Here is a 144,179-nt window from a genome sequence, read left to right on the forward strand (position 1 = left end):
CGCCAGGTTTGTCTTCTTGCCAAATGCCAGTTGATCCATGCGTCTCGAAAAGGTCTCTTGGCGTAATTCCGAGGCTTCTGAATTGGTGCAGACCTTTGTCAGGCTTTGTCTTCTAGTTAACGGATCATTGATGCTGTCCTGACGAACACTCAGCTTGACTTTATTGACGTTGCCTTTAAGATCTCCTTTAACGGGGCTGAGTTATGTTTTACTCAGCTTCTTCGATCAGCTTCGTCTTCAAGTGTTTATTCTTAAGAAGACTTTTCTTCTATGATTCTGAGTTGTGTTCTACTCAGCTTCTGTGGCTCATGCTGGCTTTGTTCTGTCTTACTTTTTATTCATGTTCTCATTTATTAATATACTCAACATTGAACAAACACATTAGCACAATTAAATCAAAGCACTTAAATTTAATTGTCTTAATCATGAGATTAACTTAAATAATTTTGTCAAATCAAAATCATGTGGAAAGGTGTTTCAACAAACTCTCCCATTTTGATGTTGGCAAAAGTATTTAATTGTGGAACTCAGCATTGAGGTTCCCCATGATTGTTTTTCCTTTTATTCTTCTGAAGTTACTCCCCCGTAAGGGTTGCATCTATTGACTTAATTTAACTCTAAACCTTCTACGATCTAATCGAGTAAAATTAAGACATGCTTTCGCTGACTTAGTTCAATTCTAGACCTTCCAAGATCTAATTGAGATGAGCCTAGGTCAGTTTTTAGAAGTTGGTCAATGCTTGGAATATTTAGTTTATTACTCAGTGTCGCATATAGGTATCAGAGTTGTATGCTGAGTATGTTTTACTTGTATATTCCTTATAAATCATATTACTCAGCTTAACAAGAACATGCCATAAAATATAAGTTACAAGCATTATAGACTATTGCTAGCACTATTTCCTAATATTGGCTTGAACTTGATTTGACTTGGGTTTGGTTTGGGCAGTTCGTTGTTGCTGAGTGTGGGTGCTCGGGTCAGCAGAAGTTGAACCAGGCTTCTGCTGAGTTCCGGCAGCTGGCTTAGATATCTCCCCCGTTTTCTGCTGAGTTCCAGCAGTTTGCTTTGTTCGTTCTTTCTCCCCCATTTTGCCAGCATCATGAGATGGAGGAGAAGGAGCCTAGAAAATTCCCTGTTGAACAGCACAACAGCTTTCTTTGTTCGTTCTTTCTCCCTCGTTTTTCCAGCATCATGAGATGGAGGAGAAGGAGCATAGAAAATTCCCTATTGAACAGCACGAGTCAGTTTTGAGGAATACAGTTGGAGTTGACTCGCACTCTCTCTTAGACCTTGGAAGACCTGCATGCCATCGACCATACTGGAAGCGGGGATTTTAATGTTGGCACTGAGCATACTTAGCAAATACTTTTAAGATTTCCCGATCCAAGTTATCGATTCTGTCATCCGGGCATAGGATTGATGATACATCCTGAGCAACGGAGTATCATATGTCTAACGTTGAGCATTAGTATGCTGGACTTGTGCAAGTGTGGACTGAGTGCACTGCAGAATCTCGTTGGTCTTCACTTGGTCAGTGTCCATTTCTTCTTTACTCAGGTTGAGTAGGCGAATGGCTTCACCAATCTGTTCGATGGAGCACTGAGAGGAGGAGGAGATAAGGTCACGAGCTCCAGTCAGCTCAGAGGTCAGCTGGGAAAAGTGTTGATTGACCTCAGCAGAGGTTGCATAGGTTGAGTTCGCAGCTGATAAGGTATTAAGTTGACCTTGGATGGAGTTCATATGGTTCACCATCATCACCTGGAGTTCAGCCAGCTTCACTATTGACTCTTGCTTGGGCTGTTAAGATACAAAAGATGTCATGACACTCATCAAATCTTAGAGACCCTTGATTTTGGTCAGAAGTTGAGTGACAGAGGATATTTGGGTTGGCTCAACAGGAACAGGCCCAGCAGCATCGGCCTGAGTTTGATGAATATCCTGAAGTAGAGCTTGAGCTGAGTCGATGATTTTTCTTCCAGACTCAGAAGCATTCAGATAGGCATAGGAATCATCAATGTTTTGCTCAGGGGCCGGAATCTTGTCAGCACCGGATAGAGGAGGTGTTTGGTGCTGGGAAGTGGAGGTGCCAGCTTGGTCAACAACTGCACTTGTAGTTAGGTCAGCAGCAGGTGCTGACTGATTTTCTTTCTGGTGTGAAGGTGTAGGAAGAATCTGATCAGCAGAAATATTGTACTGCTCAGTGTCAGTCTGAAGTTGAGCAGATTTAGGAGGTTGAGGCAACTCAGAACTGTCTTGAGCAGGAGTTTCCTTTGCTAGCTCGTTTGGTTGAGCAGCATGGACTTCGAGCACTTGCTCAGTGGAAGGATGAGCAGAAGTGTCGGTAGAAGTTTGACCCTTAGGAATGTTGGGGTTGGCTTGTTCCTCAACTCGAGAAACAGAGGCTTGTTTTTCCTTGATTTGGTCCGGAGTAGGTTCAACGACGTTGGTGAAGAACTGGAACTGAAGTCCGGTTAAGTCTGTGATTGGATCTCTGAGTGGGGAGTCATCTAACAAATCGATGAGGTTGGGTTTTTGAGCTTTGCGTTTGAAACGCTTGTCCGTACTGTCCTTAGGAGTTTTGGTTGGTGGAGAAGGATCAGCAGGAATAGACTCAAGGGACTCAGAGGAGGAGTTAAGGTCGATATCAAGGCCTTCCACAACCTTGTCCTTTACTGGTGACTTAGCGGGGTTCTCAGCTTGCTCAGCATCAATTGGTTTACTTTGCTCAGCATGACCCATTACGTCAGCTTGAGGCTGATCCTCAGTGTAGCCTTGTTCTTTCTCCTGACCAGAAGGAGTCTTCTCCAGATCAATTTCTTGACTCTGCACAAAGTGTGATTCCTTAGTAATCACGAAGTCAAGTGGGTCAGCTTCTATCGGCTTCAACCCGGAGGTTTTCTTCCTCTTCAGGGGCTGATCAGGTGTCTCCTCACTTTCTTCCTTAGGCTCAACTTGCCTTTTCTGTTTCTCCGCTGACTTAGGTTCCCCTTGAGCTTGCTCAGCAGCAGCTTTCTTCGCACTAGAGATTATCCGAAGCTTCCTCGGAGCTGTGTTAATATCTTTAGAGGAAGATTGGTCAGCTTTCCTCTTTTTGTCCTGCCTAGTGCGGTCAGCGGGTTCTTTGTCACCGATCACTTTCTTTCCTTTCTTGGTCAGCGCATCCTGTGCTGCTTCAACCATATTATCCCCTTCTTCATTTTCATCAGTGGGATCTTCTTCAACCATAGTCCTCTTTCCTTTCTTGGGCTTAATGGGTTGGTTGTAGGCTAAGCCGAACAGTACTGCTGCGGTGATATCCATACCCGAAATCTCAATTTCCTCTATCATGCTGACCTTGTGATCCTGCAATATCTTTGTGATGAGAGAACCCATCCTGAGTGTCCCGGTACTTCGTTGGAAGGCATCGATGAGAAATACAGGCATGTTGAGCGGCTTATAGTTCAGCATGTGCCAGATAAAGCACTGCTCAAAATTTGAAGCTGAGGAGGACGCGTTGATCTTGGGGAACATGAAGTTGGTTAATATATAATGGGCCATTTTCTGAGGCTGACCCATGCAGGTACTAGCAATCTCTCCTTTGTGGTTCTTTGGTTTACAAAACTCAACAGGGTATTCAATGCGCGTGTAGTCGTTCGTGCACCTGAGTTCTGATCCTTTGGCAGTTAGCTTTAACAGTTTGGCGAGATAGGACGGTGTGATGGTGATGTCCTTGTTTTTGACCTTAGTGACTAAGTGGTCAACATCATCTTTGGCAACTCTGAGGTTCGTGTAGAATTCTCTTACCAACTGCGGGTAAGTGGTACCAGGGAGTTTGAAGAGTTCGGTCCAGCCGTTTTTGGAGATCCATTCGCAGAAAGGTTTCTAAGCTTCTACGAATCCTTTGGAGAACCAACGGGAACAGAATACTTTAAATTTTTGCACGCTTTTGTAGACTGGAAGGAACACCTTTTCCTTGGTTTTCTCCTTCTTCTTTTTCGACGGAGTTTCCCAGTCAGCTTTAGGGTTCATGCTGACCTTGGTGACAGATTGGTCATGCTGACCTTGTTCTTGAGACTCAGTGGAAGTCTCTTCATAGTCCTGCTCAGCAGGAGACGGAGGGTTCAGATCGGAGCGATTGTCGTCGTAATCGGCACCGGAGTTGTTCTGAGAATCGCTAGACATGTTGTTCTTAAGGATTCTTGAGAGAGTTTAGAGGATCTGGGATTTGAGAGAGAGAAATTGAATGCTAAAGATTTCAAGTGTAAAGAGAAGTTAGTGGGAAATCGTCCACTATTTATAGTCGTTTCGAGTTAATTTGATAGGTCGGAATGGCGGTTTCACCTCGAGTTGATCAATCGACCATTATCTCTGGCATTTATGACACATTCGACGTATGTGTTTTCTATTTATTACGCTTACGTCATCCTAGGTGGCAACTTAATGCACGTGCTAGCATTTATTATGCAAGTGGCTTTACTCAGTATCTAGAATACGAAACGTTTGAAGCTCTGAGTGCTCAGTTTTACGTAGAAGGGATTTTAGCATGCTTAGTAACTCAACTCATAGTAATCACTCAGTATGTATGTCTACTCAGCATAAGGTGATTTTATTCATGTCAGTTCAGCATATCATGCAATAATCACTCAGCACTTAATAGTCACTCAGCATGTTGATAATCACTCAACATTCATTTAAGCGCAGAAATCTATTGAAGAGGATTAGACATACCGATAGCTTCCCTTAGTATGTTAAACTGCTCATGAGCCAATGGCTTCGTAAAGATATTTGCAAGCTGTTCATCTGTTGGAACATAGGTCAACTTGATCTCACCCTTGAGTACATGGTTCATCTGATGAAGTGATGCCTAATGCTGACATGCTTCATCCTGCTGTGTTGGATTGGATTTTTGGATAAGTCAATGGAACTCTTGTTGTCGCATTTGACTTCGATTGTTTCTGTTTGTACTCCATAATCCTCCAGCTATTGCTTAATCCATAGGACTTGTGCCACACAGCTTCCAGCAGCAATGTACTCAGCTTTAGTTGTTGGCAGGGCAACTGACGACTGCTTCTTGCTGAACCAAGACACTAGACAGCTTCCAAGGAAGTGACATCCTCCTGAAGTACTCTTACGCTCTAGCTTATCTCGTCCATAGTCAGCATCAGTGTATCCAATGAGTGTGAAGTCATTTGTGTTTGGATACCATAAACCTGCATTAACTGAGCTCTGCAAATATCTAAAAATTCTTTTGACAACTATATAGTGAGATTCCCTGGGGCCAGCTTGATATCTCGCACAATAACATACTGAGTACTGAATGTCTGGCCTACTAGCAGTTAGATAAAGTAGAGAGCCAATCATACCTCGATATAACTTGCTGTCTACTAACTTACCTTTCTCATCAGCACAAAGCACAGTGTCAATACCCATGGGGGTAAACATGGGCTTACATTCTTCCATATCAAATTTTAATATTTCTTTGGCATACTTGGTCTGACTAATGAAGATGCCATTCTTCCCTTACTTAATTTGAAGTCCAAGGAAGAAGTTGAGTTCGCCCATCATTGACATCTCGAACTCAGTTTGCATTTGTTTACTAAATTCCTTGCACATAGATTCATTAGTAGCACCAAAGATAATATCATCTACGTATATTTGTGCCAGCAGGGTATCTTTACCCTTTTTCTTAATGAATAAGGTTGTGTCAGCTTTACCTCTGACATAGTTCCTGGTCAGCAGGAAACTGGTCAACCTTTCATACCAAGCACGTGGTGCTTGTTTCAGGCCATACATGGCCTTCTTGAGTTTATAAACGTGGTTTGGAAATTTTGGATCTTCAAACCCTGGAGGCTGACTAACATATACCTCTTCGTTTATAACTCCATTAAGAAATGCACTCTTAACATCCATTTGGAATAGTTTAAAGTTCATGAAGCTAGCATATGCACACAATATTCTTATAGCCTCTAACCTAGCTACGGGTGCAAAGGTCTCACCATAGTCAATGCCTGTTCCTGACTATATTACCTTGTTCATCTAGCTTATTTCGAAAGACCCATTTAGTACCTATGGTCTTTTGATTCCTAGGTTTTGGCACTAAATCCCATACCTCATTTCTCTTGAATTGATCAAGCTCTTCTTCCATCGCATTGATCCAGAATTCGTCGTGCTCAACTTCAGTGAAGTTCTTTGGTTCATGAACTGAGACGAATGCAACATTACTGAGATATCTCCTGAGCTGATTTCTTGTCATCAGGTTGTTCTCAACAGCATCAAGAATGGACTTCTCCGAGTGTCCTCTTGGAATTTTGATCTCTTTGGGCAGTGTTGAGTTTTCAGGAGCAGGTGTTTCAACAATCTCTACAGTTTTAGATTGGTCAGCAAAGGTAATTTCAGGTTTGTTTTTACCTTTGGTCAGCCCGTGTGGTAATGACTTAGCAGCTCCATTTTGGTCAGCGAAAGCTGAGCATGGGTCATCTACGGCAGACTGACTTGACTTTCCTGCAGGGTCAATTTCATCGAACTCAACATGTACAGACTCTTCTACGACCTGAGTTCGTTTATTGAACACCCTATATGCTTTACTGTTAGTTCAGTACCCTAGAAAGATCGCTTCGTCAGCTTTAGAGTCAAACTTGGCAAGGTTGTCTTTCGTATTGAGTATAAAACATTTACAACCAAAGGCACAAAAATATCCAATGTTGGGTTTTCGTCCTTTCCAAAGTTCATAGGGGTTTTCTTAAGTATAGGTCTAACTAAAGCCCTATTGAGTATATAGCACGCTGTGTTGACAGCTTCACCTCAGAAATACTTTGAAAGCCTATTCTCACTCAGCATTGTCCTAGCTATTTCGACTAAGGTTCTGCTCTTCCTCTCAACTACCCCATTTTGTTGAGGAGTTCTAGGAGCAGAAAAATTATGGTCAATGCCGCTGACTTCACAGAATTCATCAAACTGTTGGTTTTTGAATTCTCCGCCATTATCACTACGGATGTGAGCTAATTTTAAATCTTTGTCATTTTCAAGTTTTCTAATCAGTGTTGAGAACATCTCAAAAGCTTCATCCTTGCTACTCAGCAAGATGACCCAAGTATACCGAGAGAAATCATCTACAATGACCAAGGAAAATCTCTTACCGCCCAAGCTGAGTGGCTGGACAGGTCCAAAAAGATCCAAGTGTAGTAATTCCAATGGACGCTTGGTTGAGACAATATTTTTACTTTGAAAAGACTTTTTAGTTTGTTTACCTTACTGACAAGCATTGCATAATTGATCTTTCTCAAATCTAAGTTTGGGCAAACCCTCAACTAATTGCTTTCTTGCTAATTTGGCAAGGAGGTCCATGCTTACATGACCAAGTCTCCTATGCCATAGCCAGGAATTATCTTCCTTTGATACTAAGCATATGTTTTTCGAAAACTTCTTTTCTAAACTCAATATGAAAACATTGTCAACACGAGGGGCAGTTAAAATTAAATCATTTATTTTTTCCCTCGAGTATCCGACACTCAGTGGCATCAAATACAACCTTTCTACCGCTGTCACACAGCTGAGCCACGCTCAATAGGTTATATTTGAGACCCCTGACTAGGGAGACTGACTCAATAGTGGGATTTCCTCCGATAGTACCTGATCCCACTATCTTACCCTTTTTATTGTCTCCAAAACTTACATTTCCACCTCGTTTATGCACAAGTGTGATGAACTGAGTTTCATCACCAGTCATATGCCTCGAGCATGCGCTGTCAATATACCATAACTTTGACTTCTCCGCGCACCTCAGGCTCACCTGCAATTTAAACTATTCATCTTTAGGTACCCAATTCTTTTTGGGTCCTCGTTGGTTAGCATGAACAGGTGAAGCATCATATTTTATTTTGTGACGGCATACATTTATGGAGTGGCCATCTTTACCACAATAGTTACAAAAAATTACCCTTTGAGGGTATTTCCTCTTTTGGTCAGCACGATAGTGCTGAGCATACCAACACACATTTATAGTGTGTCCTCTCTTTCCACAACAGTCACACTGACTGTTCTACTGAGTGTACTGTCTATGCTGACCAGTACCTTGATACTCAGCATTTGGATAGAACCTTTTCTTTAGCCGATGTACTCAGCTGGTTCTGTATAGATGTGATGTCATTTCTCAGCTTCTTAGAGTCTGATTGGACTTCCGAGACAAACCGATGCATGATTTTTAGATTTTCATCTTGCCTGGTGTTGTCTTGAAGCAGATGTCGGAGGTCACTCAGTTTGACCTCTTCAATCTCATCACATCGCCTGCTGAGTGCTCTTATTTTCTTATTACACTTTTTGGTCAGTGTATAGAGATCACTCAGGGCATTAACCATTTCATTTCTGAGCAGAAGAAGAGATGTTACCTCATTGGAGTGTTCCTCTTGGTCAGATCCATTTGAGAGGTCAGCTTGCTCAGATCGGCAGTGGTCAACAGATTCGTCAGCCATGAAACATATGTTTGCTGACTCAGTGGCATCAGCTTCTGATGAGGTTGACTCATCACTATCGCTCCATGTTGCCACCATTGCTTTTCTGCTACCTTTCTTTTCTTTCTTCAGAGTGGGATAACTTGATTTAATGTGCCCAGTTTGATGGCATTCAAAGAAAGTGACAGGCTTCGAGATGTCCTTCTTGTATCTGCTGTCATTGCACTCAGCTTTGTATTATTTATCACTTCTTTTGAATGGCCTTTTGCCATTCTTATCATTCTTTCTGAACAGCTTCTTCATCTTTCTGGTGAACATGGCCATCTCCTCATCATCTGATGAGTCAGCTTTTGTTGAGTCAGCTTTCATGACAAGAGATTTTTGCTTCTTGTCCTCTGACTTTTCTTTAGCTTCAAAATTCTTCATGGAGATCTCGTGGGTCAGCAGAGATCCTATGAGCTCATCATATTTGTATGTGGTCAGGTCTTGAGCTTCTTCCACAGCTGTCTTCTTAGCTTGCCAGCTCTTGGGGAGGCTCCTCAAGATTTTCTTCACATGTTCTTCTTCTGTGAAGTTCTTGCCGAGTCTCTTAAGCTCATTTATGATATTGGTGAACCTTGAGTTCATCTCAGAGATGTCTTCATTTTCGTTCATCTCAAACAACTCGTACAATCTCATGTGTTGATTCACCTTGGACTCCTTGACCTTGCTAGTACCTTCATAGGTCACCTCTAGCTTTTTCCATATTTCCTGTGCTGACTCACAACCTGAGATTTTGTTGTACTTTGCAGCATCTAAAGCACAATGAAGCATATTGATAGCCGAAGCATTATTCTGTAATTTCTTAAGGTCATCTTTTGACCACTCAGTTTCACTTTTAACAACTTTCTCGCTATTTACAATTTTGTAAGGAACAAACGGGCCTTGGACTATTTCAAGCCATGCACTCATGTTTGTAGCCTGAATAAAAAATTTCATCCTGTTCTTCCAAAATGTATAATTTGACCCGAAGAACAAGGGAGGCCGACTAATAGATAATCCCTCAGGGAGTATCTGTGTTGTTTGATTTCCTGGAAGGAAACAAGTGTTGTTCTCAGCCATTTACAGGGATCAGCTCAAGATAGTTTTATCTTTGAGTAGTGAGCTACTGAGCTCTGATACCACTTGTTGGTCCCGTGTAATGTAATAGAATTAGTTCCAATAGGGGGTTAGGAACTAATGTAACTTTTTCACTTAATTATGCTGACTTAATTTAATTCTTTAAATAACTTCACTCAGTTTTGGTCAGCAAGGCTGAGCGTGATGTAAGACATCTTTAGTTAGTGGATGACTAGAACTGTTTCACTTGTGAGTTGGAAATTAACACTTAAGGTCGGCTTCCCACTCAGCACTCTGATTACTCAGCGTCGGCTTATACAAATTATATACTGAGTAATTTAAGCAAGCAACACACACACACACACACACACACACATATATATATATCAAGAGAAGGGTTAGAGATTACTCAGCAGACTTATCCTGGTTCGGCCTCACCGCCTACGTCCAGTCCCCAGAATCCTTCCGGGCTTTTTCAATCCACTACTGAGCTCTTTAAAGGTAGAGCACAAACCGTTTACAAAGCAATTGAGTATGCAAGAGTACCGTCCTCTATTCGTCTACTCAATCCTACTGAGCGCTATGACCGAACACTCAGATTTTCTCTACCGCCGAGTACTAAAACCGAGTACTCAGCTTCACTCTCTCAACCTTTACAATTGATACAAAATTTGTTCTCTCAAACGAAGAACACTTTAGATGAATACAAATTCACTTTAGACTTTTACACAGAGATTGGATTTGGGTGTAAGAACTTGCTTTTTCTATTTAGACAACTTCTATTTTGGATTTTCACTCTTGTGAAGATTTGCTTTTCTGTCTGTGCTTTCTTGTATTTCAGCCAAGGATCCAAGTGATAAACTTGTCCTTTTATAGCAAAATCTGAAGCTTCAATCATTTGAATTCGGACATATCCGTTGAATTCAAACGGTCTTCTTGCGTCATTCATTGGTCAGCATTCAGATTTGCAGGCCAATCCTATCGTCTGAAATTAGCAGTCGCCAGGCTTGCCAGTTTCATCTTCTTGCGCCAGGTTTCGTCTTCTAGCGCCAGGTTTGTCTTCTTGCCAAACGCCAGTTGACCCATGCGTCTTGAAAAGGTCTCTTGGCGTAATTTCAAGGCTTCTGAATTGGTGCAGACCTTTGTCGGGCTTTGTCTTCTAGTTAACGGATCATTGATGCTGTCCTGACAAACACTCAGCTTGACTTAATTGACGTTGCCTTTAAGATCTCCTTTAACGGGGCTGAGTTATGTTCTACTCAGCTTCTTCGGTCAGCTTCGTTTTCAAGCGTTTGTTCTTAAGAATACTTTTCTTCTATGATGCTGAGTTGTGTTCTACTCAGCTTCTGTGGCTCATGCTGACTTCGTTCTGTCTTACTTTTTATTCCCGTTCTCATTTATTAATATACTCAACATTGAACAAACACATTAGCACAATTAAATCAAAGCACTTAAATTTAATTATCTTAATCATGGGATTAACTTAAATAATTTTGTCAAATCAAAATCATGTGGAAAGGTGTTTCAACACTTAGATCCTACACAATCACTGGGATCTAATATATTTGACATAAATATGTCTCTTGAGAGGTTTAGTGAGTGGATCAACTACCTTGTCCTGAGCAGAAATATATTTCGCACTAACTTCTCTATGTCCAATTAATTCTTTAACAAAATGGTATTTGATCTCTATGTGCGTCGTCTTACCATGGAACCTTTTATCGTTGGGAAATATAATAACAGATTGACTACTACTGTTTATCATTACTAGAGTATCAAATGTAGTAAGATTCAGATGGTTCACGAATATATTGAACAATATTGTCTATTGTGCTTTAGATGAGTATGATACATGGTGCACAATGCTACACATGTTTATTTCTTACCACTTCAAGATACTGCTCCATTTCCCTAGCAAAAAAATGTATCCTGATATGGATGTCGTCTCGTACATATATCATGTGCCAATTTAACTTCAAGCAAAAACTTGTTGGATTTGTAGACCTTCCATTCATATTTCTCTTGAATGTCATGTCTCCCAATTGCATCTTGGAATTCTTGTTTGTGTAAGAATATATCATGCACCTTTAAATCGATCACTTATATTGATGCTTTAGATCCAATACAATAGGAATCACGGGTGCATCATGGACCTCTAGAAACCACCGAAATAGAGCAATCCTCCTTTTTTTTATCTTCATCATCTGTCTCATAGATACTTGATAGGACATGGTCATCTTGTGCAGTTGTTTCGGGAACACCTTTACTAAATCGTTGTGTTTTAGGTATAAATGTATCTCAAACATCATTATGATCGAGGTTACAAGTACCCCATACATCTTCATGTGTCATTCCATCAATAAATGGATCATAACTTGATTGATCTGACACATGGTTTGGACATGTATTGTCTTGCGAGGTGTTACTCACCTCAACATTCTATTCCTTACAATCTCATGGTATTGATGCATCTATTGTTCGCGGTATTAATTCAACATTTAGCGGGATCACATGGGTCATATACTTCCAACAATACGGTAGGAAGGATCGTACATCATCGCGATCAACAATAGATACTACTTTTCCAAGGTCTTTGTTTAGAATGTTTTTTGCTTGCATGGACATACATAGTTCAAATGAGGTTGAATCAACACTTACAAAAGTGTAAATTCTCTATTTTAACCTCTCCAACTTGATTTTTAATGAAACTCGGAGCAATTTCGATTCACCATCCACACATATCATGTTATTTGCAACTTTTTTCCATTCGTCATTTCACGAGATCAAACGAATAACAAACCCTGTGGACATACTTCTACTAAAATGAGCAAAATGTATTATTATATCCTTGTAAGAATCACATCATACTAAACAAATACATATAATAGGTAGTTCACAGTTGTGATTAGAAGTCCGCAATTGCTAAATGGGAATCACAATTTTATATACTAGGTCGCAATTTATATAAATTGTGAAATAAAGCTTCACATTTTGGCAGAGTCAATTCGTATTTTGGAAATTGCGAAGCATTACACCATAGAGTTACTTTACAATTTAGGTTCACAATTGTTAAATGCGAATCACAATTTTATCAATTGGGTCGCAAATTATATAAAAATGTGAATGTTAAAAGTTAGTTCGCAATTGGGCAAAGAGGTTCGCAATTGACGATATTCGAAGTGAATAAAACTAGGTTAAATTACTTCACAATTCACGAATTGCGTAGTAAAATCATAAATTTCGACTAACTTAGAATTAAATTCAAACTACTTTAACTAACTTAGAATTGCATTGGATTATCATGTATCTAAAATCAATAAAAACTTACATGATGTTGGAAATCAACAAGAAGTTCAGCCTGATTCTTGAAAGTGATGTTGGAGATGAAACTTGAATGAATGAGAAAATAAACAGATGAAGTTTGATTTGTGATTTTGTATTATGTTGTTAGTTATATATATACTGACGATATTTTTTGGAGAACATGTATTATAAATGTCTAGTTTGGTAGCATATGTGGAAATAAGTCTAAAAAATGTAAATGAGTCTTCTCATTGGGTTAGTTTTATAAATTTCCCTTAAAATTTAAGATAACACCGATACCAAGTATTTTGTGACAGTTTATGTTGAACAGACCGTAAAAGGACACTAACAAGCACATGGAAATGGACACCAAAAATATTATTTCTAAAATATAATCTTCATAAAATAATTAAAAATTTATTTATATAAATTTCAATAGCTATAGTTTTGGACATCAAACATATTAACAGTAAAAAAAAAAAAAAAGCAGTAACAATAATTTTATTATTAAAGAATAATTTGGAGCTAAAATTCTTATAAAATTTTAGAAAGGGGTGTAATGCTCTAAAAAAATGCCTAAAGCAAATGAAAACTCAATAAGGTATAATGATAAAACTTGAAGCCAATTAGGACCTAATTCCAGAGATGAATGCAAAAGGCAGCATAGCAGAGCGAGTCTGGCGAGAAGTGGAACTTTACTTACAGGCTGAGACTGAGGCTGAGAGTGAGATTTAGAGGCTCAGCTGTTCGTAATAACCTTAAATCCTTTCCCCTATTTGAATCTGGAGATGTTGGACCAATTACTGAACTCTTTTCCACAGATCCTTGTTGGTATTGATTTTTTGAATTTGATATGCTTTGTTCACCAGGAGGAATCAATAAATTGAAACTGGTTCTGGAATTGGAAGGAACGCAAGATTCCTCATGAATCGGATCACTACTAGTAGGGATTACTAAACTGAAACAATCACTGGAATTTGAAGAAGTTTTTGTGATTATCTCTTGAATCGTATCATGAGTTTTGCAGGTATGATGGCCGTAATAAGTGGTCCGGTAGATTGGCGGATCTTCTTGAATTCTTTGGACTTGTTTAGTTGCTAAGCAGCTTTGATCATCCTTGTGTGTGCATCTAAAGTAATTCCTGTCACAATTAACTCAGCTCTGTTCATCAATCGTGATTACATTTCTCATCGGCAATAGATCTCTAGGTGTTTGATTAGGAATTCAGCAAAATAGCAACAGTATTTTCAATTTTTTTTATCATTCAAACACATTTGGAAGGGGAAAAGATTAGTACCTAGGGTATTTTTCGTTCTGGATCACCTTTTGCCCGTATTTTCTCCATTGAAATCCATCATCCGTCAAGTAACATGTGTCTTTTGACCATGTATGACGATTCTTTCTGGCAGGGATGAAAACCGGTTACTGTTATTAGTAACGAATTCGAAAATTAAAATCGAACGAGATGCCTATCTAATCTAATTAATCAAGTTTGAGGAGATGATCTTACCTGTTAGACGAGTGTTTTCTGCTCTTGTTGAAATCTTCAGGTGGCCGGATACCGGTGGATCCTGAGTTGTCTGGTGAGAGATTAGATCGAAAAGATGTGTGAAGAGAAGAAGGAATATTAACTTGCGTATTCTGGAATTGAATTTGAGAGGTGGAATCACGCGAAGCTTGAAGTTGTGGTTTGATTTGCCAATCGTGGTTGATTGAAAGAGAGTGTTCAGAGGAAGAAGTATCCATTGGTGAGTGATGATACAAGGAGGTTACCTTCTTCTTCTTCTTCTCAAATTTCTATTCAACCATTAATGCGTTGACTTATGGAAGATTGCGGTGATTTGAAAATAGAGAAAACGTGAAAAGGAAGAAAATATCGAAGACGACGGAAGGAAAAATAGATATTTATATATTTTTTGTTAGATATTTGGACCAGCTTGAAAATCCATGGCCTGGTCCATCTTATTCTTCTTCTTCTTCATGGGCTATAGGCTTATATTACTTCCTCCAAAGTCACTTATTCAGTGGAATTTAACTGATTTTTGTGATTGGATTCCAACATGTAATTTAATTTGTGTTATTTTTACAATTTTTTTTTTTTATGAAAATAGTTGTATCTTCCAGGATGAACAAACAACAAGTACATCAAATAAACATAAGGAATAAAAACCTTAGAATGTCCATAAAGACACTAAAACGATTATAAAGACAAAAAATAACCATAAAATGTATTAAAAACACAAAAGAACAAGAAAAAAATATATTTCTCATAAATCCAAATCTGTAGAAAAGCATCTGCAATCCACTCATCATCATTTAAGTCATTCTGAATATTCGGATGTAAATCATTTTTTTTGTTGCAACCATGTAGATTCATTGATCCACGAACAAGATACTTCGTTTCTGCTCGTGCTAAATTCAAAAAAGGTATAAACGAAAGAATAATAAAGAACTGATACAATTCAAGCGAATAAAGAGATCATATAAAGTATATAAACATAAACAGAAAAAAGAACACAGTAAATCTAACCGAGCAGAATGAGGAAGAAGGAAGATAAACTTACCTCTTCATCTTCAAAGTAGATTCACTAAATAAGAAAAAATATGTATTTAATAGATGAAGGGGTTTTGAGAAAAGAGGAGGATTTTTTTTTTTAGGAATGTTATTTTTACACTTGATGTTTTATTAAATTTGTATTTCTTTTTACCGTTTACCGTCTTTTTATATTGCCTTTTTTTATCACTATGTTTTTTTGCGTGTCTTTTGAAGTGCACTTTTTTTTTTTTTAACTTCTCCTAGTGTTTGACATTTTTGTTCTTCCTTTTTACATATTTCTATTGTGTTATTTAATCTTCTATTGAGATAAATAATTTATCAATTATGTTTTTTTTTTCATTTTGAGAATATATGTTAAGTGATTTCTATAATTTGATTTTTCAAATTGAATTTTAGGTATTTAATTGATGTTGTTAAAATAAAGAGTTTTTAGTTAATTAATTTCTTGATTATGAAATGAAGTTTGAATTGAAGAATTGATACATATTAATGGTTGATTTCAGTTGTATTTGGTAAATATGTTTTCGTATAAAGATGAGTTTTATCTATTTCTCTCTTGATTTAAATGATTATTGAATAAAGGTTGTTATTTTGAAAATTGATTGTGGAAAGATATTGAAAATCAGATTGGCCTGTTTTACTATGAATGATTAATATACATGTAATTTTTGTTGCAATTCTTTGAAATGAAATATTTTGGTATTCATCTAGAGTGATCCAGATAAATGATTTATGAATAAAGTTCATATACAATGATAGACATGACATGTGTGCATAGTTGAAAGATCTATCAAATATGGTAAATAAAGTATTGGGTAAAACTATATAGATGAGACAAGTTTAACTCGATTGTATTTATGATTTAGGGATGTGAGAAACTTTATAATGGATAAAATGTTTTAAGTATTGAATTATGATTTGTTTTGATAAAATGTTTAGATAGTTATATCAATATTTGATGATGGTTTTATAAAACGATTTTGTAAACTTATGGTTTTATATTGTTTGTTTTGGTAAAATATATGTATAGCTATATTTAACTTATATGAATTAACTATTTTGGATTATTTGGGTTATTGAACTATTGAATTATTTTATGAACACTGTCGTATAGATGAATAATATTGTATTTATGTATACTATCGGTGAGTATGGATAGTGACAGAATATAGATTTATATAAATTCATTTACATTTTTAAAATTGGCTAGAATAAGACATCCATGGCAGGGAGAAATGGCACGACGAATAGCTGTCAAAGGCGTCATTGGCAATGTCCGGCACCTGGCTGATGAAGTGCAATTTAGATGGGGCCGTGTTCCAAAATGAGGAAAGGAGCAGGTGGGGTCTGATCGTACGCACGAGGATGGTGAGTTCATGGCTGGGGCTTTTGGTTCGTTACAAGTAGACCTCGGTATGGGTCGGGCTGGGCCGGGCCTGTCGGGCTTGTGATCAAATCTGATAAGTCCAAACCCAGCCCAAGCCCACACTAATATAGTCGGGCTCGGGCTTAGGTGGGCTCGGGCATAAAAAAGGAATCCCAAGTCCGCCCGCCCAAGTCCATATCTAAATTAAAAAAAATCAATTAAAATAAAATACTAACTTTTTTTAATAAAAAAAATAAAATAATAAACATAATAGTTAATAAGTTTTAGAAAACTAATTGTAAATTGTAAATACTTATTACTTATTTAATTATCTATAAATTTATATATGTAGGGTTTTTATAGACTCATTTAATTTATATAATTAAATTTATAAATATATATATATATATATATAACGGGCCGGGTCGAGTATTTACATAGCCCAGGCCCGCCCATTTACTAGGCGGGCTTAATCGGGCTTGGGCCGGGCCAGGCCTGACACTAATTTTATGTCTACTTGTCCATGGGCCGGGTTCGGGCCGGGTTTGGCGGACTTTTGTGTAAAAGTGCTCGTTCCAAGCCCAGCCCAGCCCAGTATTAATTTAGGCGGGCTCGGGCTCGGGCTGGGCTCGGGCTTAAAAATCAAATCCCAAGCCCAACCCATATAAGCCCACCTAAAAAAATATACATAATTTTTAATTATAAAAAATCAAATTTATACTTAAAATAAATATTTAATTATAAATATGTAAATTTTTTAATTTTCATATGTCCCAAGCCCGCCAAAATAATAATAGGCGGGCTTTAGCGGACCTAGCCGGGCTGGGTCTAAGAGTAAATTTCATTGTCCAAGCCCGACCCAAGGGACACGGGCCTGGGCGGGGCGGGCGGGTACCCGGGCCCGTGGACAGGTCTAATTTTATGTGTCCAGGCCCGACTAAATGGGTCTGGGCTCGGGCCGGCCGACCGGGCTCATCGGCCCATGGCGAGGTTTAGTTACAAGGGATTCATCCGGCTCGAATAGTTGAAGCCTATACGTTGCGATCTCGCCTCATTTGTGCTAATGAGCACGATTTGGAGCAGGTTGAGTTTCAGACAGACGCACTGGAAGTAGCTAATGGAGTTAGTCAATGCATTGCGGATATTACTTTATTTGGTGATTTATTGATAGATTGCAAGGAGTTGATACGAAACAAAGCTTTTAAGATAAGCCATATATGGAGACTAGCGAATAGAGCAGCTCATTCTGTAGCTACGAACGCTCTTTCCCATGCTAGTCCTTATTCCTTTTTTGATAAGTCAGATTGGCTTCAAATTGTAATTCTGAAGGATAATTACGCCTCATTAATGTAAGTTTCGATTTTCTCTTCAAAAAAAAAAGAATTGAATCAGATGATTTTAGATTATTTGATTACAAGTAAATTATATAGACATGATGTATATGCAAACTAGTTTTCTTTGAAATTAAATAGAACTATCCAAATTAGAATTCAATGCGACACGTATGAAGTTTCATAATAAGATATTATCAAATCAAAACTAAATAAGTAAATAAAATTTAGGGTAAATTAAAAAAAAAAACTCTGTGGTTTGATGTTCTTCCAAAAAAATCCTTGTGGTTTGTTAATACAAAAAAAGGACTGTGGTTTGCGCCGTTACCCGAAAAACGGAAAATGACTTAACACCGTTAAAGTGCTGACGTGGCACATGGGTAAGGTTGGAAATTCGAAGTTTTTTTCCCTCTCTCTCTCCTAAGAAGAAGAAGAAGAGAGGGAAAATAATAATAAAAAAAAAATCGAATTTCCAACCTTACCCCTGTGTCACGTCAGCACTTTAACGGTGTTAAGCCATTTTCCGTTTTTCGAGTAACGGCACAAACTACAGTCATTTTTTTGTATTAACAAACCACAAAGGTTTTTTTGAAATAACATACAACCATATGGTTTTTTTTGGAATTTACCCTAAAATTTAGATAGTGATTCTTATGTTTTTATTTAGAATACAAGACTAGTGTGTAATAAGTTTTTTTTTTTTTGATGGAATAGTGTGTAATAAGTTAAGCAACAATTTTATTGATCCAAAAGTAATGAATTATCCTCATTTTTCAAAAAAAAAAAAGAATAATCTCAAAAAAAAACCTAGCTACCTTTTGTTTGGAAATCCATAAACTAATTAGGGAATTTTGGTGGGGAAAGAAGGAGGGAAGTAGAGGAGGATGTTGGGTCCAATGGAATAAATTGTGTCTACCCAAGTACCAAGGGGGTCTCGGTTTTAAATGGATTGAGTCTTTCAACATGGCTTTTCTCGCTAAACAAGGCTGGAGGCTGCTGACTCACCCGGAATCTCTATGTGCCCGTATCTTCAAAGCGAAGTATTATCCTAAATCTTCCTTTACTCAAGCCTCTCTTGGTTCTCAACCGAGTTATACTTGGCGGAGCATTCTAAAAGGGAGGCCTATCCTTGAGAAAGGCATTTGCTGGCGTGTGGGGAATGGCCAATCTATCAACATTTGGAATGATAACTGGATCTCAACCCAATGCTACAGAAAGCCCCTGATCAGAACTAATGTACTTCCATCTGAGTTGGTCGAGTGCCTTATTGACCCGGTGCACCGTTGCTGGAACATAAATGCAATAAATGCTGCTTTCCTCCCCTCCGAGGTATCCTCTATTTTGTGTATCCCAATTAGTTATCGTCTTCCTGAAGATATTCTTTTCTGGTCTTTCACAAAAAATGGTGTATACTCAGTCAAATCGGGTTACCAACAAGCTGAAGCGATTCGTAGGTGTGGGGAAGGAAGCAGCTCTTCCGTAAATGATAAATCAAAAATTTGGAAGATCATCTGGCATTCTGGAGTTCCCTCAAAAGTGAAGATTTTCTGTTGGAGAGCAGTTCATAATGTTGTTCCTACTTTTAATGAATTGCTTAAAAAAGGGACCAATGTTTGTGATTGCTGTTGTTTCTGTGGCTGCATTGGTGAGACTATTAGTCATATCCTGTGCTTCTGTCCGACTGCTAAAGAAACATGGAAGCTCCTTAATTCGAATCCCCGTTTTGATAAACTCTTTCTTAATTCTATTGATACTTGGATCCTGGATGTATATTCAATTGCTGATACACAATCTTTCAACCTTTTTTTGCTCACCATTTGGATGCTATGGTTTAATAGGAATAGAAAGATTCATGGTGATCAACCTATTGCAGCACCAACTTTAAAGGAAAAAATATATGAGCTGCACCATGAGTACAAATGCAATCATGCTCAACAAATCCAGAATCAGCTTTGTCCATTGCCTAGTGTCTCAACTTGGTCTCCCCCGCTTGGTAACGGTTTTAAGATGAATTGTGATGCTGCAGTTGATATGGACAGAACTATGTGCAGCCTTGGAATTGTGATCAGAAACGCAGCTGGGCAGCCTATGGTCTCGGCCTGCTGTCCAAATATTACATGCGCAACGGTTGACATGGTAGAGGGTTTGGCAATTCTCTTTGGTCTTCGAATTGCCGTCGACTGCCATCTACTTCATTTGGAAGTTGAAAGCGACTCTTTATCGATAATTAACACATTGCGTAACCTTTCTCCGTGGCGTAATGATTTGGGATTAATCTGTGAAGACATCTACAGTTTTGCTCCATCCTTTTCAAGCTTAAGTTTCAATCATGTTAAAAGAGAAGCAAATAATTTAGCACATAACATAGCTCAGTATGCTTCTCAAATTGATTGCTGTCAAATTTTTATGGAGAGTCTGCCTCCATCTTGCTATTTCATTTTGTATAAGGATGGTTGCTGTTGATTACCTATATATATATATTCAATTCTCAAAAAAAAAAAAAAACCTAGCTAGAACTTCTTCCGCCGCTTCGTCACCGCCGTTGTTGGCTTTGGGAAGATGCCAGGACCCAACTCTTCAGAGAAGTAAAATTGCATCTTCTTTACAAAATTATATTAGCGGTGTGTTGATATTTTTTTGAATATTTTATTATCTTGGTATATTTCATTGAATTCAAAACAGACGCGACTCCTTCTCTCACTTTGCGCCATGACCTTCGAGTAAACCTTCACCATCGGCAGTATGAGGCGTGGCTGCGCCTCCGGCCTTCCCTCGACAGTCCTCTGTCATGCTGTCAGCCACTCCCTCCGTGCCGACCGTCGCAGAGTCCATAGCTTTTTTATTTGAGCGGCACTCTTTTACAAAATATGCTTCTGGATCTGCGGCTGTTCCACCGACTTCTCCATCTGTTCCGGTGACTCCTCTACCAGCGCCGACTTTTGCTGCTGTGGTTAAAAAGGCAGTCATTCCTACAGCTATCCCTGCCCCGACTCTGCCTATGATTTCTGAAGAAGGGTTTAGAGCCGTCAAAATTCCACAATCAATATACGAGGAGCGGGTGAAATTGTTCCAACATTCTGTAATTGGGAGAATTTCGTTGAACAAAGGCGAGAGCCCTTGGAAACACGCTGAATTGAAGCAACGTCTGAACCAGGTATGGAAACGTTCTATGGATTGGCAACTTATTTCTTTGGGTAAAGGTTTTTATCAAATTATTATGCCTGATAAAAAATGCATTGCAAACTATTTGGGGAATGGGTGCTATTTCTCTTAAGCCGGGAATTATTCGGTTTACCCCTTGGACTCCGGGTTTCAATCATGACACTCATAAGTCCACTTCTGCACAAGTATGGGTTAGATTATATAATTTGTCTTGGGAATTTTGGGACACTCGAATAATTGCCAGTATTGCTCGGGTGATTGGGGTTCCGATTCATTTTGATCATAACACTGTGAATGGAGAATTTGGGCATTATGCTAGGGTACTTGTTGATGTTGATCTTTCTTGTGAAATACAATCAAAGCTTAGAGTTGACACTGATAGTCCTAAACAATGGGTTTATCTTGAGTATGAGCATTTGTTGGCGCTTTGTGGTACGTGTTCATCAATTGGACATACCTCGGTTAAATGCAGGAGAAATATCAAGGAACAACCTAGGCCCCAGACCCAGAGGACTTTTCATTATGGAAAGGGGCAAGGGGCGAACCGAACCAACACTGAGCTGGTTAAGGTTCAGAAGGACCCTCAATTTTCTGTTCAGGATCCGGTGGATGTAGAGGAGGGCGAAATTGCTGCTCCTCTGCAACTTGTGCTGCATCAAACGGCTAACAATGACAGTTTGGGACATGAGGAAGAAAAGAAAAGTTGGGATGAGCGAAACAATGAAGATAACAGTTCTGTTTCGTGTTCTGAAGGTTCGCTAGAGCCTTTTTCACCAATGGTTGATATCAACTGCATCCCTGAGGTGAATACCGAATGGATTACTACTAGGAAGAAGGCTAAGTCCAAGACAAAAAAAAAGATTGTGCAGATTCTCATTCTAAGGAGCGGGGTAGTTCTTTTCTACCTAAATGATCATTTTCTACTGGAACTGCCCTGTATTAATAACCCTGGTATGCAGAGAGCTCTGAAACTCATTTGTTCTGTCAATCATCCGGATCTGGTATGTATCTTTGAACCTATGGTTGCTTTGGATAGGATTCACTCATCTTTTTGGAATGCTATTGGCTTGCAGTTTGTTGTTGGGAACTCTTGTAATTCTCTTTGGCTCTTTTGTAAAATTGGTACTATTCATCTCTGCTCTCTGATTCTTTGTCATGATCAGCACCTCTCGATCAATTATGGTAGTGCCACGGTTTACACTCAGCTCTCTTTCGTCCATGGCAGTAATTGTTTTGGCCAAAGACGTATGCTTTGGGATTCACTCAGTGCTATTATGGGTAGTCAGAAAAAGCTGGTTATCAGTGATTTTAATGCAGTCATCGGTGCTCACGAAAAGACGGGTCGCAGTCCTTCTGCCATTAGTTGTAGGGACTTTCGCGGCTTTATTAATAATAACAACCTTGCGGAAATTGATAGTTCAATGGTCGTATTGGCTCAGAACATGTTGAATGCAAACTTGACAAGGCTCTTGTGACTGATGAATTTGTTGATTCCTGGGATTCAATCAGATGTTCTGTTCTCCCTCGCCATCAATCTGATCACAATCCGTTACTTTTGGTATGCAAAAATGGCTTGGCTCGGCAGACCCGCTTCCGTTTCCTCTTTATGTGGATTACTCATGATTCACTAAGGGGTTTGATTGCCGATCATTGGTGTAACAGTCATGTTTCCCTTCCTCCGGTGCAGCTTCTTTGTCATAAACTTAAAGCTTTGAAGCCTAAACTACGTATATGGAACATGGAAGTTTTTGGTAGGGTGGAAGTCAATATTGCTGCTGCTCAGTCCAGGCTAGCTGAAGTTCAAAGAGACATCTCAGTGCAGGGTTTGAATGAGAATTGGCGGCTAATTGAGGCAGAAGCTCAGAGCGATCTTGATCTTCAGCTTCACCGGCAAGAATTGCTTCTTCGTGATAAAAGCAGAGAAAAATGGCTTGGGGCGAGGGATCGGAACTCCAGTTTTTTTCACTGTTCGACAAAAGGTAGAAAAATTCAATCATCAATAGATTCTCTTCTCATTAACGGGAATTTGGTTGATGATGAGAATATCATTTCTCAACATGTGGTAGATTACTTCTCCACTCTGTTTATTAGCAGCAGGCTAACTATCGATCAGGGTTTTATTTCTGTGGTTATTCCGGATTTGGTCACTTTGGAGGACAATGATCACCTCACGCGTCGGCCAGCGCAAGAAGAAATCTGTGTTGCGGTTTTCAGTCTTAGCCGTGATAGCTCTCCGGGTCCAGATGGCTATGGGGGGTTTTTCTACCAGTACTTTTGGGATATAATTGGTTCGGATGTCTGTAAGATGGTGCAGAGTTTCTTTGATACTGGCTTTATGCTTCCAGGTATGAACTCTAGTATTATGACTCTTCTTCCCAAAGTTGCTGATGCTAATGAAATTCAGCATTTTCAACCTATCGCCATGAGCAATTTTAATTATAAGATCATTTCAAAGATCCTTGCTGATAGGCTGGCGCCTGTCGCCACGCGCATTGATTCGGATAACCAATTCGGATTCATTTCTGGCAGAAGCATTCATCATTGCACTGTAGCGGCTTCAGAGGGGGTAAATATGTTAAACAAGAATTGCTTTGGCGGAAATATGGCTATGAAGATTGATATCAGGAAAGCTTTTAACACTATTGATTGGAATTTTCTTTTGGCTGTTCTTGAATCTTTTGGTTTTCCTTTGCAATTTAAAAGCTGGATATTGGAAATTCTTCGGTCTGCTCGTATGTCAATTTCTTTTAGAGGGGGTAGCAAGGGTTATTTTAGTTGCTCATGTGGGGTTCGGCAAGGGGATCCTCTTTCTCCAATTCTATTTGGTATTGCAAAGGACTTCTTTAGTCGTTGACTGGCCAAGTTGGTGGGTGAAGGCAAATTTCAACCTATGGTTTATCACAACTCTACTCATTTTCCTTCTCACCTCCTGTATGCAGATGATATGTTAATTTTTGGCAGGGCTACTCTCAAAAATATGAAATGTGTCAAGGATCTTTTCAATTTTTATGCAGCCATATCAGGTCAGACGGTTAACTGGGATAAATCTGCAATTTATTTTAGGAACAGTATTAGCATTCAGCGCAGAAATTGGCTCATTGATATTCTGGGTATTCAGGTTGCTCGCCTGCCATTTAATTATCTTGGGGTACCAATTTTTCAGGGGGCGCCAAGGCTCGTTACTTGCAGCCACTTATGGATCGTTTCCTTGCTAAATTTAGTCTCTGGAAGGGGCGGTCACTCTCTTTTGCAGGTAGGCTAACTCTGATAAAATCTGCATTAATGGGTGCTCTAATACATTCATTTATGATTTACAAGTGGACATCCTCCCTCACCACAAAGATTGCTAAAGCTCTCAGAAACTTCCTTTGGACTAGGGACAAGGATCAGAGAAAGCTTCTTACGGTCAAATGGAAGAAGTGTTGTCAATTGTATGAATTTGGGGGACTTGGAATCAAAGATATTGGATTGTTCAACAATTCTCTTCTTGGTAAGTTCAGCTGGGATTTGATTAAAAAAACAGTTATATCCCCACTTTGCTTCGAAGTCGTTTCCTTTATCAATCTGGTATGCCTAAGCGCTATATTTCAAATTCATCGGTTTGGACCTCTGTTCGACCAATTTATGATCAAATCAGTTTGGATGTGACCTGGTGGTTTGGAGACAACTCTGATCTGAATTTCTGGACGGACTCTTGGATTGTACCGACGGTTGCAAATCAGCTCAACATCCCGACAAATATTCAGCGCAAGCTTTATGACCCGCTTCACTCTTTTTGGGACGATGAATCATGGACTAATTTGCATCGACTCCCTGATCCTGTTCAATTGAACATTCAGAGGGTTTCTGATAGTCGGGACGGAACCGACACCTGTGTGTGGAAGCCGTCTATGTCAGGTGTGTATACTACCAAAGGTTTTTATAGATCATTCTGCGACAGCACTCCGGTTGAGTGGAACAAATTCCTTTGGAATGCATTTGTACCGCCTAGGCGGTCTGTCACCTGCTGGTTAGTGATTCATAGGAAAATTGCGGTTCAAACTAATTTACAGGTTTGTGGTTTTTCACTTGCTTCGAGATGTGAATTGTGTAAATGTCATATTGAATCAATTGATCATCTTTTCGTCACGTGCCCTGTGTCGAATAGTCTATGGAATGTTGTCTTCTCTATTTTTGGCATACACCGTAGTAGTCTATTGACTTTTGGGAATCTTTTTCGGGAGATTAGAGCTGTCTGTTTGCATATTTCTATGAGAAAGGGGTGGAATTTGGTTTCTATAACTGCTATTTGGTACATTTGGTACATCAGGAATATGACTATTTTTGAAAATGATCTCCCTTCAATCCAATTCCTTCAGAATCGGCTTCACTTTTACATTCAGGAACCAAAATGGTTTGTCAATTTTCCGAGCCGTGCTAGGCCTTCGCCGGACCCTATCATTGTTCGCTGGTGTCCGCCGCCGTCGGGTTGGATAAAGGTTAATACCGATGGCGCGGCGGACGGATCGCCTAGTATCGCAAGAGCTGGTGGGATTTTCAGAAATTCCCGAGGTTTTGTTATTGGCTGCTATGCTATTAACCTCTCTAGTTCTTATGCGTACATGGCCGAGCTGACTGCCATTATTTTCGCAGTAGAATCTGCCTGGGAGCGGGGGCGGCACAATCTTTGAATTGAATCGGACTCTGCATATGCGGTTGACATGCTAAACAGAAAGTCTACCATGGTCCCCTGGAAAATTAGACAAGACTGGCTTCAGTGTTTATCTAGATTCTTGAATTTGAATAGCAGAATCACTCATATCTATCGAGAGGGAAATCAGGCTGTGGATCAACTTGCCCGTTTTGGCAAAACAACTTCTACTATTACATGGTGGCATTCCGCTCCTCATTTTTGTCCATCGTCTGTTTTTTACGACCTTTGTAATGTTGCACATGTTCGTTTTCCTTAATTTTCTGTTTTGAACTTTTATTTTTTTTTCTTCTTTTCCTCCCTTTGTAATCTTCTTTTTTTTTTATTAATAATATTTCGGGTTGATTTGGTGTGTTAGGGGTGCCAACCTAGTTGGGATGTCTAGCCACTTAATCGCGTCCCAATCTTTCATGAAAAAAAGTTATGAATTATTTTGTTATAAAAATATGGATAGGGAGATAATTAAGATATTATTTGGAGATTTGAAGGATATTACATTGACTAGAGTGCAGTGAGAAAGAGAATAATAGTTCGTAGGTGCCTTATATGGTTACTTTGTTTTTGACAAAATAAAGTTTATTTTGTTTTTTTTACCATTGAATGATGGTGGACTTTAACAAAGTAAGTTCATCCAATGATGGTAAAAACAAAGTAAGACTTACTTTGTCAAAAACAAAGTAAGTATAGTCTAACCCATAGTTTCGTAATACCAAAGAGTTTGGTGTTATGTTCCTGTTTAGTTTGTTTGGTTTATGGAAAATATTAGAGTGGTTTATGGAACTGATTTAAAACATTATGCTAAAAAAATTTATGTTGATAGGGTGGATATTATTTAGACAACTGAATTTTTTTTATTAAGTTTTTTTTTTTCCCATGTGCAGTTATAGTTTCAGTCCATTTCGATAAATTTCACTTATGTTCCTTTTTGACTTAATATATATGTATATTGCCTTTATACTTGCATCAAAACTTCAACTCCCCTAACTTTAAAAAGCTCCAAATTACCCCCATATTTTTGTCATTCCATAATCTCATATATTTGTCAAGTTGCTTTCAATAACCCTTTTATTCTTATCTAACTGCATTTAGTAACTACATATTATTGTTCTATTGAATTTAACAATCCTACACCTTCAACTGCCCCGTAAAATTTTAAAAGTTCCTAATTATTTATTTATTTGGTATTTTTTTTTGACACGTGGCGGAATATGTCTTTCATTTTCTGCATTCAACAAATTCTTTTGATAAATAGAGAGTTATTGAATGCAATTAGACAAGAATAACGAGATTATTTGGAGCTTTTGAAAATTTAAAGGGGCAGTTGAAGTTTTAGGCCAATTATAGAGGAAAACAAATGTATTAGGCCTTCTTTGTTGTACTTTATGCGGTATGTTTTTATTTTGTTGAATTATCCCAGCAAGTGTAACAATTTGGTATCATAATCAAGGTTATATTCTTGAGACGTAAGGTGGATAATGATTGAGGAATATGAATATTTTAATAGTTACAGTAGTAATATTTAAGTGCATGTGAGTAAATTGTTTGATATTTGATGATGTGAGTTATATACATGACATTATGTGAAGTTTAAGAGTTTAAGATTATAAATAGTGATTGATGTTGATGACATGGAATTAATAATATAAATGATGATCAGAGTGGACAATTACAAATAGGCCAAAAGTATATTTAAGACTCTAAATTTTTTTGTTTTAATGATTAAGTTCCTGATCAATTATTTTTCCATATTGAGCTTTTAATCATTGATTATATTATGGATTTGGTCCTTATTTAACTTTTCCATCAAGTTTGGGTAGCACGCATCGTTATGGCGATTCGGCTTATTGATGTGGACAAATAAAATAAGAGTTTATTGACTATGATAGATAGAGAGTAACAAGTAACAAGAAATTACATAAATTAATTTTCAGTTGGGTCTTCCAAACTCGACCTTCTCCTCTCCCATTTTGTGATTTTCAGCATTAGAGTCGTCAAATCGATCTTCTCTTCTCCCAAACTCGATGGAAAAGTTAAATAAGAACCAAATTTATAACAAAACCAATTATCAATGACTCAATGTAAAGAAATAATTGACGAGGGGTTTGATTCTTAAAATAGATAAAATTCAGGAGTTTAATTATATTTTTTGCCTTACAAATACAAGTATTATTATTATTATTATAAATGATAATTGGAGTGGACAATTATAAGTATTATTATTCTTTTCAAAATTATAAGTATTATTATTATTATGAAATAAGATTATTAATTCGAATCAGTTTGAAGATTTAAGAAGAGTATGGTATCACACATATTAATTCAAAAGTAATTTTTTTATTTATAAAATTATATAATGTTTGAGAATATGTGAAAAAATTATATATATATAAAATCTAAATTTTTTATTCGACTATGAATAACTAAAAAAAAGTCAAACTGTTGGGACAATTTATAAGGAAAGAAGCATGTACAAATTTAGTTATATAATTATTTGGAAACAACATATAAAATAGTGCAATCTTAAGGTTAATGTTTAATAGATGATGTAATTTCAAACTTTATTAATGAGAGTTAATCTATTTTTCATCTGTAATTTCATGTTATAGCTATCCTCCAACCTTTACCATTTTGACCATCCAATAAATTTTGGAACTCCCACATTTTCATTTAATGAAAAAATCCATCTTCTATTAATGAGTTTCAGTTTGGTAAATATTAGACTTAAAATTGTATTATTTTTCACATAGAGTCCTTCCACAAAAACAATATAACTAAATTTGTAACTTACTCATATTATTGTTAGATCGAATACAACAATGGACCCATTGAACCTTGCTAAAAAAATCGATTGACCTCCTGAACTTTAAGGATGTCCTATTAGCTCCCTGAACTTACTTATAATAACCATTGTCCCTAAACTTATTTAAATTGACATATTTGCGCCATGGAGTGGTTATAATGGTTTATTAGTCCCCTGGACTTTCTTAAAGTGATACATTATTTAACTTGTCCAAGCCGCTCCTTGTCTTTCCATTTGGACTTAAGGGGTTAATGAGATATTTTAAGCAAGTTCAAGGAGCTAACAAAACACCCTTACAATTTCGAGGGCCAATCAGTTTTCTAAACGAGATGGAGGAGTTGAGTGTTGGTCCTTAATAAGGCACAATAGTTATAAAGGGGTGAATAAAACTATTGGGTAATTTTAAGATTTTAAAAACTTTTTACTTAAGTCAATATAACACAGAAGATAAGTTTAAAGTCAAAAGAAATTTCAATCGACTAAACTGGTTAGTAATTCAGTCTACTAAAATTCTTTCAGCTTCTGAGAATTACCTATGGATAATTTTGTCGCTGATGGCCTAAATTTCGTCGGTGATTGTCATCATCTATGGAAGTCCAAAAGATTCATGCGTGTCAGCGATAGCCTCCTAGATAAGTAGTTGCAACAATTTTTTACCGACAAAAAAAAAAATCCCGAACATAATTCTCAGTCGGTGAATTTTGTGGTAAATTCCGACCACCTTTAGTCGACATTCCCACAATTCATATCTTAGTTTGAATCTCAAATATTAACATGCGGATCAATCGGTAATTCAAGACCGCGGTTCATATTCTTCCGCTTTTAATCTCATGGGAAAACAACACTACAAAAGATCTATAAAATTATGGAAGAATATAAGTTGGTACAAAAAATCAACATAAAAGTAAGATACACACCTATATAAGTTGGACCTGGAAAGCACATGCATCCTTAACATCAACTCATCAAGTCAACAGGTAGATGTACGAAACGAAACTTCTGCGTACTTGGCTTCACCCTTTTCCAATCCATCATTATAATTCATTTAATTTTGAATTAAAAGTAGATTATTTTAAATTATAATTATAATTATAATAATACAAAGTAAAGAGGCCACTAATCACGGCTTCCAATGCGAAAGGTCCAACTAATGAAAGAAGATGCTCTTGGAATTTGAGAAATATATTTTGAAATTATGGACCAATAGACACTTCTCACGCCTAAATTTCTGCTACTTTAACATGCTTTTCTCTATAATCCCATCTTTTTTCTTATTATATAAACACCCCCACTTCTTTTTATTAATACCCATTCGCACCTTCTGCTTCCTTCAATGGCTTCGTTTATCTCCATTTGCTTAGCATTCATTCTATGCTCCTTCTCTACTTCATCTTATGCTGCTGTTCCTCCTAAGCCTCTTGATGGTAAGTGAATATTCACTTCTTTTATCCACATTTTTACTATACTTTCCTTCAGTATAATGTTAAAATTACTTACTTTGCTCAGTGCATAATATGTTAAAATTACTTACTTTGTTAAAATTACACATTTACTAGATAATGCAATTTCAAACATTATTGAGTAGACTGTAGTTGAACCGAACTTGACCTGCTTATGCTCGGCTCATTAGAAAATTGATGAGATTGAACTTAATATTTTATTCATGAGCTGCTCGCCGATTGCCCATTTATTTATTCACGAGCTGCTCGCGAATTGCCTGTTTATTTACTCACGAGCTTTCACCAGCATTTTTTTAATTCTGTTCATAAACTTAGCTCGCAAACAGTTTATTAATTGAAATTCTTTTAATATAAAAACTACATTGTTTTTTTTAAAAGAAAAACTATATTATTTTAAAACCTACAAAACTACGTTTATAAAAATACTATTATTAAAAAAAATCGAACCAAACATTATCACGAGCCTATTCATGAATATTATTTGAACTTTTTCATGAACCTGTAACCAAGTATGTTCGTGAGCTAATTTTGATCCAAATTTTACCAAGTTGGAGCTTGACTCATTTATAAATTGAGTCGAACATGGTTGAGCTTTTATTAAACATAATGCCAAACTGAACGTGAGCAGTTCGACCCGAATAACCCTTTATTCTTATTGTAGCAATTATATTGATTTTGTTACATATTGTCTGGGCAGGACTTGTGGCAAATGGAGACTTTGAGCAAGCACCAGCAAAGTCAAATCTAAAGAAAACAGTAATAATAGGAAAGAACTCACTCCCCAAATGGGAAATCAATGGGCTAGTAGAGTATGTATCAGGAGGGCCACAACCAGGTGGGTTTTACTTAGCCATTCCTCGAGGGGCACATGCAGTAAGACTAGGCAATGAGGGTTCAATCTCTCAGGACTTGATCCTGAAGCCAGGCTCAACCTATGCACTCACAATTGGAGCAACTAAGACATGTGCCCAAGATGAAGTGCTTGAAGTCATGGTTCCTGGTCAGAAAAGTGAGCTCCCTCTTCAGACACTTTATAGCACTGATGGAGGGGATACTTATGCTTTGGCCTTTAAAGCTATTTCTAGAGTTGTTAAGGTCACATTTCATAACCCTGGGGTCCAAGAAGATCCTGCTTGTGGTCCTCTTCTTGATGCTATTGCAATTAAGGAGATGTTAGCTTTCAAGTATGTCAAAGGTATGTAAAACTGACAGATGCATTGTTTTTTTTAAGGTTTAAAGCATTATTTTGTCATTTAACTATTCAAAATGTTGGTTTTTGACGCATTATCTGTTATTGGATAACATTTTAAAAGTTTGTTTTTCACCTTTTATTTGGTATCATTTTGATAGGTTAAAAGACAAATGTTACCAAATAATAGATCGGGAGATAAACATTAATATTTAGGCTAGATTATAAGCTAAATAATAGGTAAGGAGGCGAATATTATTTTTTTGAAAATCTGGTTGTTTTTCAACGTCTCTTTCATAAAAAGTAGTCCCTTTTTAACTTGTAATCTTTCCCACTCACAAAATATATTATTTTAATTAAGTGGAGACCATTTTTTTGTGAGAAAGACATGGAAGGAAACACTAAAATGGGAACAACAGATTTTCTTTCGACTGAGAGCACACAACAATAGATTTTTATTTTAACAAATATTTTGAAATTTCTCATTTAGTGTGTTATTTTATTTTCATTATTTTAAATGTGTTATTTTATTTTTCCAAATGAATTAGATGAGAGAAAAGAATGATTGCACAAAAATCATATCTGCCATGTTATTAATTTCAACATTGATAAGGAAGAAAATCTATTGTCCCAAATTCTATACGTCCCATTTTTTACCGTTCTCAAAAAAAAAAACTATTTTTCTTATATGGATCCTCATGACCTATATAATATATGTATTTTAATTAAGCGGAGACATTTTTCGTGAGCAGAACAGGAAAGCAAACATATAATTTAGAAACAGTAGGTAAAACAAAACTCCTAATATTTACATGTTCTTAGCAGGAAATCTAGTGAAGAATGGAGGGTTTGAAACAGGGCCGCATGTGTTCAACAACTTCTCAACCGGCGTCCTAATCCCACCAAAGCAAATCGACCTAATTTCACCGCTCCCCGGCTGGATTGTCGAGTCTCTCAAACCCATAAAATACATTGACAGCAAACATTTCTTTGTCCCCTCAGGAAAAGCTGCAATTGAATTGGTTGCAGGCAGAGAAAGTGCATTAGCACAAATCATTAGGACCATTCCTAACAAATTCTACAATCTTAAATTTACAATTGGAGATGCAAAGAATGGGTGCCATGGATCTATGATGGTTGAGGCCTTTGCTGCAAAGGATACCCTCAAAGTTAAATTTGAATCACAAGGGAAAGGTGGATTCAAGACTGCAATTCTCAGATTCAAGGCAATTTCTAATAGGACAAGGATTACATTTTATAGTGCATATTATCATACTAAGTTGCATGATTATGGTCACATGTGTGGTCCTGTTCTTGATAATGTTATTGTAATTCCTGTAGTTTGATTTGTTTGTTTGCTAATGTCTCAAAATATACAAGATTGGCTGGTGTGATATTATTTGGTAACATTTGTCCACTAAATTATTTTTATATTTATATGAGATATATTTAAACAATTTTAAATGAAAAGTTATCTGATTTATTAATTTGTCACATGAACCAATTTTTTGACATGTTACGTGACAACTGTTTTAATTTTTTGAGCTCTTTTCGTCCAGAGTGGCCATACTACTGCCTTATGCCCAGGGTTAGTCCTAGTGTCATGTGATAATAATTAATAATAAATCAGTTAAATTTTTATTTTTATTCAAAATATATTAAATATCTATAAGAATATAGGTTAAGAAGCAAATGTTACTCCCTCCGGTCCACAATAGAAGTCTTTCTAGAGAGTTTATTTAGTTCCACAATACATGACATTTTGCTTAAATCTATGCACATTAATTTACTTTTACCAAATATACCCATATTTAAGTTGACTTTTTGTCTTAGGTATAGATAAAGTTACTAGTGGATGTAATTATTACAAGGATAACAAAGTCTTTTACTTAAAATTAATTACATTTCTTAATTAGTGTGCATTAACCTTAAAAGACTTCTATTGTGGACCGGAGGGAGTATAAAATAGCACCGCATAAGATAAATGGAAGATTTTGGATATCACATAAAACAAAATATGCTTTTATTCCTATTAATAAAACATTAATTGCATACAAATTGTACTCATTATATACATGACTAATTAGTAGTCTAGATTAGATTTGTTACTCATATGAGAGAATCCGAATCAGAGAAAAAAAAAATATCTTCATAATACGCTACCTCTAAAATCTAAAAATCAGCCAATGACTACTCCTTCATAAGACTTTTTTTTTCCAACAAAGATGACCATATATAAAAAACCAAGCAATAACAATTACACAAAAAACATACTACTACTCAGGAACCAAGTAGTAGTAGCCAAATCATCCGAACAGAAAACATCGGAAACGAGGGCCTTTGTAGCTAAACTATGAACTGCCCAATTACAATCTCTTCCAACAAAGGAAAAAGAAATAGAATGAAAACATTTTGAAAGAAGCAAGATGTCATCAATAATCACTCTAATATCTGCATTGATGTTTGAAGTAGAATTGTTGATGGCATTAATCGTAATTAAGGAATCACCTTTAAAAACAACAAAAAAGATCCCTTTTTCAATTCCAAAAAGAACACTATCTCTCATTGCCAGAGCTTCAAAGATAAGACAAGACTGTGAGGGAAAGTAGCGTTTACAACAGCAACCAAGAACCGAGCCATTATGATCTCTAGCAATAATCTCACCACCACCAGTAGAAGTGTGACTAACAAAACTCTCATCAACATTAATCTTAACCCATCCAGAACGAGGTTTGGACCAAGAAAGAATTTGTTGAGGACGAGTTTGGCCCAGAGGGGATGATACTACTACTTTAGAAGCAGAAGCAGAAGCATAATTCCCCCATTTCGAGCACAAAAAGAGTGCTTTCTCAACAATTTCTGTCGTGTTCCAAAGCTTTTGATTAAAAACCAAGTCATTTCTAGCTTTCCAAATTTCTCACAAAATAAAACATGCCATGGAAGTAGAATTCTCAACAAGAGGAAAAGAATCCAGACCAAGAAGGAGATTAATCCAAAGCAAATTGCATGAATTACCGAGAAGAGCATCAAACCTTAGCATTAAGGGAGAGAAGAGCCAAACTGATTTAGCCATTGGACATTTAAAGAAGAGATGGATTGCATCCTCAGTTGAAGAGCAGAAACAGCAAACATTTGACATACCAATGCCTCTCAAGAGAAGATTATCCACAGTAGGTAATCGATTAGAGATAAGACGCCATAAGAAAATCTTAACTTTATTTGGAACATCAATATTCCAAACCCTTTTTCCATTGTGAGTCAGAAAGAGAAGCAGCAGAAAAACCAGAATTGTTGGAGGAGCTTCGAAGGAAGATTTGAGCTGCACGATAGCCCGACTTAACCAAAAACTCACCTGATTTTGAGAAATCCCAGAGAAGGTAATCAGCAGCATTGGTGAGGCTTATAGGGATTCCCAAAACCATTAACATCATCAGAATGACACCAATTTCGCACAATGGACTCATCCCAACAGCCAGATTGAGCATTAATAAGCTCATGAACTCGAAGGAGAGGAGGAGACTCATCGCTTTTGTCTCTCACTTTGAAGGAAGGGGTAGAAGGTACCCAAGGATCCTGAAAACAGTAAATAGAACGGCCATTACCAACCTGCACTAGTACAGAAATGCTTACTTGTGTCGCACTTTTTCAGCTTGTTGTGTCGCACTTTTATGCGACACAACAGGGGTGCGACACAAGAACTTTGCATCGCTCTTGAGAGCGACACAAGCTACTTATCTGTTGTGTCGCACTTGTCACGCGCGCGATACAATAGAGCGGTAACTCTTTTGACGCGCTTCTAGAGTGCGCGACACAACATATGATAATTCTTGTGACGCGCTCCAATGGTGCGCGACACAAGCTCCCCGATTAATCTGGTACACTTTGTATCGCTCCTTCCTCACGCGCGACACAAAATATTGATATTTTTTAAAAAAAAAATTTACAAAATTTTCCAGCATCTAGCATAAAATTTTAATCAAAATTTATTTGATTCTACGTGATATTATAGAACATACACATAAAACTATAAGTACCACAATGCATAAATACATACATATTCAAAATATAATTACAACTTTTTAGAATCAAATACATGTACAACACCTCATTCATCAATATTTGCTCTTAATGAAAAGTTCAACAGAGGAAACACCAGAATTAAATGAAATGCATAGCTTAGTTTAACAATATCATTCATCATATGATAAGGTTTTCCTATCTCGAAACTAATCGGTCGAACTGCACATATATATACACGTTTAAGAAAAAGCTGCATACAAACAAACATAAATGTTGTCATATGAATCAAACAGAGAACTTTACATTTTATAAAAGATAAGTGTCGGACTCACAATGCTCACTTGGAGATACACAGCAACTGTTAGTTCATTATGCTTACCCCTCATGGATCTTACACCAAACTTCTCCTGAAAATATTTTATCAGAGTTAGTTATATATAATATAATTTAATCCTAAGAAAATGATTGTTCCATCATTGGGTATGGCAACAATCAGAACCATGAAAGGGGAGACGTCAAATTTCCAAATAAGAGCAAGAAGCATAAAGCCTAGCACAATTCGGATGGTGATAGAAACAACATAAATGGTGCAGTTTTCATTCGCTAGAAAATGGCGACACAACACTCACAATCATACTCAGTCCTGGCTCTGTCAACACCATGTCAAATGCGCTCCTTACTGCATCAGTAGCATCAGCCACTGCAATTCCAATGTCTGCTTCTTCAATGTCGGTGCATCATTCGCACCATCTCCAGTCATCCCACAAATGTGCTTCCTGTCTTGGAGCCTCTTCACAATCTCATACTTGTGTTCTGCAAGCTCAATTGAAATTTTAGTTAGCCTGCCTACTCAAACAAATTAACTAGAAAAGGAAGAGCAGTAATTAGTGATAAAACCAGGAAAGACACTAGCAAATCCATCGGCCTTCTCAATAAGTTCGTCCACAGGAAGTGAAGCAATGGACTCATCCTTGGTTTGGCAAAAGAGAGCAGAAGAAGGATACATATTGGTACCCATTCCAAGCCTGCACGGATTACTGAAACTTACTTTTCCAATGCCCCTGCAAATTGGGCAAATTCTAGTTGTGGCATGAACTGATAAGCCACGCCTTATAGGAATACACATGGAATTAGGAAAATCAATAGTGATAATACGCCAAAAAATTATTCATAATTTTATACACATTATTCAAGATGTTTTGCTGCAAGGACCTCAAATATGCAATATGATTTTAATAAAGTTCCAGCTAATTACTAACCATATGAAACACATGGAACATATGCATCAACAGAGAGGTGCTTTACGCATCCACTTGCAACTTTTGTAAAAGAGAGAACATGAGTGAAGCTAAAAAAAAAATCAGTTCAAAGTAAAAACAATCACATGGATGTCTGGTGAAAGCTGATTGGTTTCATCTTCAATAACCTACAAAGAATGAAATTATTTGTAGTTTCAGAATCCTATATATCATTATATGATGACACTTGATTAATGGAAGTTGTATAAGCTGAATCAACCATCATTTTGTCCAAAAATAGAAACCGGCCATCTCAAAAGAATAAGCCGAATTAAATCATAAGGCAATAAAACAGAGTACCACAAAAAAAGTAATATCTAATACATTTGTTACTGATTACTAACAATAAAAAATATCTAATACAATAATTATAGACCACTGAAGTTTCAACCAGATAACTAGACTTGTCAATTATCAAGACAAATGAATTTCTATATTGCCCCAAATAAATGGAACATATGATAGAGTTATAGAGACCAAATTTGACAGGACTCTTCCTCTTAGGTGCAAAGAACAACTCGAGTTAGTGAGTGAACGTACCTTATATGATCAGACCAACTAAGTCTAAGGAACAGACATTATATGTCATATTGAAAGCCGCAGTTTTGAACCCTAAACAGAGCACTGAATAGCAGATCGTTTTAGATCCACAGAAGATCTAAAATTGAAAAATAAAATACTCCATACATCTGAACGCAATCATATTTTACTTCACGATATTTTGGCTACCGCTAGCTAGCTAGCTTAATAAGGGGGAAGAAGATATTAACCTTACTAGCAGACTCCCATCAGTTCTCATTTATTGCTTCATCAAGTGTCCAAAACAGCCTTAGGCCAAAGGTTATTATACTTGTTCGACTTGGCCTTTTGCTCTATAGCCTTCATAGTAAATCCAGCCAGGAAGAAACAACACGATCAGAGAAAATGAATTCAGACGATTTTGAATCGCACCAAATCCCAGAAATCGGAAACCAGAAAAAACGCAGCGAGTCGCCAAGGGGAGAAGACAATTCGATCGCACCAAATGGCCAAAGGGAAACCGATATGAATCGCAACAGTCTTTCAGCAGAGAAAACAAATTGATTCAGACGCACCAGTAATAGATCGCAGCCTCAATTCTAAGAGAGGAAAAATCGAATTGCAGTCTCGATTTTAGGAGAAAAATCGAATTGCAGTCTCTTGATTCAGGAGAGAAAAATCAAATTGCAGCCTCAAGTCCAGGAGAGAAGATGAAACGCAGCCTCTAGGCCATAAACACAGCTTTAATAAAAACAAGAGAAAACAAGAAATGCCCAATTTCAAAACCCTAGACTCCTACGAGAAGGAGAGAGCATTTTTAATTCATGTATATTCAAACTTAATTTACATTTTTATTAGAATATTTCTTCTGACACTATTTTTTAAATATGTAATTAAAATTTTAAAAATGCCAATAATATTCTTCAAAAAAAATGCCAATAATAAATTAAAAATATCATTAAGTGATTATAAAAAAAAGTGGCATAAATATTTTTGGTAGAATGTTTAATTATGGGGACAAAAAATAAAAAGTGTCTTCAACTTTAAAAATATTGTTACATTTGTTTATTGTTATTGATAGAAAATTAATTTTTTTAAAAAATTTTAAAAAATTTCGATGTTATTTTTTACAAATCTAAAATTGAAATTTTAAAATTATCAAAAGTGTCGTTAAGTGATTATAAAACGCGACAAAAATAGAAAGACATGGTTGAATTTTTAATTTTCATCATTTTTTTAATTCTTTAGTATTTTAAGAAATATGAAGCAAAAATAATTATATTCAAATAGTAGTTTGTATTAGTTGTGTCGCACTTTTAAAAAGGAGCGACACAAAGATAACACACTACTTGTGTCGCTTTTATAAAAGCGTGTCACAAAGATAACACACTTCTTGTGTCGCTTTGGTAAAGACGCGTCACAAACTTGCTCTTGTGTCACACTATAAGACAGACGATACAAGAAGTAACTCATTTGTGACGCACGCTCTTCAAGCACGACACATGTGATGACGCAAAATACTTAGTTGTGTCGCGTTTACAGAAAGCGCGACACTAGTTACTCTGTTTTGTCGCTTTCTCTTCAAGCGCGACACAAGAAGTGCGACACAAGTAAGCATTTCTGTACTAGTGCTGCCATCTGAGACCTAGTTTCAGAACTGAAATGGTATGAAGTATGCTTCTCCAGCCCCAAGATGGATTAGAACCCGGCTGAGCATCAAGAAAATCATTGAAATGAAAATATTTGGCCCTGAGAAGAGAAGACAAAAGAGAATTGAGATGTTTAATGATTCGCCAACCTTGCTTTGCAAGCAGGGACAGATTAAAAGCTCTCAAGTCTCTGAAGCCAAATCCACCTTCAAGTTTATTTTTGCACATATCCTTCCATGAAAAACCAATATATTTTCCGTTTATCCAAATCCTCACCCCACCAGAATTTGGCGATGATCTTGTTAATTTCTTTACAGACAGAATCCGGTAGTTTGAAGCAATACATAGAGAAGATATGAATGGTAGTTGCAACGGCCTTGATAAGAACTTCTTTCCCCGCAAGGCTTAAGAACTTCCCTTTCTAGCCCGCTAATCGTTTCGACACACGCTCTCTGAGTTCTCTAAACACTTGAACCTTAGAGCATTCATGAGACTAGATGTGTAATAACTATCGAAAGCAATTTATACCGTGTGTTTTATTCACACCGTGTTAATTTTCTCATTAATTTATGTAAAAAACAAATATAATTTAAATACAATATGGTTGTTTATCAATACAAAAAAATCTAGGCCTAAATCATACGCAGTATCTTGAACTTGTCAATTTTGGTCATTTTATCCCCTGAATTTACGGGACGATCTATTTGTCCCCTCAATTATTTAAAAGTGGTATTAGTAACCTCCTTTTTTCGTTATAATAAAAACAAGATGAAGTTCAAACATTAGTATAAGTGTTCATGGAAGTATTGGAACCAGCCTGCATATATGTAGATGATTTAGAAGCAGTTAAAGCTATATTCAATTTTACAAGAGAACTTATGTACTATCTATACTAACCTGATTTGCGGCTTGTTTTAGTAGTGATTAACCCTTTTTATTATGACCTTGGTGCTTGCAATGAGAATATGTCATAATTGTTTCTGTTATAATAAAAAAAATAGTTGCTAATACTACTTTTAAATAGTTGAGGGGACAAATAGATCATTCTGTAAATTCAGGGGGGCAAAATGACCAAAATTAACAAGTTCAAGAGAGTGGCGGCCAAAAATCTAATAACATACCTATGTAATGTTAACCATACAATAGATTTATAACTAACAGTAGATTAGTATTAATTAGAACTTTAGTTAATTATAACTAAATGTATATTCGTCACACTATAACGGATACAATTGCAGTTATAAATATGAGTAGCTACAATTACATGAGTAGCTACAATTACGAAAAGCTACTTTTCCTACTCCGTAATTTTGTCTTTCTCTATTTACATTTTTCTTTCTTTTGAAATCTTGGAATGTCGGTGCTTAAAACAATTTTGTTTTTTCCATGTTACTATATAGAGCAATAATTTTTTACAAGGAACTGCTAAACTCAATCATTTGTTGTCATTATTCTTTAGTTTTCTGTCGAGGTCTTTCCTATAGAGGTACTGAAGGAAAGACCTCAACAGAAAACTGAAGAAGAACGACAAAATTACGTAAATCAATAGTTCAAACCGCACTTAAAGGTAGGGTATTTTCTATTTTCATAAGAACTTTTGTACCACAATGTCTAGGGTTTAGGGTTTGAATTATTGTTGTAAATTTTGATAATGTTATGATTTTAATGTTATAATTATTGTTGCAATCTTGTTGTAAATTTTGATAATGTTATGATTTTAATTTTAGAATTATTGTTGCACTTGTTATGATTTGAATGTTATATACCACTTCGCATTTTTCACAATTTATAAAGCCTGTGAAGACAATACTACTTAAGAACATGACTTTTACTTCGCATATTGCGAAAACTGCGAAGAAAAAGTCACTCTGCGAAGTAGTATTACCTTTGCAGGTTTCGCAGATTGCAAAAAATGCGAAGTAAATTTCATGTTTTTAAGTAGTATGTACCTTTGCAGGCTTTATAGATTGTGAAAAACGTAAAGTAAATTTCATGATCTTAAAAAGTATTATCTTCACATTTTGCGAAAAATACGAAGTAAAACGGAAGAGAGAAAGAAGAAAAAGTAAGAAATTTATAAGTGTTATATATATATATATATATATATATATATATATATATATATATATATATATATATATATATAAAGGGTATTTTGAAAAAGTTACAAATAATTAATCTAAATATGTAAATGGTCCTCCTATTTAATCCCGTTTTGTAATTTTTCCAAATTAATTTTGCTTGAAAACAAAGTTAAATTTGTATTATTTTATAAACTGGGGTTAAATTTGTCTCTTTTATCTCTTTGATATAAAATTTGAATTAGAAATGCTAACTCTGCTAGTGTTAGGGTAAATTACACCCATGGCCACTGAACTTTATTCATTTTCGCATTATGGCCACTGAACTTCATTTCTTCTCGGTATAGCCAATGAACTTTACATTTTTCATCGGTGTTAAAAAGTGTAAAGTTCAGTGGTTTTACCGGGAAGAAATGAAGTTCAGTGACCATAATGTGAAAATAGATAAAGTTCAGTGGCCATGGGTGTAATTTACCCGCTGGTGTTCATGTGGGCTAATACCCAGCGATTGACATAATATTAGCCTGATTTGTCACTAGGGTTTAAAGTACAAGGTAACCAATGTCGCGTAAATCAACAAAGCGCCGCCGATCAACAACAATTCGTCCGGTGACCTTCTCTCCATTTTCGCGTTCAATTGCTCGTATTGCCTCAGCATACATGAAGAAGCGTCAAAAGCTCGACAAGAAACTACATGGATCCACCCCCACTACATCAGGTATTATCATCTGGTTTCATCACTCATTTAGTGAGACATGATTCTCTTTGTTCTCTGTTTTTCACATTTTTGGCTCTATCTCACTTCTTTTTTTTGGTTTTAATTTTAGGAAATGGATATGCTGAGCATTCTTCGAAAGGGAAGAATATACAGTCTGAATCTTCCGACGAGGAAGAGTTTCAAGTATGCAGCTTATTCTTTGAACATTCAACAATATATTGATTGAAGCTATATTTTTTTTTTCTCAAATTCGACTGTTAATTTATGGCATACATATTTTATCTTTTGAAGGGAGTTGTCCAAGCTGATTTTGCGTTCTTTGATCCAAAACCTGATGACTTTCATGGTGTGAAGGTCTTGCTGCAAACTTACCTTGATAATAAGGAGTGGGATTTGAGTGGTTTTGTTGATCTGATACTGGGTCAGCCCACAGTTGGGACTGTGGTTAAAGTAGAGGACGATGAGGATGGGTTGTTCTCTGTGGTTACTGCTCTTAACTTAGGGAGATATAAGGTAAGTTTTATACTTGAGTTTGCCTTCATTTATTCTTGCTTGATTTACTGCAGTTACATGTGGTGGCGTATTCTTAGGATTAGAAACATTGTGGCACATTCTAAGGATCAGGAAGTATGTCCACATCATGTGGGTAGACATGTGGTTCAACATTTCAACTTCTCCGGTTATCTAGGTGGATATTATTTAGCTAGTGATCGCCCTGTTTATAATTTCATATAAATAATTTTTTTAATCTTGGAGTTGCAAATATGTTACTATCAAATTGTCAACCAAGTCATGTTAGTTTCATAAGTTTTCTGATGAAGAACCAAACTAACTATATAGCAAAGTAATAGCTCAAGGGCAAAATGACAATCTTATTAGCAGAACTCGAATTGCATTTCAATAGAACAGTAGCACAATTCACACTAGAGGGAAAACCAACTACCTCAAAAAGTTAAGCAACCCTGCATGTTGCTGGAGCGGAGACTAGAATAGGCAAACAAAGCAGGTGACAAGAGCAACAGATTTCTGCTCATACTTCTGCTGTACTGTCTCCCTAGGAAACGGTCCTGTCCACCAATCCAATCCTACCCACATGTACCACCCTTACAGTCCCCTTACCCCCGACATGGGTAGGTTGTTGTTTTCAGACAACAAGTTTCCTGGCTAACTTGTTTTGAAACTGTGAAAGACTCCAAAACTTAAAACATGCTGAACTATTAGTATCTGCCATATGTGGGTGTATATTGGAGGATTGCCATTCGACTCTCTAGTGTTTGCATGATATGCTGTCTTGTTTGGGATTTTCTTATACTGATATTTAATGCATAAACCAAGCAGCTTCTGATCTATGACACTGCATTTGTTACCTAATGGAGTGCCAATTTTTTTTCTAGGGTCATAAAAGCATTATGGAGATCAAGGAGTTCCTCATTAACATATGTCAGGACAGAAACGTAATAGATGACTTGAGATTACTTTTGCATGAGCAAGCACATCATGTAGGTCTTTTGGTCTCTCAGAGAGTTGTCAATCTTCCTCCTCAACTTTTGCCTCCTCTTTATGATGCTCTCTTTGATGAAATCTCGTGGGCTACGGAAGATGAGGTTAGATGAGAATGTTGATTGAAATGGGTGAGCTTAATAAATATATCTCTTCCAATACCTGTAGTGTAGAACTTCATCTGTTTTGCTAAAATTTCATATTCTGTTTTTCTTGAAGCCGACAGAGGAGCTCCGGAAATCCTTCTGCTTTAAGTCCTATTTGTTAGTTAGTAAAATTTACAAGGTAGGCTCACTCTGTAACTTCCCTGTCAGTCATTTTGCTCTTAGATTTCATTCTAGTACATTAAAATTATCTCTCTGCGCAAATATAAAAACTACAGCACAGGAATGCAGATCAGAAAAAGAAGCAAATCAGTGACACTGAGGAAGTAATAGTCTATAGTAAACCTGAAGATGAAATTTTTCACAAGGTACTGATTCTTTGCTATAATGTCAATGAACTATCCTGTTTCTTGGTCAGCTGATTATTTTGCATACTCTTTTCAGCTCTGTACATGGTCGTTCTGTTTTCCTCTGCAGTCAGGACATGCGACGCCTCATGAGGTTAGTCATATTGTTTTTATCCTACTGAGGCTGTACTTAGCTGTTATTATGGAGCTTTTAATTTGTTACATTACCAATTTTGGCCTAGTTGAGAAGACAAGTTACATTTATTTTTAAATGAGTTTTAGTCTTATAACATGCTGTGAAGAAATCATGTGCTTCTCTATATCAGTTATGCAACAAGCATTTCACAATTATGTTGTTCAAATTCTTATAACGGGTTCATATTTCAATGAACACAGACCTTGCCTAATTTCTTGTTGCTGTAATATTCATATTGTTTTTGTCGATGTTGTTTTAGTGACAGTAAGCATTAATTCATGGTTTATAATGGATTGGCTGGGCTTTTGCATTTGCTATATATGGTACTTGTGGTAGGAGTATAATATATTTGGTTTTATTGATAATGCAGCTGAGGAAGTACCAGTTAATGGGATTAGTCATGGCGGTTGAGGCTGACAAAATGTCTAAATTTCGAGAGGAGTTGCATTCTTCAATTGATGAATCTTGAGGTAATATGGATGTTCAAGTTAGAAGCCTCTTTCCAGAATATGACTCAAAAAATTGTCTTCAGCTCTCAACTTTGTTTATATTGGTAACTGGATTGCAGCAGTTCATCCTATTTGAACAAGTATATACAATTCATGCAAGTAGTCTGTTTTCTTTGCAAGGTCGATATTACATCTCCAAAAATGATAACTTATTTCTTATTAGTATTGCATGAGGTGTAAAATTTTTGATTTTGGGTTTCAAGTTTTTTATGGCAGGTATTTGGTCCTTTAAGTTCAGACTTGACTAGTTATAATTTCATAATTGTTGCAGATATAGAAATTTCAGTGTTTTCATTGGGGAAAAATTATTTCATTTTCAACCGTTAAATCCTAAACCCTAAATAATTTATCAGTTTTTCAAATGTTTACTTAATACACCAGTCGATCTTCGAATTAGTAACAGAACATTATAAGGTTTTTTAAGTTTTTTTTTTTTTTTTTTTTTTTTTTAATAAAGGCTAGGTAATATCCAATATTATTAAAAGAGAAAGCAAAAAATTAACAACATAGCATCTAGAAAACAACAATTAAACAAAACGGAAAGAATCCCTACCTATAGCATTATTGCGAAGGAGAAAAGAACAAAAATCTGGAATTTCATACCACCAACAGAAATCCGAACGGACTTTACTAAAATCAGCCAGTTTATTTGCAACCTGATTACCTTCTCTGAACACATGAGAAAAAACTACTTCCATCTGTAATATATGTTCTAAACAGTTTTGCCAATCCACCCTCATAGACTACGGAACCACCAATCGAGAACGAAACAGATGCACAACATAAGAAGAATCACTCTCAATCCAAAGCTTGCGCTACCCACGCGAAAAAGCATAAGAAATTGCAAATAAAACCGTCTGAAGTTCAGTTATGTGCACTAACGTACAATCCAACGGAAAAGCATAAGATCCCAAAGAACCACCTGTGCGATCCCTAAAAACTCCACCACAACCTGCTAAGCCAGCCACAACGGAAGCATCTGTGTTTGCTTTAATCCACAACGGCGGCGGCGGCTGCCAACAAACCGCAATAATTCGCGGAGCACGAATGTATCTAGGCTGCAAACCCAAATTCAACAAAATATTCCTCTCCACCACAGAATTCCAAATGGTGCCAAAATCAAGAGAATCTGTACCTCTAATAGCCGCCCAAAGTGAGCGCAAACACAAATGAATATTAAGAAATTGCTCACCAAAAATACAATCATTCCTGGTTTTCCAAATCACCCAAACTATATTTACAATTGCACAATACCATAAACATCTTATTTGAGAGCTAAATCGATGAGAAAAAGTATGTTGAATCAAACCTGACAAAGAATGCGTGAGATCTAGCTGACGACCAAAAAGTAAAGAAATACTGGCACAAACCTGCATAGCAAACAAACAATGTACCAATAAATGATCCAATGACTCACAATTACTACAGCACAACGGACAACGAGAAACAATTTGCAAACCCCTAGTCCGGAGAGCATCTTGCGTTGGAAGATAACCCAAAAATGCTCGCCAACACACCATTGAATGAGAAGGCTGGATAAAAGGCCGCCAAATCCCTGAAAAACCCGAATTTACTACTACAGAATGAGAAGTTTTATTTTTATTTTATTTAACAATTTAATCTTTTTATCCATTTTTTTTATCCATTTAAAGTTATTATTAATTTGTCCTCCCTTATTAGTCGTAAGCTATTTGAATGTTAGCCTGTTTTCATTTGTTTATCCAAATTTTAATTTTAAAAAAGATAATTATTTAAAATATTGAAATTTATTTGAAACTTTTTTGATTTTTTTTCTCATCTCTTTACCTATCTCCTCTCATCCCCTCTCCTATATAACTTTAATTTTTTAAAATCAAAATATAATATATTTTTTATTAGTAATTATTAATATTAATGTTAATATTTTACACGATACCAATATCAGACTCTAAATATGAGTTACTAGAATCTAAATATTAAAATCAAAATATTGAGTTTTGTTTAAATTCTCTAACTAACTAGTATGTTGTGCATTGGAGATTTGTACTTCAACTCTTTCAATTCTTTCATTTATACAAATGATACATTTGTAAAGAAAGGTGATGTGAATGCGGGTTACTATGCATGGTTGATTTTCATTCTTTTCTAGAATGCATGTCTCAAGATTTCCCAAAGGAACACATTTTTGTTACGTGGATCAACTAGTGAGCTTATGACTATCTTGGGTGGATTGAAAGGTGGGATCGCAAAGCTGAAAACTCAAGTTCCACGAGGCTTCAGGTCCAAAAGTAAGAGGCAAGTCTATATTAGTGTGAGCTCTCTTTTTTAGGGCTTAAAATTAACAAGGGTAAATTCCAAAAAAAACCTCTGTGGTTTGATGTTGTTCCAAAAAAACCCTTGTGGTTTGTTTTTACAAAAAAAAAAGGACCGTGGTTTCGCCGTTACCTGAAAAACGGAAAAGGGCTTAACACCGTTAAAAGTGCTGACGTGGCAAGAGGTAGAGTTGGAAAATTATTTTTTTTATTTTTCTTTTTTATTTTCTTCTTCTCCTTCTTCCTCTCCTCCTCTTCTTCTTCGTTTTCTTCTTCTCCTTCTTCCTCTCTTCTCTTCTTCTTCTTCCTCTTCTCTTCTTCTTCCTCTCTCTTCTTCTTCCGCTCTCTTCTCTTCTTCTTCCTCCTTTCCTCTTCTTCTTCTATTTTTTTTTCCAGAATTCTGAAGGAGTATTCCTACTCCTGCGGCCTGTTGCTCTTTTCCAGGATGCGAATCAGTAGGTGATATCCACAATTCCTCCACGCCCACACCAATCGACCCCATATTTCTACTTCCTCGGACGTTACTACGACCTAAATGCGTTTACAAAGCGCTATAACTGTAACTATAGCTGAATGAATTGCAGAAATACAAGAATCAGTGGCTATTTGAAGCAATAACGAATTGAGAAGTAATTTTACAATATAACAGGAAATAGAATAAAATTAGAGAAGAACCTGTTATCCACGAAGAGGAATCGCCGGCGAAGCCCTGGATTAGTCAAGCTGATCATGAGCTCCGCGACTGCAACGGTGGAGAATCGGAGGAGGAGGAGGAAGGGGTGCCAGGGGATTGCTGCGTTTTTGGTAGTAAGAAATTAGTGTAAATGTATTTCTTATTTGATGGATTGCTGCGTTTTTGGTGTGGAGGTTCGACGAGAATTGGAGGTTCGACGAGATATCTGTTCAGAATTTTCAATCTGGACAGATTTCTGGAAATCTGGAAATTTTCCAGAAATTTCCAGAAATCTAAAAATTTCCGAACTTAAAAAAAAGAAAAAAAAGAAGGAAGAAGAAGAGGGATGAAGAAGAAGAAGAAGAAGAAGAAGAAGAAGAAGAAGAAGAAGAAGAAGAAGAAGAAGAAGAAGAAGAAGAGGAGGTGGAGAAGAAGAAAAAGAAAATAAAAAAGAAAATGAAAAATAAAAAAGAAAAATAAAAAAAAAATATTTTTCCAACTCTACCCCTTGCCACGTCAGCACTTTTAACGGTGTTAAGCCTTTTTCCGTTTTTCGGGTAACGGCGAAACCACGGTCCTTTTTTTTTGTAAAAACAAACCACAAAGGTTTTTTGGAACAACATCAAACCACAGGGGTTTTTTTTGGAATTTACCCAATTAACAAAGATTAAGTAAGCAATGAAACAACAAATGATAAGAAAGAATAGAGGTACCTCAGCAAAAGCCTCTATTGATGGTTGTGGTTGTGATTGAGTGCATGTTTCATCGCCTCCTTCAGAATCATCACGACCATTTCTTCTAGAGCTATGGAAGTAAAAGGCATATCGATAGGCCTGAGGAGGTTTTTAGTGATGAAAACTTGCAGAAAGATATTAGCACATTACGATCAAAGTAATTCTTGCGATAAAAAATTGAATCAAGAAATTTGAATTTCATCTCATCGGTCACCCTTTTACTGTTAGAATGGACAAATCATCTTTTCCAAAAATCCTTGAATAAAAAAACAAACCTCTCCCTAACCAACAATTATTGAGACTTAAAGACTAGTTTGCAAAATATGATTTTCAAGTTGAGCATATAAAAGGCAACTAGAACTTCATTCCACACTTACTTTCCAGACCACAATCTTCATTTATTACCTCCATTACTTCCTTACCTATTATCTTTATGACATCTTATACTAGTTCTCCATCCTTTTCCTTCTAGAACTAATTTCAAGAACCTCCTCGAAATTCAGTGTTATTCCAAAAACCACTTGTTTGTTCACTTCAAAAACTTCCTCACTATAACAAACCTTCCTAAACAGAGTTTTACCAAGATTGCCCTTTCCTTATCCTTTTTCATCTGAAACCATCACAAGATCTTTCTTCCTCTAAACTATGGTGCATTTGGTGTTTGACGGTCCTCTAACATATTGTCGTTGAAATACCAGTCATGGAAATGTTTCATCATCTAAATGAAGATCAGCAATGTGACTCTATGTTATGGACTTTAGTGGACTAGTATGCCCCCCTTTTTGTGGTGGCGAAAAAAATTCCTAAAAATAATTGGTTAGTGTGCTTAGAGACACGAGGGATAAATTTCCAGATGTAATTTATAATTTCCAAGAATTGTTGGATTTGCTTTGTAGAAAGATTTTCATCAGGGAATCTCAATAATTCTTGAGAAATGTTGGGTCTAGATTGATATTGACCATCATAGAATCTCATGCCTAAAAACCCCAATGAGTTTTGTCCAATTGTGCTCTTCTTTTTAGAAAGCATAATGCTATGCTTATCTACAATATGCTGGAATTGGGCCAAACGACTATCGTGGGCTTGGACGTCTTTAGAGAAGAGTAAGATATCATCACTGTAGATGAGAGCACTATGAAGGATGGGCTTAAAAAATTTGATCATGGCCTTTTGAAACAGAGATGAGGTTGTCTTTAGCCCAAAGGGCATAACTCTCTATTAGTACTGGGTTGTAGGAATACAAAATGTTGTATTGTATTGATCATCTGGATGGATCCCTAGTTGCCAGAAACCTGCTTTAAGATCAATTTTTGAAAAAATGCGAGCTTCATTGAGATGAACAAATCAGGAATTAATCATTTGAAGAGGGAATTTGTCATCTCTTAGAAATCCATTGAAAGGCTTGTAGTCAATCACAAGTCTTTTCTTTGCACGAACTATTTCTGATAATTTTTCAACATAAAATGGTTGACAAGCCCAATGGGATGTGGTTGGCTCTATCAAGCCTTGTTACAATGGTTGAGCACATTCTTCCTTCGCTAGGAGAAGATCAAAAGGTGTTTGCCTGGATGTGTTGCCTTAGTAGGATTGACATCTTTATTAAGCTTGAACGATAATCTGATGAAGAAATTTTCATTCTTCTAGAGTGGAGAAGGATGAGAGAATTGTGAGTGGGAATCAGCACAAGACTTCAAGAGAAGCTTTTTGATCTGTTGAAAATCTGGTGAGACTTCAGCTAGAGAGTACGACTTAGGTATACAAGTGTACAATTTTGAATCCGAAACCCTTTAGCCTTATGATAGACATCAAAACCAACTAAGATGTCTTTGTTTGGAAGTGCTGACCCGAGGACTTTGACCCAAATGATACAGTTAGGAAAAAAATCGAATTCCAATAAGTATTTTTGGATCCGAGTGTAGTGGAAAACACTTTCCCATCTACAACTTTGAAATATTCATAATGGGTTTCTCATGAGGTATTAGGTAAAATTGATGGATTAACCATTGTCTTTTGATTCTCGGTATCCATAACACCTATAACAGAAATGAGCCAGTCATATTTGGATGGCAAAAGGTGAATATTGACTAGAGGATAAATGGGAGTAAGACTTTATGATGAGTATGATTGTAGGGAATAGATAGGAAGCAAATCATTAGAAACTGGAAAATCATCATCAGAATATTCCAAAGAAGAAGAATTTGTATAATCTTCAAGAGTAAAGATTGTTTCTGGTGTTGCCTCATCTTTCTTTAAATACAATGATTCAACATTTGCATCTTCAAGACTACAAGAAAGTTGTTGGACCGGTTTTTGAGCTTTTGTGGTTGATCTGGACATTTACGAGCGTAATGTCTTTTTTTTACTACAAATGTAACACCGACCAGTCTGCTTATGCCTATTGGTATTTTTCTTGAAAAACTCGAATCGTTTCTACCGTTTGGATCTTGGATATGAATTAGGGAATTTAGAGAACTTCTTATGATGATTCTTCTTTGGAGGGCGGCAGTCCCAAATGTGGTGAAACTCTTAGCCTAGTGGTTGAGAGCGTACCTATGCCTTCGGAGGTCATGGGTTCGAATCACATCCGGGTCTGGTGGAGATTTTTCTTTCTTCTTTAATGTAATCGCATTGTGCGCAATTTTTTTTTTTTTAAAAAAAACACACTAGATTCCAAATACACGCTCCTCACTTTCATAAATATGTTGACATGCAAAGTTAGGGTCCATTGACCTATCATAAGATGCCACGCGTCCAAAGATACAATTTTAATTATCTATAAATAGTAAAAGTATCCTAAGCATCCAGGTATCTGATTTCTTAATCATTCTGATATATTTCCTTTAGTCTTTGATATTCTCTTTGTATTATCACTGACTTTAACATCAAATAGGGTTCACCGGAGTCCGACCCTTTTTCTGACGGTTATTGTGATTTCAGGTGATCAGAATCCTGATCAAAGAGTTGTCACTCAGAAATACGGTAACATTTTGCTGCGGTGAACATGGATCTTACTTTAAAAATATATAAGGATAAAAAATGAAATTAATCCAGGATTAAAAACGTAAAAATAAATAAATATATTGACGAGAATAAAAATTAAAAAGTAATAAAGTAGAATTTTATAACGAATGTAGAAGTTCAAGTTAGTAAAAGATGAGAAAGGGAACAGAAAACCTTAGGCGGTGGAGGAATGAGATTAGAGGAGTTAGAGGTAAAATCAAAACTAAAAAAATGATAAAGGGAATGATTGAATTAATAAAGCAAACACCAATAAATGGAATGAAACCTCTCATTTCCCTTACCCTTTCATAAAACCCCGAAACAAACGCCCCCTAAGTAGCTAAAAATTCCGTTTTAATCCCCCAGCAAAATCTCCACTGTCAGAAAAAAAACAGGTTTTGAAAATTAAAGGTAAAAAATGCTCAATTGGTAGATCAAAGTTGGACGCAAGCACGAGCCTTGGACTCGCTTTGACGAGCCATTTGGAAAAACCTTCGTTTTTTTTTTGCTTAAAAATGGAATCTTTTATCAATTGATTTGTTTTGTATAAAAATACAAGTTAGACAGGTTCACTGCTCGATCAACCGGGAAGTAGAAACAATCAACTGAAGATGATTATTTTTGTCATAGAGATTCCGAATTTGTGGATACAATATATTCATTTCAACATCTTTATCTTTTAAAACATGGCATTATTTCTTATTATTCATTATATTTTTTTTATTAGGCGTGAATGTTAATACAATATGTAGAAAAAATAAATGAATACTGAAAATAAACTTGCTTAAATTATTATATAACCAAATGGAAAAAATGTGGAACATATTTCACAATAGGGATATAAGGGAAAATGGGTAAACATATGCATGTATGAATGAAAGAAATTACATGTAAGTGATATGCCGAAACATCATTTGTTGGTTTCTACCTAGGAACTGCCGTTTTGACCCTCGTCGCTAACGGGTTCACAACTCTCTTGGCTAAATATGCCGGCTCTAGTGGTTTCTTAATAAGTACCTTTTTAAAACATATTTTAATAACCATGTTCCAATGGTTCCAAAATGAACGCAAATACAAATTTATACATAGATAGAGAACCTGAAAATGTCTTAGAGATCATATCTATCCATTAATCACATAGGTGGTGTTCGTCACTTCTCAAGAGTAGTACGACTATAATCTTGGATCAATTTATTCATAGAACCATGGATATAAAAGTGTAAAGTGAAACAAAATTTGTTGAAGAACAAGATCTATGTAATAATACAGAAAAACATGATATTGTGGTATTAATGTCCGTTTATTAGAAGCATATCATGGTCACATGCCAACGATCTCTTGATGCATAGGGAAACCCGAGCAAAGAGATATGAGCTCCAAGAATGTCGAAAGCTTCCTTAGTAAGGTAAAGGAAACCAAAACTGGTCTTTTGTGGCAAAACTCTTGATTCTTTGATGATAGTGGTGTTGGGAATTATTGATTTCGTGGTGATGGTGATGACGAAGAAGATGAATAGTGTAAGGAATAGTTATTTTTCTCCTCTCTTTCAAAAGGTGGTCTCTCTTTCTCCAAATGACCTCTCCTACAACTACTGGCATCTTGTTTTTGCGGTTGCTTGTTGGCACTTATGGAAGAATATGAACCTCGTTATGTTCCAACAATCTAAGAGAACTATCATGGAGATTTTATAGAGCATTAAAGTGACTATTAACGACATCATTAATAGTAATCGGGCTATCTCCAAGGAACTGGCTACACATAAACCCATTAAAGAAGAGGTTTTGGTTGGGTGAAGTCCTCTAAGGTCCATTTTGGGATGTCGCAGTTAAAAAGAGCTTATTCTTAGATGCGGCTGAAGCCCTTATCCGCAACAACGAAAGTGACTTGGTTCAAGGCTTTACCAAGAATGTAAGTGTCTGCTTAGTGGTTAAGGCGGAGTTATGAGGCGTTATAAATGGCTTAAGACTTGCTTGGTCGCTGAATTATAAAAAAGTCTTTTTAAAAGTTGATAGCAAGATTTGTGTTAACCTTATTTCTCGATACCTTATCCCCCTAACGAGGCCCCCTCTCTAGTGAGGGTCTATGTGGAGCTTATTGGTAAAGAGTGAGAGACCTCAACATATCTATAAAGAAGGAAACAAGAGTGCAGATTGGCGAGCCAACTATGCGGGTCCTCTGTCCCTTGGAGTGCACATTCTCAAAGAGCCACTGTAGGACTTAAGGGAGATTTTGGAATAAGAGCTTACAAGTGTGTTTTTAGTGTAGCACTGTGTTGCACCTTTTTATATATATATATAAAAATAAAATAAAAGAAAGAAGTAGTTTTTTTATAAGGTTCAAAAATACCTTTAACGTTTACAGCCAGGAGCAATTTTACCCCTAACGTTAGCTAAGAGCAATTTTACTCTTAACGTTGATAAATTGGATCAATTTGAGAAATAATTCATTAAATTGTCTTATCGGTCATGAATCTTCTCATCTACACTTCACATGTGCATCATTTTATCACTAATTAATAACAAATCACAAACATATGATTAGTCGTGAAAAAATAAAATAAAAATTACAAAATATAATGTATTTTGTACGAGTTGGACAAAACAAAATTTAAATATTTCATCAAATTTTAAAAAATTTATATCCAATTCTATTATTAAATCACAAAAAAAATATGGATTTTTTTAGAAACAACGGATATGCAATTGATTGAGAATAAGAAACAAAATATACGTGTTTTATAATAATGTGTGAAATTGACCCAACTTATTAATATTATGGGTAAAATCTCTCTTGACCCGCAATATTATTCTATAGAATTAAAAGAGAAGTGAGATATGTACAGTAAAATGCAATCAATTTAGAATTTTTAGATACCAATTATATCCTTATAATTTTGACAAATTTACCACTTATCTACTCCAAAACGACACAGTTTCTTTGGAAGGAAGAAATTTAATAGAAATGGGGTAAATTACATCTATGGCCACTAAACTTTATCCATTTTAACATTATGGTCATTGAACTTCAAATCTTAACGGTATGACCACTGAATTTTAGACTTTTTAACATCGGTGGCCACTCAATTTTAACTAACTCCTCAAAATGAAAATATTCAAGAATTAAAGTTGTTAAGAACGATATTTACCATGAAACCACATTTTTTTATTTTTCAAAATCACATTTTTTGAGTTTTCTCTCTCTAAAAATTTACTTTCTCTTTTCTAACCAAACAACACCTAAATGATCTCAAAACGAAAATTTTCAAGAATTAAAGTTTCTTAGAATATCATTAACTCTTCGAATTTTTTATTTTGAGGCCGTCAATGGTTGTTTTGAGGTGTTGAGTGACCACCGGTGTTAAAAAAATATAAAGTTCAGTGGTCATACTGTTAAGAATTGAAGTTCAGTGGTCATGGGTGTAATTTACCCAATAGAAATGAATGGAGACTGCTGCGGTGGGTGGGACGCCCAAATATTAATGAGAGACACGTTTTAATTAATTATTAATATTTAAAAAAAAATTATTTAATGTAATTTTATTTTGTTTAATGTAATGCATTTCGCACAACCTTTTAAAAAAAATTAGGGTAAATTCCAAAAACAACCACTGTGGGTTGATGTTGTTAAAAAAAAACCCTTGTGGTTTGTTATTACCAAAAAAAGGACTGTGGTTTACGCCGTTACCCGAAAAACGGAAAAGAGCTTAACACCGTTAAAATGCTGACGTGGCACATGGGTAGAGTTGGAAATTTTTTTTTTTTATTTATTTTCCTTTTTTCTTTCTTTTTCTTTTTTCTTTTTCTTTCCCTTCTCCCTTCTTCTTCCTTCTCTCCTCCTCCTTCTTCCTTCTCTTCTTCTTCTTCTCTTCTTCTTTTTCTTTTTTCTTTTTCTTTTTCTTCTTTTCCTTTCCCTTCTCCCTTCTTCTTCCTTCTCTCCTCCTCCTTCTTCCTTCTCTTCTTCTTCTTCTTCTTCTTCTCTTCTTCTTCATTTTTTTTTAAATTTCTGAAATTTTATTTTTTTAATTTTTCTTTTTCTTTTCCTTCTTCTTCTTCTTCTCCTCCTCCTCCTCCTCCTTCTTCTTCTTCTTCTCCTCCTCTTTCTCTCCTTCTTCTTCTTCTTCTTCTTCTTCTTCTTCTTCCTTCTTCTCCCCTCCTCCATTCTTCTTCTTCTTCATCCCTCTTCTTCTTCCTTTATTTTTTTCTTTTTTTTAAGTTTCGGAAATTTCCAGATTTCTTCGGAAATCTGGAAATTTCCAGAAAGAAATCTGGAAATTTCCAGATTTCCGAAGAAATCTGGAATTTTTCCGAAATCTGGAAATTCCAGATTTCGGGAAAATTCCAAATTTCTTCGAGTAAGGGAATTTAAAAAAAAAGAATAGAAAAAAAGAAGAAGAAGGAGGAGGAAGAAGAAAGAAGAAGAAGGAGGAGAGAAGGAAGAAGAAGGGAAAGGAAAAGAAGAAAAAGAAAAAGAAAAAGAAAAAAGAAAAAGAAAAATTAAAAAAAATAAAATTTCAGAAATTTAAAAAAAAAAAGAAGAAGAAGAGAAGAAGAAGAAGAAGAGAAGGAAGAAGGAGGAGGAGAGAAGGAAGAAGAAGGGAGAAGGGAAAGAAAAAGAAAAAAGAACAAGAAAAAAGAAAAAGAAAAAAGAAAAAGAAAGAAAAAAGGAAAATAAATTTTTTTTTTCCCAACTCTACCCTTGTGCCACGTCAGTATTTTAACGGTGTTAAGCCCTTTTCCGTTTTTCGGGTAACGGCGTAAACCACAGTACTTTTTTTTGGTAATAACAAACCACAAAGGTTTTTTTTTGAACAACATCAAACCACATGGGTTGTTTTTGGAATTTACCCAAAAAATTACCATTTAATATTGCATAACGACAAATATCACGTAAGTTTACCTTGCTGAAGGAGGATCAATCACGTGAGTCTTTTTTTTTTCTCTGCTATTTTTTTAATTTTATTTTTCCAATTTGGCCATTTTTTTCTTTAACAGAAGTAGATAAATAATTGACCACATCCACAAAATGTATAAAATTATTTCTTATAATAAATTTAAACCTTTTAAAGTATTCAAATAAATACAGACCTTATAATTTTTGTATCATTCAAGGTTGAGGATGAATAAACATAACAATCCAACAAGAGATTTAAGTATAGATGATATTGATTTGTCTTTGTCAAATTTGTTTTGATTGAATCAATTGGATTAAAATAAGTGTACAACGAGTTAAAGATGAGATGAAAATGATTGATCGCTTGCCAATTTAACTTGGCCAACTATGGTGTAAGATTAATTTATCTCTATTTGTTATTCAAATTTGAAGTTTACCTACTCTCTCGCCATATTACGAAATAAGAATTATGTTTGTAACTTAAAAAGGTTTCCAAAGCATCATCTCATATTATGTATAATACTCTTAAAAATGTCTTCAAATGGAACTATATGTTAGGTTTGATGGTAACTTCCACAACTATTATATTTAGCCATCAAATAATTCTTTAAATTATGCTATGTTATTATATTTTTTTATTCTTCTTATTCTAAGTGTAGATTATCTCTTTCAAATATCCGAAGCAACGCGAGGGAATCGTCCTAGTTAAGAATAAAATTATAATATTTTAGACGTTAGCCGGATGTTTGTTAGAAGGGATATAGGAAATGAAATGAGTCCGTAGAGGTAAAATGGCTCCTGAACCTAACCCCCAATTTGGAGGTTAGAGTTTGGAAGTTAGAGGAAGTAAAGATTTAACTCCATTAACATCCATTTACTCTCAAAAAATAACTCCCAAACAAGATTAACTTAATACTTAACCTTCCATTACTTCCATTAACCTCCTCCCAAACGAGGGATAAACGTTAGGATATATTTGCAATTTATTTTATTTTTTCTTGATCAGAAAGAAAGTAGTAGTTACTTGGAAAAGCATAGGCAGAATTCTTCTCCACAACGGCTGAACAGGAAACATCTGTGACGAAGACGAAGACGAAGACGAAGTGAACAGTTCAGGGAAGTGATCTTCTTCCTCTTCTTCAGTTTTTCTGCAAAGAAAAACGACAAAATCGTTCTCTTCTTTCTCGGAAATAAAAAATGGCGGTGGGTAAAGAGGAGGAAGAGATAGTGAAGCCAAGAACAGACGCGAGAGAGTACAGGAGGATCGTTCTCACCAACTCTCTCCAAGTCCTTTTAATCAGCGATCCTGAAACCGATAAGGCAAATCCCTCTTACAATTGTTATTTATCCCATTCAATTGATCCGATTGCTTACGTAATTTTGGTTATCTCTTTCAGTGTGCTGCTTCCATGGATGTCAGTGTTGGCTCCTTCAGCGATCCCGTTGGCCTCGAAGGCCTTGCCCATTTTCTTGGTTCTCTATCTTTCTCTCTATACTATTCCATTGTTTTTTACTCTTGTTTAACAGTCTGCCTGCGGGGATTTTGCTAGTGGGGGGTGTCTATATTGTTGCCTTATTATTATTATGATTATTTTTGTCATCTGAATTTTCTTGCAGAGCATATGCTGTTTTATGCTAGTGAGAAATATCCATTGGAGGATAGTTATTCAAAGTACATTACGGAGGTATTTGTTTTACTAATTTGAATGTAATACTTCCTTCTCTTTTAGGTTGTGACTTGCATAGATAGTGCACGAACTGCTACTTGTTGGAGAGTATGGCATTGGTCTGCTCAATTGTCCTGTTTGTTCGATTTCCTTGCTGATTGCATATTGAAAATGAAGTATAAATTAGCATTCCTGATCGTTAATGGTCTAATATATGGAGTTGTAGCCTGGTAGTTGTGTTTAACTTTTGGCATAGCTGGTAACCTAAGAGCATATAAATGTGTCGCTATTCCTGCTAAACTTCATGTATCGACATTTATAAGGGTGTTCTGGATGTTCAAATTTGAAAACATTAGTAGTAACCTTTTACCCTACTTCCCATAGAGTAACCTGCTCAAATTCCAAGGCCAGTTTTTGCATGAATAAAAAATGGGTTTGAAGTCTGATAAGCAATTATAAATAAGACTGATGTATCCATTATCATGTTACATTATAAGCCTGGAATTTGTTTTTATGCAGCCTAAGCTGAGGAAGGCAGTTGAGTCATTAATCTAAGAACAAGTGAAATGGAAATAAGCCTCTTACTCTCTGCTTTGTGTTGGTGAGTGGGCCATAACTCTCATGTGTATATGATGTTTTGGAGTCCTCATCTTTGTGTTGGCTAGGGTTTATTTGAGATGTTTTGGAAGGAAAATGCACCTCTTATTATTATTTTTTTTTTTGAATAGTATGATTGGTCAATAAAGTTGTAAGGGAAGCTTGACACATAAAAAGAAGCGGTACCTTGGTGCATACTGTTCACATATGACATAATGCTTATAGATGATACTGAAGAATAAAAAGAAAATTGGAACTATAATAAAGTACTACAAAAGGGAAAGGTTTCAAGTTGAGCATGTTGAAGACTAAGTATATGCATCCTAAGCTTCGAAATAGGAAGGTTTTGTAAATGCTCAAGTGTCTCTTATGGTGGTGTGTGTACCTTCACGTGACTAGTTTCGCTACTCAAGATTTAGTGTTCATAGTACGAGAGATATAGAAGAGAGTTGAAGTAGAATGATTGAAATGGAGAAGTGCAACAAGGATGCTATGTGATATAGATATGCTCATAAAACTTGAAGGAATAATTTATAGAACTAACTTTTCGACTAGTGATGCTTGATTGATGGAATAAGTGTTAGGTAGTAAGAAAACAATGTTGACAAAATGAGTGTAGGAGAGATGGGATATTGAGATGAATGAGTGGGCACACAAATAGATGGGATAAAGCATGAGTGTATGGTGAAGAGTGAGTTATGACACTTGTTGAGAATATTTGGACATGTTTAAAATCGGCATATGTATGCTTCAACGTGTAAATCTAAGAGAATAGAATTCAATATGCTAAAGAAAAAGAGGAAGATCAGGAATAACTTGGATTAAAGTTAATTAAAATGACCTCAGTTTATTAGATTTTTCAAATGGCCTACACAAAAACTATGAAAGTAAAAGAAAAAATTCATAGCTTTCCCAATTAGTTGGGAACTGTAATTAGGCTGCTACAGCATACTTAGGCTCCTTGTAGGGTAAATGTGTCTAGGCTGCTAGTAGGTAGAATTGTCTCCTTGACATTAGGGGTAATTTCAGTATACTAGATGTATATATATGTGTGTTCATGTAAGATAAAACTTGTAGAAATACCAATATAAAGAAATTACATGGTATCAAGAGGAATGTCATTTCCGGCCATCCGTTTGTCAGGAAAGTCTTCCTTTGCATCTGACTCTCTTGCCTTTTTTTGTCTATTGTGTTTAATTGTGGGATTTAAGTGTACTGTTTGGGATTTGAGTGTTGTATTGCTATTTAAAAAAAAAAAACAGAGAAAAGGAAAAAAGAAAATTACCTTATTAGTTAAATGTCAAAGGGAAATGAAAAGAAAATTGTCACTAAACTCACTTTAGGTTCCTCTAAAATTAATAGAAAATTAATTGGGAGTCAAAACTATACTTGGTGGGAACAAACTCTTCGTGTGCTGACTTAGAAGACCTTTTAACTTGTAATCCCCCACCTAAAACAAACACTAAATCTCCTTCTTTGATAGGGCTGGTCTTGACTTTTTTATTGAAAGCCCGAGCCATTCTTCTCTGGTATAACTGTACATGGTAAAACGCTTCCATCTTTTTTTCGTCAACTAGAGCCAACTGCTCACATCGCCTCTTCACCCATTCCGCCTCGGGAATTTCTGCCTCCACTGCGATTCTCAATGATCGCTTTTCGATCTCAATCGGCAAGACTGCTTCTGTTCCATACACCAAAGAGAATGGCGTTGCCCCAGTTGAGGTTCTAATTGTCGTGCGATAAGCCCACAACGCGAGTGGGAGGTGCTCATGCCAATTCCGATGTGATTCCACCGTTTTTACGAGAATCCTCTTAAGGTTCTTATTAGCTGCTTCTACTGCTCCATTAGCCTGTGGACGGTACGGAGAAGACCTGTGACACAGTCGCATTGGTAAGTAATGCTAGTCAAGGTCGTAGAGTTGGAGACACTACTCTTCCTAGTGGCAACCGTAGTTCCCCACGTACTTGTTATCATTGTGGGGGAGAAGGGCATGTCAAATTTTTTTGATGGAAATTGCATGGTAAACCGCCCCAGTACTTGGGACATAATGCTCCCAGTGGCATCGTACCAAACTATGCTCGGTTTCAACAACTATACTGCCACTTATGCTGCATGTCTATATCGCCAACAATCTTGTATTCAATGAAAGAACAAAACACATAGAAGTTGACTGCTACTTTACTCGGGAAAAGCTAGAAGATGGCGCAATTAGTAGATGTATTTACCAAAGCGTTGTCGGGTGGTGGGGTTAACTATATATGTAACAAGCTGGGCATGATTAATACCTATGCTCTAGCTTGAGGGGGAGTGTAATTAATTTATAGTATGATGTAGACTGCTGAAGGGCTGCTACAGCATACTTAGGCTGCTTGTAGGGTAAATGTAAAGGTGTGTAGGCTGCTTGTAGGGTAGAGTTGTCTCCTTGATATTAGGGGTAATTTAAGTATACTAGATGTATATATATGTGTGTTCATGTAAGATAAAGATTGTAGAAATACCAATACAAAGAAATAACATGAATTAAGACTTCGTTGTTGTTGTTATGGCTGGTCAAGATATATATGTGTTACTTCTTGCTAATAAAATTCATGTACAGGTTTTAGGTATGCTACAGGTTTAGGGGATGGTCTCCTCTTTATCTGAGTTATCTTGTATTAATATTTGTAATAGATGTCATACAGTTTATTCCTTATGATCCGAGTATCTCCAAGTTTCTTTCATCTAGTATATTAATATATGTCATAGAGTTTGTTCCTTGTAATCCGAGTCTCTCATGGTTTTATATGATGGTTCATGTTAGCCGACCCCGAATCATTTCGGGACTAAGGCTTTGTTGTTGTTGTTGTAGACTTAGTCTAGCATAGAATTGTTGATTCCCTGCATTGCCCTTCTAGATGACTCTCTTTTCAAGCAACACTTCGGCCATGTTCTACCACCCTTGATTGTTTCCATATGTGAAAGGCTGACATTGGAAAAATCTGATATACATGCTTCAAGCCCTAGGGGCATTTGCATGAGTGTGTGTGCTAAAGATAATAAAAAAATATCATTGAGGTCTTACTTATCATCTTAAGTTTTTGCTTGAATGGTTCTTTAACATGTTACCAGAGCCATTCAATCCAATGTTTGGTCATTTATACATGTCTAGTTCTTCAAACCTTAAGCTTCAGTTTTCCAGCTTTGAACGTGAGTGTTAAGGTATCTCCGCTGCTTACAAAGGCAACACATTATTTATAAGTGCTGCAAAACAGTTGAATTGTTATTGACAATTAGTATAGTATATACTTGATTATAAGGATATTGATTAGCATAGTTAGTTCAGTTACCTTGTTTAGAGGGCTTTTACATGTATATATAAATAAATTGTTAGGTTTTTCTCCGTTCTATACATGGTATCAAAGCTAGTTTACTACCCTAGAGGATAGTAGCTCTTTGTTCCCTTGTTGCTCTTTTGATTATCATTATTCCTAAAATTATTGGCCTTATCCCATCTTGGCTGGCGCAATGGTACGACAGGAAAGATGAATGCTTTGGATGATAATAGCCCTTGGGACTTAGTGATCTAACCAATTGGGAAGAAGAAGGCTATTGGACATAAATGGGTTTGTGTTGTCAAAGTCAACTAAGATGGTTAAATGGCTAATGAAAGGATATGGTCAAGTTTATGGTGTTGATTATTCTATAGCACTTTCTCTTTTGTTGCTAAATTGACTTCAGTTCAGTCATTTATTTCTGTGGCTTGCACTTACCATTGGCCCTTGCATCAATTAGAGAAAATAATGTCTTTTTACATGGAGCAACCGCAAGCTATGAAGCACGGGAACGTTCTTGGACCAACGTTTCAGTGTTTCCACAAGATGTGGGAAACGGAAACGAAACGTTCTGTAATTACAGAAAAATTGAAACGCGTTTCCAGATTTCAGCGTCTAAACTCAAACTGTTTGTACCTATTTCTTAATCGAAATTCTGATTTCTTCTTCTTCTTCTTCGAGTCTGGTCTAGGTTGTTTTCTTTGTTTACATGCAAACTTCTTCTTCTTTGAGTCTGGCGATTTCTCTTCTTCTTCGAGTCTGTTATTTTCTGTGTTTACTGCAGAAGACCAAGGCTCTGGAAGTTCTTCTTTTTGGTTTTTTTTTTTTGTTTCTTCTCAAATGTGTGGTGGAATGCTTCTGGAATGTTGTGGTTGGGCTCTTATGTTGTTGTTGGACTGTATTTTTTTTTCTTATGAATGTAAAGTTTTGGACTCTTTATTTATTTTCTTATTCTTTTAACATAAAGAATTTAATTTTAAAGACCATCCTTATGAATGTCAAACTTTTTTTATTGTCTTGTCAATAATTATTTTATTATTTATAATTTATAATTTATTATTATTTTTATATTTATTTTATTTTTTAATATTTATAAATATGCCCCTATATTTTTAATATTTACACGTTTCCCCCACGTCCGTTTCCTATGTTTTTTAGAAATTCCGTTTCCCCGTTTCCGCTTCCGTTTCCGTGCATCATAGACCGCAAGGGTTTATTGCTTATTAGGAGTATGGGAAAGTTAGTCGTCTTCAGACACCTTTATATTATTTAAATCAAAGTCTTTGGGCTTCATTGAAGAAATTCAATCAAGCGATTGAAAAGTTTGGTGTGCAGAAGAACACGCATGATTATTCAGTTTCTACACTCACACATCATTCTTATATGTGAATAATATTGTCATTACTAGGAGCAATGCTATAGGGATTTCTTATCTCAGAGACAATATGTAATTGACCTATTGTCTAAAACATGAAAGTTGGGAATTACAGCAATGAAGTGCTTCATTGACTCCCAATATACAACTCATAACACATGGAGAATTATTTAAAAATCCTTAGAGATATTGAAGACACTATCTTACTGTTACTCACAACAAATGGAGAATTATTTAAAGATCCTTGGAGATATTGAAGGCACTATCTTCCTGTTACTCGATTCAATGCAGCATATCTGTAGTGTTGCTAGTGAATTTATGTTCGCAGATGTAGATTGTGTAGAATCTGTAGAAGTTCTACTTGCTATTGTGTCTTTGTTGGAGGAGCTCTAATCTCATAGAAGAGCAAGAAGTAAAATGTTGTGTTTTGCTCTAGTGTCTGTCATGTGTACTTTCTAACTGGAATTCAAACTTCCTCTCCACTCCTGGTTATTGTAGAACTGCAGTTTGTGTGTGGCTTATGTTCTGTACTATTTATATATATATATATATATATATAAAATGAAAGAAGACGAGCATTATTTTCCATCAAAAGTTTCTAAGAGATTGGAGGGTTCTCTCTTAACGAGCCCTTGCTTACTAGCATAGTTGTTGAAGGCTCTTGCCTTGTGAGCCTTGATTGCACAAGGCGAGGCACAGTTTAAAAGGATCTTGCCTTGTGCGCCTCGCCTGGGCTTCGGAGCCTTAGTCAAGGCGTGCCTCAGTAACACATTGTTTTCACCAGGTTTTTCTTTTTTTACTGTTTTGTGTAAAACAAATAGTTGATTAATCTCAATCACTAATCTAATTTAAATAAACTTAATCTTAATCCTTGATCTAAATAAGAATATCAAAAGACATAAATATAGAAAGACTAGAGAGGGATTAAGAGCATTCTCACGTAAAGAATTGTCTCCACTCAAACAGAAACTGCGACACACAGAAACAGAAGAACCAGCAGAGATGATCTTGGTGATGATTATTAGTTTTAGTTTTTTTTTTTTTTTTTTGTGTGTGTGTGTGTTCTTTTTGATTGACAATGAATGGTGATTAGTTTAGTAGCACTATTTAGGTACTTAGGTTAAGATGTTAAGTATATGTTAATGTCTCTATGAAATATGAACTTAACCTGGTGTTTTTGACATTTAATATTATTTGTTTATGTGCTTTTATCTTGTTTATGTGATCATAAGTTTTTTTTTTGGTTTATGCTTTTACTAGTAATAGAGTATTTGATATCAAATATTGATATGCTTTAACTAGTAGTAGAGAGTGTGTATATATATATATATATATATTATGCGCCCCATGTTCCTCAAGCGTGCGCCTTGCGTTGCGCCTCCATGACCCCTTAGCGCCTTTTTAACAACTATGCTTACTAATCGTAGGTTCGGAAGAACAAGGAAACAAGAGTCCACTCACATGCCTATAACTAGATCCTTGGACAGTATCATATTAGCTCACTTACCTAGTTTAGAAGGCTTGTACATGTATATATGTGTTGTACCTTCTCATGAATAAAATTAGCAAATCATTCTCCATTCTCTCATTACAATAAGTATGTGACAATCAGCTTTTTGGGAGGTATCTTTTCGTCTAGATTTAAGCCCAAGTACTTCTTTACCCATTTTTTTCAATGTCCTTTGGTTCTAGTTATGTTTTCATTAGTGTGTTTTGAGTAAATAGAAAAGGTGCAGATGTTTTATTTGTTTCTTTACAATGACAAGATGATACTTGCAAGCTTATTTCATAATTATGATTCATATTACTAACTGCATTCTCAATGTAATTTGCTTACGTGTTGCTTAGCATGGAGGGAACACTAATGCTTTTACATCTTCGGAGCACACAAACTACTTTTTTGATATCAATGCTGATTGTTTTGAAGATGCTTTGGACAGGTAAAGCAGTTTATATTTTGCTGGTAGTTTTCTCATCTGTATTCTCATAGAGTTTGTGAGTCACTGAGCTTGATTTGTTTTGCATGTGACTTATGGTTCAGATTTGCACAGTTCTTCATTAATCCATTAATGTCAGCTGATGCAACCACGAGAGAAATTAAGGCTGTTGATTCTGGTTAGCTTCTGTCTTCAGTAGCTTCTCTACTCCTCTCTCTGGTCTTTGTTTAAGTTTATGTTACTGTTTATGTTTTCTCATGCTTATCCTTTCTTATGCAGAGAATCAGAAGAATTTATTATCTGATGCTTGGAGAATGAATCAGGTATCAAGCAGTGCCCTCACAGACATAGCTTTGTCCATTTTATGTTTTCCTTTTGGAGATTAGCAATGAGGACCAGGGTGCACTGTGCACATATGTTCTATAGAAGAGGTCATTTTAGCATGGGTGATGTATCTGATTATTGTTAGATAATGAAACTTGATGTATATGGGCCTTCTGTTTTGTTTTGTTAAATCTCCTTTATGCCATGGTAGATATCAGTGACAAGGAAATGAAAAGTAAGACTCAAAAGAAGGTTCTCTTATTGGAAACTTCGAAGCTGGTAGACCATTTTAGATCACAAGTTGTTCATGCTTCATGGTTGTAATGATTGTCAACACTTAGTTATCCTACATTCTGGAAATTATTTATTTATGTTGTCTTTACTTACTGATTAGCAGTAGGTTTGATTACTTCCCTTCCACTGGAGTTATATTGACCTATTACCAAGTTTGGGTTGACTGGATTTATCTTCAATGCAGGAAATTGACCCATATTGTTAACACAGTAGTGTTGAAAACTATGAGCAACCTGGGGTTTACCCTGAAGTCATGGGTGCCCTATCATTTACCTGTTAGAAAATCTGACCTGGTCAAACCAAACTCATTTAACCAGGTCTTTGAAGGTTTACACATGGGAAGATAAGCAGATTGGATTAGGTTTATCTCTCCTATTAGCTGCATATTTGTTTCTTAATTAGACATTTACTTTTACGTTTCCTATTAGTTAGCTGGCATACTCTACTAGCTAGAATTTCTGTAATTAGTCATATCTTGGCTTGTACTTCCTTTATAAGGAGCAGATGGTGCAACAAAGAGAGGGAGACATTATTCTAATCGAACTCTATTCTTGAGACTGTAGGATTATTTAAAAATGAGCACTACCTTTCTATTCCACAAGAAAGGTAAACAAGAAAGAAAAATGCCCGAGTTTGGGCCACTAACTGATTTGAAGATGCAGGGTCCTATAACTAAATCCAGATCAAGGGCTGGTAACGCAACCATAGTTTTAAAGTTACCCCAGATTGATATGATTATTTTTATTTGTTTTTTTTATTGAATGCATACTCTTGTTTGTGCGAACATACAAGGATTATTTCTACTGCTTGTTGGGAAGATTAGAGGTATCATGGGTGAATGATAGAAACAGAAACAGAAAGACTACACAAATAGAGAAATAGAGAACTGAATTGGTAAGATGGAAAACTTGACAAAGGGAAAGATAAACTGAGCTGAAAAAGACCTCAAGCTCCCACAGGAAATAAATTCTCTCTCTGCTCAAAGAACAGAGCCAAACACACTAATGGTGCTTACTAACACAATTCTTCCTGCCCTTTCCCTTCTCATAACACACCTATATATACTAACTAATCTCTCTTTCGTGTAACTAACTTCCTTCCACTGACGCCAAACAACACCGTCTCCAAAAACTCTCTGGCGAACACCTTAGCTGCGAACAACAGTCTAGCAGTGTTCAATTGAGGCAGACATTAATTGTGGCCTCATCCATGCCTCCACCAATGCCCTTCCCAATAGGAACAACAACGGCTTTGACCTGATCTACAATCCCAGAGGCTCAACAGGATTGTCGTCGATCTGTACTTGTTGGATGAAGAAGCGCTTTGTCTTTGGTGGTCAGCATACGTCATGATTTCTTTCGGAATTTCCTCCTGCTTGTTAGGCCAACTCTCCATTGTATTGTCTAACTTCTGAATTTCTTCTTGACCCATGAACTCTTCACACTTCTGCCTACATTCTTCCGTTGCCTCTCTGGTTCGTTTTTCCAGCTTAGAGTTGGATTCGAGGATTCTTCTGGCTGGAGTAATATCAACAGCATCTGTATCCTGAGATGAGAGATCCTCCATAACCCCCTCCGTAAATTCCTCTGGCTGAATTTCTTCCACTGTTGTGTTCTGGGGTGGGAGATCCTTTGCAACCTCCTCCAGAAAGACCTTCTCTAGAGATTTCTCATCCATGTGAGTAACTACTGGAATGTTAGATTCAACTTCTGTAGATGGTTTTTCCAAAGGCTTCAAAATATTACCATCGAAACACTCCTCCATAGCTTCAATTTTGGATAAAGTTCTCTTCATTGTTTTCTCTAGATCTACCAACGTCTGAAAGATTTAAACTTGACAAGTGGAAAGACAAACTGAGCTGAGAAAGACCTCAAGCTCCCACAGGAAACAAATTCCCTCTCTGCTCAACGAACAAAGCCAAACCAACCACTGATGGTGCTTATTAACATAATTCTTCCTGTCCTTTCCCTTCTTATAACACACCTATATATACTAACTAATCTCTCTCTCCTGTAACTAACTTCCTTCCACCCGGCACCCAAACCACGTGTCCCTCTAATCCCCAAATTAAGCTTCATCCCTGTTTAGGATATTCTCTATGAATGAATCTAGAGGACAACCATGTGGTGTTGCTTAAATTTAAGATTCAGAACTGCATAAATTAGAGCATTTCCTTGAGGGATACATATCTTTTATTATTTCTAAGTGTAGCAATTTTATTTGTCATATACTGCTGTATTTATGTGATAATGCTCTTCAAACTGATTTTTCTATGAAATTTGTTACTGTGTGCAGCTTCAGAAACATCTAAGTGATGAAAGCCATCCATATCATAAATTCAGTACAGGTGGGTTGTAGTATGTATTTTATGTTTGTTATAGTATGAACATATATGAACAAAGCTAGCTGTAATAGAAGAATTTTAGGGAGCAATCGAAGCAACCATTATAGTGATTAGTATATTTGTCCACTTCCTATCCTCATTCTTGTATATAAACTATTTATCTTTCAATATATAAAAGGAGCAGTTTTCTCCTAAAATAACATGGTATCAGAGCCTAGTTGAACTTCTCAGGTTTGGTTCATGTTTTGGATGTCTGAGTTGAGTTTCTCAGATTGAATATTTTCTTTTCCTTTTTTTTTTTGGGTCTGCCCCAGAGAGCAGCCACTTTCGGGTCTGCCGCAGAAAACCACATTTGGGTAGCCAGTTTCAGGTCTTCCCTAGAGAGCGGACACACTAACTCCACCTTTTCTAGAGATGGTGTTCTGTCTCACCACATCTCAACCTTCAGTCACTTGTGGTCTCGTCTCTGCATTTCCAGGGATAATCTCCGGTCACTTCATTTGGTCTCATCTCACCTAACAAGTAGTTGATGTCCTTGATAAAACTTCGTCGGGTAACCTATATCTAATCTGTAACAAGCTAGGTATGACTGTGGTCTATGCTCCAGCTTAAGGGGGAGTGTTATAGTATGAGCATATGTGCATAAAGCTAGCCGTAATAGAAGACTTTTAGAGAGCAATCAAAGGAGCAATTATAGGGATTAGTACATCTGTCCACTTCCTATCCTCTTTCTTGTATGTACAAACTCTTTATCTTTCAATATATGAAGTGGCGTAGTTTTCTCCCAAATTCATAATGTTGATTATAAGTTACTCTTGGATATTCTTTTTATATCATATACTCATGTAGGGCCAATTTGCTTTGGCTCGGTTTATGATTTTCTTATTAGGTCATCATGACCAAATAATTTGGTTCAATGATGCATACCAACTGTGTGCTGGTGTGATAGCCAAAGCTGTCCCGTGTGTTACAGGAAAAATTGCATTTTATTTAAGGGTTCTTTACATTTATTCCTTAGGACTTGCTGCTGCTGATTTTAGTGTTCATAATTTACAATTAAACATGATTCTTAATGTTTTTGTAAAATAAAAGTTCTGTCATTTGTTGAAATGTCTCGTCTTTTTCAACCATAGGGAACTGGGATACCCTTGAAGTTCGACCAAAAGCAAAAGGATTGGATACAAGACTTGAGCTTATTAAGTTTTATGAAGAAAATTATTCAGCCAACCTCATGCATCTGGTGATATATGCTAAGGGTCAGTTGAAAAACTTAGCTTCTGTCATCAAAGCTTGTTATTTTATGATTATTTTCGATAACCTTTTCAGAAAGCCTTGATAAAATTCAAACCCTCGTGGAGGACAAGTTTCAGCAAATTAAGAACAATGACAGATGTTGTTTATCTTTTCCTGGAGAACCTTGCTCTTCAGAACATTTGCAGGTCTGTGAAGTACTGGTGTAGTTATAATGCTTTTCTTCATGTCTTCAATCTTTCAAAACTATTATTATTGTTGTTATTATTTTTCATTTTTGATAGCATTTCCTCATCCCTTTACTTATTGTTATATTTGTTTCAGCTACTTGTGAAAACTGTTCCAATAAAGCAAGGTCACAGATTGAAAATCATATGGCCAATAACTCCAGGCATTCTACATTACAAGGAAGGACCATGTAGGTACCTAAGTCATCTTATTGGCCATGAAGGAGAAGGATCTTTGTTTTATGTCCTGAAAACTTTGGGTGAGTTTTGCACATCCTTTATGTGCTTATGTTGTTAGAATTTCTTATATGTTTGGAATCCTAATTTATTCTGAGAGTTATATGTTGTTAAATAATTAAGCATTCAATGGATATGTTGCTTTTTCTCTGTAATTGTGCTAGAGACTTCTGCTATACATCAACAACAACAAAGCCTTAGTCCCGAAATGATTCGGGGTCGGCTAACATGAACCGTCATACGAAACTGTGAAATCAAGTCGTGTTAGTGACATAAATTCTCTCCCTCCACTCCGTCCTATCCACAATCATATTACTCTCAATCACCCTCTTCCAAGTTTGTTTAGGCCTTCCCCTACCCCTCACCATTGCATCCCTTTGCCACTCTTCAATCCTTCTAACTGGCGCATCAAGCGCTCTTCGTATTACATGGCCAAACCACCTTAGTCGATTTTCCCTCATTTTATTCTCAAATAGATGTAACCCCTATTTTCGTCCTAATTATTTCATTCCTCACCCGATCCTTTCTCGTATAGCCACACATCATTGCAACATACGCATCTTCGCCACCGACATCTTATGAATGCGACAGTGTTTCACTGCTCAACTTCCGTACCATATAACAATGCAGGTCTAATTGCCGTATTAGGCTTACTGGGATCGGATCGCAAAAGAAGCTCGTAGCACTCTTCCACTTCAACCAACCAGATTTAATCCTATGAGCAACATCTCCATCCAATTCTCCATCCGTTTGAATAATAGACCCTAAATAACGGAAGCAATTCGACCCCTGGACAACCCTCCATCCAGGCTGATTATGCTGCTGTCGCCGCTAAACTTACACCACAAATATTCCGTCTTACTTCTGCTCAACTGAAAGCCTCCAGATTCCAAAGTTTGTCTCCATAATTCCAACTTACTCTTCACGCCTTCTTTGGTCTTATCAACCAACACAATATCATCCGCAAACAACATGCACCATGGTATATCGTCTTGAAGTGAACTCGTTAATTCGTCCATAACGACGGCAAAAAGGAATGGGCTAAGTGCGGAACCTTGATGCACTTCAATCGTAATAAGGAGGTCTTCCGTCTTCCCAACACTTCCCAACACTGGTATGCACACTCGTGCACGCCCCCTTATACATGTCCTTTATGATGTCAATATATTTCCGCAAAATGTCTTTCCTTATTAAAGCCCACCAAAGTACTTCCCTTGGTACATTATTATATGCCTTTTCCAAGTTAATGAAGACCATATGCAAATCTTTCTTATTCCGATAGTGCTCCATTAATTGTCTCATTAGACAAATGGCCTCCATAGTTATCTTCCCGGCATAAAGCCAAATTGGTTTTCCGAGATCTTCACACTTCTCCTTAGTCTTTGTTCGATCATTCGCTCCCAAAGTTTCATAGTGTCTCATTAGTTTGATTCCTAGATAGTTGGCACAATCTTGGAGACTTCCGCTATGTTCTTTATAATTTTTATTTATGAATTTCTCTGCTTAAAATTTCAAGAGGCATAATAAGGTTATTAAAGGAACTTGTAATTGTTTGTGGATCCAGAGTTAGTCATTGTCCTTCATCATGCAATCAGTCAAATTATATATAGCTTGTTAAAATTTTCAGTTATCTATAACATTTTCTGTGCTAATTTATATAAACTTCACTGGCGATTGACATGATAATGATGACATTTATGAAGTCAGTTTCTTTATACCTTAAGCTCAATTTTGTTAACCTTAATGAAATTGAATATGCATTATCATGGGGTTGCAACTTTGGGGCCTAAGCCTTGTTCTTCTCAATGATAAGGAAAATCAAAAACTTCGTGTTTATTAATATGAACAAGCAGGTCAATTTGGAGCTAAAATCAATATATCGAGTTGAGACAGTGAAATGTGCCAATCAAGATGATATAATTGAAATGTGTATATAGGTATATTTGTAGAATTTTGAGTTCAAATGTTGTACATGTAAGTATAGTTTATCATGGTAAAATTTGAGTTCAAAAAGTGCACTTGTCCTTTTGACCTGCTTCTAGCGAGAAGAGTGTATAAGGCCATATATATCTGTAGAAAATGATATAGCTTAGGTAGGTGAAACACATATGAGGTAATTGAACAACGCATACATTCTTGGAAGCAATAATTGCGTCTTTCCCCTTTCCCGTATCTTCTTTTTCTTCAAAAAAGTATTTGCAGTAATCATACATGGTAGAAAATAAATGCAGGATGGGCAACTGGTTTGGGTGCTGGTGAAGGGGACTGGACAAGGGATTTTTCTTTTTTCAAAGTATCAATTGATCTTACAGATGCTGGTCATGGTTAGTCTTGATAGTAATTTTCCTCTCCAGTTTAATCTTATTTGTTTATATGCCTTGACTTGGTTGAATTGCAGAGCATATGCAGGATATTGTAGGGCTGCTATTCAAATACATTAGTCTCTTACAGCAGACTGGTGTTTGCAAATGGATATTTGATGAGGTTTAATATTTTATTATCCATTATATCTTGATGAATTTCAAATATTAGAAATTGTACAACTCATTTGATTTCTTATTTTGTCTCATGATGCCTAAAAGTTTACCTTGTGCTGCATGTGTATGTGTATTATGTCAAGTAACCAATTGAACTAAAAGCTTAAGTTTGATAGTTAAGCCCAATAATAGTTTTTATATTAATTTCTGACACCCCTCACACGTGAATGCCCCTTGGGCCAGCGTGTATAACACATGCCCATCTCACCATGTGTTGGTCAGGATTCGAACCCTCAACCGCTTGGTCTAAGAGTATTTTTCATGTTCATATTAACTTCCACGTGATTCAAAAATACTTTTGAACATATTTGTAGAATGTTCGTTTTCTTGGATTCTAATCATTTATCATTTCAATGAAGCTTGCTGCTGTTTGTGAGACAATATTCCATTATCAAGACAAAACCCCGCCAATTGATTATGTGGTCAAACTTTCATCCAATATGGAGGTTAGTTGTATATATATATTTATATTTGGTTTTCTTTGTTTCTTCCATTCCATAGATGAACTATCCCTTGTATATATGTTACAAAATTGAACCATTGTAGCTATAACATACTGAAAAGTCAACGCAAAGGATGCCATTTCCATGAAATCAATTTTATGCATGTGCTAATCTTATTTTTTTTATGAGTTAGGGAGTTCATCCTTTACAATGAGAAGATTTCCAAATTTTCTTCTGTTATATTGTTATGGCCCTTAGACACAGATCGAGCATTAGGGCAAATGTTATAGCAATCCTCTGAAACTATGTGAGTATATTGTGTTAAAAAATTCTACTACCTCATTTACCTATTTTGAACTACAAAAAAGTTCAAGAATTCATTAAGAAAGAAACATGCTATATGAGAAATCTTGATAAAGCTCCACTTGTCCTCCCCATTCCTTTCTATTCTTAAATACAGGTCTAGAAGGAATATAATAACAGTATGATAGATATTGTATACAATCAGTGATAACCAAATATCTCAAAGGAAGTATATATTAAAACAACATATAAATCATTGGTTCTCAAAAAGTTCTCCTAGCATTTAAATTGCATAAACATGCGATCAAAATCCGAAACAATATGGTGTAGTTGTTCAACCAATCGTAACTTAACTGTCAACTTGGCTTTTTTCCTTAATGGTGTGAACACGTCATCACAACTAAAACATAGCGTTTTTACTTGTTCCTCAAATTTTGGAGAAGTGACAATATAGAGAAGCCACAAATGACTTGGAAGAAGGTGATAAAGCGTGATAAGGCACAGAAAAAGAAATTGGTTTACTTTGCAATGAGCAATATGAAGGTAGAGACTGGGACCATATATAGATGGTGGTGAAGAATTTGGAACAAAATAATAAGTGTAAGGGTCTTCATGTCTATTGCCCCTATTAGGGGTATGGACAAACAAGCATAATCAAAAGGGAGTAATATTTTAGAAGGAAGTGCGAAGAGCATAAGGTGTCTGACAATTAATAACATAAGAAATTAATCAAAAATTGAAAAGCGAAGAGAGAAAATTCTACATCAATCCAAAATTCTATAGGAATTTCCATACAAAACTTAAAGAGTTTGGACAACTGCAAATAAGTGGCATTTTTTTTCTCTGTCACCCGATTTTATTGAGTAGCAACAGTACAAGAAGATGAGAAATATTCTTCAGCATTATCACTTCTAAAAATGCACACATGTTCATAAATTAAGTTTGAATCTTTCGCACAAAATGCACAATGAAAAATAATTCCAAACAATGATTCATGAGGAAGTGCCAAGTAAACCCGAGAATAGTCACAAAGTAAAAAATAACAAAGACCAAATTTCAATAAATTAGGAGAAAAATCCTATATCTGCTACCAAATAAAATGAAGACATTTATTCATTCTAAGAGGATAAGATACTTTGTGGAGTTTTGCTAATTGACAAGTGTAAGAAACCATGTAATACACTAGAATACATGGGATACCATGTAGATTAAGAGTCTACATTGATATATTTTACTTAAGAACATTACACATATATATACAAGGTTCTCCTTCAATCAAGTAGACATAGTAAGCCCACAGCAGCCTCTAACAATGATTTAGTTGACTTAGACATGCTTTAGTTGACTTAGCCATGCTTACATTTATTACATTGACTTATTCTATAACAACGAGATTCATGTTAAAGACTAGGGCAAAGCTGTTATAATATTCTAAGATGAGGATCAAAGCTATAATGAAGCTAAAGAATGTTGTAGTGTTTTAACAGGTACTAATACATACCATTGATCTTCGTTGGTAAAAAAGTAGAATTAAGAACATACAATTCATCTGCCATAAATCCCTACCAGTACAATGTTCTTGGAAGAAAAGGAGACTATAACTAAATCTTTGTTAAGTTCAGTAATAGACTAAAATGAACTTGAGATAGGCATAAAACATAGTATAAGGAAATTGATGCAGTTGGTTGCAATGTCCTACAACTAATTAGAGAAGCTATGGACACATTAGCTGTAGTAATAAAAAGGGCGGCCCGGTGCGTCCCCGCTTAGCGAGGGTCCGGGGAAGGGTCCCACCACAAGGGTGTACTGGGGGCAAGCTAATGTGTAAAATGACAAAACACCAAAGCTACTGATCATATGATCATTGGCATTAGAGCTGAGAACCCAACTCAACTCCGGGAAAAATGTCGATAGATAGATCAGCAGGTTATTCTACCATTAATAACCCAATGATCAAAAAAAATAAATAGCAATCAAGTCTGAACACAAAGTTATTCAACTAGGGAAACAAAAGTCTAAACATGTAGTTAGAGAGGATAAACTTGCTACCCATTGCTGGAATCAATCTTCACCAAAGGCAACCAGATAAAAAATGCCAGCCACATTTAACAGATTGACCCTAGAGAAACCATTTGCAAATTGATGCTGGGTAGGGAGAGGCGATGCAGAGGTGTTGACCAAGGGCCGTAAAAGTGTTGGGCATGCCACCATGCACTGACGCATGAGAGAGAAGGAAAAATCACCAAATGGCTCATGAGTCACACATGGTGAACTTCTGGTGATCGAACTTCAAGAAGATGCTAGGAGGATGGTAGCTAATTTGTTTGCATTGAAGGTGAAGCTAGATTGTCTCCTGAAAATGGAGACCCAAAGATCTTCTATCTAGGTTAAACGTAATTGAGAACACAAAATCCACAAAGTCAGAAACCCAAAACTAAAATCCAGAAACCAGGTACCATGATATATGAAATAGGAGGAAAATGATGTTCTCTATATGTTAGTCAAGGAATACAACCACATAAACTAATCCTCACCTACCATACCATATGCATGGAAACTACCGTGACAATGCATTTACAACTCAACACTTACAAATGTGTGTATATACAGAAGTATAAACATTAAAGGAAGTGTTTGATTTTTTATTAATTTTTGGTTCAGTTATATCCTCCTAAAGATTGGCTGGTGGGGTCATCTTTGCCTTCTAAGTTTACTCCAAGCATAATCCAAATGGTTTTGGATCAGCTTTCTCCATCCAATGTCAGGTAACTTTTGGTTCTGGAAGGAGTCACAAACTTCATGCAATGAAGAAAGTAGGTTACATGTCACATTTTAGTTATTGTCTTCCTTGCTCTTTACATCTAATCTTGTTCAATGGTTATGTCTTATTCTATCTCCTTCTCATTTGGCTTTATAAGTAGAAAGATGCTACAACTTCTAATCAGTATAGCATAATTTACTATTATGTTTATAAGTTCTAAGAATAGGGAATTCTAGCTGGATTTTGATAAGCAAAATTTGGCCGAAGAAGCCTTTCCTTGGCGAACTGTGTATCGCTGGGATTGGATTAGAGAGGCTTGATCAAGAAAGATCTACATTTACTTTTAACTCAATTCATGTATCCTATATAAGTAAAACACTAGATAAATTTTAATGATGCCAATCCTATAAATTTCAGTTTTTATTTGTGTTTATTTTTCATCTACAAATTGGTTTCTCTTATATTTTGCCTCTCGTCAGTGATTGGTATGGCTTTCACTTGACATTTTGGTTGAGTACAAAATAACATAATAATACAATAATAGTGTGTGCATTGATGAGTATATCCTGGTAAAACTTGGGGCTACAAAAAAGCATTGTAATAGTTTTTCACTTCTAAATATGATTACCTAAGCTGTGTACATAACCACTATTTAGGAGATGACTTTATTTCAACTATTTTTATAAATGGGACAAGGATCAAATTTGACACTAACGGTTTTGAAGAAGTGGAAATTTAGCCTTAATGTATGAAATAGGGCAAATTTAACCATGTTTCCAAGCAAGATTAATTTTTGCCCTAGGGTACCGATTTTTTTAAAAAACTAGTTTGGTTATTATTTAATTATCACATCGGACATTCCAAACAAGTTTTTGTCGATTATTTGTAACTATATTAGTAACTCGATGAACATTTTAGACACTTTGACAAATAATTATGATTAACTTATATGTGACGACTTAGCTGTTAACATTTTAATTGGTTTTTTGTAACTATGTTAACACATTAAATATTTTAGACATAATTTATGTTTGGAAAGTCCGATGTAACAGTTAAATAAAATTCAAACTAGCCTTTTTAATTTTTCTGTAACGTAGGGATGAAATTGATCTTGCTTGAAAAACGTTAGGGTTAAATTTGGAGAATTTTGCACATTAGGGCCAAATCTGCACTTCACTGGAAATGTTAGGATCAAATTTGGCCCTTATCCCTCTATAAATGGAATTGGAGTCACTTTTCATATATTGTATATCCTCGTTGATGTAATTTGGCTATGGCGTATGTGATCTATTATTCCCTTTTGTTGTGATTTTCCCTATGTTATTTTACTAGATTAGTTTGGATTTTTGTTCTAATAATTAATATTAGAGGAAATCTCATTTCTTCTAACTCCGGTTCTTAGAGCTATTATTTGAAAGATTATTCACAGAGAAATTTGGTATGTTATTTTACTGGAGAGTAAGTTATTAATATTAAGGCTGTTAATTTTTTATACAACACGATTTCAGAGGCAACCTGCTTGACACGGCATGTTTGATACGATTATTATTTTTGGTACATTTATATCATATATAATTGTGTGAAATATATAGATCACGTAACACAATTATGACACAACCTTTTTTAACACTTATAATTAATATTAGAGGAGTGCCAAGACCTTTCTATCCCAGGCTTATGCTTTGTGTGTTGCTGCTTAATTGCTTATACTGATTAATCTTTCTATTCTGCAGAATCTTTTGGGAATCAAAGAAATTTGAAGGACAAACTGAAAGGGTAGAACCATGGTATGGAACGGCATATTCTGTTGAAAATATCACGAGCCTGATGATTGAGGTTAGTGGTTGATTACTTTAACTTAGATAGAATGGAGAAGGTTTATTATACATTGATTCAGAAATTATATAGCTATTTATACAAGTTGAGAATATTAATCTCTATAGTTCCTTTTCTCCTGGTTTTACTCCCATACAACCGATACTAAAAGTCTTTATGTACACACTGTCACACTTCCGCTCAAGCTGGAGCATGGATATGGTCATCCCCAGCTTGTTACATTATGTAATTGACCTGAAACTTATTTAAGACTTTAGTAAAAATATATCCCAGTTGTTCACCAATATGAACATATTTTGCACACTTCAGATTTTTTGTTGTAGTTTTCCTAGGAAAAAATAATAGTCAATCTTGATATGCTTGGTTCATTCATGAAACACTGGGTTAGAGGTAATATGGGTGCGCTTGGTTGTCACACCAGATTCTAGTTGGAGTTGAGATATAAGATGACAAATCCCCATAGTCTTGCTAACAGATAGTGGCATAGCTCTATATTCTGATTCAACACTAGATCGAGACACAACATGCTGCTTCTTACTTTTCCATGAGACTAGATTTCCTCCAATAAAGACACCATAACAATAGTAGATCTGCGTCAACCTTAGAACCTGCCCAATCTGCATCCGAGAAAAAATTCAGTCTGATCATGCGCACTATTCTCGTCCTGGATCTCCCTTTAAGTAGCATAGAATCTGTTCAACTGTAACCCAATGATGGATGGTAGGAGAAGACAAATTGATTGACAACACTAATCGAACATGCTAGATCGGCTTGAGAGTAACAGTAAGATAATTTATTTTTCTAACTAGTAGTTTACATTTGACAGGATCTTCATATAATATTCCATATGTTGTGGGTTGTAAATTAGGTATCATTGTGGTTCTACATGGCTTAGCTCCCAACTTATTTCTGCTAATAAGTCAAGTATATATTTCCTTTTAGATAGGAAAATGCATTTCTTGATTATTACTTGCACTCCCAAGAAATATTTTAGAACCCCCGAGCATTTTGTATGAAACTGACAATGGAGGAAGGATTTCAGGGATGGAATCATTTGTTGTATCACTTCCAATAATGACAATATCATCCACATGGACCATAAGAAGAACAATGCTAGATGCAAAATGTTTATAGAAGGCAAAAAGCATCCCGAGGTCCCTGAATATTCTTATTTTGGTGGATTAGGCCCCTGACCTTTCATTTCAATACATTAAGTCCATGATCTTTTATTTTTTGTCACATTGAGCCCCCGATGACCAAAAAAGTTAGTTTTAAACATAAAACTCAGTTAACCGAGCGTTATTTATTTCATCTATGTTTCAAATTTGCATTCTTAACAATTCAAAAGCAGTTTTTTTTATATGTGATGTGGCAATAGAGAAACTGGAGAACCTTCTTTTGAACCGTGGAAAATACAATTTTAGATACAAATGAAATGAGTAATACTTTTTTAACTAAATTAGATGTTTAAGCTAACTAATCTGGCAAGCAGTGGCTTAATGTGGTCCAAAATAAATGATCGAGGTCTGGTGTGTTGAAATAAAAGATGAGAGGCTCAATGCACCAAAATCAGAATGATTAGGGGCCTCATCATGTTTTTTGCCTTTATAGAAGACTGAATGACCACACTTGCTTTTCTTCATTCCACAAGTCTCAATTGCTTGACTAAATTTTCCAAACCAAGACTGATGATTCTATTTTAAGCCATTGAAACACTGGTAGTTGCTCTATATAGATTTCTTCCTGAAGGTCCTCATGCAAGAATGTGTTTTTAATGTCAAATTGATTCAGGGGCTAATCATGTGATGCAGCCATGGAGATGAATAACCGAATTGAAGTCATTTTAGCCACTGACGGAAAACACCCATTAACATCCAATAGCCTTCTTCCTAATAGGCAAGCTGATGAGTTCCTTAGTATCCTTAGCATCAAAAGCATGGATCTCCTCTATAATAGAATTGCGCTAGTTAGGATTTGATAGAACGGAGAAGATTTAAAGTTATATTGATTCAGAATTTGTGAAGATATTTATACAGGTATGAGGATACTAATCCGTATAATTGCTCCTGGGATTACACTCTTTTACAGCTGATACTAAGTCTTATGTACAAACTGTAGCATATAGTTGATACAAAGTCTTATGCAGGCACTGTAACATACAGCTGATACCAAGTGAAAATTACTGCAAGAAGACATACAATAAAATCTTCATAAACTAATACTCGATAAAATAATCTCTTTAAAATAATAATTCCTTCTGGTCCCGACTTGGGCCAGTTCAGTAAATTTATACTCGATAAATTAATATCTCTATAAATTAATAAAATTTCATGGTCCCAACATTATTAATTTATAGAGGTTTTACTGTAGTTATTAATGGTGCACGGCGCACTAAGGCGCAAGGGGGTTCTGGATCCTTGGCGCGCTTGAGTAACACAAGGCGCATTAACAAAATAAAATTTATAAAACTATAAATTATAATATTTAAATTATAAGAAATGATAAATTCTAAAATCAAAATAGAATAAATACTAGACTATGACAATACTCTTGATCATAAATAAATTCTAAATGCAATAATCCCCATATCCTTTATCTGAAGTTCAACTGTTCTTAAATAGTAAATTCTAAGTCGATGAATAGTTGCTTCTCATCAGAACTCCCCAAATTCATCTCTCATCATTCATCACTATCACCCTAATCTAAAACATCTTCAAATTCTTCTTCAAGGAACTGATCCTCTTCATCCTCATCATAATCCTCTTCAAAGTTGAAATCTTTTGTAGTTTGGTCTCCAAAGTTCAACATATTCTTTATTTCACTGATTCTTAATTCTCCCCTTAGTTGCTTTATGTTTCACGTTTTCTCACTCTTAGCTCTTATATACTTCTCTGCTACTTTTTCTCTTTACAGAGTTGTTTGTCTTGTGCGAACCTCTCTTCCTCTTCCAATTCTAACATATATTTTCTGTTCTTTTTGTTACCCTTAGATGTGTCTAATCCAAGGGTGAATATTGAATCTACGTTACAAATTTTTAAAAACCCTAAAAATATACACATGCCACATAGGCGTGCCATGGCGCGCCTCTGATCGCTGTACCTTGGCCGCCATTTAGGTGGTGAGGTGCTAAGTCTGTTGCCATGTGCGCCTAAGGCGTGCCATTAACAACTTGCAAGAACAAAAGTTGTCTTATTTGGATATGCCTACAAGTTTGGATATTTGTTGCTCCTTTGCCAAGATAGCACACGTTATATAACTAGAGCCTCCTATTCAGAGAAGAAAAGAAAAGAGTAATTTCTTTGAACTTTATGTAGGAATGGATGCTATCTGCTCCTAATGAAAGCCTACATCTACCAGCAGCTAATGTGTTCATACCTACTGATTTATCACTAAAGGATTCTCAAGAGAAGGTTAGAAGATAAACTGTCATTTGAGATTACATTTATTATTTATTGTTAGTGGTTTCTCATCCGGTGGATCTCTGAAGCAGGTTAAATTTCCAGTTCTTTTGAGGAAGTCATCTTGTTCGTCGATATGGTACAAGCCTGACACCATGTTCAATACACCCAAGGCATATATTAAGATCGATTTCAGCTGCCCCCATGCTGGAAGTTCTCCTGAGGCAGAAGTTCTAACTGATATTTTTACACGGTTATTAATGGATTACTTGAATGAATATGGTAAGATGAGGTAAATTGCGTATAGGTCAATGAGCTGAAAATAAAATCCCTCTCTATTCACTTCATTATAGTTTGGATTTTTAATTGATGGTTGCTCCTCCCCCCTACCCTCCCCATGTTTTTTTTTATGAATTATGTTAATTGGGGTAGTATGTCCAGTTTAACTTATTTTGCGTGTTTCAGCTTATTATGCACAAGTTGCTGGTCTATATTATGGCATTACAAACACAGATAGCGGGTTTCAGGTACTAATCGAACTTTGGTAGATTATATCTGATACTATGGTATACATCTGATTTATGGACCTAAAGGCACATGTTTCATACCAGCTTAGCCAGTACTGTAGACTGAAATTGGAATGAGAAGTTTTAATTTGAGTTTAAGATATACTTTTGGCCTATAGGTTAAATTTTTCCTTGAACTGTGCCCATTCTTAATGATTGAATTGCTTTTCTTCTGTTCAATGTTGTCCTCCAACTACAATATCATTATTTGAGAGGCAAAAAGCCTGTTTAGACAGATAGCATTTATTGTAATGAAGAAACTAGCTTATGGTTGAGAGGCTTGGCTGGGGGAAGCAATCCCTGGACTGAGTGTTCTTGCACTTGTTAATGTGTTATTTTTTTTCAACTTATTCAGGTCAATGTTGTTGGTTACAATCATAAAATCAGGATCCTGTTGGAAAGTGTTATTGAAAAGATCGCAAAATTCAAAGTCAATCGTGACAGGTTTTCTGTGATCAAGGTAACTTGCTCATTCATCTGAAGTTAGATCAATAAAGCTCTGTTATCTTATGCGTGTTCAACACGTTCTGTTTATATTATGTGACACTTTTTCGCTGGTCAAACGGCTATTTGATCTTTCCTTGTATTGTACCAAAAATCATGCTTCTTCTTGTTAAACGATTCTTGAATCCATCAATATTTTTGTATTCCTTTAGGAGATTTTTATGGTCCTCCATGCATTAACTGCATGCTTAAATAACTACAACAGTTGAAATCGGGCAAGTGGCAATTTTCCTCTTTATCAGCATTGTTAGACATGCAATAAATCACCAAAATTCTTTTGTAAATTGTTATCCTCTTCCCATTTATGCCCCTTTTCAGTTGGCTTGTGATTTGTGAAGACTTATAGCATAATCAATGTGGAAACGACTAACTTGTTATGTGGTTATAACTTATAATTATAAAGATTGTGTTGAAGACAGAACGACATAACTGTACCTCAGGCAATTGTTGCTAATCTTAATATTTGAAAGCACAATCCTTTTTTTTTTCAAATCAGAAGTTTCAACTCCCATTTGGCAGGTTCATAATACCATGGACAAGAATATACTGAGGATAGGTTTGGTAAAAACATGTGCAAACGAAACTACTAAAGTCAAGGAAATATTATGCACCATCAGAGCTGATGTTGCAATTAAAATGAATATTGTATTATATTTTAGTTTTTAAATTGGAAAACATTAAAATATGTCCTTGGTTCTCTTGCTTGGTTTTGTTTTGCAAAGTTGTTTTGAGGAATTGAATAAGCTCTGATAATTGAACAAAGAATTCAGGTTTAAAAGTTAGGGTCAAAAACTTCAAAAAGCAACAAAAACATTTGAGACTTGGAAAATACCTATCAATATCTTCATAATCTCCACCTTTCGTTCCCATAGCAAGCTCTCTCCATCTGACACTACCTTCAGCAAGCTTACTCCCTCTCGTGCGACCTTTCTACATCTGTACTCTACTCATTGCCAGTGGCAGAGTCAATTAGTCATAGGCTTGGCAGCAGTCCATCTTGTATAACAGGCTTGGAATTCAAAGAAGAAATAGGCTCGAATGGATACTTGTCCTGGATAACATGGTGGCAGATGGTACAAGAAGGGGAGAGTGCAATGGATGTTTGTGTATTGGAGCTAGATCTCGTTGGTAGAGGAGGTGGCAGGACGAGTGGTGAATGAGGTTGTATCTGTGAAATTTGTGGGAGGATGATGGTGGAGGTAGAGATTGACTCCAGTCCCGAATGCTCTTAAGAATTTTTGAAATTTGATTTGAGTAAAATTCTTTTAAATTCCTTTCCTCAGCTATTATTTGAATGGCATCTTATTCATGTATGTTAAATCCATGGGTGAGCAAATTCGTTTGGAGATCGTAGAGCTAATTTGGGCCCAAAAGAGGGGATCAGTCTATGTATTTCAGCCGCATATATAGACAGAGATGGTCAGATCAGTGGAGATGCTATAAAATGTTATGTTGTCATATATTTGTACTATACTAATGAGATCTAATCTAAGTGATTGGTCAGTAATTTCATGGAAGATGGACCAGTCCAAAATATAGTTTAGCAGAGCAGATTTAAATAGACGTGACTGGATTATGGAGTTGAAGATATGGCTCGATTCCAAGTATCCAATTGGAACACACAAGTCAAATCTTGAAAGTATAATGGGGTTGTTAAGGTGATTTCTAGTGGTTTTGAACGACTCCAATGCAGCTGTGGCTTTGATGTTTTCCCTGTATTCTTTTCATATGATAAAAGATAAATAATATTTGATATCAACTAAGTTCCCACATTACCTAGCTGGTTCCACAATATTTTCTTAAGATATATATATATATATAATTTTTTTTTTCCTTTTGTTAATGTCAATTAGCCACCAACTTAGTATCTAGTCAACGAACTATGCTCTGTTTCTTAATGTTTCCAAAAGAATGATAACTTTTTTTTTCTTTTTCTTTAATTTTTATTGTTGAATAATTCATTTCATGATCATCATGCCATAGCTTTTCAGGTTATGCCCCACAAGCTATAGGAATTACATTGAACATCTTGAGAAGTGTGTCTGCTTCTTAATTGCTCTTGATAGTGATTCATTTTTTCTCTAGGAAATGGTGATAAAGGAGTACGAAAATTTCAAGTTCCAGCAACCCTATCAGCAGGCCATGTACTATTGCTCTTTGATACTACAAAATCAGTCATGGCCCTTGATGGAAGAACTTGAAGTGCTTCCTCATCTTCAAGCTGAAGACCTTGCTAAGTTTGTTCCATTGATGCTTTCAAGAGCCTTTTTGGAGTGTTATATAGCAGGTCTTTTGTCTCAAATGGCTCTTCAATGTGATATCTTGATTTTTTTTTTTTATCTTGAATGAGTATTATTTTTTTGTTGTTCCATTTTAGGTAACATGGAACGTAATGAGGCAGACTCAATAATTGAGCATATTGAAGATGTCTTTTTCAAGGGTCCAAATCCAATTTGTCAGCCATTGTTCCCATCTCAACATTCCACCAATAGAGTTGTCAAGCTAGAAATGGGAAAGAGTTATCTATATCCAACTGACGGATTGAATCCCCTTGACGACAATTCTGCTTTAGTGCATTATATTCAGGTAATTAGGCCTGTTAGTGAAGAAGTGCTATTTGAATATGCAGAGTTAGTTTCATTGTCCGTACTGCAACTTTGTCATGTTAAATGCTCCAGCAGATGTTACAAATTTGGAATAAAACTTAGCTGTGGCATGTCATGCTCCAATTTATTGATTATCTTTACTTCAACATGTTATGAAATTCTCAGACTTTAAATCCTTGGACTTGTCCCATGCCTATGATGTTAAGATATTTTTTTTTTCAATGGATCTTTGTTTCCATCAATGCAATGGACTTCAACACTTTAATATGGATTCCAAATATGAAGGGATCTCCACATGAAGAGGAATCCTCTTATATCTTAATGCTTGTATTGTGTGCAGTTCAAACACCCAAAAATTATCAGTTCATTCATTATTTTCTGAGGAAATTTTTAGCTTCCCCTGAAAATCCTCTTGGTTCTATGTTGGTATATTCTTTTTATTGCTTATTTCTGGAGTGATATTTTATCTTATAATGTTTGCACTGCATGTGTTAAACACCTGAAAATTGCTAGCGCCTGTGGTTTCTGTAGGAATTTTTTAGCTTTTATTGTTTATTTATGGAGTTGGCAGTAAAACATCCTTTTCTTTAGGAGATCAGTGTTGGCAATTAGATTTACATGTGTGTGTGTATTGCCTCTCTTTTGTTCCTTCCCCATAAATCGGTATAAAGTTGGTAGCATCTGGCTAAAGGATGTAGATTTGGTTAAGGTGTTTTACTCGGAATGATCATATTTCTCATTTGGTCTTAAGATTATGATTAAGGATTATTCAATGGAGTTCTATTCCAAAGATATCTTCTTTTTCTTTATATATAAAATTGAGATCGTTGTCATTTTCGTATTCTCGGAGTTTAGTACCAGGAAAAATCTGCTCAAATCCTGAAAGGTCGCTTTGGCATGGAAAATTGACGTAGTATTTCATATCTTCTCAAGATTGAAGACCATCTATTTGTCAATTAATGTCAATTCTGCAACTTTTTTAAAGCAATTTGCTTGTATTTATAAGCCACTCTGCAGCCAGATTCTATGCAGTTCTAATAGGCACTATGATCAAATTATCTAGGTCCATCGAGATGATTTTATGCTGAATGTCAAACTTCAGCTTTTTGCTTTAATCGCAAAACAAGCAGCTTTTCACCAGCTTAGATCAGTTGAACAGCTTGGATATATTACTGCGCTCCTGCCAAGGTATCTAAAGTTTTTCTGTTTAACTTGAAAAAATTGCTACACTCTGAAGGTTTACCAATTATTTTTTGATATAGGAATGATTCTGGCATTCGTGGTGTACAATTTATTATCCAATCCACAGCAAAGGTATTTAGGGAACTAAATAATAACTTCTCCGTGATGAAATAATTTTATATGCTTCCTGTATTGATATTTTGGTAATCCTGGCAGGGCCCTGGACATATTGATTTGAGAGTTGAGGCATTCCTCAAGATGTTCGAAACTCAACTTTATGAGATGACAAATGATGAATTTAAGGTGATATAGAAGTTTTAAAGTAGACTATATATCAACACGAATATTGTTTATTCTTTGTTCTGATCTCTGTGATGTTAGTAAAATATTTATTTCATTCACTGTTAAGAGGCAGGAAATTCTCTCATAGTGTATGGGGTTGGCATTTCCTTCCTGCAATTTAGGTTTGCTCCCATGAATCTCTTTTATCCCTGGTTTATGTTCCAGAAACCAAGGAGCAGGGCTGATTTTTTGTTATTACATGTTTGAGAATTATTCTCAGTTACCTGTAGCTAAAACTTGATCTTATTTAAACATGTAGTTTTAGGTTTAAAACACTTGAACAAGGGGTATAGAAGTCGAGAATTTTTTCGTTTGTGTTTTTCCTTTTCTTATTACTGATCTACTGTTCCCTCTCGCCTTGAGTGGGGCGCACCTAGGTGCAACGTAATTGTATGGTTTTTTTCGGGTAAAGGATAAGGATAAGCACCATTAGTTTTTAGATGTGAAGAGGAAACTGACTTTGTAGATGATGAGTACCTCGGAGATGATGATGATGATAAGATTGAGAACCTTGAAGAAGAATATGATGATGGAGATGATAGTGATGATGGTGATGGTGACTTTGATGATGAATAGGGATTTGTAAAGACTAAAGAGTTTAGTCTTGACAAAAAGTAGTTATTATTAGACTATTAGTTATTAATTTAGTGTTTAGTTGAAGTTGAACTTTGGTATTTAGATTTAAATTTTACTATGGATTATAATTATGTTGTTTTGTTTTGGTGCGCCTTGTGTCGCTCAGGTCCTCATCTAGGACCCCCTTGCTCCTTTCACAACTATGGCTTATAGTATAGAAGTTTGATCATGAGAAAGTCTTTAGCCCCTTGCTCCTTTCACAACTATGGCTTATAGTATAGAAGTTTGATCATGAGAAAGTCTTTAGGGAGATGAAATGACCTGTAAGACTTATCTATGTTTAGATCTTGGAACTCAGTTATCTCTCTAGTTGATTTGTTGTATGGTTCTTTTTTATTTGATTTCTTGGTTATCTATTTCTTAGTTTTATACTCTAGTTCTGGTATCTGTATCTGTGTTCGAGAGATACATACCAATGAATTGGTGTCATTTGTGCACTTTTACTCTTAACACCAATAATCTCCCAATGAGGTGGTATGCATCCGTCTTTCCATTGGTTGGATGTATTGCACCCGGAGTATAGTAGAAAGTCTTGTTGTTTGAGTTATTTAATGTTACTTTTTTTGTTCAATTAGTATGATTGATGCTTTAAATTAAATATGGACCATATAATATCAAACAGCATGATTGGTAGTGAACAGTTGATGGTGCCTATAATCCGATTGCCTGCCTTAACACTTATGTTCTGAATCTGAAAAAGCTTGATTATTGACTGTGCAGAATAATGTGAATGCTTTGATTGATATGAAACTTGAGAAGCACAAGAATTTGAGGGAAGAATCTGGATTTTACTGGAGAGAGATTTATGATGGGACCCTAAAGTTTGATAGGAGAGAATGTGAGGTATGATATACTTAACTACTCTTTCTAAACATGTCCTTGATTGATGATATATTTGAAGATAGAAAACGAGATTTTGTTAATGAAATATGATTGAAACAGGTAGCAGCAATAAGGCAGGTTAAACAGCAGGACTTCATAGATTTTTTCAATGAGTATATAAAAGTGGGTGCATCACATAAAAAGACATTAAGCATCCGAGTTTATGGAGCTCCACATTCGTCGGAGAGAGCATCAGATAGAAGTGAAAGCGTTTCGGTTGAAATAGAAGACATTTTCAGCTTCAAAAGATCACAATCGCTTTATGGTTCCTTCAAAGGAGGCTTTGTTCATATGAAATTATGATGGAAGTCCTTGCCCGTGCCTGTACCTGTGGACAATGTTTAATTTTAGCATACAATTTGTTATATTTTGTAGCTTTAAAAGTTGATGGTTAATCTGGTATTTGTACCAATTGCTTGTCTGCATTAATATGATAATTTTGAGACTAAACTTTTCCTTGTATTGTCAATGTGAGTGAATTGCTGCATATTTTTAAAATCTTATGGAATTTGTAAACATCAATCTCAACAACCATCTTTACCATCCAAATACTTAGGGTCCGTTTGTTTTACCTACTGTTTGCTGTTGCTGTTTCCTGTTTGCTGTTACGGTTTGCTGTTTGCTGTTGGAAAAAGCTGCTTTTAGAGATTCTCTGCTTTTGTAAAAGGCTGCTTTTCAGGTGTAAAAGGCAAACAGGAGATCACTAACCAAACATTTAATGCTGCTTTTCAACTGTAAAAGGCAAACAGGAGAAGCCGAACCAAACATCTAAAACTCTGCTTTTTAAAATGAAAAGGCAAACAGGAGGTGAAAAGTAGGTAAACAAACACCCCCTTAATTGTTCGTATTATCCATCTGGTCAATGCCAAATGTATTTGGCTTTATTTTATATATAATAGTAATAGAGAGAATTCTCCATTTTTTTAGATGGTTGATTTTCAACCACCACTGCCCTTTTTATTTTACTTTGGATACTTTGCGTCGATTGGTCTTATAGTCAAGTCTGATTTTGAATCATCGGCATTCAAGTCAACCGAAAAATCTGATAACCCTGAGAATTGTTGAAGCTGAATGAAGTCCGAAGATGGAAATGATGGGTTCCGGTTCTTTGACATTTATCTTGCTGTTGGGATGTTATTTGAATATTTATCGAAGTTTTTCAACATATTCGAGCTGTGATCGAACTTTAACACACTTGAAAATTTCATCTATTTTCATTAGATGTTTTGCCTAGTCCATCTTCAATATATTAAACACCGTTACAAATTGTAATGTTTTATAATCTAGATACAACTCATGGTACTTTCTATGCTTACTTTGTTTTTGACAAATTAAATTTTACTTTGTTTTTTCTACCGTTGGATGAGCTCACTTTGTCAAAGTTCATCACCATCCAATGGTGGAAAAAACAAAGTAAGGTTTATTTTGTCAAAAACAAAGTAAGCATAGCCTAACCAAAATCACCACAAATTTTAATATATAATAATGTCATTTTTACTACTTTTCTCAAAAGAGTCTAAAAGGATGAAGCAGTAATATGTTATCCACATTTTATATGATAACTAAGATCGAGCTCTTTGTCCATGAAATAATATCGGTTTACTAATTCATATATTTACAATCAATTGCTAGTTTCACGATGAAACGAAAACTTCTTAATATGAATGGTTGCAATGATGAACTTCCCCTAACTTTCCTCTTGAAGGAAACATAATCTCCACCTTAAATAAGTTTGGTCGCACTTCGAAAATGCTTTTTTTTCTTAGGTATGATGCAGTACAAACATATGGAAAGACCCATATTAATCCATAAGTGGTTTTTATCCTAAAACTCCATCTATGTTTTGTTCTAACTCTAAACTTCCATCAGCCAGTTCTCAGTATCATCACACATGATATGGTACTTTATACAAGATATATTACATATCATTTGTAACAGTTTAATTGGGAGATAAACCCCTACAAGTATTTAAACATTTATGAAATGATTTATGCCTATTGATATATTGAAAGAGATATTCAATATATTTTGTGTAAATTGGAGGGGAAATGTCTCTAAAAGAAATCTCCATTCCATCGTTTTATTTAAGATGGATGAAGTTTAATATATATCTTGAAGTTTATTAAACATTTCCTTTCTCCATTAGTGAAGAAAAATAAACTCGAAACTTAATTACTAACATGAAACTTGATGTTTTTATATATATTTTTTTTTTATGGAGATGGGATTTAAACCCATGACTTCAAGGTTATGCCGAATAGTCAAAATTTTCCTCCATAATGATAAGGGGCTAAAAGATCTACTACTTTAATTCATGTTTAAAAAGTAGATAATTTTATATTTAACACCATCTTCAACTTCCAACTCTATTTTTTCTTCTCTAATTCTATTTTTCATACTCCATGCTCAATTACACCATTAATATTTTACTATTATTATATTAATTTTACATACTATTTATTTATTTTATTAATCAAAATACATTCAATTATTAAAAAAAATCAAAATACATTCAAAATTAACTTTTATCATGTTTTATATATTTTTATTTCATTAACAATAATTTAAATAATTATTAAATAAAAAAAATATTTTGCAATAGTAACATGTATTCTTATAATTTTTAATACCAATAAAAAAATAAGAATTTTTTTTTATCTAAATAGTATAAGTCACGAAAAACATACACATTTAAATGGGAGAAAATCTATTGTCCCCATTTCGGTGTCTTCTTCCAGATCCCTCTCACAAAAAGTGGCCCCTTTTAATCATGTGGGTTCCATTGGCTCATAAAATATATTATTTTAATGAAAATGGATCACTTTTTGTGAGAGGGACATGGAAAGAGACACCAAAATGGGGACAACAGATTTTCTCCCCATTTAAATACAAAAACTTATAAATTATTATTATTTCAGAATATAAAATATATAAAATAATATTTTTATTCTTAAAAAATCATTAAACTTTACTCTAAAATAGAATCATTTATGAATAAAGGTTGTTGCACGAGTGTCTATTGGGCCTAAATCATCAATATGTTCTAAAGTTTAAGTGGGTTTGAAGCATGTATACAACATATACACATCTTACTATATGCTTTTAATTTCACCAATTAATGAGGTTACCAAGATTCGATCTCCCGACCGTTTGGTCTAAGAAATTATAATATCATGTTAATGAACCAATTGAACAAAAAACTTAAGTTGGTGGGTAAGATCCAATAACATCTTTTATATTAGTTTCCGAAAGTTAAGGAATTTAATTCATTTTTTTATATCTTATAATTAACTAGAAGTTAGTTTTTTTTTATTATGAAGTAAAAAATGTAAGATATGGAAAAGTGGATGCTTTCCTTTAAGGCGGGACGAAATATTTTATTTTAATTAAAGAATTTCTCCCTCTATCATATTATGAACATAAATTACTTTCTTTTTTGGAAGAAATTGAAAAAAAAATGTTTTTTAGCATGAATTTGATAGAGAGAGAAAAGTCATAAAGAGAGGAGAGCGAGAGGGAAGAAAAATGAAAAACAAATATGAGAGAAAAATGAAAAACAAATATGAGAGAATTGTATTATTTTTCGGAAGAACATAAAAGAGAGGAAAATAAGTTATTTCAAGGATAAAATAGGAATAGAAAAAATCAATGGAAGAAGAGAGGATGAGATTACCTATTAAAAGAAGAGTTAAAGATTGACTGATCAACAGTCATAGTGATTTTTATGTTAAAATATGCAAAGTTCAATGATTTTTATACTATGTTTTGAGATACCGTGAAAACAAGTAAAGTTTGGTGACTATGAGTGTAATTTACATATAAGAATTGCATCTTGCATGTTTCATGAACAACATTTCAAGGTTATTCGTGAACTGATTTCCAAGAATTTGTACCTTGTTAAATTGTTTATAATTTCCTACTTCAAAGATAAATCTACAGTGTTAGAAATGAACAGCAAGCTACGAGTACAATTAAAATGAGAACTCATGCGAAGTATATTCTCATCCATTGTCAGTGTAAAAGGCATTGGATCTTCCGATCGAGTTCCTTCTCAACCTTCTATTTGAACTCTTGAAACTTGCTAAATGCTTTTGTTTTGTTTTTCATAAAGTACAACCATACGTACTTTAAGAAGTCACCAATAAAAGTTGCCATATATTGACGACCACTAACACTATTCAAAATCAAGGCCGTTTAGGCGCTCGAAATTGAGAATCCGACCCGATTTTCTCTGATTAGTCACTTTAGGCAGTTTTGGGTCTATAGGAAATTTTTAGCCGTTTAGCCTCCACCTAGGCCGTTTAGATGCCACTTAGACCATCTAAGTGTCGCCTAAGCGATGATGAACAAAAACATTTCTTATTATTAATTTTTTTCTTTATTACAGTTCATTTTTGAACATTGTCGTATAATTATTCATGAAATGTGTTTATTATTTTCGGATATTTTTATTTAATTGCGTTCTCTACTTATTATGATATGGATTAAGACTTTAAGAACATTGTTTCATAGTTTTTGGTGAATTATATTACTTGTGAATATCATTTTTTTTACTTTTTTGAGTTATTTCTATAATATTATTGTTGAAATGTTGATGTTTGCACATTTTTAAAGATATATGTCACAATTATATATGTTTTTCTATATTATAATTTTTAGATAATATAATATATATTTTACTTGATTTATATAGCATTTTGTTGATTAATAAATAAAAAACACTAAAATACAATTCTGATTAATCCCCGATTAATCCTCAAGGGCCATGTCCGCTCGACTAGCGCCTATCATTTTTTATAATCTTCCCACTAACCGATGATTGCTTCACACGACCAAATACATCATAGTGCACCAACTCGAGTGGCTCATTTTCTCGATGACAGCTGGTGTGCTTTCCAGAACTAACATATGACACATACTATGTCTTCTCGAACATCAAGTCATGGAAGTCCCTTAAGCATTGACTTTTGCATCATCCCCTCCAACTTATGATAGCTCACGTTCCCCAAGCATGCGTGCCATAGATCAACTTCTCGTTCTTCCTAGCCTGGTCTCTAGTCATATGGTTAGTGCATTCAAAGTCCATTATCCAATCATCATTGTAATTGATATAATTATCACATGTCATTGGCTCTATAATTGCACACCAAGCCCCAAAGTCCTAATTTTCGTCTCTTTCATCTTGACAGTGTGTGGATGTTGCAGTGTTTCCTTCTTCTTTCTTGTATCGACAATCACGAGCATAGTGACATCTTTTCCACAATTATAACATTGATTATTCTTGTACCGATGTGATTTCTCGTCCGCTTGGTTGTGGCTATGGTGAGCTCCCCTTGTTGCCAACTCATGGGGTTGCCAGAAATCGAACCCTTAAGTATTTGGTCAGGGAGGCTTTCATATCATGTCATGGCTGATAGTTAATGGTCCACTTCATATTAATACATGACACACACCCACACGCGAATGTCCACTTTCCATAGCTCCTTGATTCTCCGCTCCAGGTATTTAAAGCCAATTTATTTCCCCATGAGCTTAATGATGAGAGAGCTTTTCCAAAATTTTCTTAGTCTAATTTTCTCACTTTTATCCACATCAATGGTCGGGCTTTCTTCATCCTCCATGTCCTCTTCCTCTTCTAAGTAGGTATCATCTATAGAATCTAGAGGTTCATCGGTGAGTCTTAGCAAAGTGTCCTTGTAGAGAGGCTTTGGTTTCAAATTGGCCCTCGATTGCTCCAAGAAAATCTCTGCCTTTTCATCCAACACCATATTCTCCTGTACACCAGTCCCAGCAAAGTCTTCTCAGTTAGGCTTCACTTTTTTTAATGCTGCGATTTAGAAGATCAGCCTCCTCAAACGATGAGAGTGAGCTTTCATCCATGCTTTTTCCTCTAGTAACTTTACATTTATTGCTTTCGAAAATATTGAATATATAAATTTATTAACCAATATTAACATGCAGACCGATTCAACCGGATTGGACCGGTCCCTGCTGTTTTTAACAGTCTCAAATCCATCCAAAATATAAGTGAGTTTTAACGAGCCTATAACAAACTGAGTCTAAAGTTAATTTCAAAATAGCGGCCTATTAAAGTGAATGAGGTAAAAATAAACAATACTTTGATTCTCATTAATTTGAAATAAAAGATGCTTACATATTTATACTATGTCTAGGTTTGCTCAACAATAAAACAATACAAATAAGGAATAAAAGGACATCAAGGACAGGTGACATGTGGAGTCGATCTTTCCGTTGATTTTAGGGTTGCGGTTTAATGGTTGTGATTAAAAGAGAGGGAATTGAGTGAGGTGGTCCATAAGGTAAGTGTGGTGTGCAATGTTCTGGAATGTGCTATATGTGAGAAATGACCAAAAGGTCCTTGAATGTTGTGTAAGGATATAAATGTCCCTGGAAGTCCAAAGGACTAAGTATTTCGGATAAAAGAGTTTGAAGAGTCAAAGACTCATAACTCGAAATACTCAAGGACTGTTTAGTTCCTCTTCTTCTTCCTTTGGCTTTTCTATTCTTCCATTTGCGATGTTGGGGTTCCTGGGAATCGGACTGTTCTTATTTGCAAGCTTTCATCTCTTTCTTCTGTGTAATAAACCTTTAATCTTGTTACCCTTCCTCAAACTAGGCTTGATAGAGATTTATCAAGCCGAGTTTGCTCAACAGAAAATGAAGATGCGGTGCATGTTGGGGTTTGGTGAAGAGATCGGCCAGTTGCAGCACCGATGAGATGGGCATGAGGCAGATGAGGCCGGTTTGAACCCTTTCGCAGATCACATGACAATCTATGTCTATGTGCTTCGTCCGTTCATGGAAGATGGGATTTTGGGCGATATGCATAGTAGAGGTATTATCATAAAAGAGGAGAGAGGCCGTCTACGGTGAGAGAGCAAAATCTCGAAGAAGACTCGTGAGCCAGTGGAGCTCGCAAGACGTTGAGGCCATGGCTCTATATTCGGCTTCGGAAGAAGAACGAGAGATGGTGTTCTGTTTTTTAGAGCGCCAGGAGACCAGGGAAGAACCGAGGAAAACGGCGTAGCCAGTGATAGACTTGCGAGTCTCCGGGCAAGTGGCCCAATCGGAGTCGGTGAAGGCCTGTAACTGGAGATCATTGCATGCAGGGAAAAACAAGCCGAGGCCAACGGAACCCTTAAGGTAACGTATGATTCTTTGTGCTCTGGATTGGTCGTCGGTAGTGGGTGTGTTTAGATGTTGTGAAAGTTGGTTGACTATGTAAGAGAGGTCAGGTCTGGTATGGGTGAGATAAAGAAGTTTACCCACGAGTTGTCTGTAAGGAGTGTTATCTGGTAAGGGGGAAGGGTTTGGGTTTGGTTTGTAATTTGGTAAAGCTGGGGAGGAGGCTGGTTTGCAGTCGAGGAATCCCATATCGTGTATTAGTTCTAACGCATATTTTCTTTGTGACATGTGGAGTCCTTGTGGTGTGCGGGTGAATTCGAAACCAAGGAAGTAGTGAAGTGGACCAAGATCTTTGATGCTGAACATATTATTGAGGTGATCCTTTGCTGAAATAATGGTTTGCATGTTATTTCCGGCAAGGATAACGTCATCGACGTAAATAAGAAGAATTGTGGTGCTGCCTACGGCATTGGTTGTGAACAAAGAAGGGTCTGCTGCTGATTGGGTGAATCCCATCTTTTCGACTGTGCTTGTGAGTTTAGCATTCCATTGCCGGCCTACTTATCGGAGACCATAGAGAGATTTTCGGAGCTTACAAACTTGCTGTGGTTTGGGCGAAGACACACCTGGTGGCAGTTTCATGAAGACGTCTTCATCGAGCTCGCCATGGAGGTAAGCGTTGTCAATATCAAATTGGTGAATGTACCATTTGTTTGCAACGGCAATAGCTAACAATGCTCTTATTGTTGTGAACTTGGCTACAGGCGCAAAAGTAGCAACGAAGTCCACTCCTTCTTGCTATGAATATCCCTTGGCCACTAACCTTGAAACGGGCTATGCTACCATCCGCCTTGTGCTTAACTTTGTAAACCCAATGACAACCGATGGGCCTTTTTTCAACAGGTAATTTCACCAAATCCCATGTGTTATTGGCTTCTAGAGCAGCGATTTCAATTTGCATAGCGGTTACCCATCTTGGATCTGACTTGGCCTCATTGTATGTTGCAGGTTCCCGGTGACACGTGAGATTGATGGAAAAAACTCTTTTGTGGGGAGGCAGTTTATCATAGGTGAGGTGTTTGGAAAGAACATGTGGGGAGGTCATAAGGGTTGGTAAAGTGGAACCACGAGCTAGAGCCAAATGATAGTCTCGAAGATAAGTTGGTACCCTTTTTGTTCTTGTTGGTCTCTGTGTGTTTTGTTCTAGTTGTGCCTGTGCCATTTCTGATGTTTCTTGATCATCTTCATTTGCTATTTGTATGGCGTCTACATGTTGAGTAAGGTCAGTAGCAATGGATCAATGTCTGTCTAAATCTGTCTCCTCATCCTCTGTCATAGATGCCATATGCAATGTATCTAGTTCCTCTTCGCTACAAAAGGATGTGCTTGTTGTTTGAGTATTTTCTGAGAATGGAAAATGATGTTCAAAAAACTTGACGTGCCTGGAAAAGAAAATAACGTTAGTGGTTAAATTCAATAACTTGTAGTCCTTTGTTCCATGTCGGTATCCGATGAAAACACATTTGATTGCCCGATCTGTAAATTTGTTTTTATGCCGGTCAAGAGTAGAGGCATAAGCCAAGCATCCAAACACTTTGAGGTCCTCTAGGCTGCTCTTTTGTCTGTAAATGCGTTCATACGGATTCTGTCCCTGTATAGGCATGGATGGTAACCTGTTGATGAGGTAGACGGCATGTCCGACTGCCTCAGGCCAAATATGCTTAGGTAGGGAACTTTGAAACATGATTGCTCGTGTAGTATTCATGATGTCAAGGTGCTTTCTTTCTACTTTGCCATTTTGCTGTGGGGTTTCAGGACAGGACGTCTGATGTATGATGCCATTTGTTGTGTAGAAATCCTTCATGATGAACTCGGGGCCATTGTCGGTTCTTATCGTTTTGATGTTTTTATTGAACTGTCTGCTAGTATATTTGCAAAATTGCTGAAGTGCTGTGCTTGCTTCTCCTTTGGTTTGCATGAGTGTGACCCATGTATACCTGCTATGGTCGTCGAGTATGGTCAAAAAATAATGTTGGTTAGAATAAGACTCTTTAACATGTCCCTATATGTCGACGTGGATTAGATCAAACCATTCTTTGGATATATTCTGACTTAAAGAGAATGGAATTTTTTTCTGCTTAGCCTTTTGACAAATGTAGCATGGTATTAATTTGTAAGAGTTGAAATCATTACAGGGTAAACTAAGGCCTTTCAATCTCTCGTAAGAGGGATGGCCAAAACGTAAATGCCAGACATTGGCTTTAATTGAAAAAGCAGAATGGTTAACAAAATGAACTCCTTTTGGCAAGGGATATTCCAGATAGTATAGGCCCTCACGTTCTCTAGCCAAGCCAATCCTCTTCCAACTTGTTGTGTCCTGTATGACACAGATGGAGCCCGTTATCACAATGCATAATTTTCCACTACCCATCAACTTGCTAGTTGAAATAAGATTGTAGTCAAAGTCAGGTATACACAAGGCATGATGCAAAACTAGTTGTGAACTGAGGATGACTGTGCCCACATATTCAGCTTTAACCCTTTCCCCATTTGGCAAATTTACCCAGCACTTATCAATTTTGGTAAACGAACTATACAGTTTAATGTCACAAATGATGTGGTCAATGGCCCATGTATCTATTATCCAGCATGGTGAAGTAGAGATAAGGTTTAAAGTTTTACCAGAGCAATCCCCTTTCATAAAGGTATTGACGCTACTGCCCGAGGCCGGGGCCTTTCCTGAGTGGTTCAGTGGCAATAGGGCGACTAGTGTCTGATATTGCTCTTTGGTTAGGGTGAAGGGCTCTGTCTTGGCTTGTTTGTTGTCCTCTTCTCCTGAATCTCCATTATCTCTACTTTGGTTCATAGATGTGTTTGCCTTGGGTTGATTGGTTCTGAAATGATTGTTGCCTTTGTTCCTATTTCCATAGCTTGGTGGGTACCCGTGCTTTTTGAAACAGATGTCCTCAGTATGTCCTGTGATTCCACAAAATGTGCATAAAGATGAGCTTTTGTTTTTTGGTTTACGATTGTTATCCTCGTGTTGCCTTGCTTGTTTTGCTTGTTCTGTGTATTTGTAGTGAAGCCTGCGAACATGTTACTTTCACCTCCATCGTTGTTTTGGACATGTGCTAGCCCTATCTGTCGTTCATGCTGAATGGCCAATGCATAGGTCTTGTTGAGTGAGGGCAGAGGTTCTAACAGCAGGATCTAGGAAAGGATGGTTGAATATGAGTCATTCAACCCTTGAAGAAACGTGATGACCTGGTTTGCCTCCTGTTGATCTCGCAGCACTTTGAAGGCGTCGCAGCTACACGCTTGTCTGCAGGTACATTTAGGCATTGGCCTGAGATTTGTTAGCTCATTGTAGAGTATTTTGAGACAAGTGTAGTAATCCGTTACACTGTCGTTTCCCTGTTTGAGGTTGTGTATTTCTCTTCGCAGCTAGAGGATGCGCAGAGTGTCCGCCTGAGCAAAACGTTCTCTGAGGTCTGCCCATACCTGGTCGGCTTTATCAAGCCACATGATGCTCCGGGCGATTGAAGTTGATAATGCATGATGAATCCATGACATTACCATGTTATTGCATCTCTCCCACTGATTATACATGTTGTCTTCCAATGCAGGGGCTTTAATGGTGCCATTTACAAAGGAGTATTTGTTTTTGGACATGAGCGCAACTTTGACAGCTCGTGACCATTGGTGGTAATTTGGTCCGGTGAGGACCTGCGAAACCAGAGTTAGGGCTGGTGTTTCATTTTGGGGAAGATGATAGGGGCTGCTAGAGGTTATCAATGGTGGGGTGGCCATTGTTGAAGAGTGCAAAGCTTAGAAGCTATTGCTCTGATACCATATTAAAGTGAATGAGGTAAAAATAAACAATACATTGATTCTCATTAATTTGAAATAAAAGATGCTTACATATTTATACTATGTCTAGGTTTGCTCAACAAGAAAACAATACAAATAAGGAATAAAAGGACATCAAGGGCAGGTTACATGTGGAGCCGATCCTTCCGTTGATTTTAGGGTTGCGGTTTGATGGTTGTGATTAAAAGAGAGGGAATTGAGTGAGATGGTCCATATGGTAAGTGTGGTGTGCAATGTTCTGGAATATGCTATATGTGGGAAATGACCAAAAGGTCCTTGAAGGTTGTGTAAGGATATAAATGTCTTCGAAAATCCAAAGGACTAAGTATTTCGGATAAAAGAGTTTGAAGAGTCAGACTCATAACTCGAAATACTCAAGGACTGTTTAGTTCCTCTTCTTCTTCCTTTGGCTTTTCTATTCTTCCATTTGCAATGTTAGGGTTCCTGGAAATCGGACTGTTCTTATTTGCAAGCTTTCATCTTTTTCTTCTGTGTAATAAACCTTTAATCTTGTTATGGCCCGACCTAAAAACACAGACTTGGACAGATCTACTTGTTAAATGTTTTTTCGTGCCTACTTGACAAGTTGAAATATGAAGTTGTTACTCGTGGAGATGCTCGTAATATATAAATCTTTTTTTTTTTTTTGAGCAACTCGTAATATATAAATCTTACTTAAAACTTAAAAGCCAAATAAATTGGCAGGCCAGGCCAGGAAGTCAAAGGTGCATTGGCCTTTAGAGACGGTGCCGCCCCTCACATGAAAAATGAACATATTAGTAAATATATAAAATTAAGGAAATCAAATCCTATCAGAGGATTTCATTCACTGCATTCGTACTCATATTAAATCCGATGCCAAACAACCTTCCCATTTTATAGTATTTCATATATACACACTTTTAAATATTTATTTCCTTCATTTCTAGTGTCCATCGTGCCACATGAGGCGGCCATGTTTTCAAATACAGTGACCCCCACGCGAGTTTCATGCAACTTTTCCTCAAATTTAAAAACGAAAAATATCTCAACATCAAGTAACTGCAATTGCAAAGATCCAAATCATGAACATTGAAAACTTAAAAAAAAAATAAACTGAAATAGAATAAGAAATATCGAACGATTCTCTTTAATTTCAATTAATGGCAATTTAAACCGATGAAAGAATTGAATAAACCAAATCAATTTGGATCAAAAATGTATGTTTCCAGTACAGCTCCTTTTTCACATAACAGAATGAAAAATCAAATCGCTAGTATCAAAACCCTTAGCCGCCTTCGCACTACAGCTGGAAATCGGACTGGAATATTCAACCGGCGACTGAGCGAAGATTCCACCGATGTGGCCGTCGTGGTGGTGGTGGTGGTCTTCGGCGGCAGGGGGAGGATGATAGTACATACGAGCAGTTTGAGGACAGTGAGAGTAAAATCTACCTGCAATTCTTATCACATCCAACAATTCCACGTATCTCCCCATCTTCTCCGGTGAATCTTCCTCTTCCCTCTCCTTCGTCTTCTTCTTCTTCTTCCTTTTTCTTCTCTCGGTAGAGAGAGAGAGAGACGGAAAAATACCTAAAAAGAATTGAGAGAGAAAAGAAAATAAACGATTGATGTAATGAAGCGGCGGAGAGACTATTGTTTATATAGGAACTTTTGCTGCATTTTTGGACTTTTTCTTATACTTTCCTCTTTCTTGCGCTCTCCGCTCCGTTTCCCCCTTTTTTTCTTTACCCCATTTTACTTAATATTCCTATTTTTTTCCCTCAACGTTTTCATTGTTTTCATTTCGACCCCCAATTGATTTAGAAGGTTTGTTACGTTACTGGTGTGGAGTAAATAATCACATGGACGAATTTAATGTTTACTTACTGCGCAATAAATGTTTTTTTTACAGAAGTTACTTTATTAATATAACATTTAAATGTATTTTATTTCTATTTTTTTTATAAAATGTATTTTATTTCTATTGAATAATGTGCAATTAATTCTTTCAAAAAATAATGTGCAATGTTGAATGAAATGAAATTAAAATGGATATCATATTAATTAGAAAAAATAGCTTTACATTTCTCATTATACATATATTCTTTTCTTAGATTGAAGGTAATGAATAATCTATTAGTGTTTCTTTTATGCATCACTTTGTAAGCGATTTGGTTTTCAGGAGAAGAAAATGAATTTTAATAATAATTATTATCTGTGGTTAATCTAAATGAAACCAAAATATTAAATTTAAAATAATAGAAATTAAGTGAAAATACAAGAAAATAACTTAAAATTCAGAATATATAATTCAAATGTGTGAAATATAAATAAGGTAACTTTATAATTATCAAAATTTAGTTTCAATTCAGAAAATTGATTTAAAGTCGCGTACTTAATAAACAAATCAAACGAAATGACGAAGTGCTAAAGTTGAAAAACAATATTTATTTATTAGTTAAAAAAACAATATTTATTTATTTTCATTTTATATAGTACGTAGTATGAAAGGAATCAGATGGTGTGTGTCATAAAAGAAAGGATAAATGAAAAAAGTAGGCAAATTGAAATGTGAAATTGAAAAAGAAGAAGGGTAGAAATGAAAATAAAGAAAAAGGGATGGTACATTTGGGAAATGGAGAATCTGTCAGAATTTTCGTAGATAGTGGATATGTGGTTGACGATGGCTTCACGCGATGTTGAATATTCGCTGCGTCCATTTGACGGTGCTGTTACTTCACGATTTCTGAGTGTTTTCGCTGTTTATTATAAAAGGAATATTTACAAATTTAATAATTAGGTCCACTTTCTCATCTTCTACTATATATAACCCTTTGGTTTGTTCATACTATCACCATCAATAACCTTTACCCATTGACTTTCTTTTCTTTCTTTATAGGAAAGGCTTAATATGTCTAACATTATGGTGGGATATCACGTAGATGTACATATTGTATGATTTAGTCCAAATCTAATACATTTAACCTTATAGCTTTAAACCACGTTCACATCTAATGAATTATCAATTTATTAATAAGTCTCGATCACTCTCTTTTCATTTCTGATATGGAATTCAGTTCATTCATACCTCATCGCATCCTTTAGGACCGCTCCTTACTCAGATCTTCTACTTTGACATCACTCACTTCAGACCGGATCTATTAGATATTATAATTAGTTTAAGGGTCTTTTAGTAATTTTACTTATATCACTACTATAAATACATATATCTGTAATTGTTTTCAATAAGAAATAATTCTGGATTTCTTCATTTCTCTGTTTCTCTGTTATATAAGATGTTATTAGAGCATATAAGTTTGTTCATCTGATTTCTCCTTCTAAAACCTAATGGCGAAAAAGAAGCTCTGCAATCGCAACAAATTGACGGTCATGAAACTGAAGTTACGAGTTCATCGAAAGAAGAAGATGTAGCAGATAGATCTGTTCCTTCGTATCAGAATGTGATCGGCGATCAAGGAGCAACTAGCAAACCTGAATCAGATCGAACGCGCGATCATTCAGAGAAACAGGTTCAACCTAAGAAGAAATCTCCTGTTTCACAACACAAAGACTCAGAATCCTACGGATCGATCTCAGTAACAGATAATCCTAGCCTAATTCTTATAAGTTCATTCTTAACTGGAAGTAACAATTACATTCCATGGAGTCATTCTATGATTCATGCCCTAAGAGCCAAACGCAAGTTGAATTTTATTTTACAAGACTCAAAGCCTATGTTAGGAACCCCTGAGTATGAACGATGGGAAGAAATTGATAGTCTAGTATTTTCCTGGTTAATCAATTCAATCTCGAAAGAAATCACGAACGCATTTCTTTATGCTGCATCTGCTAAATTACTATGGATTGAATTGCAACAACGTTTCGGTGAACATAACACTCTTCAACTTTTCCATCTGAAACAAGAGTTAAGCAAAATAACTCAAGGTAGTCAGTCTATTTCATCTTACTTCATGAAATTGAAGAGATGTTGGGATGAAATATCTGTTTTACAGCCTTTTCAGAACTGCAATTGTGGAGGTTCACAAACTCTATTTCTGAATACTTGTAAGACAGATCAAGTAATGTAGTTTCTCTCTGGACTAAATCCTGAATATGGACATGTTTTCCATCAAATTTTGCTTATGGATCCTATTCCTCACATTAATAGTGCTTATTCTATGGTTCAACGTGTTGAGCGCCAAAGAGGATATGTGGCGGATAGTCAAACTGATTTTGCCAATGTTGTGGCCACTTCTTCGGCTAAACCTATTTTCAAAACAACCTCTAACAAAAGGAATAATTCTAAAGATAAAGAGAACAAGAGCGACAAATATTATACTCATTGTAAACGATATAAGCATGTGAAAGAGGAATGTTTTTTGTTACACGGCTTTCCGGACTAGTATAAACACAAAAAATCTAATACTTCTGCTACTAATCATGTTTCTGGTTCTAGTTCTGCTACAACTGCTTTTGTGAATACAGAACTTGATTCACCACTCGATGATGTTAGTGAAGATGATGGAACTGAGGAATATTTCAGTGGCAACAAAGGCATGGAAAAGGGTGTTATGAAGTTAGTGCAGAAGGAGTTATAACGCCTACTTAAAAGCAAGTCTGTTTCAGAGGCTAAGCCGGCTTTCAAAGCTTTTGCAAGCAGTGGTATGTATGCTTTTTCTGTTACACCAGTTGCTAGCACAAATAGTCGTGTTTCTTTTGTGTGGATTATAGATTCTAGAGCTTCTACACATACGTGCAATAATTTGCAATGTTTTTCTTCTCAAGAACATTTGCCTCATTCTAGAAATATCTATTTACCTGATGGACAAGCACAGAAGGTGCTTATCACAAGCACAATTATGCTAAGCCATGATATAATTTTACAAGGGGTTCTTTACGTGTCACCATTTGAGTTTAATCTGCTCTCAGTTGGACAGTTATTGGCTGATAGCAAGATTTTAATTCAATTTCTTGCTTCTCATTGCATTCTACAGGATCAGGCCTCTAGCAGAATTTTAGCAGTTGGTTCTTGTTATAATGGGCTTTATATGCTCAATCAAGCTTCTTTTCATCCTAGTGTTCTGCAGAGTTATGTTGGTGCTGCTCAACTTCATGTTAATCATGTGAAAGATTCTGATGTCCATAACATTTGGCATCTCAGACTAGGTCATGTTTCTTATCAGACTTTAAATAAATTGTTTGGTTCTGTTGATTCTAAAAATGTATCAGTTTGTGATGTCTGTCACATGTCCAAACAGACTCAAAAGGTCTTTTATTCTAGTTCTATTAAAACTTCTAGTTGTTTTTCTCTCATTCATGTGGATTTGTGGGGTCCTTATAGAAGTCCTGCAACAAATGGAGAAAGATATATTATGACAGTGGTTGATGATTTCTCTAGGGTCACTTGGATTTTCTTATTGCATTATAAATCTCAAGTTCCTCAATTACTTGATCATTTTATTCGAATGGTTTTTGTTCAGTTTAATGCAAAGGTGCAACATGTCAGGACAGACAATGGTACTGAGTTCACTAACACATTAACTCAACAAGTTTTTCATTTTCATGGTATTATTCGCGAGAAAACTTGTGTTTACACACCTCAACAAAACAGTGTAGTAGAACGAAAGCATAGACATCTCAATGAGATAGCCCGGGCTTTACTGCGTCAGGCTTATCTATCTCCTAAGTATTGGGGAGAAGCTATGTTACATGCAGCACAAATTATTAATGTTTTACCTACAAGGGTATTACATTGGAATATTTCTCTTTCTATTCTCATTGGTGTGGATCCTAAGTTGGATTCTTTCAAAGTCTTTGGCTGTCTATGCTACATTACAAACACCAAACCACATAAGACCAAGTTTGAGGTGCGAGCTTATAGAGCTATTTACATGGGATTAGCACAAGGGCAAAAGGGATACAAGGTGTATAACCTGGATACACATAAATTTTGTGTTTCCCGGGATGTTGAATTTTACGAAACCATTTTCCCCTTTTCTTCCTCTTCTTCTACATCTACACCTGACACTTCTGTTTTGCCACTTCTTATTTCTTCTGATCCCCCAGACCTTCCTATTTTACCTACATAACCTTTATTTTTTACTTCTATTTCTATTTCTTTTTCTCATTCTTCTATTCCTTCTACTTCTACATCTGCAGACTTAGTTTCACCTCCTACTTTTATGCCATCTTCTTTTCATGCTTCCCCTACTTCAGTTTCCAGATCTTCTATTGAACCAGCACCTGTTCTTAGACAGCCTCATAGATCTAAAAAGCAACCTACTTGGATGACAGATTTTGTTGTCAATTCTGCCCATACTACTTCTGATCCTTCCCTTGGTTCTTCAGTTACCTTTTCTCCTCATTATCATGCCTTTTTAACTCAAATTTCTAAAGTCAAAGAACCTCAAACCTATTCTGAAGCTAAATCAGATCCTGTCTGGGTTAAAGCAATGGATGCTGAACTTTCAGCTCTATAAACTAATGATATCTGGACCCTTACTACGTTGCTTCCAGGAAAGAATACCTTTACTACTAGGTGGGTTTTTCGAGTTAAATGTAACTCAGATGGTTCAATGGAGAGGTTTAAGGCTCGTCTTGTAGCAAGGGGTTACAATCAAAAGCATGGGGTTGACTATACTGAAAGCTTCTCGCATGTCACTAAAGTAGTCATGGTAAGGTTATTTCTTTCCATTGCTGCTGTAAAAGGATGGACTATTCATCAAATTGACATAAACAATGCTTATTTGCATGGTTATATTGATAAGGACATTTATTTAGAGCCACCAGCAGGTTATACAAAAGCAAAAAAAAGGGCAGGTATGTAACTAAACAAGTCATTATATGGGTTAAAACAAGCATGTAGGCAATGGTACAAGGAATTCACGAGCAAATTGCTTGATTTGGGTTTTGTAAAATCCTATCATGATTATTGTCTCTTTACTAAGACAACTAGGAGGATTTTCTTGTGATTGTCATTTATGTTGATGATGCTTTGATTACTGGTTCTTCAGAAAGATTAATCTCTGAAGTCAAAATTGCATTAGATAAGGCTTTCACAAATAAAGATCTTGGTCAAGCTAGGTACTTCCTAGGTGTGGAATTGGCAAGATCACCAGATGGCTTATTTCTATCGCAACAAAAATACATTTCTGAGATGATAGCTAATGCGGGTCTTACTGATGCACATGTTGTTAATAGTCCAATGCCCAGTGGTGTTAAACTTGATGATCAATCTAAAATTTGTGCATATCCAGAGAGATACCGAAGAATTATAGGAAGACTTCTATATCTTGGTTTTACAATACCAGATATTTCCTTCGTAACTCAACAGCTAAGTCAGTTTATGATAAATTCTACAGAGGTTCATATGCAAGTAGCAATTCATGTCTTAAAGTTCTTGAAAGGTACTTCGCATTTGGGGTTATTTTATCCTAAAGATAATGATTTTCAGCTGACCAGTTTCTGTGATTCGGACTGGGGACGTTGTAAAGTGACAAGAAAGTCAGTTACATGGTATTGTATTCTATTAGGGAAAGCTTTAATTTCCTAGGAATCAAAGAAGCAAACAATAGTGAGTCGTTCATCTGCTGAAGCTGAGTACATGGCTATGGCAACAACAGTCTGTGAACTCAAATGGTTGAGTTACCTATTGAAGGAATTTCAGGCTTTAGTGCCTATACCTATGCACTGTGATAACCAGTCAGCCATATACATTATTTCCAATCTGGTTTTTCACGAGCAAACTAAACACATTGATATTGATTGTCATGTGGTCAGGGAGCAATATGTTTCTGGGTTCATAGATACACCTTATATCAGTACCAAGTTACAACTGCAGACTTTCTCACCAAATGTCTACCTAGTTCAAATGTGACTTCTTTTTTGTTCAAACTTGGAATGCGTTCTACATCTTCACAAGCTTGAGGGAGAAGTGTTAGATATTATAATTAGCTTAAGGGTCTTTTAGTAATTTTACTTATATCAGTACTATAAATATATGTATCTGTAATTGTTTTCAATAAGAAAGAATTCTGGATTTCTTTATTTCTCTGTTTCTCTGTTATACAAGAGGATCGTTATAATATCAGCCATGTCCAAATGGATTAATTGATCCCTCATTAAACTTAAGTGTTGTTTAATAAAAGTGAAGAAATAATTACTGAATTTTAAGATACACAATGTCAAGAATGGTATGTATTAAGTTAAAAAATGAACAAATTAGATCAATTTTGTAGGTAGAAAGAAGACCTATAGATACCATGAAATTATGTTCTTCTTCATCCAAAGTTTTGGGAGTTTCTTTCAACTTTTAACTGGAAGATAATCTTTTTTTTACTTTGTTTTGCTTTTTTTCTTATTGAATAAATTTTGTATTGATATACTATATAATAGATTTAGTAGTTTATTCTTTATTTGTATTTTTCTATTCTTTCTTCCTTTATGAGTGGTTATGATACGTCTCCTTATATGAGTATTATCATGTTTTCTTTAATAGAAAATAGAAGAGTTTTATCTAGGCTTAATACATCATTTCCCCCCTGAACTTGTCCAAAAAGCTTGATTGACCCCCTGAACTTTTAAAGTGTCTCGATAGCCCTCTGAACTTGCATAAAATGTTCAATTAGCTCCCTGAACTTGCACAAAATATAATCAATTGATCACTCGATTACAAAAAAAAGTAAGTTAAATGCGGAAGATGTATTGCACGAGTCTTAAAAAAGTAAAACAACCAAAATTGGGGTATGCGGTTCTAATATTAGAGAAGAAAAGTTTCATAGTTGAGCAAGTAATAACTTCATTTTTAACCTATTTTTGGATTATATAATAACATTTTAAGATGTGTGGAATACATCTTCCGCATTTAATTTACTTTTTTTTTTTGCGGCCGAGTGATCAATTGATTATTGAGTAGTAAAGACACGCTGCATACGGTCGTTGTTTAGTTTTAATGACGGGATACAGTATACATTCTACCTTTAACCTCAAAGGTTTTAACGAGGATGGACGACGGTATATACGGTCGTTATAAATTAATAACGACGGTATTTATACAGTTAACGACGAGATTAACTCTCATTATGGAACTAATTTCTTGTAGTATTAGGGAAATTCGAAAAACAATTTAAATATTTGGATAACAATCAGTTGTTAGTTGTTGCTGTTTTGATAAACTCAAGAATTTCAAATGCTGATATCAACAATTTTGGTAAAATCATTTGCAACACTTTTAATTTCTGAAAAATATCACCTGCATCAACATATCAAAAATTATTATAAGAAAATGTAATAATAAATTTATGTGTTACGATTGTTTAAGCCTAAACACTATATTTATTGTCATTGCATCTTTTGATATTTTAATTTCTATATTTTTTAATAAGTTTTTTATTTTTGGGCTCTTCCCTCCATTGTGTCTAGATATGTGCTGCGATTTGTTTAGGTCTAGAATTATTTCTCTAATGGTTGCATCTTGTAAGGTTTAATTTCTATATTATTACTTTTTTGAAAAAATATTATTTTTGGACCTCTGCATCCCTTGGGTCCTGGACAGGCGCCCCTCCTGCCCATGCCCAGGGACGACCATGTTCATAGAAAAAATAGTAAATCTCGATATAAGTAATTAAAAGATTATATTTTATGCAAGTTCAAGGGGTCATCGAGACACTTTGAAAGTTGATGGGGTTGTAGATACCGGGGTCGGAGGACCGATGAAGAAAAATTATAAAAAGGAATCCAAATCAGTCGATTAAAATAAATGATGAGTCAATAAAAATAATAAATATAAAAAAAAATGTTGTTCAAAGGAACCGTGGAGACCGGTTTGATCGAATTTGGAAATCGAATCGAGATGACGGGCGAATCGGTTCCAAGAATGAAATCTTAAATTGTCTCGCCGAGTTCGGGGTGTTTCATTATTAATGAAATCTCGGATCGATAGGGGTTTTGGTTGTAGAATTTGAACAATAAAAAAATAGTTTTGTAAAAAGATCGATTTTATAAAAGCTAATTTTATAAAATCGGTTTTGACAGAAATCCTTTTTTTGATTTCGGTTAATTTTAGGTAGATTTTATTTGTTTAAATATTTTTTACTTTTATTTTTTTTATTACAAATATAAACTCGGCCCCGTCGGGGGCCGCTATTTTGGTCACGGGCCGTTGGACGGCCCGTGACGGGGTTGGGCCGCCCAAGCCCAACCCAATTGCACTTGGCTTTGGCCAAGTGCTTTAATTTGTTTTTAAAGAAAATAAAAAATAAATAAAATAACAAATAATAATAATAATGATGATTAATGATGAAAAGGAAATTGCTATGTAATTTCCTAAGCTAATTTAGCTTGTCTTTGGCTCCAAGTTGGCTTGGAGCCAAAAATAAATTAAGCTTAGGGCTCCATTTACCTATAAATAGGGTGGAGTCCAAAGCATTAAGGAGGAGAAAAAAACCCGAACCCCTGAAAAAATTCCCCGAGACCCGAACAAAGCAAAAACATAAAAAAATCCGACTCAAAACACTATCAATCGACTTGATTTGGCATTCCTATTACCGATTGAGAGATAATAATCCGAGGAACTAGACCCGTTTATTTATTCATCTCTTTTTGTTGTTTAGATCTATTTATTTATTTGTTTTTGCACTTTTATTGTTTAGATTTGTTGAATTAATTTTCAGTTTTCATTAAATAAATCTTTGGTTTTGATTTGAAACGGAAAACCTCGTTTTAAGTCCCAATACGAACCGTGATCCGATTTAAGGGTAGTTCGGGACTAAAACGTTGTAGATCTAAAATTTAAAAATGTTTTTGATTAATCTTTTGAAATAAAACATCGTTTTGGGATGCTCCGTTATAGACTATGACCCGATTTGGGTAGTTCGGTGGCCAAAATGATAGATTAGATCAGATCTAAAGTTTTTAATAAATCTGGAAAATATAGGAGCTGTTTCTGTAATTCTTCCGTTTCTGTCGGTAAAGACAGTTTAGTGACGGAATTTCCATCGGTAAAGCTGCTGGAACTTAAAAAAACTCATTTTTCAACATTTTTCTCATCTTTTTTGACATTTATTCTTGTATATGTATATGTATAATTATGCAATATGTTTTTTTAAATTATTTTTGAGATATATAACTAATAATTACTTATTATGTATTTATTTATTTTGTACATTTGGGTATTCTTTTCATTAATTTGATTTTGCAAAACTATATGTATATATTTTCTTTTAACTCATTTAAACTATATTGGGTATTATTTTAGAGGGTTATTTACTTGGGCATTTTGGGGTAATTAATTAGTAGACGTTTTGGGGATAATTAGATGTTATTTTGATGTTTAATGTATATTTGGGGAAGGTTATTTTCTATATATTTATTATAATAGTTATTTTGGGATATAAGGTTTATTTTCTTATTCTTAATGAACTTTATTCATTGCTTTACATGTTTTTTAATTAGGATAAAAGTGTATTATACTTAGTATTTTTCATTATCATTATTATACATATATTTAGTATCTTTTACTTGTTTCTTTTAATCTATAGATATATCCTTATTTTTAGATAAAAATGTATATATATATATATATATATATATATTCACTTCACTTTTTGACCTTTATATGTATATATTTCAAATTTATTTTATTTGGTGAATTTTGGGGATTTAAATGTTTCATTCTTGTAAATATATTCAAGTAAATGTTAATTGAGTGAAAAGGGGAAAATAAAAGACAAAAAGAGATTTCAAGTTGTTTGTTTAAATTAAAAGTTTTTCTAGATATTCCTAAAGTGTAAATAACTCTTTTTTTTTGTCATTTTTAAACCATTTTCAAAACATCACGTGTTGAAACCTTAATCCGTTCCAACGACGGATTAAGCGAACCTTGTAATTAAAATCGTTTTCATTGTAAATAAGGAGTTTTGAATCGTTTTCTTAAATGATTTGTACAAAGTAAAATTGACTTGTATGCTTAACCACGTTTTCTCATTAAAGGTTTTTATCTCAACATTTTCAAACGCCCGAGTCGTTCCAACGGCGATTCGAGTGAACGTCATTAAACGGGATCTTGAAACGTACCTAAATTGTTCCAATGGTGATTAAGGTACGAACCGTGTAAATAAACTCGTTTTTGGGAAGTGAGTTAGTATAGAATTAGTATGTAACACGAAGCATAAATCACGTTGTAAATAAGTCAATTCTTTCTCCTCCCTCTCTTTCTCTTACAAATTTATGCAAAATGGGTGATTCTTTACTAAAGTGGCTTTTCGATAATATATGCTCAAAACGGTTTCTAAAAAGAGAAAGAAAAGGTTTCAAATGAATTTTAAACTTAAAGAAGTATACGATTAGTCCGTTATCGCCTAACATGCTGAGTAGGAGGCCGGTGGTTCATAACCGGGCGATGTCGGGGTGCCTAGTAGCCTTTCTCCGGAAAGGAGCTAGCCTTCTCGGCTCGTACCTAAGTTTTCCGAACCCACACCCGTCTCCGTAAGGGATCGGTGTTCATTTTCCCATTCGTGGGTGGCGACTCTTCTATATCTCCGAGCTCCGGTCCTGCCGAGCAGCTTGATTCCACGATTGGTTGCTTTCGGCGCCAATCACCGCTTACGTCGCCATGAGGTTGTCCACCCCCCGGTCCGCCCGGGAGATTAGGTCGCGGCACCTCGTCTAACAAGTGGCGACTCTGCTGGGGAAGCGAGAAATTTGATTCCGGAAGGCGTGTATTAAGCCCTTAACGGGGACGGATCGTATTATTTCTTTTCGTATGCATTCATAAGCATTATTGCAAACCTTTTGGGTAATTTCCACGAAACCTCTAGCGAGAGTCCATTCGTCGCTCGAAAGAGGCTAGTGTAAGTTCCCCCTTACAGTAAGGCGCCAAAGGGTCCCCATCCATTCGTTAGGGGCGAATTTGTGCGGTCCTGTGAGGTCCCGCGATCAGCCGTGTCAGCATATAGTAGCCTTAGAAGTTGCCATAGGATTACCCGTTACCATTTTTGATGTGATAAATGAATCAGTTCGTGTTTTCAAATTGCCATGATACGTGTCTAATCCTAAAATATGTAAAGAAAATGAAACGATACGTTAATATATACTCTTAAACTGATATACAAACTACCCCAAAACATCGAAATGATTCGAACTAAAGACGACTTAGTCATCTCGTATGAATGAACTTGTGCGACCCGCCTGGTCCCTTTCCGTGTGCCGAAGAAGGCACATGTTCAGGAAATACGCTATGACGTAAGCACGTATTAGTATGAATTGGTTTGGTATTTAGGATAGTTATATCTCGATTCAAAAGACTATATTAACAGTAGCCGTTATTCACATTCTTTAAATAGGTTGGGATAAAACGAGATTATGACGAAATGAAAACGAAGGACATTTCTGTTTTGAACGACCCCGTTGTAACGTAAAGAGTTTTGCAAACATGGCCCGCCCCCTCCGAATAAAAGACGAGCTCTTACGTTATGCCTTGCGTTGTTCTTAAGAGAAATGGATGTATCCGCAAAAGTGACTAAAGAAAATAAAAGAAAATAAACAAACGACCAAAGTCATTCTGTATCTACGATGTATATCCATCCCGAGGGTAGTTAAAGAAAATGAACCAATGCCGTTAAATACGTGCCTCAAGCCGGTATATACGCCGTTTAAAATCATAAAGCCGAATTAAGCTAAACTGCATAATTGCACCGTATGGACGAGACTGTGGGCTTGACTAATGGCTCGATCATTTCGACCGTTACCAAAACTACAAGAAATATGGCCCGATCTGCGTGTTTGCTTAACTCGTGCCTAAATGAAAAAGAACGGTAATATCCCTGCTTCGAATAAGCATGCGATTCAACGAAACGTTGATTTTCTATAACCACGCCAGGATGGTATATCCCGTAAATTGGAAGAAATAAAAATTTGTGGCTAGCCGAAAGATTATTGTGCGCTCGAATAAGACTCGCCGTCTTTTCACGTAGCCAAAACGAGCAAGCAGGATTCTTGACGCTAAAAACAAACACGTTACACGATGAGTCTGTTCCCTAAAACAAAATCCAAAAGTGATTTCATCACTAAATAAACATGTGGTTGCGTCTCTCGATAGATCCAAAAGATCCTGTCGTAATCCAAAAATTGAGACACGAACCCACGCGAATAAAAGGGAACGAGTCATTGTCAATAACGAACGATTGAACCAGAAGAATAACTCGTACCACGTCTAAAAACCGAGATGCGTTCAAAGGGTGTCCAAACCGGAATTGAAGCATCTCGCAAAAATAACGAGGGACGAGTTATTCGGAAGAACAATCCATTTGGTCGATATCTTAGTCACTAAACGTTGATATGTCAAAACGAACTGTATTGTCTGGTGGATGATTTACTTTTTCGACAATAATCGATGGCATCACGCGTCCCTTGGACCGCAATGTGAGCCCCAAACCAAAATCCTAGGAAAGAGACTTGGACCATCGAGTGTGTGGAGGAATAAGGGTGGAAGAGAGATGTTGTGATACGTGTAATTAGACTGACGTTTGTTCTTCTTATCTTATATATCCGAAAATAATAAACGCACACACCACGACTCATGCATATAAATCATGCATACATACTGAAATGAGTGTTGCTTATGCAGACGTCACCATTAAGAAGTCTTGGTACCTCGAGAGTAGCCGGCTAGTTAGGCAGTTTGATCAGTTACAGATTGTCAGTCCCGAATCAGCAGTTGTGGCGTTCGAATCATCGTTGTCCGAATCAGCTCAGTCTTTGGTCAGTATGTCTACGCCAGATGAGAGAATATCAGGGTTAGAAAGAGTGGTAAACAACATCAATGATCAGTTAACCGCAATTTTAGTCCATCTGGATGAGCTTGCAATTAAGAGTAATAAGAGTGGCAGTAAACCGGCTGAGAACATTGTGAGCACGGGTCCCCGTTTTGGAGATAACTATCAGGATTGCGTAACAAGTAGTTTAGGGAAGAGAAAGAAAGGGGAAGAGGAATGGAAGCAGCACATCACTCAGGAAGTACGTGATCTGTGCGGGGTAGGCTCTGGGGGTCAGGATTTTTATAACTTGAAGAACTGCTTATCGGCGACTGCTTTGCCTTTGAAATTCCAGCTCCCGAACATGAAGAAGTTCGATGGAACTGGGGATCCTACCGCCCATGTGAACCAATATGTGGCAGCAATGAACCGCATAATTCTGACGGAGGAACAAATCCTAGGGTGGTTCAGCGCCTATCTGGAAGGAGTTGCCCTCATGTGGTTTCATGCATTGCCACTAGGAACGAAGAGAGATTGGAAAAAACTAGCGAAGGTATTCATCACCCAATACAGCTTCAACACTACGTTTGAGGTTACTTTGAGGGAGCTAGAGAGCACCAAGCAGCAGGCTGGGGAGTCTCTGTCCGACTTTGTGAGTAGATAGAGAGCTAAGGCAGCAGTTATGAAACAAAAGCCGTCGGAGCAGGATCAGATCCGGGTGGTAATCAGCAACACTTTGCCGTATGTTAAGAATGAGTTGCGGTGCATGCCTTTCACCAATTTTAATCAGATGTATGGCTACGCTTGGACAGTTGAGGGGGATAGAGAGCCGAAAAGAGCTTGTACTAACTGGACGAAGTCGGGGTATAGTGCCGGAGGGCCAAGTACTAATATAGAACCTACCGCAGTGAAAGTGCTTGAACTTAACGCTATCGGGAAAAGGCAGTAAGCTCAATTTGATCTGACCTATGCAAAAGTTTTCGAACGATTGCAGAAAAAGGAGTTGCTGAAAGCCCTTACTCCCAAGAACAAGACAGGACCCACACCACGGATGATAACCAGGGGGTATTGCGAGTTCCATAATAACTACGGGCACACCATTGAAAATTGTGAGAGGCTAAAGCATGAGATCCAGGATCTGATTGATAAAAAGAAAATAGTAGACCCATCGTCAGCAAACCATCCCCTTAGGATGAGCGCAATTGGATCTGGGTTGGAAGAGAGCTTTGTGGTGGAGTCATTCTGCGAGTTTAAGGAGGAGCTGTTGGACTCCAATGAGGAAAGAAATATGGGAAATGGTTTATATGTGTCTGTTTTGGAGGAAGAGCCAACGGAAGAAGTGATTGACGATAGAACTAAAACTGAGGAAACCGAGGAAGTATCATCTCGGAGGATCATGCCTGTGTTGAAATCGTTTAGTGGGGTAGAAGACCCCGAAGCTCATTTGTATGGATACGTATATGCTATGTTTGGGGAGTCATACAAAGTGGAAAAGGTCGCTCCATGGTTCTATCTTTCGCTGGTGGGCGAACCTTCGAAGTGGTTTCAATCGCTACCTGACTCGACTAAGCATGATTGGTCACTAATGTCAAGCTTGTTTTTGATGAAGTATCGAAGAGATAAAACACAGGCAGGGGAACATAGCGCGATGCAAATTGGGCCTATCAAACGTCCGTTTCCGACTGTCAGCAAGTATAATGAAGGCAAGGACCCCATGGAGCACTTGTATTTTTACCTATCCGCTATGGGTCCTCTGGGCTTCAAAAAGGATGAAATCACGAGTTTGTTTTGCAACTCGTTGGCGGGAGAGTCACTAGTGTGGTATATGTCTCTTTCGATGAACGTTAAAGTGAATTGGGCTGAAATAACTAAGAGATTCATCAAGAAGTACACCGCAGGGGGATACCCAGAGGAAGTGTCAATGTTACCCGATGAGGAGACACCTGAGGCGGTGTTAACCATGGCTAAGTACAAAGGAGGTGAGAACCCCATCGACCACATAAACTGTTTCCGTGCCTACATGTTTGACGCAGGACTCTATCGAAGTGAGTTGGTTCAGCATTTTCCAAAGACACTCGTAGGAGAAGCCTTGATGTGGCACCGAATGCTCTCGGCAAAGGCAAAAGGGGACTGGGGGTCCCTCCTGGAGGCTTTCGTGCAGAGATATGAGATGTACATCCTGTGGACTGGGTCGTTGGAAGATTTAGAAAGGATCAAGCAATTTCTCAAGGAAGCATTCATGGATTATGCTAGGAGATGGAGGTTCAAGTATGCCTCATGTCAGGTCACCTTGAGCGATCAGGAGCAACTCATGTGTATCCGAAGGGGTGCTATTCCACTCGTCGCTAGAAGAATGAATGGAGTGTTCCTCAGGGACTATGAAGAACTGATAGGTTGGGCTCGGTATGGATCGTCGGACCCTTCCTACGTAAATCCGAACGTCCCTCACGTAATGGATCTGATGGTCGTGGATATTTGGGGAATTTCCTCCGACGAGGAGGGTATCAATCTGAGAGTTCCGATCAACATCTGGGATGAGTCTGATGATGAGCTAGAAATGGCTGCTAGCATCGAAGGAAAGATTCTGCCAGGTTTTGAGATCTTCAATGATGTTACCGACTGGGGCAAAGGAGAAGCAAGCCGTTTCATCGAGGAGATCATGATGTTGGATCTTAACACCGAGGAGCAGGTGATCACTATTGAGGCCACCGTGGGAGCGGTGGATGAGCCCAGTACCTCTAAGACTTATGAGAAACTCGAGAACCCTGTTGATGACAACTAGATTACCGCTTTGTTTGAATCTGATGATGTACTCACCAATACTATCAATGAAATGAATTCTGATTTTGCTTACTTGCTTGATGTTGATTCTGATCATTCCATGCATTCTCATTCATATAACATGCCTACATTTGAAATCAATACAATAGAAATGTCAACTTTCAATCTTGGCACGGATGAAAATCCTAAACTTATACAAATTGCTCAAGAATTAACTATTGAAGAGAGGAAAGAATTTGAGAGAATAATTAAAAAAAAATATGAAATAGTGTTTGCTTGGACGTACGAAGACATGCCTGAAACCGATAAATCCATCGTAGCTCACCGTATTCCAAAATACCCCGATGCTAAACCCGTAAAGCAAAAGCTCCGACGCATGAGGCCAGAATGGGTAGATAAGATCAGGGAAGAAGTGAAGAAACAGTTAGAGGCAGGTTTCATCGAAGTAATTGAATATCCGCCGTGGGTGGCAAATGTAGTGCCAATCACAAAGAAGGACGGTAAGGTGCGAATGTGCGTCGACTATAGAGATCTCAACAAGGCTTGAAGATGAATTCGCATTGCCTCACATCGATGTATTGATCGACAGTGCAGCATCAAGCGTCTTGCACACGAATGTGGATGGCTTCATGGGCTACATGCAGGTTCAGATGGTCGAGAAGCACAAAGCAAAGACCTCGTTCACTACTGAGTGGGGGACATGTTGCTATAGAGTAGTGCCATTTGGTTAAAAAAAACGCCGGGGCAACTTATCAGCAAATGGCTACGGCACTATTCCACGACATGATACACAAAGAGGTGGAGGTCTATGGGGATGACATGATGGTCAATTCGGATACAAGAGAAGGGCACTTCATAGCACTTGAGAAGTTTTTGGCCCGAATCGCAGAATTCAAGCTAAGGTTGAACCCGAAGAAGTGCTTCTTTGGCGTTTCGTCGGGGAAAATCCTAGGCTACATAATCAGTAACAAGGGGATTGAGGTGGATCCCGATAAAGTGAAAGCCATACAAGAAATGTCGGCACCGAAGAATGAGAAAGAAGTAAGGGGATTCCTGGGGCAGGTTCAGTATATCAGTCGGTTCATAGCACGACTCACCACGATCTGTGAACCCATTTTTAAGCTGTTACGGAAAGATCAACCCACAATTTGGAACGATAAGTGTCAGCAAGCGCTGGAGGGTGTACGGACTTATTTGACTAATCCGACAGTTTTGAGGCCACCTAAACTCGGGAAACCACTTCTTCTATATATGGCGATTGAGGAGCGATCTATTGGGGCAATGCTGGCCCAAGAAGGGGACATCGGTGTGGAGCATGCGGTGTATTATCTTAGTAAGAAATTCTTGGAATATGAGCTCAAGTATAACATGATCGAAAAGACGTGTGTGGCAGTAGTATGGCTAACAAGGAAGCTACGACACTATTTTCAGTCCTACAAGGTGATCATTATATCCCGGATGGATCCCGTGAAGTATCTGTATCGAACTCCATCTCTAACTGGGAAGCTGGCCCGATGGTTGTTGTTATTATCAGAGTTCGACATCGAATATATGACGAAGAAGGTTATTAAAGGGAGAGCTGTAGCAGAATTTTTAGCCAATCAGCCTCTAACTGCGGAAGAAGAAGAGATAAACTATGATTTCCCCGATGAGCACTTGAACGCAGTAGAAGTTATACCGTGGAAAATGTTCTTTGATGGAGCAGTTAACTCGAATGGAGCTGGGGTACGACTGCTACTCATCTCACCGGAAGGAGAAAGGATCCCAATGGCGAAGAAGTTATCATTCCCTCTTACTAACAATATGGCCGAGTATGAAGCGTGCATCTACGGGTTAGAGTCGCTAGCAGTATTGGGAGCATCGTATGTCAAAATCTAGGGCGACTCAAAGCTGATCATCGAACAGGCACAAGGAAATTGGGAAGTAAGGGAGGAAAGGTTGCGCCCGTACCTGGACCAATTAGAAGGGTTGGCACAGAGATTCAACGAGTGTCGCTTTTATCATATCCCTCGAGCACAGAACCAAGCGGCGGATGCTTTGGCCACTCTGGTGTCAGTTTGGGATAATCCATGAAATCTGGCCTCAAAGCCTTTGGTGCTAAAGAGGTCTCACAAACCGTGCTATGAAGACGTAATGTTGCTGGGAGTGGATGAAAAGCCTTGGTATTTCGACATCGTGAACTTCATGAAAAACGGGATGTATCCGGCGGGATCAGAACTTAGGGATCAGGCTGTGATCAGAAGGCTAGCTCAGCAATTTGTTATCCACAATGATCTGCTTTACAAAAGGCACACCGATGGGTTACAATTGAGATGTTTAGACGAGGGAGAAGGCCGTGAAGTAATGGAGTCAGTGCACTCGGGAATTTGTGGAGCCCACAAGGGAGGAGCAGTGCTAGCAAAGAAAATCATAAGGCAAGGCTTCTATTGGCTCACTATGGAAAGAGATTGCAATGAATATGCGAAGAAATGCCACGATTGTCAAATCCATGGCGATTATAATCACCTGCCAGCTATGGAACTGCATGTGTTGGCACCCGTTTGGCCGTTTGCAGCTTGGGGCAATGATATCATCGGTGAGGTGAGGCCTAATGCATCAAATGGACATAAGTTCATCGCAGTTGCCATTGATTACTTCACCAAGTGGGTAGAGGCAGAATTGTTTAGTAAGCTGGGATCGAAGCAGATGAGAAAGTTTATTGAAAAGCATCTAATCACCAGGTTTGGGGTGCCTCACCACATGATCACGGATAATGGGATCCAGTTTCAAGGGGAAGTGAAAAGTCTTTTCTAAGAGTACGGTATTGAGCATCATAAATCGTCTCCATATCGCCCACAAGCTAACGGGGCAGTAGAAGCGGCCAATAAGAACCTTATGAGGATTCTCGTAAAGACAGTAGCATCGCATCGGAATTGGCACGAGCAGCTTCCGCTCGCTTTATGGGCTTATTGCACGATGGTTAGAGCATCAACTGGGGCAACACCGTTCTCCTTAGTATATGGGGCAGAAGCGGTTCTGCCTATTGAGGTTGAGAAGCGATCGCTGAGAATCGCGATAGAAGTAGAGATTCCTAAAGCAGAATGGGTGAAGAAGCGTTATGAACAGCTGACATTGGTAGACGAGAAGAGGATGGAGGCCCTTTACCACATACAGCTATATCAAAGGAGGATGTCCCGGGCTTTCAATGAAAGGGTTAAGGTCAGTCCTATCAAAGAAGGAGACATGGTGCTGAAACAGATCCGAATGACGCGCACCGACCCTAGGGGCAAGTTTAGGCCAAACTGGGAAGGACCGTTTCTCGTGAAGAAGATCCTAAACAAAGGGACGGTGAAACTAACCACGATGGATGGCATTGAGTTCTCCAAACCTACCAATCTAGATAGGCTTAAGAAATACTTTTCGTAAAAAAAAAAAGAAATAAAAAGAAATAAAAATTCCCGATAGGTTGAAAACCCGCAAAGGGTGATCTATGCAACAATAAGGGACATCCCAATGAGTGAAAACCCAAGAGGGCGCTCATTTGAAAATTCCGAGATAATAAAAGGAGAGTTGAAAAATCGCTGGGATCTGAAAACCGAAAAAAGGCGGGTCCTGGTAACAGTAGTTATATCTTGAGCAATTATGGAAATAATGTGTAAGTGGCTAAGTATTTCTGTTGCTTGTAAATAAATAAAGGCATGAATATACTCGAAGAGAATGTTTGAAATGATTATGATCGACTGAATGTATGGTATTACAAGTCATGAGTTATACATTTCTTTTCCCCACCACCAAATAAAAAGCCTACACAAACATCTTTTTCACATATACCCACTATACATCACGATAGTACTAATAAAGTCGTAAACCAAAACAATGACGGGACTATCAAGGAGGAGGAACCCCAAAGTCCCAAAAGCCCTCAAGCGAATCAAAGCCTCTGAAGTAAGGTGCCCATTCCTCGGCTAAGGCCTCCTCGGCAACCCGATGACCCTTTACCGCAATCCGCAAACTCTCCTCAGCAGCTCGCTGGACCTCTATATCCACACGGCTCCTCTCCTCGGTTGCCCGACCTCGCTCCTCCCAGCTGGAGCACTCATCCTCCATCTCTCGATAACGATGTAAAAACTGAGCGTCATCATTCCGTAGTGACTCTCCTCGCCCGGCCGCCACGCCATCCTGTACTCTTCGGTCCATAGAATGGAGGCCTCCCTATAAAGAAAAATAGGAGGGAAGCAATGTAAAAAAGGAGAAAGAAGAAAAAAAAGAGAGAAAATATACATACATTCATTCATAATCATGTGCATACATATCACTACACTAGGTTATATAATACTCACCAGATGATGGGCGTGACTTAAGTCAAGCCGCACGTAGAAATACTTGGATAGCTCCACGAAATTTGTGCAAGTCTAGGCAGGCTTCGATAGGCAAATTAGGATTCGATCTATGGGCACAGGCCCCGCTACGGACTGCGGTCTATGGCATCATCAATAGGCACAGGCCCCGCTACGGACTGCGGTCTACGGCATTATCAATGGGCACAGGCCCCGCTACGGACTCCAGTCTACGGCATGAAGCGACTGCGGTCACAAACTCTCGGACGAGTGATAAAGCCCAAATATCAAAGCGACTGCGGTCAAAACCTCTTGGACGAGGTCTCAATTTCAACTCTCGAACGAGTGATAAAGCCCAGCTATCATCAACGAAGAGCACCTGCGATCGATGTAGAGATTAAGGTCGAACGGTTGATTTGGAGATATGCGAAACAAGCAAACGCCTGCGATCGATGTATAGATTAGGGTCAGATGTTCGATTTGGAGATCTGCAATACAAGAAAACGCCTACGATCGATGTAGAGATTAGGGTCGAACGATGGATGTGGAGATACGCAAACGAAAGGACGCCTGCGATCGATGTGGAGATTAGGGTTGAATGATTAATTTCAAAACGAAAGAGTACCTGCGGTCGAGATAAAGACTAGGGTCGCTAGAAAAAGCAACTTCACCTACGGTCGAGATAAAGACTAGGGTCGCTAGAAAAAGCAACTTTACCTGCCGTCGAGATAAAGACTAGGGTCGCTAGAAAAAGCAACTTTACCTGCGGTCGAGATAAAGACTAGGGTCGCTAGAAAAAGCAACTTTACCTGCGGTCGAGATAAAGACTAGGGTCGCTAGAAAAAGCAACTTCACCTGCGGTCGAGATAAAGACTAGGGTCGCTAGAAAAAGCAACTTTACCTGCGGTCGAGATAAAGACTAGGGTCGCTAGAAAAAGCAACTTTACCTGCGGTCGAGATAAAGACTATGGTCGCTAGAAAAAGCAACTTTACATGCGGTCGAGATAAAGACTATGGTCGCTAGAAAAAGCAACTTCACCTGCGGTCGAGATAAAGACTAGGGTCGCTAGAAAAAGCAACTTTACCTGCGGTCGAGATAAAGACTAGGGTCGCTAGAAAAAGCAACTTTACCTGCGGTCGAGATAAAGACTAGGGTCGCTAGAAAAAGCAACTTTACCTGCGGTCGAGATAAAGACTAGGGTCGCTAGAAAAAGCAACTTTACCTGTGGTCGAGATAAAGACTAGGGTCGCTAGAAAAAGCCATTTACCTGCGGTCGATTTAGACTAGGGTTGCTAGAAAGAGCCATTTTTCCTGCGGTCGATTTAGAGACTAGGGGCCCCAGAAGGAGCGTTCGCCGGCAGCCGATTCAGAGGCAAGGACGGGACAGCCAAAGTGAAGATTGAAGACAAGATAGGAACTTGCGACATGGAGATCAGGTATTTCTCCTCCCACTCTATAGGTGTCTTTTACTTTAATATATTTCGCATTGCATGTGTTGAATTCACGAAAAGAGGTTTTCGAAAAAGCACACACGTCACTGCCAAAAATAAAAAGTAGGGGCAACTGTAGACACCGGGGTCGGAGGACCGATGAAGAAAAATTATAAAAAGGAATCCAAATCAGTCGATTAAAATAAATGATGAGTCAATAAAAATAATAAATATAAAAAAAACGTTGTTCAAAGGAACCGTGGAGACCAGTTTGATCGAATTCGGAAATCGAATCGAGATGACGGGCGAATCGGTTCCAAGAATGAAATCTTAAATTGTCTCGCCGAGTTCGGGGTGTTTCATTATTAATGAAATCTCGGATCGATAGGGGTTTTGGTTGTAGAATTTGAACAATAAAAAAATAGTTTTGTAAAAAGATCGATTTTATAAAAGCTAATTTTATAAAATCGGTTTTGACAAAAATCCTTTTTTTGATTTCGGTTAATTTTAGGTAGATTTTATTTGTTTAAATATTTTTTACTTTTATTTTTTTTATTACAAATATAAACTCGGCCCCGTCGGGGGCCGCTATTTTCGTCACGGGCCGTTGGACGGCCCGTGACGGGGTTGGGCCGCCCAAGCCCAACCCAATTGCACTTGGCTTTGGCCAAGTACTTTAATTTGTTTTTAAAGAAAATAAAAAATAAATAAAATAACAAATAATAATAATGATGATGATTAATGATGAAAAGGAAATTGCTATGTAATTTCCTAAGCTAATTTAGCTTGTCTTTGGCTCCAAGTTGGCTTGGAGCCAAAAATAAATTAAGCTTAGGGCTCCATTTACCTATAAATAGGGTGGAGTCCAAAGCATTAAGGAGGAGAAAAAAACCCGAACCCCTGGAAAAATTCCCCGAGACCCGAACAAAGCAAAAACACAAAAAAATCCGACTCAAAACACTATCAATCGACTTGATTTGGCATTCCTATTACCGATTGAGAGATAATAATCCGAGGAACTAGACCCGTTTATTTATTCATCTCTTTTTGTTGTTTAGATCTATTTATTTATTTGTTTTTGCACTTTTATTGTTTAGATTTGTTGAATTAATTTTCAGTTTTCATTAAATAAATCTTTGGTTTTGATTTGAAACGGAAAACCTTGTTTTAAGTCCCAATACGAACCGTGATCCGATTTAAGGGTAGTTCGGGACTAAAACGTTGTAGATCTAAAATTTAAAAATGTTTTTGATTAATCTTTTGAAATAAAACATCGTTTTGGGATGCTCCGTTATAGACTATGACCCGATTTGGGTAGTTCGGTGGCCAAAATGATAGATTAGATCAGATCTAAAGTTTTTAATAAATCTGGAAAATATAGGAGCTGTTTCTGTAATTCTTCCGTTTCTGTCGGTAAAGACAGTTTAGTGACGGAATTTCCATCGGTAAAGCTGCTGGAACTTAAAAAAACTCATTTTTCAATATTTTTCTCATCTTTTTTGACATTTATTCTTGTATATGTATATGTATAATTATGCAATATGTTTTTTTAAATTATTTTTGAGATATATAACTAATAATTACTTATTATGTATTTATTTATTTTGTACATTTGGGTATTCTTTTCATTAATTTGATTTTGCAAAACTATATGTATATATTTTCTTTTAACTCATTTAAACTATATTGGGTATTATTTTAGAGGGTTATTTACTTGGGCATTTTGGGGTAATTAATTAGTAGACGTTTTGGGGATAATTAGATGTTATTTTGATGTTTAATGTATATTTGGGGAAGGTTATTTTCTATATATTTATTATAATAGTTATTTTGGGATATAAGGTTTATTTTCTTATTCTTAATGAACTTTATCCATTGCTTTACATGTTTTTTAATTAGGATAAAAGTGTATTATACTTAGTATTTTTCATTATCATTATTATACATATATTTAGTATCTTTTACTTATTTCTTTTAATCTATAGATATATCATTATTTTTAGATAAAAATGTATATATATATATATATATATATTCACTTCACTTTTTGACCTTTATATGTATATATTTCAAATTTATTTTATTTGGTGAATTTTGGGGATTTAAATGGTTCATTCTTGTAAATATATTCAAGTAAATGTTAATTGAGTGAAAAGGGGAAAATAAAAGACAAAAAGAGATTTCAAGTTGTTTGTTTAAATTAAAAGTTTTTCTAGATATTCCTAAAGTGTAAATAACTCTTTTTTTTTGTCATTTTTAAACCATTTTCAAAACATCACGTGTTGAAACCTTAATCCGTTCCAACGACGGATTAAGCGAACCTTGTAATTAAAATCGTTTTCATTGTAAATAAGGAGTTTTGAATCGTTTTCTTAAATGATTTGTACAAAGTAAAATTGACTTGTATGCTTAACCACGTTTTCTCATTAAAGGTTTTTATCTCAACATTTTCAAACGCCCGAGTCGTTCCAACGGCGATTCGAGTGAACGTCATTAAACGGGATCTTGAAACGTACCTAAATTGTTCCAATGGTGATTAAGGTACGAACCGTGTAAATAAACTCGTTTTTGGGAAGTGAGTTAGTATAGAATTAGTATGTAACACGAAGCATAAATCACGTTGTAAATAAGTCAATTCTTTCTCCTCCCTCTCTTTCTCTTACAAATTTATGCAAAATGGGTGATTCTTTACTAAAGTGGCTTTTCGATAATATATGCTCAAAACGGTTTCTAAAAAGAGAAAGAAAAGGTTTCAAATGAATTTTAAACTTAAAGAAGTATACGATTAGTCCGTTATCGCCTAACATGCTGAGTAGGAGGCCGGTGGTTCATAACCGGGCGATGTCGGGGTGCCTAGTAGCCTTTCTCCGGAAAGGAGCTAGCCTTCTCGGCTCGTACCTAAGTTTTCCGAACCCACACCAGTCTCCGCAAGGGATCGGTGTTCATTTTCCCATTCGTGGGTGGCGACTCTTCCATATCTCCGAGCTCCGGTCCTGCCGAGCAGCTTGATTCCACGATTGGTTGCTTTCGGCGCCAATCACCGCTTACGTCGCCATGAGGTTGTCCACCCCCCGGTCCGCCCGGGAGATTAGGCCGCGGCACCTCGTCTAACAGGGGTCAATCAATCTTTTTGGACAAGTTCAGGGGGCAAATGATGTATTAAGCCTTTTATCTATTATCACATAGATTTGACTCATTGAAAAATCATGAAGTCATTCCTAGAGAAAAAGACTATGAAATCAATTCTGGGTAGAATATGTTTCTCGCCGTTGTGCCAAAAACAGTTTCAAGCACTACACACTATTGCTCTATCATGATTTATGATATTGAGGATGTAGATTCAAGCTTCTCTGATGTATTTTTAGATTATAATCTTTTAATTACTTATATCGAGATTTACTATTTTTCCTATGAACATGGTCGTCCCTGGGCATGGGCAGGAGGGGCGCCTGTCCAGGACCCGAGGGATGCAGAGGTCCAAAAATAATATTTTTTTCAAAAGAGTAATAATATAGAAATTAAACCTTACAAGATGCAACAATTAGAGAAATAATTCTAGACCTAAACAAATCGCAGCACATATCTAGACATAATGGAGGGAGGAGCCCAAAAATAAAAAACTTATTAAAAAATATAAAAATTAAAATATCAAAAGATGCAATGACAATAAATATAATGTTTAGGCTTAAACAATCGTAACACATAAATTTATTATTACATTTTCTTATAATAATTTTTGATAGGTTGATGCAGGTGATATTTTTCAGAAATTAAAAGTGTTGCAAATGATTTTACCAAAACTGTTGATATCAGCATTTGAAATTCTTGAGTTTATCAAAACAGCAACAACTAACAACTGATTGTTATCCAAATATTTAAATTGTTTTTCGAATTTCCCCAATACTACAAGAAATTAGTTCTATAATGAGAGTTAATCTCGTCGTTAACTGTATAAATACCGTCGTTATTAATTTATAACGACCGTATATACCGTCGTCCATCCTCGTTAGGTTAAAGGTAGAATGTATACTGTATCCCGTCATTAAAACTAAACAACGACCGTATGCAGCTTGTCTTTACTACTCAATAATTAGGAGATTCTGTTTATACAATCTCACAAAATTATATTCATTATAAAAAAAATCATTTTATTATAGAATTTAATGCTTTTCAATAAAGGGCGGCCCGGTGCATTATATTTAACAAAGGTGTACCGAGGGCAAGCCTTCCCTTTCCAATTTTTTTTTGGCAAGAGGCCGCTCCTAAGACTCGAACCCGTGACCTTCGGTCACACGACAACAACATTTTACCATTGCGCTAAGGCTCGCCCTCAATTTAATGCTTTTCAATACAGCATAATATTTCATAAAAGTTGTAATTTAATAAATTTAGATTTTTATAAAAAAAAATTATAAATCTTTATTCAATATTTTAGACTTTAATAAATTTGAATTGAAAACATTTTATTTTTTAAAAAATTCCTAATATATCTGATATGGATTAACGGGTAAAATAACAATAAAATTTGCAACTAGAATCAAATTAATATGGATCCAAGTCACTTAACCTAGTGATCCCGAGTTCGGCTCTTAATATATGCAGAAAACTTTAGTTGGAAGAGGATTCATTTAAAGAGTATCTGACAAGTCTCAAACCGAGTAACCGGAAATTTTATAAAAAAAAATCAAATTAACCTAGATCCAAATCAAATTTTAAATAGGATAAAATTAAAAAAAAAACTTTGTGATTTCGTCCATTTTTACAAATATAATTTTATATTTTAAAAAATTATAAATGGAAGATTGTATTTTACGTTGTTAGCAAACATGATATTTTGCGGTAATCAAAGTCAGATGGATAAAAATACCCTTATAACCATTTGACATTGTCACCACATTAGCTTTTTTATATTTACCACCACCCGTGGTGCTCGTTTGGACCTTAAATAACCAAATTTGATCATTCACCACATTAGTTTTTTTATATATTTGTCACTACATTTTAGCTTTTTTATATTGTTAATTTTTTTTTTTTTTTTAGTTCTGTTTGCTAATGTGTGAAATAAACATTCATTTGTAAATTTTTAAAACATGAAGCTGTGTTTGGAAATGAGCCAAATTATATAAAAAAAATTTATACTTTACCCTATCTCATATCAAACAACCTTTGCCATTTTATATTGCCAAAAAGGATGATGCAAGGAAGCGGCGGAGAGAGACCAGGTTGAATGGAACGGAGACGGAGAGCGAAAGGAAGAGGCAAAGTAAGAAAAGGCCAAAATTGCAAAAGAGGTTACTTCCTTCCTAGTCTCTCCCCCGCTTCCTTGCATCATGCTTTTTTTTTTTTAATATTCTTATTTAAACAATGTTGAATGAAATTAAAGTAATAATCACACTAATTAGAAACAATAGTTTTTCTGACCATTTGCTTCTCCATTATAGTTTTTTTTTTTTTTTTTATAGTTTATCTAATTTTTTAGTTTGAGTATCGTTGTATATTTTTAAGTGAATCATCTTCCAATTAAAGTTTTTGGCGTATGCTAGAACTTGAACTCAAGATTTAAACAATTTGAAACTTTTAACCATTCATCTCAGGGGCGGAACCAGTCCAAGGCTCAGGGGGCTCCGCCACCCCCCCCCTCTCCTGCCCCGCGGTCACTAGTTCCACCCTTGAATAGTATGGTTTCGGTAATAGATAGCCTCCCTAATTTTAATTCATATCAGTATTTTGTAGTATTATTGGGCGAAAACATGATTTGATTTGTCCAATCATTCCCTCCCTCAGAGCGAATTCAATTCCTTCTCCCGGTCGTCGAGCTTGATCGACTCGACTCTTTTCCCTGCCCCCGGCCTTATAATATATTGAGATAGTTGAGTTAGTTAAGATGTGTTTTTTTGGGTAAATTACACCCATAGCACTGAACTTTACCTATTTAACATTATAATATATGGCCACTAAACTTTACACTTTTTTAATACTGGTGGCCACTTAACACCTCAAAACAACCATTGACGGTCTCAAAATAAAAAATTTGACGAGTTAATAATATTCTAAGGAACTTTAATTCTTGAAAATTTTCATTTTGAGGTCATTCAGGTGTTGTTTGGTTAGGAGAGAGAAAGTGAATTTTTAGAGAGGGAAAGCTCCAAAAAAAAATGTGATTTTGTAAAATAAAAAATGCAGTTTCATAGTAAATGTCATTTTGAAGTCGTTAGCGGTCCTTTTGATGAGTTAGTTAAAGTTGAGTGGTCACCGATGTTACAAATTGTAAAATTCAGTTGTCATCCCGTTAAGAATTGAAGTTCAGTGGCCACAATGTTAAAATGGATAAAGTTCAGTGGCCATAGATGGAATTTACCTTATGTTTTTTTAATACAATAGACCAAGGGTTTAAACCCCATAGAGCTCTTTTTCTTACATCTTATTATGTTTTTAACCCTATTGAATTAATTTTTAACTTTAAAACTTAAAAAAGTTAAATTTTTAAATTAAATTTTACTTTATAAACATCATAAAAAATTCATCTTCAGAGAGCAGAACCGGGTAGCGGATCGTTTGGCGACTGCTGGGCATGAGAGGATGATGGGCGTCACTACCTTTTCTTATCCTCCTAATTATCTTCACTCTTTTCTTATGGAATATGTGGTGGAGGTTAGCTTCCCTAGACTAATCCGAGGTTAGGCTTTCTGCTTCTTTGTTTTCTTTTTTCCTTTCCTGTACCTACCAAAAAAAATCAGTGATTGGAACAAAAAAAATAATAATTTATTATTTTTTTCTTTTTTTCTTTTTTATTATAATTTATTTTTAAAGATTGTTATATGATTATTGAAATTTTTATTTATTATTTACAAATATTTTTATTTAATTGTTTCTTATTATCCTTTATATAAATCAAAATTGACTTTTTTTTTATATATGTTGATTAAATTTTGGAATTATTTTATATATATATAATTCATATTTTTATTTTCTCTTGATTGATTTTGATGTTTTTTGGTAGGCAAGGTAAAATGAGCAAATAATGTAAAAGTTACTGAAACAATATTCTTGTCTCTAGAAGGTCGGGTGGAAACTGAAAAATGTAAAAGTTACTGAAACAATATTCTTGTCTCTAGAAGGTCGGGTGGAAACTGAAAAAAAGAGAAGAAATGGGTGGAAAGGAAAATAAAAGGAAAAGTATGGTATACTTTGGAATATATCAAAATTTGACGAGATAGTGGATATGTGGTTGAAAATGTCGAATTTAGACGGCGTCAGGTTTTAGCTTCACGCGTTTGATATTCGCTGCGTCCATTTGACGGCACTGTAACTGACTGGCTTTAGAAATTCAATAATTAGGTCAAATGTTTCACCTTCTACTATCTAACCCTTGGTTACTTCATAGGAACACACCGCCAATTATCTTTATTCATTGACTTCTTTTATGAATTTCTATGCTTAGCCTAGGTTTTCACACTTAGCCTATCAAAACACGAAACTATTTTTTCAACAAATTTACTATTTTTCTCAAATTTCTAAATCCTTACAAAAAAAATCCAAAACTCTCTAAAATCTAATCCGAACTAATTTGATAAAGAAAAACATAGACCGGGAAAGGAACGGCCACGGAAAAAGATTAATAGTACGTAATTTCGTTCGAAAATTTATTTTATTTACGGTTGTATATAGTAAAATCGAATATTTTTTAAAAAATTGATTTTTCGACGACACATGAATAATATGCCTCCACCACAGATGGGACGTATGAACATCACGCCTCACCACAGGTAGAGGCATATCGCTCATACGTCCCACCTGTGATGGATGCATATTGTTCATATGCCCCATCTGTGGTGGTGGCTGATATGCCTCACCATATGGTGAGGCGTATCAGCCATACGTCACACCACGTGGTGAGACATATAAGCCATACGTCTCACCACGTGGTGAGGCGTACCGTATAGAGAAAAAAAAATCAATTTTGCTTCCCCAAAACAATAAAGGACAGTTTCATCATTTTTTTAGGCTAAATGTGGAAACCTAACACTTCTTATTTATTTATGGCTTAATATATCATTTGTCATTTCAACTTACTTCTTATTTATTTATGGCTTAATATATCATTTGTCATTTCAACTTATTGGAAAAGTTGATTTCCTCTTTTAATTTTTAAAGTGTTCTGATAACCCTTTCAACTTATATAAAATATCCATTTTTTGCATGAAAGATTGGGACGTGATTAAGTGGCTAGACATCTGTTGAGCGATACGGTTTCCCTTGTAGTAACAAAAATATCGATCCCACAGGGATACGTTTTTTTAACGAAAAACTTATTTTTGAATCTGTAAATTTCGAACTTGTTAGATTTACTATTGAATGTTAATGAAAAGTGAAATTTGTCTAATTGAATTTAGGAAAAATAATTGTTTAATTGAGTGTGTGGACTTTGAGTATTTGAAAATGCTAGAATAATATTTTATATTAGAATATATCGATCGTTAGAAAAGTTTTCTGATTTAGGGATGAATTTTACAAAACAGGAACATTTAGAACTTTTAGAAAAACAAATAAATGTATTCGTTTGCATTGAGCAAAGAAAACAACTTAAACTTTGTATTAATTATGATGATGAAATAAATGACGGAACCTCTAATTAATTGGCTTTGAACGTGGCAAAACCCTTTAGCCGGCATAATGCCCTTAACCAAATTAAAACTCTACCGAGATAATAATTTGCCTAAGTGTTCAACAAAGTTTCCTTGTAATGATTTTGAATTAACTACGTTTTAATGAAAACACCAGCAATCACTTTAGTGGGTTGGTTACCATAAGTGCTGCATAACGATTTATCGAATAGAACAGACTTTATTAGATGAAATATAAATTGATACAAGTTTACAGAGAACATGGAGCATCGAGTTCTTCGAGGGCGTGCAAGTGAACGGCTGATCAGTCCTTTCCTTGGGTTTCCTTAGAGGTTGTCAGGCTCAGGGGCGAACACTCTACTCAATCTTCTCGCTGTAACTTCGTAATAGGGATTCGGTCGGCCTCTACCAAAATGCAAACTAAAACTGGAACAATGTCTAAACGCTACTGTGTTTGTAATTAAACTATAAACAATATGTGTACCTCATCTTGTTTTGTACAGAATCTAATTTCTAACTCTCGAATTGTTTTTACTTAGAACTTATACATTAGTTCTACGCTCTGATTCTATATCTATATTACATAACATTACATTCATTTTTCTCAACATCAACTCTTTATTTATAGATGTTGAAGGGTTGTGATTGAAGTGATATGTCCTTTTGTGAAAAGACGTATTCGTTGGTAAAGAGTCATATCCGTTGTTAAGAATTGTGTTCTTTGTGAAGATTCGTTTCTATCCACCCGAACGAACGCGTTTCTTGATTTTCAACATGTGTTCATTGCACCTTTGACAGAATTCTGCACTTACCGAGAATGGGGATCCTCGGCCGTGAATGGGGGATGATAGGGGTCAAAAACCCCTATCTTTGGGTACGGTTTTAGGACGGTTTTTAGGGTTATTTGGCTAATAAGCGAGCAATTCTCGCATTTAAATGCTTTTGTGTGAGTAAGTTAGGAATTGAGAACATTCTATTTAATTTTCGTCGTTTAGGCTTGTTTTGTAATCAATTTAGGCAAATACGGCCGAAATAGCATGCGTATTAGAATTCCGTTATCTTTTGAAGCTAATTGGTCCGTCAAAAGTCGCACCGAACGAAGCGTTTGCTCAAAATAAGCGATTGACGGATCAATTTGGCTTTTGGACTAATGTTTTCCGGAGTTTTTATGCGTGTGCAGGTGTGAAGTCGGACGAAAAAGGTTGCGGAACTCATCGAGCTTGGATCGAGCGCGCTTCGGGCGAAAACGCTCGGCGAGCAGGGCCCTACGGGCCATTTTTGCTCGCCGAGCAGGAGCCTGCTCGCCGAGCAGGCCACCAGGCGCCTGCTCGGCGAGCAGGGGGCTGCTCAGCGCGAGCAGCCTTTCCTGCTCGGCGAGCAGCCCTGTGGGAATTGGTCAAAAAGACCAATTCCGCCCCCACGAAGCCACGTTCGGCCCCACGTCTTCCTACACCAACTAGGACACGAAAATAGGTCAAAACGAGGCCCGAGACGCGTCTATAAATAGGAATTTTCAATTGTAAATTATTATCTTTCGTTTTTGTAAATTGTTTTAGCTTTCCCCTTGTAATTTCTCTCCATCTTCTCCATCTTCCTCAAACTCCATTGAAGCTCCTTCAAAGCTTTCTACCGAGGAATTACTAAGGTTCGTCCTTAAGATCAAGTCGCCGGCTGCAGAGTAAACAGGTTCCCTGAAAGGGATTTTTGTATCTTCTTTCATCTTTCTATGTTTGCACTCTTTGATACAGTTGCCGAACTTGTCTTATTGTATCTTGTGACAATTATCTTCACCTTTAATAATAATTTAGCTCTTGTTTTGTTCTATGTTTATTGTCTAATTCTTGTCTTACGCTTTATTCAATTGGTTTAACTCATTCAAAAGCCCCAAAATCTAGTAGGCACATATTGCGAGCTGAATCTGACCTAGTCAGAGCCTAGGAGATTGACAACCTCTTAGTTGATTAAGCGCCAATTTACTGAGCCTTAGACCTAGTTTCGGCCTTAGGGAATCACGCGCTAGGAACCTCAGGAGGGTAAGTAGGGTTAATCGCCTTGAATACAAGTGACTTGGATTAGGTCTTTAATCAATAGACTTGATAATCTATCTTATTATTATCGTTCATACCATATTCCTTCGAATAGTTTCATTAATGAAAGATCAATTAGGGGTAGAGTAATTTAGTTAGGCTTAGAATAACTTAGCTAGAACCAGATAACTTAGTTAGAATTAGATAACTTAGCTAGGATTAGTGTAATTCAACCTAGGAGTAGATTAATTAAACAACCCAAACTCAAAACCCCCTAAGCCTAGATAACATCCGAGACCGAGTAGCTTGATACTTGCAGAAATAAATCCTGTGGATGATAACCTGGACTTAAACCAGAAATTTATTACTTGATAACGACGGGGTACACTTATCCCTTAGTGAGCCCTCATCTCTAACCTTAGGTGGGGACGCATCAAGTTTTTGGCGCCGTTGCCGGGGATTTATTTCTTCTGCAATATCGAACCAAAGGTCGACTTGTTAGTTTAGGCATTCTTTGTGAATACTTTCCTTGTTAATATCATATATACTTGTTTATAATCATGATTCTTTTTTTTACGTATCTATACCATTTATACTTGTTCATATACACTTATTTATATATACTCATTTATGATAACCATCCTTGTTTATGCTTACGCTTGTGTGTATTCGTTTGTACGAACATGTAGCTATCAAACTTCACCTATACGTGTCTGTATATGTTTACCCATACCATTCTTATACTTGTACAAAACTGTATGATTTGTATGATCCCCCTTCAGCTTTCATTTATTTCTGTATTTATCTTTTTTCAGCGTATGCCTACGAGATCAGCGAAAATACCGGTTGTCCCTCTTAACCCTGAACTTGAACGTACTCTTCGCAGGAGCAAACAGATCGAAAAGCTGAAGTAAGACGAGATCATCGAGCCTATCGAGCCCGTCAAGATGACTGACAATGAACGGAACAATGAGAACACCGGACCAGAGAGCGACACTCATCTGATGAGTGAGATCCTGGCACCCCACCGACATCAGCATCTGTCAGGCATTGCTGCTCCAAACATTCTGGTAAACACATACGAAATCAAGTCTGGTATAATTCACTTGATCCAACAGACTGGATTGTTTGGAGGAGAAGCACATGAAAGCCCGAATGATCATCTGGATCGCTTCCTAATGTGCGCAGACACTGCAAGGACCAACGGGGTCCCCCAAGATGCTGCTAGACTGAAACTTTTCCCATTCTCTCTGACGGGGCAAGCTTTGGAATGGCTGAGAACACTGGAGCCTGGTTCAATCACAACATGGGCAGGGTTGCAGAAGGAATTCTTGTCCTACTACTTCCCTCCCTCGAAGACAGCAATTCTTAGGGGTGAGATCACATCCTTCCACCAACCCGAGCATGAGGCGCTCCACACATCTTGGACTCGATTCAGAAAAATACTGCGCATGTGCCCTCATCATGACATACCTAAGCATCAGTTAGTAAGCGTCTTCTATCACGGACTGACACCCACAAACAGAGCCATTGTCGACTCCGCAGCGGGTGGAGATTTGTTTAGAAAGACAGCAGCAGAGGCATATGACATGATTAATGAGCTGGCCAGAAAGAGCGTACAGTGGCAAGAACAAAAGCTCACCGGCCCCACTAGGCAGCGGATATTTGCTGTGGAAGAACAGGAACAAAATCCAGCTGTTGCAGATTTGAGTAGGAAGATGGATGTACTGTTGGCTACGCTTAGCCGACCTCCCACCTGCGTGCACTGTGGCGGTGACCACAATGGAAAGGATTGTCAAGCAGGTAGCCCTTTCGCTGGAGATGGGGTGGAGGTGGTCAATTACGTTGGGGGGCAGCCAAGATACAATCAAAACTACAACAACGGTAACCCCAACAACTACAACTCCTACAACAACAATGGCAACTACAGGAGGCCTCAGCACCCGAACCTCTCTTACGGGAATTCAAATCAGAATGTGCTCCGACCTCCTAGCGGATTTGTTCAAGAGCATAGAGAGCAGGGGCTTGGCATGCCCCCATACCAACAGTAAAATCAAGGGCCAGTGCAACACCCTAAGGAATCTGACGAAGTGATCACTCTTCTGAAGGAGATCTCAGCTAGGCTTGCCAACAACGAAGCCTTCTGCAAGGACTTGAGCAATCAGGTGTCTCAGATTAATAGGGACAGGCAGGAAAGGCCACAGGGTTCTCTCCCTAGCACAACGGAGAAGAACCCAAAGATCCTGAGAAAGGATTGAGTAAGGGGGAGAAATCGGGTTCTCCTCGGTTTTTAATCCAAAGTTTGAACAATTTGATTATGCATTTTCTTTCCTTTTTGTTTTTATTGTTGCTTTCATTTCCTTTTATTATTTTGGTTAATTGAGTTTTGATCTCGTTTGTTTTTCCTGTCAAACTTTGTTCCCCCGCACTCTATTTCAAAAAAAAAAATAAAAAATAAAAAAAAAATAAAAAAAATAAAAAAAAAATAAAAAAAGAAGATAAATTAATAAAATAAAAGAAAGAAAAGAGTGAGAAAAGAAAAAAAAAAGGGGGGGATGACTCATCATCCCCTTCCCCACCTTCTTCTTCCCTTCTCTCTTCTTTCTTTTCTTTTTATCACATTTTTCTTCATTCTTCTCTTCTCCTTCTCTTTTGTTTCTTCAAAACCTAACCCCCCAAATTCTTCATTCCAACCCGAATTCAAGATATAAGGAAATATGGGTCGGAAAGGAAAAGCTAAGATCGTCGTCGAGAACGAAGCCGAATCGGAGGTCGAATTCGACGAGAGCCTCCAAGCTAAGTATGATCCACCCTTTGGCCTTATTGATGAACGTGAGGGACTTTTCTATGATAGGTTTTCCAAACAAGACCTTGCCACACATGTAATTGTCGATCAAGCCTATTTATCGAGTCTAGGGTTAAAAAAGGATTTCAATGAAATCCTCAAATTCCACGGCTGGTATAGACTAGCCACAACCCAGACTTCGGTTTATCACAATTTTATCATAGAATTCTTGACAAATTGGAAAAAGGAGCTACCCTTGGGCGGTGGGAAGCATTCCTTTAGGCTAAACGGTAAACCTTACCGCCTTGATGCTACCACGCTAGCAGCCCTAATGGGAGTTTATAATCACCCAGGGGCGATCTCAGACTTTGAGAAGCCTATAACAAAAGATATAGCTTGGGAACAACTCACAGGCATATCAGACTTTAACTCCCAGACTGCTAGCCCAATCGCTCTCCTAGACCCACTTCTCAATCTTGTCCACAAATTTGTGGCCCACAACTTATTGGGCAAAAATGAGAGCAATAAAGTCTCAAAGACGGAATTGCTCATATTATGGTGTGTGGCCAACCACAAACCCGTGGACAATATCAAGGCCATATTTGAAGGCTTCTCGAGCCAAACAAGTGGAAAACGTGGTTCCCTAGGTCTTGGACACCTAGTTACCAACCTACTTGAGAGCCAATTCAAGAATTTAGATAATCCCGAAATTGCTATTTATCCTACTCTGCTAAACTCCAAGTTTTTGGGGAAATCTACTTTTCAAGAAGTTTTAAACAGGAACCCAACTGGAGGAGCAAGCTCCAGTGGAGGAGGAAGAAAAAGAGCACGAGTTCCACAACAAAGAAGGGATGAAGAACCTGAGGAAGAAGAACCTGCGACGGTAGGAGACCAAAGGGAACACCAAGCGTCGGGGACGGAGGCCCAGTTCCAAGCCATTAACACCATGATGGCAGAAATGCGGGACCTGAACCTACGGACCTTTAACACTGTTCAACAGATGGACCAGTGATTCACCAACTTTGAGCAGAATATGGACCGAAGGCTTTCGGGTCTTGAATACGTAGCGGCTGATTACTGCGAGCGCTACAACATGCCTTGGCCATACCCCCCGGCCGATCAGTAAGTTGTCTTCTCCACCCTAACTCTTTACACTCGTACTTCAAGGTTTATGATGCAATGTTGGAACTTATTGCATATTTTTAGTGTGAGGAGGAGGGGTAGACAAACTTAACAAAAATTGTATAAATTTTTAAATTTTTGTTGCGTCGTGTCTAGTTTAGGTTTGCGTTTTGGTGTTTTATTTTTGCTTTATTTAGGTTTTGCATGTTTAGGACCTAAAACCGTGAACCTCCTTCGAATCTAAACTTCGTTATTTGTCTTTGAGGGCTGAAAACCGAATCTAAAATTGCATGACAACTAGTTTAGGCGTAGGACACAACTCTTGTATCTGTAAAAGCATGAGCTACAGTTTGCATTTAGACCCTACTTTTGAAGAAATGCTAAAATCATTACTTAGGTAGATAACTTAAGAATTGAAGGCATGTGATATTAAACTTGAGTTTGGGGAAAACTAGTAAACACAAAATTGAAACCCAAAGAATTGTGAGCTGAATTTGAGCCTAAGAGCGAACATCAAAAAGCTCTTTTTCTTGACATTTTTGTGTGAATGCTTTGGCTTGTGGAAGATTACAGATTTTGCACCTAATACTGTGTTGAACCTACATGCAATGATTTGAGATGATAAACGATGAATCAGCCTCATTAGAATTAACCATTTTCCTTACCTTGTTTTTCTTTTTCATCCACTCTAGGAAGCCCCTTTGAGCCGACATTTTTATAGTTTGTAGATTTTCTTTCGTTCTAACCCGTTTTTGCGAACCACAACTTGGTTCGCCACTTGACCCTTGTTTTTGCAAAGCTCGAACTGAGCCTTTGTTTTCTTCTAGCGCTTTATCTTTGTTTATGGCATTACAGTAGCAAGCCAGAAGGCTAAGAAGTGAATGAGCATCACTATCCCAAAAAAAAAGAAAAAAAAATGAAGAAGAAAAACAGAAAAAAAAAAGAGAAAAGAAAAGAGACGAACAAAAGTGAAACAAAACTTCATTCCCCAGTTCCTAAAAATCAAAAACGTCTCAAGAAAGCATCCCAAAAGAAAACAAAAATAATAAGGGATGAATAAAAAGCTCAGTCACTTCATATTTGCTAAAGCCACTTTAACTCTGTTTTTGTAGCGCTAGAATATTTAACCTTTGTTATACCTTTAACCCTCTAACCACATTACAACCCCAATTAGAGGCTGTTTTTGATATCATCGGAGTCATACAGCATAGTAGAGGAACTCGGATGAACGTGCAAAATCAACGTAATCCTAAGCAAGAACATAAGCCGAGAGTAAACACCTTAGCCACCAAAAAATTGTGTGAATGAGTGAACTATCTATGGTGAGGTGTTTTACTTAGCGATCCCCTCAAGCTCGTTTAATTGAACATGTGTCCTTTTTGCTTAAAACTATGACCTAATGTAATTGAAATGCGGCTTTTGGATATCGTGTCTCTACTTTGTACTTCCGAATGCATGTAATTACAGATGCTCGAAATTATGTCAAGCACCTAGTCAAACTGGGAAGTTTTCTAGCTTGCTTGTGATGGCGGGTTTAGTTTTTTAGTTTACTTAGGGACAAGTAAAGTTTTAAGTGCGAGGAGGTTTGATAGGGGTCAAAAACCCCTATCTTTGGGTACGGTTTTAGGACGGTTTTTAGGGTTATTTGGCTAATAAGCGAGCAATTCTCGCATTTAAATGCTTTTGTGTGAGTAAGTTAGGAATTGAGAACATTCTATTTACTTTTCGTCGTTTAGGCTTGTTTTGTAATCAATTTAGGCAAATACGGCCGAAATAGCATGCGTATTAGAATTCCGTTATCTTTTGAAGCTAATTGGTCCGTCAAAAGTCGCACCGAACGAAGCGTTTGCTCAAAATAAGCGATTGACGGATCAATTTGGCTTTTGGACTAATGTTTTCCGGAGTTTTTATGCGTGTGCAGGTGTGAAGTCGGACGAAAAAGGTCGCGGAACTCATCGAGCTTGGATCGAGCGCGCTTCGGGCGAAAACATTCGGCGAGCAGGGCCCTACGGGCTGCTCGCCGAGTAGGGCGCCAGGCGCCTGCTCGGCGAGCAGGAGCCTGCTCGCCGAGCAGGCCACCAGGCGCCTGCTCGGCGAGCAGGGGGCTGCTCGGCGAGCAGCCTTTCCTGCTCGGCGAGCAGCCCTGCGGGAATTGGTCAAAAAGACCAATTCCGCCCCCACGAAGCCACGTTCGGCCCCACGTCTTCCTACACCAACTAGGACACAAAAATAGGTCAAAACGAGGCCCGAGACGCGTCTATAAATAGGAATTTTCAATTGTAAATTATTATCTTTTGTTTTTGTAAATTGTTTTAGCTTTCCCCTTGTAATTTCTCTCCATCTTCTCCATCTTCCTCAAACTCCATTGAAGCTCCTTCAAAGCTTTCTACCGAGGAATTACTAAGGTTCGTCCTTAAGATCAAGTCGCCGGCTGCAGAGTAAACAGGTTCCCTGAAAGGGATTTTTGTATCTTCTTTCATCTTTCTATGTTTGCACTCTTTGATACAGTTGCCGAACTTGTCTTATTGTATCTTGTGACAATTACCTTCACCTTTAATAATAATTTAGCTCTTGTTGGTGAAGTTTTCACATTTCGGCGATAGAAAAATGAAAGCATCCGATGCCGAGTCGATCTATGCTCACGCCTCAAAGTATTGAGGTGGTCATTCATCACCATGTTGTTCTCCACCAAATCATCAATTCTTAAATTCATTTGTCTATTATTTGCATTGATTTGGTTCAAAATACGCCTTAAATCCACCGGATCATCATCGCGAGTTGCTTGGGCTTGTGGTGCATCGTCCGCTCCTTCCTCCGCACCTCCTTCTTCGGTACCTACATTTTGGGAACTAGAAGTACCTCCACCCATAGTGCCACGAAGATGTGCAATACGGGAAGCATAAGAAATAAAAATGGGAGAAACCACAGAAACCAATAAATGAGCCCGCTCAAGAGCCGCAATGTCCAAAACCGGAACATACCCATGGTAGGTGGACATGTCATAAGTTGCCAATTCATCCCGTTGTAGACACCGAGTCGGAGGACCTGTGACGAAAACCTGAAACAAGACGGTCGAAGCGATTGATTCCGGAAGTTTTGAAAAATATATAAAGAATAATAAGCGGAGGAAAATTAACGGCACGGCGCGAGCACGCAACGGCATCCCGCACGCGGACGACGATGGTCGAACGCCCGCTTGACGGCTCGAGACGTGCGCGCGGCGTCCGTCGGAAGCACCGCGAGTGGCACGCTCTCGACGTCCGAGCAATGCCTGGTACCGCTGGCAGTGCGCGCCCTCGTGGGCCGTTGAGCACACGTGCCTGGCAGCGCGAGGCGCGCGTTCGGCGGCCGCGACGTGCGAGCGTCTGGCTGCGCGGAACGCGCGCTTGGCGGCCACGGTGTGCACGCGTCCGACGGCGCGGGGCACGCCCCGAGGGTCGCCGGGCGGGCACCCAACCACGTCGGGCGAAAGCCCAACGCGTCGGGCGGACGCCCGAAAGTTGGGCGATCACCCAACATTGTTGGGCGGTAGCCCAACACTAGGTTGGGCGGCCGCCCAACCACAATGGGCGACGCCCAAATTTTTTTGGGCGTCGCCCATTGTTCCGGGATCCGTTTTCCTATATAAGGGCACGGATCCCAAGGTAAAAGGGGAGGAAAAAAGTTTTTTGGAGGGGGCCTTTTAGGGGGAAAAACTTTCTCACTCTAAACATTTTTAGAGAGAGAGAGTGGATTTTTTTTGAGAAAATTTTTTTTTTTCTCAAAAATTTCAAATTTCCTAAGTTCAATTTTTATTAAAATCGGGAGCTCGCGGTTCGTGAAATCAATCGGCTTCGACTGTCAGATACCGAATCAAAGGTATTATCCGAGGACTAGACTCTTTATTTTATTTAATTTATTTCTCCCCTTCTATTTATTTTTTATGCTATAGTTTTTATTCCTTTAGTCATTTATTTATTTTGTCACATTTTATTTAGTTAGCGTATTTATTTAGTTTTCGTTTCGTGTTAAATAAAATTCGGTTTTGTTTTAAAATAAAAACCCCGTTTTGGATATCCCCATACGAACCATGATCCGATAAAAAGGTAGTTCGGGTATCGAAAATGTTGTAATTATAAGTTTTTGATTTAAAAGAGGTTTCCAAATAACGTTTTAAAATAAAAATATCGTTTTAGGAACTTCCGTTTTCGACTATGATCCATCTTTGGTAGTTCGGAAGTCCAAAACGATTGAATTAGATTTAATTTAATGCTTTCGAATAAATCTGGAAAATGTTGGAGTGCTGCTGTTATTTGCCAATTCTGTCACTAAAGTCTGTTTACCGACGGATTTTCCGTCTGTAAATCTGCCAAAATGTAAAAAATGTCATTTCGGTCCCTTTTTCTTAAGTTTTAGACTTTTAATCCTTAGTATATATATATATATGATTATGTAATATATTCTTTTCAAATTGTTTTAAAACTTTAACCTATATAATTATTTTAGGAGATTGGTATTCCATTTTTATTCTAATTTTTTATATATGTACATATTACTTTCTTTTTTATTATTATTCATTTAAATTACATTAAATTCTATTTCAAATGTTATTTACTTGGGCATTTTGGGAGATAATTAGTAGATATTGGGGGATGAACATATAGTCTTTTTGACATTAGGATTATATTAGTTATGTATATATATAGTTTTGGGGTATATTTGGGTTATCTTAATTATTGTTAAATAAAATTATTTTGAGTGATAAATGCTATTTTCTTATTTATGAATTCCATTCACTATTTTCTTATGTTTAAAGTATAAATATATTATTTTCATTATTCTTTCTTATATATGTATTAGATAGTATATTTTCTTTTACTCTTATTTTATGTCTCTTGGGCTAAAATGTGTAAATATATATCTATATTATTTTCTTTATTTCTTTTGGTCATTTATAAGTCCATGTTTCAAATGGGCTTCACTTGGAAAAATTAATTTTTGGGCCTAAATGTGTTTATTGATGTAATTATAATGGTTAGAGAGTCCATTAAATAAGTGGGAAAAATAAGTCACAAAAAGAGAGTTTTCAATTAAATTATTTAAGCTAATGAGCTTTCTTAGATCTCTAATGTAGATAAATAGAGTCGTTTTTGTTAGCATTTCAAACCGTCTTCAAAACACCACGTTTTAAAACCTTAGTCCGTTCCAAAGGCGGATTAAAGGATTATTGTAATTAAAATCGTTTTCGTTGTGAATAATAGAATTTTCGAATCACTTTCTTAAAGAATTTGTACAAAATAAAATTGACTTGTATGTTTAAGCACGTTTTCTCGTTAAAAGGTTTTTATCACAAACGTCTTCAAATACTCGAGTCGTTCCAACGGCGATTCGGGTAAACTTCATCCAACGGGGCTTTAAAACGCACCTCAATCGTTCCAACGTCGATTAAGGCGCGAACCATGTAATAAACATCGTTTTGGGGAAATAAGTTAATGTAGAATAGACACACAACATAACATTTAAATACGGTTGTAAATAAATCACTTCTTTCTTCCCCCTCTCTGTGTATGTGTAAACATAAATGGGTGATTCTTTACTGATGTGGCTTTTCAATATCATATGCTCAAAACGGTTTCCAAAAAGAGAAAGAAAAGGGTTTCAAATGAATTTTAAACTTAAAGAAGTATACGATTAGTCCGTTATCGCCTAACATGCTGAGTAGGAGGCCGGTGGTTCATAACCGAGCGATGTCGGGGTGCCTAGTAGCCTTTCTCCGGAAAGGAGCTAGCCTTCTCGGCTCATACCTAAGTTTCCCGAACCCACACCGGTCTCCCGCAAGGGATCGGTGTTCATTTTCCCATGCGTGGGTGGCGACTCTTCCATATCTCCGAGCTCCGGTCCTGCCGAGCAGCTTGATTCCACGATTGGTTGCTTTCGGCGCCAATCACCGCTTACGTCGCCATGAGGTTGTCCACCCCCCGGTCCGCCCGGGAGATTAGGCCGCGGCACCTCGTCTAACAAGTGGCGACTCTGCTGGGGAAGCGAGAAATTTGATTCCGGAAGGCATGCACTAAGCCCTTAACGGGGACGGATCGTTTTACTTCTTTTCGTATGCATTCACGAGCATTATTGCAAACCCTTTGGGTAATTTCCGCGAAACCTCTAGCGAGAGTCCATTCGTCGCTCGAAAGAGGCTAGCGTAAGTTCCCCCTTACAGTAAGGCGCCAGAGGGTCCCCATCCATTCGTTAGGGGCGAATCTGTGCGGTCCTGTGAGGTCCCGCGGTCAGCCGTGTCAGCATATAGTAGCTTTAGAAGTTTCCATAGGATTACCCGTTACTATTTTGATGTGATAAATGAATCAGTTCGTGTTTTCAAACCGCCATGATACGTGTCTAATCCTAAACTATGTAAAGAAAATGAGACGATGCGTTAATATATACTCATGAATCGACATACTAATTACCCTAAAACATCGAAACGATTTGAACTAAAGACGACTTAGTCATCTCATATGAATGAACATGTGCGACCCGCCTTGTCCCTTTCGGTGTCCCGACGAAGGCACGTGTTCAGGAAATACGTTATGACGTAAGCACGTATTAGTATGAATCGGTTCGGTGTTAAGGATAATTACATTTCGATACAAAAGACTATATTAACGGTAGCCGTTATTCACATTCTTTAAATAAATTAGGATAAAACGAGATCACGACGAAACGAAAACGAAGAACATTTCTGTTTCGAACGACCTTGTTGTAACGTGAAAAGTTTCACACAAGTAGCCCGTCCCTTCCGAATAAAAGACGAGCTTTTACGTTATGCCTTGTGTCATTCTTAGGAGAAATGGACGTGTCCGTAAAAAGGTGACTAAGAAAACAAAGAAAAGAAAAATGAACTAATCGACCAAAATCATTCTAAATCTACGATATATGTTAATCCCGCGAGTAGTTAAAGAAAATAAACCAATGTCGTTGAATACGTGCCTCGGACGAGAGTATACCCCGTTTAAAATCTCGAAGCCGAATTAAGCCAAACCACATAATTGCGCCATATGGACGAGACTGCGGGTTTTGACTAACGACTCGATCATTTCGACCGTTACCAAAACTGCAAGAAATATGGCCCGATATACGTGTTTGCTTAAATTCGCGCCTAAAGGAAGGAAAACGGTGACATCCTCGCTTCGAATAAACATGCGATTCAACGAAACGTGGATTTTCTATAACCACACTGAGATGATATATCCCGTGGATTGGGAGGAACAAAGAGTTGTAATTAGCTGAAAGATTATCGTGCGCTCAAAATAAGACTCGCCGTCTTTTCACGTAGCAAAATGAGCAAACGAATTCTCGACGCTAAGAACAAACACGTTACGCGATGAATCCGTTTCCTAAAATAAAATCCAAAAGTGATTCCATCACTAAATAAACACGTGGTTACGTCTCTCGATAGATCCAAAAGATCCCGTTGTAATCCAAAAATGGAGACACGAACCCACGCGAACAAAAGGGAACGAGTCATTGACAATAACAAACGATTGAACTAGAAGAATAACTCGTACCACGTCTAAAAACTGAGATGCGCTCAAAGGTAATCAAAACCCGAACTAATGCGTCTCACGAAAGGACAAAAGACGAGTTATTCTGAAAGAACAATCCAACTTGGTCGATTTCTTAGCCGCTGAACGCTGATACGTCAAAACAAACTGTATTGTCTGATGGATGATTTACTTTTCCGCAATAATCGACGGCATCACGCGTCCTCTGGACCACGATGTGAGCCCATACCAAAATCCTAGGAAAGAGACTTGGACCAACGAGTGTGTGGAGGAATAAGGATGGAAGAGAGATAATGTGATGAATGTGATTGTTATCTAACGTTTTCTTATTGCGA

The 144,179-nt window shown here is 36.7% G+C and overlaps 5 protein-coding genes across 19 annotated transcripts; 3 read left to right on the forward strand and 2 right to left on the reverse strand.

Annotated features, from left to right (window-relative positions):
- Positions 1-13,254: 13,254 nt before the first annotated feature.
- Positions 13,255-14,706, reverse strand: LOC136209056 (probable WRKY transcription factor 54). Its single transcript, XM_066000409.1, has 3 exons — positions 14,339-14,706; positions 14,126-14,230; positions 13,255-13,969 (listed from the first exon to the last, which is right to left on the reverse strand). Exons 1-3 carry the CDS (start codon positions 14,572-14,574, stop codon positions 13,528-13,530), a joined length of 783 nt encoding a protein of 260 aa, XP_065856481.1. The 5' UTR covers positions 14,575-14,706; the 3' UTR covers positions 13,255-13,527.
- A 15,321-nt stretch (positions 14,707-30,027) lies between these two features.
- On the forward strand, positions 30,028-32,834 carry LOC136209057 (protein TEEBE-like). The gene is made up of 3 exons (XM_066000410.1): positions 30,028-30,158; positions 30,892-31,389; positions 32,209-32,834. Exons 1-3 carry the CDS (start codon positions 30,068-30,070, stop codon positions 32,727-32,729), a joined length of 1,110 nt encoding a protein of 369 aa, XP_065856482.1. The 5' UTR covers positions 30,028-30,067; the 3' UTR covers positions 32,730-32,834.
- A 1,748-nt stretch (positions 32,835-34,582) lies between these two features.
- On the reverse strand, positions 34,583-38,074 carry LOC136209058 (plasma membrane ATPase 2-like). Of its 14 annotated transcripts, none has more exons than XM_066000411.1 (6): positions 37,472-38,074; positions 36,788-36,829; positions 36,301-36,464; positions 36,033-36,216; positions 35,736-35,810; positions 34,583-34,956 (listed from the first exon to the last, which is right to left on the reverse strand). In XM_066000411.1, exons 1-4 carry the CDS (start codon positions 37,498-37,500, stop codon positions 36,080-36,082), a joined length of 372 nt encoding a protein of 123 aa, XP_065856483.1. In that variant the 5' UTR covers positions 37,501-38,074; the 3' UTR covers positions 34,583-34,956; positions 35,736-35,810; positions 36,033-36,079. The 14 variants fall into 14 exon arrangements, 3 of the variants coding, with proteins under 3 accessions (XP_065856483.1, XP_065856485.1, XP_065856484.1); XM_066000412.1 differs by lacking the exon at positions 34,583-34,956 and adding an exon at positions 35,415-35,653; XR_010677369.1 differs by lacking the exon at positions 36,301-36,464 and having other exon boundaries at positions 37,242-38,073.
- A 3,416-nt stretch (positions 38,075-41,490) lies between these two features.
- LOC136210030 (protein BCCIP homolog) lies at positions 41,491-44,326 on the forward strand. Its single transcript, XM_066001706.1, has 8 exons — positions 41,491-41,668; positions 41,778-41,851; positions 41,960-42,181; positions 43,063-43,272; positions 43,388-43,453; positions 43,551-43,640; positions 43,717-43,773; positions 44,186-44,326. Exons 1-8 carry the CDS (start codon positions 41,512-41,514, stop codon positions 44,282-44,284), a joined length of 975 nt encoding a protein of 324 aa, XP_065857778.1. The 5' UTR covers positions 41,491-41,511; the 3' UTR covers positions 44,285-44,326.
- Positions 44,327-56,910: 12,584 nt separating this feature from the next.
- On the forward strand, positions 56,911-87,962 carry LOC136209784 (insulin-degrading enzyme-like 1, peroxisomal). Of its 2 annotated transcripts, none has more exons than XM_066001367.1 (26): positions 56,911-57,232; positions 57,310-57,385; positions 57,530-57,597; positions 64,712-64,803; positions 64,905-64,978; positions 65,080-65,123; positions 67,714-67,765; positions 68,896-69,018; positions 69,089-69,201; positions 69,338-69,500; positions 71,709-71,801; positions 71,876-71,961; positions 72,374-72,460; positions 75,422-75,525; positions 77,255-77,357; positions 80,672-80,767; positions 80,848-81,037; positions 81,221-81,282; positions 81,677-81,781; positions 83,911-84,112; positions 84,203-84,411; positions 85,495-85,619; positions 85,694-85,745; positions 85,830-85,916; positions 87,312-87,434; positions 87,534-87,962. In XM_066001367.1, the coding sequence occupies exons 1-26, from the start codon at positions 57,110-57,112 to the stop codon at positions 87,774-87,776; spliced, it is 2,895 nt and encodes a 964-aa protein (XP_065857439.1). In that variant the 5' UTR covers positions 56,911-57,109; the 3' UTR covers positions 87,777-87,962. The 2 variants fall into 2 exon arrangements, with proteins under 2 accessions (XP_065857439.1, XP_065857440.1); XM_066001368.1 differs by lacking the exon at positions 56,911-57,232 and adding an exon at positions 58,099-58,180 and having other exon boundaries at positions 57,313-57,385.
- The last annotated feature ends 56,217 nt before the right edge of the window (positions 87,963-144,179 follow it).

Source organism: Euphorbia lathyris, chromosome 10 (assembly GCF_963576675.1).
Source record: "Euphorbia lathyris chromosome 10, ddEupLath1.1, whole genome shotgun sequence".
In the NCBI taxonomy this organism is placed as follows: domain Eukaryota; kingdom Viridiplantae; phylum Streptophyta; class Magnoliopsida; order Malpighiales; family Euphorbiaceae; genus Euphorbia; species Euphorbia lathyris.

Coding starts and splice junctions, on each gene's coding strand:
- LOC136209056 (XM_066000409.1), bottom strand. CDS start 14,574: ATGGATACTTCTTCCTCTGAACACTCTCTTTCAATCAACCACGATTGG. Junction 14,231..14,338: donor AGAAAACACTCGTCTAACAG/GTAAGATCATCT, acceptor CATCCCTGCCAG/AAAGAATCGTCATACATGGT. Junction 13,970..14,125: donor CAGAACGAAAAATACCCTAG/GTACTAATCTTT, acceptor TAATTGTGACAG/GAATTACTTTAGATGCACAC.
- LOC136209057 (XM_066000410.1), top strand. CDS start 30,068: ATGGCTTCGTTTATCTCCATTTGCTTAGCATTCATTCTATGCTCCTTC. Junction 30,159..30,891: donor TCCTCCTAAGCCTCTTGATG/GTAAGTGAATAT, acceptor TTGTCTGGGCAG/GACTTGTGGCAAATGGAGAC. Junction 31,390..32,208: donor AGCTTTCAAGTATGTCAAAG/GTATGTAAAACT, acceptor TGTTCTTAGCAG/GAAATCTAGTGAAGAATGGA.
- LOC136209058 (XM_066000411.1), bottom strand. CDS start 37,500: ATGAGAACTGATGGGAGTCTGCTAGTAAG. Junction 36,830..37,471: donor GATGGGAGTCTGCTAGTAAG/GTTAATATCTTC, acceptor CATTCTTTGTAG/GTTATTGAAGATGAAACCAA. Junction 36,217..36,300: donor ATTTGCTAGTGTCTTTCCTG/GTTTTATCACTA, acceptor TTGAGCTTGCAG/AACACAAGTATGAGATTGTG.
- LOC136210030 (XM_066001706.1), top strand. CDS start 41,512: ATGTCGCGTAAATCAACAAAGCGCCGCCGATCAACAACAATTCGTCCG. Junction 41,852..41,959: donor CCGACGAGGAAGAGTTTCAA/GTATGCAGCTTA, acceptor TATCTTTTGAAG/GGAGTTGTCCAAGCTGATTT. Junction 43,454..43,550: donor TAGTTAGTAAAATTTACAAG/GTAGGCTCACTC, acceptor TAAAAACTACAG/CACAGGAATGCAGATCAGAA.
- LOC136209784 (XM_066001367.1), top strand. CDS start 57,110: ATGGCGGTGGGTAAAGAGGAGGAAGAGATAGTGAAGCCAAGAACAGAC. Junction 71,802..71,875: donor TCTTACAGATGCTGGTCATG/GTTAGTCTTGAT, acceptor GTTGAATTGCAG/AGCATATGCAGGATATTGTA. Junction 81,283..81,676: donor ACACAGATAGCGGGTTTCAG/GTACTAATCGAA, acceptor CAACTTATTCAG/GTCAATGTTGTTGGTTACAA.